At 37.1% G+C, this 144,179-nt stretch overlaps 2 protein-coding genes and 1 long non-coding RNA gene across 4 annotated transcripts in view; 2 read left to right on the forward strand and 1 right to left on the reverse strand.

The window, feature by feature from the left end:
• The first annotated feature begins 10,028 nt into the window (after positions 1-10,028).
• LOC128647936 (protein phosphatase 1 regulatory subunit 3E-like) lies at positions 10,029-25,968 on the forward strand. The gene is made up of 2 exons (XM_053700618.1): positions 10,029-10,906; positions 25,791-25,968. The coding sequence occupies exons 1-2, from the start codon at positions 10,082-10,084 to the stop codon at positions 25,800-25,802; spliced, it is 837 nt and encodes a 278-aa protein (XP_053556593.1). The 5' UTR covers positions 10,029-10,081; the 3' UTR covers positions 25,803-25,968.
• Positions 25,969-66,403: 40,435 nt separating this feature from the next.
• On the reverse strand, positions 66,404-115,803 carry LOC128642167 (uncharacterized). Its single transcript, XR_008399629.1, has 3 exons — positions 115,735-115,803; positions 69,662-69,758; positions 66,404-66,620 (listed from the first exon to the last, which is right to left on the reverse strand). It is a non-coding gene; the product is annotated as an uncharacterized LOC128642167 (long non-coding RNA).
• An 8,654-nt stretch (positions 115,804-124,457) lies between these two features.
• The window catches only part of LOC128647945 (deoxyribodipyrimidine photo-lyase), a 65,029-nt gene continuing 45,307 nt past the window's right edge, over positions 124,458-144,179 (forward strand). The window contains exons 1-4 of one of the 2 annotated variants that reach the window (XM_053700628.1): positions 124,458-124,814; positions 125,575-125,613; positions 129,443-130,349; positions 131,999-132,171. In XM_053700628.1, the coding sequence (XP_053556603.1) occupies positions 124,593-124,814; positions 125,575-125,613; positions 129,443-130,349; positions 131,999-132,171 (1,341 nt within the window). In that variant the 5' untranslated portion in view covers positions 124,458-124,592. The remainder of the gene's footprint in view (positions 124,815-125,574; positions 125,614-129,442; positions 130,350-131,998; positions 132,172-144,179) is intronic. The other variant, XM_053700632.1, reaches the window with a different exon arrangement.

Below are 144,179 nucleotides of genomic sequence, written 5' to 3' on the forward strand. Positions count from 1 at the left end.
TTAGTTTATTTAATTTAATTGTAGTTAATTGTAGTTAGTTTAGGTAATTAATTTAATTATAGGGTAGTGTTAGGTGTAATTGTAACTTAGGTTAGGATTTATTTTACAGGTATTTTTGTCTTTATTTTAGCTAGTTATTAAATAGTTAATAACTATTTAATAACTATCGTACCTAGTTAAAATAAATACAAAGTTGCCTGTAAAATAAATATAAACCCTAAGTTAGATACAATGTAACTATTAGTTATATTGTAGCTATCTTAGGGTTTATTTTATAGGTAAGTATTTAGTTTTAAATAGGAATAATTTATTTAATTGTAGTAATTTTATTTTGTTTTATTTAAATTATATTTAAGTTAGGGGGGGTTAGGGTTAGACTTAGGTTTAGGTGTTAATAACTTTATTATAGTGGCAGTGACGTTGGCAGTGGCAGATTAGGGGTTAATAAATGTAGGTAGGTGTCGGCAATGTTAGGGACGGCAGATTAGGGGTTAATAAAATTTAACTAGTGTTTGCGAGGCGGGAATGCGGTGGTTTAGGGGTTAATATATTTATTGAAGTGGCGGCAATGTCCGGTCGGCAGATTAGGGGTTAAAAATTTTTAGTTGAGTGTTTGCGATGTGGGGGGGGGGGGGGGCTCGGTTTAGGTGTTAATAGGTAGTTTATGGGTGTTAGTGTACTTTTTAGCACTTTAGTTAAGAGTTTTATGTTACGGCGTTAGCCCATAAAACTCTTAACTACTGACTTTTAAATGCAGTATCAGTCTTGACAGGAGAGGGTGTACCGCTCACTTTCTCCAAGACTCGTAATACCGGCGTTAGGCATTAAAAAGATAGGATACGCGATTGATGTAAGGGGATTGGCGGTATGCTCGAGTCACGGAAGAAAAGTGAGCGGTACACCTGTACCTGCCAGACTCGTAATACCAGCGGGTGTTAAAAAGCAGCGTTGGGACCTCTCAACGCTGCTTTTTAAGGCTAACGCAAGACTCGTAATCTAGGCAAATGTAATTACAAGACATTTGTGTTGTCTTGCTATAGAATAACATATCAGTCACGTCTAAACATTTTTAAAACAAATTAACATCTTGTTTGCTGCAAGCGTTTTTTAATAGTCAAACTACTCCCACCACTTGCCTTATTTGGTGTAGACAATATGGGCTTGAATCTGAAAACAGCAATGCCAGTCGTTGTCATTAATTTGGTTTAAAGTTGATTGTTTTGCAGTTGCTATCTGTAGGAATGTGCATTTGTCTCTTTTGTTGTGGAACAAATGCAGAATATGGCTGCCGCTATTCTTCTTGTGAATTGTAACAAACTAACATCTGCGCAAATCCAGATCTTAGTGTGTTGCACTTTCACAAGAAGAAATCTGGCTTTGAAAAGCACTGAATGCTACCAGCAGCAGACATATTCTGCATTAATTTCATAATGAAAGAGACAAATGTACATTTCTAAAAGCCAGTTAGGGAAACCATATGATGCAAGGTTTGCCTTCAAAAAGTCAGCAGGGTGCATTTCCAGCTCTGAGAATGAGAAAATCCTAAATTGTAAGACCTAATTACATGAAAAGGGGCAAAATAAATAATGAAAATACATTGCAAATGTGTTTAATTATGCATAACTAAATATATTATATTAAAATATAAAGGTGTTTATTGTCCCTTTAACAAGTTTAAAATAAAATAAAAACATCTAACTTTTAAAGGGTCAGTCAAGTCAAAATTAAACGTTCATGATTCAGTTAGCGCATGTCATTTTAAACAACTTTATAATTCAGTTTTATTATCAAATTTGCTTTGTTCTCTTGGTATTCTAAGTTGAAAGCTAAACCTAGGTAGGCTCATATGCAAATTTCTAGGCCCTTGGAGGCTGCCTCTTATCTGAATGCATTTGACAGTTTTTATGTGTGCCATATAGATAAAATTGTGCTCACTCCTGTGGAATTACTTATGAGAAGGCACTGATCAGCTAAAATGCAAGTCTGTCAAAAGAACTGAGATAAGGGAGCTGTCTGCAGAGGCTTATACAAGGTAAAAAGTATATTAATATAACTGTGTTGGTTATGCATACTGGAGAATGGGTATAAAGGGATTATCTATCTTTTTAAACAATACAAATTCTGGAGTAGACTGTCCTATTAAAAATACAAATTAGTAAAGTAGGACATTTTATGTCGCCCTAAAAAAAAAAGTAAACATGTTTCCAAAAGAATATTCTGCACCATATCTATTGCTTAAACATAAAACAGGCATTTTGCATGAAGAAATTCTGATTCAGCACAAGGCTATTACATTTTTAACAATCAAGCTCATAACTCCTCAAGTTTTACATGTGCACAAGCAGATCACAATAATTACAAAAAGTACAATAGATGAATATGAAATCAATGTCTATATCTTGAAGTGAAAAGTAAAGGCATTAAAGCTTAAATAAACATTTATCTCTGAAATGAATATGTTCTTTATAAGGTCAATACCAAGAACCACATAGCTATGAAATGTGTATTAATTTATTATATTTATTCAGTTGTTAAGACACATCTACATTCTGATAAGTACCAGCTGTCTGCTTCTTTATTAAACAGGCTCTTGATTCCAATTATAGACAAAATAGAAAGCTTGGAAATGGTTAGCCCATAAGTGTGGATATTATTTTACAAGGTGCAGTATAAATAATATGTAAAATAGAAGAAAAGAAAGGTATGCAGTGTAAAAGTGGATTTCCAAAGCAATTAAAGGGATAGTCTAGTCATAATTAAACTTTCATGATTCAGTTAGGGCATGTAATTTTAAACAACTTTCCAATTTACTTTTATAATAAAATTTGCTTTGTTTTTGTGATATTCTTTGTGGAAGGCAAAACCTAGGTAGGCTCCATATGCTAATTTCTGAGCCCTTGAACGCCGCCTCTTATATCAGTGTATATTGACAGTTTTTTTTTACAGCTAGACAGATCTAGTTCATGTGACACAAGACCTTTGTGTAATTTAAAAAAACAAATATCACACTTTTAAAGGGAGAGTCTAGTCAAAATTAAACTTGTATGCATGCAATTTTAAACAAATTTCCAAATCACTTTTATTATCAAATTTGCTTTGTTCTCTTGGTATTCTTATTTGAAAGCTAAAACTAGGTATGCTCATGTGCTAATTTCTAAGCCCTTGAGAGCTGCCTCTTATCTGAATGCATTTTACAGTTTTCACAGCTAGAGGGTGTTAATCCATGTGTGCCATATAGATAACATTGTGCTAACCCCTGTGGAGTTACATATGAGCCATCACTGATTTGCCCAAAATGTGAGTCTCTCAAAAGAACTGAAATAAGGGGGCAGTCTGCAGAGGCTTAGCTACAAGGTAATCACAGAGGTAAAAGTATATAAATATAACAGTGTTGGTTATGCAAAACTGGAGCATGGTTAATAAAGGGATTATCTATCTTTTTAAACAATAAAAAATCAAGAGTAGACTGTCCCTTTAAGAAAAAGAGCAATGCTGGTAATAAGAGAGAATGTTTGTAAGACCTTTCAGTTCACCAACTTTACTGTTTTAACCCTTTGCTGACAAATATTACTGCAACACATTTTCTAGGAAAGTCTTGAAAACCTTTTTTTTAGCAGCCAACAAGTGTGAACACATTTCTCATTAGCACCAAATACATTAGTCATTAAGACTATTTTCTGGATGATTTCAATGCTTTATAATCTTCTGGCACTGAATGTGTAAAGTTCTAATTTTTCCTTACAAACTGGATCAGAGATTGGTATTGGATGGGACAGAACACTGTGAGGGTTACACTATGGGCCAGATTACAAGTGCTTGAGAGTTAATTGTGCTAGAATTAAGATTTTTGTGCTCGTCGGGTTGCGCTTGAATTACGAGTTGAAAGTAAACAGTGTTTTTGCTCTAGCGGTAACTGATGAGTGCAAAAATCCAAACATAGAATATTGTGTGCACGTTCACGTATTCCCCATAGAAGTCAATGGAGAGAAAGAAAGTGGGGGAAAAAACACTCCACTAGCGCGAACACAACCGCATATTCTCATTTGCGCTAACCTGACATGAAAATATTAATATTTCATATTCCAATGTTCTTTACATAACAGAATATGTTCTATTTATTTATAAATACATATTTCTACATATATCTCATGGTATTTTGGTACAATATATATTTATACCTATAGATATATACAGATATATATAGGAATAACTATTTAGAAATATATAAAACATATTCTGCAATGTGCAGAACATTGGAATGTGAAATATTTACAGTAAATACATCATTAAAACCTTTATTAAATATGAGTATTGCATAAATATGCTCTTACTAAATGGCAAAGGGCTCCAATGTACTTATATTTATGTCTATATATGTAAACATGTATTTATGTGTTTATATCAGGATCAAGTAATATCAGGATCAAGCTCATCAGCACCAACAGAACTGGCCTGTGGAGTTCCACACGGATCTATCCTGTCTCCCATGCTATTCGCAATTTACTTACTACCACTGAGGGACATCATTAACCGACATGGCTTAAGGTATCATTGTTACGCTGATGACACACAACTCTACTTCTCCTTTGCTTCAGATACTACAGACCCAGCATGCCGCATAAACAGTTGCTTAACAGACCTCATAGAATGGATGAATGCTAGCTGTCTCAAAGTGAACCCGGGCATCAAAAATATCCCACGATCACCCAACTGACCTCGGAGTGCTGATTGACGCTGGACTATCTTTTAAACAGCAGATTTCCTCCGTAATAAAATCTGCCTACTTTCATCTGAAAAACATAGCCAGGATACAACACTTAATTCCACCGGATGATATGCCAACATTAATCCATGCATTTGTATCCTCTAGACTAGATTACTGCAATGCACTTTACTTGGGCCTCCCAAAAAAAGAACTCCATCGCCTTCAGACAGTACAAAACGCAGCAGCAAGACTATTGACCAATCAAACTCGCTCCTGCCACATAACACCTGTTCTCCACTCCCTGCATTGGCTTCCAATTAAATGGCGAACATATTTTAAACTTGGCCTGCTGACCTTTAAAGCCTTAAACAACCAAGGCCCACAGTACCTGAAAGAGCTCCTGACAGACACACTACATCCCATCCCGTTCACTTAGGTCAGCCAACACATCCCTCCTCTCAGTGCCAAGAATAAGGACAAACTCAGGCTCCAGAGCATTCTGCCACACTGCCCCTACTTTCTGGAACTCTTTACCATGCGCAATCAGAGAGGCACCGTCCTTACAGACTTTTAAAAAAAAGCTAAAGACCCACCTCTTCCATCAGGCATTCAGTCCGCTTATCTGACCTTCAGAAACTCCTAATTTTTATGTCTTATGTTGGTACAGTATATTTGTAAAGTGCTTTGAGTCTCACAGGGAGAAAAGCGCTATATAAATCGCAAATTATTATTATATTATTATTATATATATGTGTATATATGTCTGTAAATACATATATACACATATAAATACATATGTACACACGCACACATATATATATATATATATATATATATATATATATATATAAGGTAAATGAAGTTATAACACCAGCATGGCTTATAAATATATCATATTAAGGCTCCAAACAGGAAAGCGTGCATTTAGTTAGTATGCAGATGCAGACAAACGAGTAAACAGTTCTTGTCAGTGCACATACCTTCAGCTCTGTTTCAATTCTGAGTCAGTGAACCTCACCTTAAAACATAGGGTATATACATAGGGCAGGATCAACCAGACACCCGCTCACCTAATACCATCCTTCGGCCGTTGCTGACCTGCGTTCCTGACACAGTACGGTCTTGTGTAGCTGCACTTTCTCAATGTGACGTCACTTATTACGTATCATACCGCTATCTGCAGCAATCCTATGCATCCAGCATTGACTATCTTACCGAAGTCACCTCCGGAAGGTAGGATTCAAAGCATTTTATTGAAATACACAAGCAAAATGTAAGCTCTTTTTTACGGAGAGCTAAAAAACAGGTAAATTGCCCACTGAGGGTTGGAGAGAAATTTAGAATACCATGCAGACATGAAGTTTATTTGATTAATAAGCTCCAAACTCAAATTCCACTTATTCACAATTCAGATTTAGATATAATGAATTATTGGGAATGATATCTGTTCTGTATAGGAAATTGTTGCAACATTTGTATATATTTGTTTCTAATATTGATTGAAATACTCAGCTCCTAAATCAAATTACACCTGGTTACAATTTAGATTTAGATATAATGAATTATTGGGAATGATTATTGTTCTTTATTGGAATCTGTCGCAATATTTGTATATATCTGTTTCTAATATTGACGGAAATATGTAGTATGATATTGAGTGGAGATAATCCTATGTTTTGTCTGTTTAAGAAAAACATGTACATATATATTTTCAGATACTTGTACGAAATAACAAGGTCACTATTAAAGGGACACTGAACCCAAATATTTTATTTAGTGATTCAGATAGAGCATGTAATTTTAAGAAACTTTCTAATTTACTCCTATTATCAATTTTTATTGGTTCTCTTGCTATCTTTATTTGAAAAAGAAGGCATCTAAGCTTCTTTTTGGTTCAGTACTCTGGGCAGCACTTTTTAAATGGTGGATGAATGTATCCACCAATCAGCAAGAACAACCCAGGTTGTTCACCAAAAATGGGCCGGCATCTAAACTTACATTCTTGCATTTCAAATAAAGATAACAAGAGAATGAAGAAAATTTGATAATAGGAGTAAATTAGAAAGTTGCTTAAAATTTCATGCTCTATCTGAATCACGAAAGAAAAAAATGTGGGTTCAGTGTCCCTTTAAATATATGTATTGAAACTAGTATACAATATATATTGAAACATGTATATAAATATCATATATCTCAGTTTCTTAGTAATGGTATCCTTGTATATATGTATAGATATAGACATAAAAAAAGTGCTTCATGTAAATGAATGGTATACAGATTGGTTATGAATATAAGAAATAAAGGAAAAGAAATGCTATCTAATATATGTTGTATGTGAGAAGCAATTATAAAATTTGAAGCAATGTTTGAAAAAGTAAGAAAGGGTTAATAATGCGTAGTCATTTATCTTTAACCAATTAAATTGGTCCTGGAGTTTTAAAAAAAAATGGTGTGTTAACACCAGTGCAATATGGTCTATGAATAAGGCTCATGCTGAAACGCGTAAGACCTGCTTCTACTTTTGTTAACTATGAAGTATTGTGCTTTTTAAAGTTTTTCTGATAAATTCTAAAAAAAAAAAAATGTCATAAGGAATCGGTCCTTTGAGTCTTTTTTTGTGTATATATATATATATATACACACACACACATATGCATACACATCTTTAGACATGTATATGTATGTATGCCTAAGTTAAAGCTCTTTGCCTGCTTTTTTTATCACCTGAGATCTGATATTTTGAGCTTTTATAACTTTTGTGTGCAATATTTTTTGTGAATATTTATATAAAGATAGTGTTATTATGAGTGTAAGTATACTTTATAATTTATTTTTTATGTGTTTTGTGCAACTTTTTTGTTTCACGAAACAGTTAACCAGAGCTCTGAAGTCGCTGTTATCATTCTAGTGTAAATCGCGATTGGGCTCAAGCGATCACATTTACTTTCAATCAGAATTACGAGCGGTAAGCAAGATGAGTGCAAACCCTTGTGATATACCTCTTATCGGTTGGGGCGCACACATTTGCGCTCCACTCGTAATCTAGCCCTATATATGTTGCTCTTTGATAAAAGTCTACCTTTAAACCTCGAGTTTTAATGAGCAATGTTGTAACATTATATTGAGTGGAGCACAAAAATGCAAGTGTTGAAGTGTGTTAACATTACAAGAGCGCAATCCTTACAGCTTCTATTTTTGCGCTCATATTACAAGTCCAAAGTTATTTTCTGTCACATAATAGATGGGGTCAGCAGTAAAATTCATGCTGGAAAACAACTGAGCACCAAGCAGATGGAGAGCATAAAAAAATCAGCTAGTGGGTTTCCTTATTTACTTCTATGATATACTATTTCAATGAAATTAAAGTGAATGTAAAGTTTCACAAATGAAAGCCCTGTTTTTAAAAATACTATTAAAAATAGGGGCACTTTCATTCATGAAAGTTTACAGTTCAGCCGTTTTTTTTAAATACTTACCTTTTCTTCCTTGCAAGCATGGAACACCGGAGCAGCAATTCCCCCGCCCCCAGGTCATCTCTTCTTATGTCAGAAATGACAAGCAGACTGGCTGCCAGTAACAAACATGGAGGAGTACAGTGGCAGGGTTAGAGAGTTGTTTGGGGGAATCCGGAAAGTGGGGGGATGAGGAGGGATCACTACACTACAGAAATGTACTGGCAATGGCAGACTGTCTGCAGTACCGAAGATAGTGGTGACCAGTGGGGTGGGAGAGCTGTTTGGGAAGGATCAGTTAGGGATCAAGGGGTGGGAGGTGTCAGGTGGGAGAATAATCCCTACACTGGAGCAAATGTTAACCTTACAAGCTGAAGAACCCGTTCACTGGCAGGGATTCTAGAAATGTGATGCGCAGCTGCAATTAATGGGCTTCTAGTCGCCAAAAAAAAATGGCAAAACCATGCACGTCTGCTATTTCTGAACAAAGGGGATCCCAGAGAAGCTTTTACAGCCATTTGTCTTATAAATGCAGTAGTTGTGTGAAAATAATATCATGAGAAACCCAAAGTTTGCGAAAAAGTTATTATTTTTTTTAATATGATTGTATTTGGCAAGCTTTATTGCTATATTCGCTTTATTATGGTGGTCTGGAACCAAACCTGCAATATCTCTGAGGTACACCTGTACTTCAAAGTATAACTTAAATTCTGTATTCCCATAGCATTTTTATGCAAGCAAGTGATAATTGTTTCAGGTCTTAAAAGTGCTACATTTTAAGAGATAGAGTGCAAAATAACATACCCGAGATATTGATTACTCTCCACTTATAATCTAACCCAAATGTTTAATAGTTATGCTTAATGAAAAAGCCCTGCAATGCACTTTTATTCATTGTTTGTCTACTTTCATGTCATTTAAATCTGAGATTTTTTTCCCACTGTCCACATAAATACTGGAGTGTATTCAGTGGAATTCTGGACCCTAGCCCTCCTACATTCTGCACTGGGATTGCTTAATATGTGCAGGAGCTCATTTCTATTTGTCCCTAACTGGCCACAGCAAATGAGATAAGATACACCTCAATGCATATTTTGCTAACACAATGAGAAACAATCTGTTTTATTTTGTATGGAGATCTGTTGTAATGATGTGATACATTTCTGGCACATATGTAAAAAAAATCCCTTTAATATCCCTTTAAATAGACTCAATGAGCCTGATGCATATAGCCTGCTACTTCCTGTTAGGTTTTCTTTTATTTAAGCAGCTATTACTTTATCTGTTCTCATTGAAACAATATTTTTAACATGACAACTGCTCTTTCATATACATCATAGCAACAATAGTGTAAGATTCTTTTAAAGGTGAGCATGCAATATAATTCTAGCTAGAGGCTACACAGTTATGGTGCACAATGAAATGCTGCATAGCCTAGAAAGCCTACAGGTAAGGGATATGTACTAATGTATACTGCAGGCATATCCTGTGTGCTGCTAGACATTTATAGAAATGGATATTTAAATATTAGGGTGTAATGCAAAAGCTCTGATTCACTGCTCTGTAACCCAGTTTAAAAGAATCAGGCAAATGTATAGCCGGTGCAGACATTATTTAGTTGTATTATTATTTGTCTACAAGAGAATGCAGTCACGCAATACTAATTCGAGGCAACCCGTTATCTGCAGCTACGGCCACCGGGCAGTTGAGCGGGGCTGAAGTGCAGGATGGACGTGACAGTCACAGATGCAGCCACTAATGGGTTATGTGACGGTGACTCCCTCCCCCCGCGTGGTTCCTGCAGGGATGAAGTCTGCGTCACAGAACGTCAGAGTAGCATCTTCCTCCTTCTAGAGGTCTCACACGCATCCCCTAACAGTCGCCTCCTCTGTGCGTGTGCACTTTCCAGCTCTGCTACCGGTGCATGGAGACCACTGCAGTAGCCACTATGCCCACCAACCGCCACCTTCTGCCCCGCAACTTCAGCTGCACAGCGGTGCTTTATGACGAGAGCCCTGAAGATGAAGAAGACGACGATGAGCAACAGAAACCGGTAGAGAAGAGCGAGGAGAAAGAGCCCAGCAAGCCTACAAGCCCACGGGGTAGAGAGATCACCTTAGCCCCGCAGAGCCCCACGACACGCAGAAGAGCAAAGTCGCTACCGACCCCTGCAGAGCGCCGTCACCTGGAAGTATTGGTACCAAGGAAAAAAGTGGTACGCTTTGCCGACTCACTGGGGTTAGAGCTGACTTCTGTGCGGCATTATAGCAACGCGGAACTGCCTAGAGTTCCACATCACGTGCTAGCTGCACTACGCTGCACAGAAGCTTGTCCTGCGGGGGCGGAGCTGAGTGCTCTGCTGCTGCGCCCCGCACCTGGCACTGTACACTTTGAGGCGCTGTTCAGGGACCCTGACTTGCAGCCTGACTTCATGGACTTGGTGAAGCAGCGAAGAGTTTGCTTGGAGAGCATACGCACAGACCCTTTTAGTATCAATGGAGAACTGCGGGTACTCAACCTTTCCTATGAGAAGGATGTCGTAGTAAGGTTCACAGTGGACAACTGGGAGACTTCCTCAGAGGTGCAGGCCACCTACCAAAGAGGGTACAGTGACAGATACACGGACCGTTTCTCTTTCAAGTTGTTGTGTACAGCTCTGCTGAACAAGGAAGGGCTTCTGGAGTTTGCTATCCGTTATCGGGTTTGTGGTGCTGAATACTGGGACAACAATGATGGAGTCAACTACAAGGTCAGGAGCCGCAAAGCAACCATATCTCCACCCAAGGAACTGGATAGTGCCTGGATCCACTTTATTTAGATTGGCGGTTGGCCTATGGTCAGCTACCCCTGTGAGGTCTTTTAAATTTATGGTGGCTCGCATTCAGGTGTCCGATAAATGTGACATCTTGGTTAGAATGTTGGGGGTGACAGCTCTAGTTCCTATAGTAAAGATAAGTGACACATTATGTGGAGTAACTGAAGCAAATCAGAATAATGATGGCATTTTGGTTAGGCAGGATTCTAAGGTACAAGTTAATGTTATTAAATTATTTAGATGGAGTAAAAAAAACAAAAATGTGCGTTGAGTATGGAATGTTCTGAAGGTAACCTAATATGGAAGTGCCATGTTGCCTTTGATGATGAAGATATGATAAATTAACATATGCTTAACCCATAAGTGAAGTTCATATGTTGTTATAGTTTATAAAAATGCATTGGAGTGACTAAAACAATCACCATCTATTTCCTCAATGGTCTGAGATGGAGAAGAATACCCTCTTTTTATTACTCAGTCATTTTCAAATAACCAAACCTTTTTTTTTCCTGCACAGTTACATATTTTTGGATAAGCCTTCATTGTTTCTATTAATATTTTGACTCTGTATTTTTGTGTTTTTTTTTTCTCTTCATTTAATTTATGTTTTTGGTGTCTTTCTGTGGTTACTACCAGTGGATCAACACTTTACCTCTCATACGGTATTTTTGATAATTTATGTAAAAAAAAAGTATTTCAACCACTTTAATTTAGAATTGATTTGTTCACTGCAAGGGTTGTGTGCTTGAGGTTTTTTTTTTGAGTGGTATAGAGAGGATGTTACTAAATTACTTATTTTACATACGTTTTTATATCTAGTTTGTATTTTTCAGAGTTGTGGACAATGTCATTGTCATAGAAGGATTAGTTGTTGCATCTTCTTGCATTTGCGTTTAAAAGAAAACATACTCACGTAATATCTAGACATGTCTCTGTACTTTATATCCATTAATATGTTTAAACAATGTTTCTAATACTGTCATTCTGGTTTTATGCAAGTGTCACTGACTACAGCTCTTATCATCTCTGCTATCCATCAAGTGACAAAATGCAAAAAACAAAATCTAATTTGGCTGAGACTGTTTCTAAAGTTTTGCAAATCATTAATGGGTCTATTTCAGCATGATTAAGCTTTTCCATAACTGTGACAAGATCTGCTTCATTTGACTGTTCACTGTCATAGGGGAACAGAAAAATACAATGCCTATTCACAGACTTTACAATGATATGGTAAGGACTGTACCATTATGTAAAAAATGCATTTTATATATATATATATATATATATATATATATATATATATATATATATATATATATATATATATATATATATATATATACACACACACACACAAATGGTTTATTGTTCTATCAAATGATTTTATGATAATTGTTTTGCCTTATTCTTTTATACATTGTTAAATTCGGAAAAGGTATTGTAAGTATTATGATATTCTCTGTTACATTCAGTGCATTGCTGAAGCTTTCTAAGCAGGTCATAGCTAAATAATTGATTTTTTTTTGGTACTGCACAGTATGAGATGAAGGGAAGTTCTCCATTCTGCATTTTCTTATTTCTTTCTTATACAAATGTTGTGCAATTAGACAAGGTTTCCTTCCTCTTGTAGACCTATTACTATGGGTATCAAAGCTGTCAGATCGTTTATCAGGGATATCATTAAAGGACATGAAACCCACAAAAAATAATGTCATGAATCAGACAGAGGATGTCATTTTTAACAACTTTTTATTGTACTTCTTTTATTAAATTTTCTCTGTTCTCTTGATAGCCTTTGTTGAAAAACAGGTAGGTAAGCTCAGGTGCGTGCACGGTCTGCAGCACTATATGGCAGCAGATATGCAAGAACTTTATACATTTACAAGAGCACTAGATGGCAGCACTGCTTCCTGCCATGTATTGATCCACACATATGCATGCTACTTACCTAGGTATCTCTTTAACAAAGAATACCATGAAAACAAAGCAAATTTGATAATAAGTAAATTGGAAACTTTTTTTATTGTATGCCTTGTCGGAATCACTGAAGACACATTTTGGGTTTCTTGCCCCTTTACATTTTTTTAATTATACAATATGAGCTAAATGACATCACTTTCTATATTTTGCATAGATTAACACAGAACAATTTATGTGCAGCCATTTTAACACATTTCTCATGTGCTATTACATTTAAAGAAACTTGTAATTCTATTTCATAACTATAGTTTCTCATATTTGTGGGTAAAGGTGTCTGCCATATTTGATATTTAAAGGAATAGGGTGTTTATTTGTGCTAACTGATATGCTGAATATTTTATAAGTCTCTCTGGTAGAGAAAATGTAGTTCCAACAATAACTGTGTATTGTTGTTACTGTTTGATTTTAAATGTGAACAAAATATAGTTTTTCATGAAATAATATCCACAGCTAGATGTAACACTTGTGGATATTTACTGATTCAGTTTGTCTTTTGTTAAATGAATCATGTCTGCAATAAGGAACATTTGCATTGAAACATGAGGTATAGATTTTGATAGTGAGTGAGACTGCTATTATAGTGATTCATATAGCTTTGTAGTGACTCAGACCTATCAGTTTGTGTTAAAACTGCCAATCTCTGAATAAGAACACTTTCTAGTCAGTGTGTCTACTCTTAAATAAATAACAGCACCATATTTTATAGAACTGCTTTCTAGGTATAGAAAAGATTTACTAACATTCAAATGAATGAATATGAACTATAGCTGTATACTGTACTCCAATTAAAATAGTTTACAGCTAAGGCTCCTATTCAATATATTAGACTGATTCTAATGTATGACATTTTCACAATGGATATAAGAGCATTATTCTTTTTCTGGTCTAGAGATTGTATGAGGAATGTGTAACCCCTTGGCTACCAGAAGGTTGCAACACATTGCTAGAAGAAACCAATGGTTGCTAGAGAGGGCTGCAGTGCCTTTTAGCCATCTCTGGAAACCTAGGGGTTAAAGCACTGATGAGGAGTTGTTGAAAGCTTGTGGCGCAGCTTCCTTGTTCAGCAAGACTGAATATATTGCTGGCCACAACGGGGTCCCAGTCTGCCAGAGATATTCTCTTGATATTGCCCTATGTGCAAGAGGCTGTTTGAGTGGAAATACTGACAGCTGATCTGTACTGTGCCCTTCTGCTTCCTTCCTATGTTACCAAGTGCGCAAAGCTCAAACTGCACGTACACATACATAGGGATGGACCAGAAGACAAGTTATTTCTCACATAAGCCCAGCTTGTTTATTGGCTTGGTGAACACTTCCTACACATAATCACAACAGCTGTTGGATAGGGTTATAGTTAATACCTTCTTGATCATTTATACCATGACATTGTGAACTGTGTATAATTAGGTGACTGCATGTGCGGAGGCTTTGTGCATAGGCATTACATAATCATTTGGCTGCCGTTTGTCCCCTAACAAACTCAGGAGGAGAGGAATGTAATTAACAAGGCCCTATTCCTTTGGAAGTCACATATATTAACCTGTGAAGGTCATCTGTTTGTTGCTCCACAACAACTGATCTTTGGTTGTCAGCTGTCGTTATTTGCAAGGCAAATGGGGAATGGCTGTGTTATAACCTTTTTATATCACAAATGACAGTGACTTGAGAAACACTAAATGCCTTTGTTAAATCTTTTTTTTTTATTCTTATTTTTATTAACCACTTTCAACAGAACAATCACTAGTAGTTGTATAGATAATATTACCTTACACATATATTAGTTGGAAACCTATTTTATTTTTGTCACAAGCAGCAAATATATCTCTTTAATATCAAATTATAATACAGAATATTGATAGATGTTATATATTTTATATCTAAATTATGTAGTTTGTTATTTGTGATGAAATTTCAAAATATTGTTCATTAAGTTGGGTGTTTTCTGCCACACTATAATAAATTAATAAATATCCGTTTACAGAATTAAGATATGTCCCAACATTAGGTAAAATTAAACCCATTTAAGAAAGATTGAGTTTTATTTTATTAATACACAATTGGGTCATAATTCAGCATGATATATATATATATATATATATATATATATATATATATATATATATATATATATATATATATATATATATATAAAAATATAGTAAAGATCCGCACTTACTGGACTTGTGTCAATTGTGATATTTATTATAGTGACGTTTCAGAGCAGCAATGCCCCTTCTACTGAAGTACTGAAGAAGGGACATTGTTGCTCTGAAACGTCACTATAATAAATATCACAATTGACACAAGTCCAGTGAGTGCGGATCCTTACTATATTGGATACAATTTATTTTTCCTGGCAGTTGCTGTTTCTTTTGAGATATGAGTGCAAATCCACCCAGACTGTGCATATGAGTGTGTGTGTGTGTATATATATATATATATATATACATATATATAATTTAAAGTTAGCTTTATTTAAGAGTACAAGTGAAGCATACTTCCAATGAATATAAATAACCAAAACAAAGTAACAACCTAGAGAGTCAGAGCTAGCATCACTACATCCCCTTTATTCCCTATTAATGGAGTGAGATCAATCTAACCCACAAGGTCACAAGTCTGGATTTTATATGCAGCTTTTCCCCTATCAAGTTGACCCCATCTTAAATTTATTAGCGACGTAGGAGTCCCAAATTGCTCTCATTTGTAATTATATGGATTCTCTTTTATATTTAAAATACCTGAATTCCTCTAATCCCAGTGAATCATTAAATTGATGTAGCCATTGAGCAATAGTAGGAGATTCTTTAGTTTTCTAGTTTTTGGCCAGGAGGAGTTTCATATAATTACTGGGGATATAGATCATTTTCTTTTTATGAGTAGGGATTTTTTTAGGTATCTTTTTAAACAACCATATTTTAGATTCTGTTGGGTGGATTATTTCTAAAATTTTAAATGTTTCTAATATATATATATATATATATATATATATATATATATATATATATATATATATATATATATATATATATATATATATATATATATATTTTTAGCTCCTTTTAGATATCATTATAAATTACTTAAAGGGATATGAAAGTCAGAATTAGTCTTCCATGATTCTAATAGAACATGCAATATTTAAACGACCTTCCAATTTACTTTGATTGCTATGTATTCATTATTGAAGAACATTTGTAGGGAGGCTCAGGAGTTTGCACGTGTCATGAGCACTATATGGCGGCAATGTTATATATTGTTGTCCTCTAGTGTTCAGCAAAAATGCTGCAAAGACTGCTGCCACATTATGCTCAGGACATGTGCACGCTTCTGAGACTACCTAGGTATGCTCTTTAAAAAAAGATACCAAGAGAACAAATGTATTTTGATAATTGAAGGAAATTGGAAAGATGTTTAAAATGACATACTTTATATGAATCATGAACATTTGATTTTGACTTATATGTTCCTTTAAACATGTTAGAAAGTGGCAAAGTATCAATAAGCATGAATGATTCTCTTTAAATTTATGAATATGAATCAGGGTGACAGCTTTTACTGCAGTCTATTCCTTAAATACATACAGGGTCAGGATGTTTGCCTATTCCTTCTGGGCATGTGCTGGGATCTCACAGATGGGGTACTTGTCTTCCCAACAAGATCCAGCACCTGTGTTCCTTATACTCTGTGAGTGTGCAAGCTGCTTGGGCCCAAAGCAAAGCAGCCAAAAGTATATCCATAGAAACAGAATGCAATGCAGCAGCACTGTCATAAAAGTCCTCCTTTATTAGACAAAGTAATCAGACAATGTTTCAGGCAATGCCCTTAGTCATGTCATAAAAATGTTTTATATGACATGACTAAGGGCATTACTGAAACATTGTCTGATTACTTTGGCTAATAAAGGAGGACTTTTATGAAAGTGGTGCTGCATTGCATTCTTCTACAGCTGAGGTACCTGCACACTCATTCTTCTTACCCAACAAAATAATATTTTTTTCTACCACACTGGGGAGGATTGTTTAGACCAGTGTTTTTCAACTAGTGTGCCGTGAGAGATCCTCAGGTGTGCCGTGGCAGACTGACAACAGTGCAGGGGTGTTTGTGAATGAATGTCAATATGTCATGTATAGTTTGTAGGAGGCATGGCATGACAGCACAGTACAGTGTGTGTATATATATATATATATATATATATATATATATATATACTGTATATATATATACTGTATATATATATATATATATCCTGTATTAGGCTACAATGTGTGATTTTGTCAAATTTTGGGATGGTGGTGTGCCACAGGATTTTCGAATGTAAAAAAGTGTGCCACGGCAAAAAAAAAAGGTTGCAAATCACTGGTTTAGACTGACTGATAACTTATAAAATTCTATTGACATAAATGATTAATCCCATTTTGTTGCTTAAATACATTTAGTCAATCTTACTATTCCATTTAGGTTTGTATTAGGGTTAAGGGTCACTCTTTACTTTAGAATCATATACATTATTGTTATGTTTTACCTTGAAGATATTTTAAATGTATTTATTAATTTATTTTGAGAAAAAAACAAACATGTTGTATTTCAATATCTTTTCATTCAGCAGCCAAAACATTACTTTACACCTGAGGTGGCATAGTCCCATTCAGTTTTTTCGTAACTTCACACAATCCTGTGATTTCCTGTTATAGAGTTTTAGCCATTTTGGCTTTCTGGTCAATAGAGACCTTTAATAACAGACTTGTGTAAGACGTTGATCACAAGATAAAAAGAGAAATGCATATGTCATTTTCTTCAAAATATGTTTTACTATTAAAGGGACACTGAACCCAATTTTTTTTCTTTCGTGATTCAGATAGAGCATGCAATTTTAAGAATGGTTCTAATTTACTCCTATTATCAAATTGTCTATATTCTCTTGGTATTCTTGAAAAGCAAGAATGTAAGTTTAGATGCCGGCCCATTTTTGGTGAACAATCTGGGTTGATCTTGCTGATTGGTGCATACATTCACCTACCATTAACCCCTTAATGACCACAGCACTTTTCCATTTTCTGTCCGTTTGGGACCAAGGCTATTTTTACATTTTTGCGGTGTTTGTGTTTAGCTGTAATTTTCCTCTTACTTATTTACTGTACCCACACATATTATATATCGTTTTTCTCGCCATTAAATGGACTTTCTAAAGATACCATTATTTTCATCATATCTTATAATTTACTATAAAAAAAATATAAAATATGAGGAAAAAAATGGAAAAAACACACTTTTTCTAACATTGATCCCCAAAATCTGTTACACATCTACAACCACCAAAAAACTCCCATGCTAAATAGTTTCTAAATTTTGTCCAGAGTTTAGAAATACCCAATTTTTACATGTTCTTTGCTTTTTTTGCAAGTTATAGGGCAATAAATACAAGTAGCACTTTGCTATTTCCAAACAACTTTTTTTCAAAATTAGCGCTAGTTACATTGGGACACTGATATCTTTCAGGAATCCCTGAATATACCTTGACATGTGTATATTTTTTTTTAGAAGACATCCCAAAGTATTGATCTAGGCCCATTTTGGTATATTTGATGCCACCATTTCACCGCCAAATGCCATCAAATAAAAAAAATCGTTCACTTTTTCACAAATTTTTTCACAAACTTTAGGTTTCTCACTGAAATTATTTACAAACAACTTGTGCAATTATGGCATAAATGGTTGTAAATGCTTCTCTGGGATCCCCTTTGTTCAGAAATAGCAGACATATATGGCTTTGGCGTTGCTTTTTGGTAATTAGAAGGCCGCTGAATGCCACTGTGCACCACACGTGTATTATGCCCAGCAGTGAAGGGGTTAGTTAGGGAGCATGTAGGGAGCTTGTAGGGTTAATTTTAGCTTTAGTGTAGTGCAGTAGACAACCCCAAGTATTGATCTAGGCACATTTTGGTATATTTCATGCCACCATTTCACCGCCAAATGCGATCAAATTGAAAAAAACGCTACATTTTTCACAATTTTATGTTTCTCACTGAAATTATTTACTAACAGCTTGTGCAATTATGGCACACATGGTTGTAAATGCTTCTCTAGGATCCCCTTTGTTCAGAAATAGCAGACATATATGACTTTGGCGTTGCTTTTTGGTAATTAGAAGGCCGCTAAATGCTGCTGCGCATCACACGTGTATTATGGCTAGCAGTGAAGGGGTTAATTAGGTAGCTTATAAGGAGCTTGCAGGGTTAATTTTAGCTTTAGTGTAGAGATCAGCCTCCCACCTGACACATCACACCCCCTGATCCCTCCCAAACACCTGTCTTCCCTCCCCCACCCCACAATTGTCCCCGCCATCTTAAGTACTGGCAGAAAGTCTGCCAGTACTAAAATAAAAGTTTTGTTTTTTTTTGTTTAAAAAAATAAAATAATTCTGCTGTGTAGGACCCCCCCCCCCCCTTAGCCCCAACCTCCCTGATCCCCCCAAACAGCTCTCTACCCCCCTCCTCTGCCTTATTGTGCACCATTGTGGGTACTGGCAGCTGTCTGCCAGTACCCAGTTTGAAATCAAAAGTTTATTTTAATATTTTCTGTAGTGTAGCTTACCCCCCTTAACACCCAACCCCCCACCCTCTCCCAGATCATTAATATTTTTTATTCCCACCCTCTCTCCCACTGAGTCCTACCTTGTGCCTCTTCCACTTCAATTTATTTTTTTGGCAGTTTCACACGTGCACGCGCGCGCACGCTCCCGCGCACGCGCACGCGCGCGCACACGCGATCCCGCCCCCCTCCTCTACTGATGGCCTCCCTGGACACGCTCCCACCCACCAACGATCATAGCCGATGCAGAGAGGGCCACAGAGTGGCTCTCTCTGTATCGGACTGCTTAAAAAAGTTATTGCAGGATGCCTCTATATCGAGGCATCACTGCAATAACATGAAAGCAGCTGGAAGTGATCAGGATCGCTTCCACTGCTTTCAAAGACCAACGACGTGCAGGGTACGTCCTTGGTCGTTAAGGACATTTTTTTTGGAGGACGTACCCTGCACGTCGTTGGTCATTAAGGGGTTAAACAAGTGCTGTCCAAGGTACTGAGACAAAAATAGCTTAGATGCCTTCTTTTTCAAATAAAGATAGCAAGAGAACGAAGAAAAATTGATAATAGGAGTAAATTAGAAAGTTGCTTAAAATTGCATGCTCTATCTGAATTATGAAAGAACATTTTTGGGTTCAGTGTCCATTTAATCCTGTTAAAGTTGATTAAAATATTCAAATATGCTGATATTTTTTTGGTTGAACCAAAGAATATGACATTTTGATTCAGTTTAGACTGGAGTATAAACATTTTCTATGGAATAAAGGCCAAAGTAATATATATGTTTTTTTTTTTACATTTAAAAGGGATATTAAGCTTAAATGTAATCCATGATTACTTTAACTGCACAGATCAGTGTGTAGACTAATTTACAGCTAGCTCTAATTTGCCACTATTGTTTCATTTGGTTTATTCCCAATTTGCAAAACCCTGCACATGTTGCTAACAAAGTGGCTGTTTTAAATTATTTTAAAACATTTATTTTGTATGTAGTTCTTTTGCAATTCAGTGCTTAAAAATGCAGTATACACCTTAGTCATCTTAAAGTGACAGTCTACACCAGAATTTTTATTGTTTTAAAAGGTAGATAATCCCTTTATTACCCATTCCCTAGTTTTGCATAACCAACACGGTTATATTAATACACCTTTTACCTCTGTCATTACCTTGTATCTAAGCCTCTGCAAACTGCCCCCTTATTTCAGTTCTTTTGACAGACTTGCATTTTAGCCAATCAGTGCTGACTCCTAGGTAACTCAACATGCATGAGAACAATGTTATCTATATGACACACTTGAACTAAAGCCCTCTAGTGGTAAAAAATTGTCAAAATGCATTCACAAAAGAGGTGGCCTTCAAGGTCTAAAAAAATATCATAAGTCTACCTAGGTTTAGCTTTCAACTGAGAATACCAAGAGAACAAAGCAAAATTGGTGATAAAAGCAAATTGGAAACTTTTTTAAAATTACATGCCCTATCTGAATCATGAAAGTTTATTTTAGACAAGACTGTCCCTTTAAAGTCTTACCTTAGATTAAACTGCAAATAGCCTCCTGCACCCCTTTCTATATCATGCAGAAGGAAAGGTAAAAAAGTTTTTTAAAAATGAATATTGTTTCTGGCCACTTTGAAATGGCTGCCAAGCTCCGCTCACTGATGACATCATGCTCTGGGCTGCATATGGCATCCAATCACAAAAGGCTCACTAGTTCGATCCAACAGACTGTCAATGCTACTCAGCAGAGTGCTTAGATGAAGCCCAGATTGTGATGTCATCATTGGGTGGAGTTTGGTGGCCATTTTAAAGTGGCCAGAAACAATATTTATTTTAAAATATATTTTTTTATCATTCCTGCTGCATGATATTGAAAGGGGTGCAGGAGGCTTTTTGCAGCTTAATCTAAGATGATTAAGGTGTAGACTGTCTCTTTAATTGCAGATGTATTATACTCTGCATACATAAAAAAAATATTTTAATGTCCCTTTTAACAGACTGTATGTGGTTCTAAATCTGATTTTAGAACCTCACCTTGTACTCAAGATTTTTTATTTTATTATCATTCACATTTTTTAAACAGCTTTTTTTTTTTTACTGAAACTCTAAATTTATTCAGCACTATTAGTTGTATACTTCCTGTTAATGTTCACTCGCTGAAAGAGACTTGCTGCTAATGTTTATTGGCTGCTAGGTACAATATACTTTTCTACCTGTCAGCCAATGAACATTGTCAGGAGGAGTACCTAACAGCAAATCACAACTGCTACTGTGTTAGTTTCAGTATAAATAAATGCAGCTTTTTTTCATGTTTTTCAGCATGTTAAAATGGCTCTTTATTTCAATTATATAATATTAAATGTTTGTGTATAATATCCCTTCCATGCCGGAAGTTACAGATAACATTTTCAGTTTAACTGTTTCTGGCATAGTTTCATGTTCTGTATCTGCTCAGCCTAGCAAGTTAATACAGTGAGTGGCATTCTCCCTTGTGGTTTTGACAATAAGGGCTAGATTTATTAACGCTGAGGCGTACCTGTACGCCTCAGCTCGCCTGTGGCGGGGTGAAATTACCCGCAGGTATTCGCCATTGCACATGAGCGCAATTTTGCGCTTGCGTGCAATCCCGCCCCCTGCCCGCGCACAGCCAATCACGCACGGGCAGGAGCTGTCAATCTCCTCGGACGGACTCGACCGAGGAGATTGAATTTCGCCACAATAGAGGTGGCGTAGATGTTAGGGAAGCAGCGGTCTGGTGACCACTGCTTGATAAATCACAGCGTGCAAGTTCTTGAGAGAACTTGCAGACGTAGAGGCTTGATAAATCGAGCCCTAAGTTCTCTCTAAGTTCTGTTAATATTTACAGTTTTTACATTTATTGTTATTTAGAGTAGTATGAAGGCTGCTGGTAAATATATCAGATGTATAAATAAATATAAATATATAAACATATAAACACAAAGATAATTTTACAAAATATATAAGAGAGAGAAAGAGATACTATATAATTTATAAGCATAAAAAATCCATAAATATTTAAATTAATATGGGATTGCACTTTCATAACACAAAGGGATTATTGTGCCTTTAATGCAGTATAAATTAATTTAATATTGTAAATTTTGACTACTCATCCTGTGAGCTGCTCATAAAAATCAAGGTTATACATCAGATATTTTTTTCTATAACTGCCCCTTTTCCTCAATCTAAAACTCTAGTAATTTAAATAAGGTCAACCTCTGTGTGTGAATGTAATTTATAATGTTCTATTTGTGGTTAAATTCGGAATGAGTATTTTAAATAACCACTTAGGGTGTGTGTACAACTAGACATGTAGAACTAATATATTATTTATCTCAGTAGAGAGATGATATTTCTTAACCTTGTGGTTCCATAGCTGTCTTTCATTGAAGCCTGATGTATTTATCATTATATTCAGATATGGCAGGTTTCTTTCAAATCACTATCAAATCAAGGACATTTAGATATAGGACCTTAGACATTTGAAATGAAATGTGTTCAGAAATGTACATTTTGGCTTTTGATTTATTTTACTACATCAGCAGTATCCTGCTTAGGGCTGACATGGGATCATTTGTGGTGTGCGACTTTAATAATTAAATCCTCATTTGTCTGTTATATAAGAATGTGTCTTTAATAACAAATGTTTAAGGGACATGAAACCCATTTTTTGTCATGATGCAGATAAAACATGCAATTTTTAACCACTTTCCAATTTAAAGGAACATGAAACCCAAATTTTTTCTTTCATGATTCAGATAAAGAATACAATTTTAAACAACTTTCTAATTTACTTCTATTATCTAATCTGTTTCAATCTCTTGGTATCATTTGTTGAAGCAGCAGCAATGCACTACTAGTTTCTAACTGAACAAATGGGTGAGCCAATCACATTCAATATATATGCAGCCACCAATCAACAGCTAGAACCTAGGTACTCTGCTGCTCATGAACTTGCCTAGATAAACCTTTCAGCAAATGATAACAAGAGAAGGAAGCAAATTAAATAATAGAAGTAAATTGGAAAGTTGTATTCTCTATCTGAATCATGAAAGAAAAATTTTGGGTTTCATGTCCCTTTAATTCTATCTAATTTGTTTTGTTGAAAAGGATACCTAGATAGGCTCACAAGCTGCCGATTGGAGGCTTCACGTATATGAATCATGTTATTGTCTCACTCAGTGTGCTCAGCTAGCTCCCAGTAGTGCATTGCTGCTTCTTTAACAAAGGATACCAAGAGAAGCATTTTTTTTAGTAGAAGTAAACTGGAAAATTATTTAGAATCAGATTTTTGTTTCTATATATAACTGTTTTCTTTTTTCCAAATTAAATTCAGAACAATGTTAACAGTTTTGAGCCATAAAAGATAATACAAATACTGGTATAGATTGACCATACCTCTAGACATATAAACGTATTGTTCAAATGAAGATTTGAATGATATACAGCTGTAGATGCAATGAATGCACTTTAAGACTTCATTTCAGCTTTGATGAACATACATTATTGTAATGGTATGCACAAGTGTGTGTGGCGTTTTATGTCACAGCTAGGAATGGGCAAATGATTCATCAAATCAATTTAAAACAACAAATATTGGCTCCACTTATCTGTTCTAAACAAATATCAAATATTTTGTAACCATTTTTTTTATTCCACTATACTTCTAGTAACAGCCTGTGTAAGAAAAATACTTTCAAGATAGTGATATAGTTTAATGTTGCGACTATAGACTTTGAATTAACATGTAAATCACATTGTGTTGCCTTCAATATAGCTAGATATATAACATTTTGTTTTCTACAGAAACAACTGAACAGTAGAACAAATATCAAGGGAAACACTTGTTATAATATTCAAGTGTCAAATCTTGGACATTTGCCCAGTCCTACTCATAAGTCACTTGCTGAAAACTAGCAAAGGTTTAGCAAGAAAAAACAAACAAATCTTAGACATACCTTAATTTCAGTACATGTTTGTGTGCAATATAATAATATTTCTGGGTTGTTATTTATTAGAGAGGGTGTAAATATAATGGGAGTAGATACTATTGCCGTGTAATACTTTATCAGAGATGCATGCCTTTTAATGGAGAATTTTGTAGAAATAAAGTGTTGAAAGGCTTTCAAATGGACTAGAAACTACAACTTTAGGTGTTATTGTACTAGGTATAATATAGGGACATAGCAATACAAAAATTAAATGTCGTCATAATTTTTGAGAGCATTCATTTTTGCACTTCTGTACCGTGTTTCCTATGTGCGCAGCCCCCACACAGGGTTTGTGCATATCTTAAATTCTGCTTTACACACTGAATATGAGCAAACCTGTACAGCAAACTCTTCAAATCTGCACTAATGTAGTTAGCAAAGTGCAAAGTGTTACATGCTTTAACAAATTAAGGTATTTTATTTTTGCATTGCCATATCCCTTTAAAGCTTGTAAATGTTACACACTTTAATTTATAGACAGAATGGAATAACAACAAATCATTTATCATTTTTAACTGCATAATCCTCAAAGCACCTGCATATGGGCACTTATATTTAAAGGGACAGTCTATTCCAAAATTGTTATTTTTTAAAAAGATAGATAATCCCTTTATTACCCATTCCTCAGTTTGTCCTGGCCAACATGGTTATATTTATATACTTTTTACCTCTGTGATTACCTTGTATCTAAGCCACTATTTATTTATTATCTATTAACTTGCATTTTAGCCAATTAGTGCTATGTCCTGCACAACTCCACAAGAGTGAGCACAATGTTATCTATATGGCCCACATGAATATTGGTGTAGACTGTCCCTTTAAACTACAGTGCTTCCACATAATGTAACAATTTCTCAGGTTTCGTCTACTTTTGCTCTTCCTGTAATACAAACACACGCTTCCAAAGTATTGTGATCTGTAAATGTTTTATGGTTGTGTAATGAATGCAGTTCTGTGGGTATTTTATGTCCATTTTAATTAGACCTTACAAATCAATCTCTCAACAAGGAAAAAAAGAACTTTTTCAAACGTGACAAATAGCTTCCATTACAAAGCTACAATGTCAAAATATCTTGCACTGAAATGAAAGAAATATATAATTAAATATTATAAGATATTGCCTTTGATGCTTTGAAAAGAAAAATGCTACTTTTATTAAATTTGCATCCAGTAGCCGTAATTTGTTTGATCTACATTCCTGAGCCAATGCGTTTACTTGATCCTCTTCCATTTTTTAAATTTCAGCACGTGCACTAAAACAAGTACTGATGTCAGATAAAGCTGTGGCAAGGCTCCATGCAGGGTCATTGGATGAGCTCAGGAATGAAAGCTTACACAAAATGTCAACCAAAGCTTTCAAAAATGGCAAATGTATGAAAAAAAGTTTGGTTAAAACCGATTAAATCGATTTTGTGAATAAAAATATGTTTGTTTGTTTTTAATTCATAATTTATCCCCTAAGGACTGATTGCTCACTAGCCGGTAAGGGAAGTTCCAACACCCCTATTGGTAGATGATGATTCACTCTACAAGAATAAGAAAATATTTTTTACATTAAAACTTTGATACAATTTCTGATGTTCTTCTTTAAATGCAACAAAAAAGCATTACTGTAATGTTGTTGTTTTTTTTTTTTAAATATACAAAGCATCCAAGGCAAAATTGCTTTAATGTCTATCTTTATAAATGTGAAATACAAAGTCACCTCAGACTTTCCTGGTCATGTGCTTCCCTGATGCATACAAAGAAGAAACAAAATGGATGGGTCATTATGTATTTTGTTACCACATACGATTACTGGACATTAATATTCACTGAGGCTTGTGTGATTTAAGTGTTGTGTATTCTACTGTATAAATGCCCATTCAATGCTGATAGAAACCAAATTGACATAATTATAGATAGAAATGGCTATTCAAAACACATTTCATGCCTTAGTAGAACAATCCAGGGACTTTAAACACATACTTTAAAGGGACCTCTTAAAAATATATATTTCTTCTCTATCCCAATCACTAGCATTGGTTGTTGTAATAATAATAATGAAAATATTTAGAGCAAAAAATAATTGTTATTTTAAGTGTAGATGATTGAATCTTGCGTGTATCTGGAGAATAAATTATGTGTTTATTGTATTAGCCTGAAGATTTGTATTCACTTTAAGCTGGGAATTTTACAAATGTTATCAGAAATATTTTTTTAATACTCGTTGATTGTTAAAACATGTATTTCCTCTCACTGACCTTAAATACTGCAGAGGATACAGTGTACAGCTGACCTGGCTCTGTTGTCAAGGTAGCTGTGTCTGTGTCATAGGTTCAGATCTGATTATAGTTTTGCTGTTTGATTTTAAGGAAAAATAAAATATATTATATTTATAACATAATTAATAATTTTAATAACTGTGCCCCAAATGTGATTAAAAATATTTTTTTTCAAGCAATAATATGTCTCCAAAGTATATATAGCTAAACCTAATGGGATGAATACGCTAGAGACTAAAGTTATTTTTATCACCGTGAGAACATATAAATATCAGCTTTGCTGTGCTGAACACATGATAGGGTTGTTCTGTGGTTTGTCTACATGTTGTGTTTGTTAACTATTTCATTGTCATGTGCCATATAGAATGTTACTAGTTTACTGTATTGTACAATGTGAAGTTACTGAACTCATGGAATACACTCATGTAGCATGACAAACACTGTGTTTTTGTTCATGTGCTTGTGCAGTTCTGCATTTGTTCATTATTGTAATAGATTCAGGAAAACTTAGTGCTCAGGTAACTCACTGCAAGAACCTCAAGTAGTTCTCTTTTACTGCACTTTTTTGTGACTGATATTTCCGTAACAAGAAAAAGAAATAATAAAAACCATAAAAAAAACCATACACGTGTTATAGTTTGCTTGTAATCTAAACATGCTGTCAATGATCCAAAGAAAAAAAAAAAAGCACATTTATTTTACCTCTTGATGCAGTTAGGATGTTCAATGCCGTCCTATCAGCACTGGGCTTTAACGCCGTTAGGACGGAATGGATCGTTCTAACATTTGCAGCGTCCTGCTTTGAGGAAATGGAAAATCGGACTTGGGGACGTGCCTAGTATTGTAGGCAGTCCCCCATGATCGGATCCTGGCATTATAGTCGATACGATCACGTGATTTCCTGTTTCCTTAAAATGTTTACTTTGGAACTGAAGGGGTTAATTGTGTATACTGTAAATTCTGAAAGTTATTTCATAAATCAAGTAAAAATATGCAGATAAGGTGTCAGTTAAAGGGACATGAAACCCCCAAAAAATATTTTATTATTCAGATAGGGCATAACATTTTAAACAACTTTCCAATTTACTTCTATTATCAAATTTGCTTCATTGTCTTAGTATCCTTTGTTGAAGGAACAGTAATGCATTACTGGGAGCTTACAGAACACATCAGATGAGCCATTGATAAAAGGCATTTATGTGCAGCTACCAATCAACAGCTAGTTCCTATTAGTGCATTGACGCCCCTGAGCCTAAGTAAGGTATGCTTTTCTACAAAGGATACAAAGAGAACAAAGCAAATTAGATAAGTTATTTAAAATTGTATGTTCTATCTGAATCATGACAAAAATGTGGGGTTATGTCCCTTTTAAATTGCACAAAATAGAAGATATTGCTTGTATGCACAATTCCTTTATTGTATATGTGAATTTGAAGGAAAACTGTTGAGATTTAAGGTTATGAGAATGGGATTTATTAAATTCACAACAACCTACTGTGTGGTGGGCGCTGTCCTCTAAACTACCCTTTCACTTAATATTAGTTGTACGGTATTAGAACATAATGTTTGTACATTTGAAGACTGCATTGTTTATTCACAATTTTCAAATAAAATCCCTTTAAAAAGAATTACCAGGCTGTGTTGCAGATAACTGGTCACATTGGAATCAGGGAGCAACACAAAATTGTCTAAGGTTCTGGTATAGATCACAGATTGAAATAATAGACAAAAGGAAGAGAGAAAGACACCACCCACTAATTCATTTCAGCGCATGAGTTGTTGTTTTTGGGGTGTATCCTTATTATATGTAGTTGTTTCACAGAATACTCTTCCAGCAGAGATTATACTAATTAATAACATCTTTTAGGTAAACAAAATATAACCTTCTTTCAACTGTGTAAAACTCCATTGAGCTTAAAAGAAAATAATACAAAAAATAATAATAAAAAACCACCCCATAGTGTATGTTTTAGAGTATCTATAGCAGCATTAGTTGATTGTTTTCAGCTTGGCAGTTGGTGTTTACATGACAGAGCCAACTGTGGCCTAGTTTCTATTGAGTTGGTAAAGTTTGGAAACTGGTGGTAACATAACAATTCTCCATAGACTTTAATGGAGATAAATGTTTTTACCAAAAGTTTCCAAACTTTACCACCTCAATGGAAGCTAGGCCTGTGTTTCTAATCTCCCTTTTTAAAGCTTAAGATATTTTTTTTATTGAACTATTTTCTATTGATCCATAAATTCTACATTTTTTTTCAAGCCACCTACCAGTATTTTGTTTGTTTTTTACAGTATAACTGTATTATACATTTTAACACTGGTGTTATTGGCCATTGCCTGTGTAAAGTGAGCTTCATAACTGAGAGGGACTAGTGATTATTTTTAAAAGGGAATTAAACTCCAATTTTTTTCAGCATATGAATGACCAGCGAATAAAAAATTAAAATATTTAGGATAAAAAATGAAGTATATGTTATTTAATTTTATATGGAACCTATCAGGAAAAGTATTAAAGTGCACCACTGATATTTGAGTATTAACTGCTCACTGGCTGAAAGGGACAACATCACCCACACTGTACTGGTGGATAGGTATGTTCCTCCACAAGAATGAAAGCAAAAGAACAAAATATGATGAAAATAAAAATATAATAACCTTAGCTTGCATACTATTCTCTTGTCTGTTCCTCATGTAGTATAAACTATTCACAAGCATTATATATTCATTAAATAGACTTGAAAGCATAACATGGAAATTATAGGTATTTCTACTATTTTTGTAGGCATTTAAAGGGACATAAAACCCAAAATGTTTGTTTCTTTTGAGATTCAGACAGAGCATACAATTTTACTCAACATTATATTTTACCTCGAGTATATAATTTGCTTTGTTCTCTAAGTATCATTTTTTTAAAAGCATTGCTGCTCCTGAGCCTACCAAGGTATGCTTTTCAAAAAAGGATACCAAAGGAATTAAATAAATTTGATAATAGAAATAATTTATTTGAAATTACATGCTGTTGCTGAATTATGAATGAAAAAAATTGAGTTTTATGTCCCTTTTAAATGCAGGAGCAGATCAAAACCAAAAAGATTGTAAATACTATTTAAATAAAACATAACAATCTGAAAAAGCAGTTAGAATTGCACATTTTAGACCCTGAGAATTTCAGGAGCATCCACACAGGGGAGAATGGTATACAGTTGACTCATACAGAAGCCATTTGGTATTCCTGCTCAGTGTGAAGCCATTTGGTATTCTTGCAAAGTGTGGATTTTGCATTCACCTTTGACTTACTGTATTGACTGTTGCCATAGTAACTGCCACAAAAGTAGATTATAAAAACAGATCTCCCAGAGGGCAAGAAATCCATTACCTGTTTGCCTCAGTAATTGCAATTCATTCTAAAACAATCAATTGGGCTAGTAGATCTAATTATTACATTGTATGAGTTTAGTTTCCGTGACTACTATATGTTGCAGATGAACTGTTCTAATAATTATAATTGTGTTGTTATGTCTGTAATGCAGTTTGTACCTCAACTTTTTTTTAAAGAAAATAGTAGACTAGCATTCATATATCTTTAAACTATTGTTTCTTTTATTGTTCTAATATCACCCCTGGCCAGCAGGAGGAGGCAACGAGCACCACAGCAAAGCTGTTAAAGTGAATGTTAATTTTGATGCTAAAGTGCCTGGTTTTTAAAAATTCGATTAAAATCAGGGGCACTTTAATTCATCAAAATTTACATTTCACTCCGGTTGTGAAAAAAAAACTTGCCTTTAAATCTTGACAGCAGCTCCAGCTTCCTCCACCCGTTGCAAAGCCTCTTCCTGGGTCTAAAATGAGGAATCCGGCTTCCTCCAATCATGGCGTTGAATCAGACACGGATTCCCCGGGGGGGAAGCCGTGATTGGAGGATGACCTATCCATCATTTCTGACATCAGAAATGGCTTGCGACGACCGGAGGAAGCTGGAGCTGCTGTGAAGTTTAAAAGGTAAGTTTTTTTTTTTTTTTCACAACAGGAGTGAAATGTAAATTTTGATGAATTAAAGTGCCCATGTTTTTAATCGAATTTTTTTAAAAATGGGCACTTTAGCATCACAATTTACATTCACTTTAAGTGTCACTCCCCTACCCATAATCCACAGTCATTCTCTTTGCCTCTGTCAATGGAGGAGGTGAAGTTTGGTGTCTGAAGAAATTAATTCCTTTTTCGGATACTTTGGCCTGCAAGCAAGGATTTGGGTTTAGCTGAGTCCACGTAAATCTCTTCAGTAGAGTATTGGTGGCTTTTAAGCAGTTAGGAAGTTGTGAGGTAGTCCTTGCTTTGTTTCCTAACACATTGCTGCCCATGGTACAGAAAGCCAGCGTTGGTTACTCTGTTCTTTCTTATTCTACAGATCTCTGTAAGGAGTATGTGTCCTTTCACACCTTGTGAGCTGTCTTCCTGCCGGACAGCTAGACTGCAGGTAAGTGCTTTTGTCTTCTAGGTCTTGGAGACTTGCACTTCAGAAGAATATGTCATATGCAGTAGATGGGGACATTTTTAAAATCCTTTATACAGTATTTTCTTTGGCAGGGGGCAGGCACATTATGTATGTTGAGACTAGGGGTTTATCTTCCCTTTATTGGGACTTTTTCTGAGCTAATTTTGTTGAAACACTTTATTAGTATGTGTGTGGCTGTGAAGAGTACATTTATTTTTATCAAAATAAAGTTTATTTTCACTATTAATCTGAGTGTTTGTTTTCATTTTCTCCCTTATATCATGACTGGGTAAAAGGGAACCTGAATGAAAACAATATTTCTGTAGGATAAGTGATTTATGTATATTTCTCTGAACTGAAATTCTGTCAGTCAGGGAGACTCAAATTAAATTATAACTTGACATTAGAATGACTGGTATCTGTGGTTCTCTCTGTTCTGTCTTATTGTAATAAAAGATTTATATAAGCCCCAAAGAAATATAAATTAAATGAGTATGATGTATTGTGAATGTTTTGTCAACAATTTGGAGTTTAATGTATGCACATTCGTATTGACCGGCAATAGAAGATTTACAGTCTCTATAGTTACGAGGTGGAGAGGATAGCATATATAGGAAAACGTTGGAGATCTCAAAATAAAGCTGCTTAACTTGATATGTACATACCTTAAATCCTTAGGGTTATTTGTTTTAAGTCGGCACGACTGTTTGTTTATGCGTGTGGCACTGAGCTGAGTATTCAGCGTGTGTGGGGAGAGAGACGCGCCGACAGCAGAGCTTGTGCTGCGGCGTGTGACGTCACAGGGCATACACGCTTGAGGCGAAGTCCCGCCTCGTTGTAGACAGATCTGTGTTTGAATAGACTGCAATGGTAAAAGATGCTTGAGAGGTTAGAAATACTTATATTCAAATTGACAAATAGTTGTGGATGATGAAAAGCAATAGAGCAATAATATCATTAATAAGACTTGAATTTCCAAAAAGGAGTTAAGGTTAAACTGATACTTGGCTTGTTGAATCCTTGAAGAGGGATGAATCAAACAATCCTCAGACTGCAATAATCAAGCAATGCAGTGAGGAGAAGGTGTGTCTTAAATAGAGAACAGACAAGGGAGGAGATCCTGAATTAAAGGCACAGTGTTAGACAGGATCATGACAGATCCCCCCCGTTAAGAACCCCCCCCATGAGATCGGGGTCCAGGTTTCAGAGGATAAGACGAGTGAAAATCCGCCAATAGATCTGGTGCAGACAGATCCCGAACCGGGACCCAAGAATCTTCACTTTCATCATAACCCTTCCAGTGAACCAGGTATTCCAATGTTCCTCTACGACGTCTGGAATCCAATATTCTATCCACCTCATAGTCCACAGGATCGGGTAACGCTGGTCTGTAGACTAGAGGCTGCGGAGTCCCTGTCCCCCTGTAGGGTTTGAGAAGGGAAACATGAAAGGAGGGATGGATGCGCAAATCCGGTGGTAGCTTCAGGGTCACTGCATTGTCATTAATGATTTTGACAACAGGGAAGGGACCAATAAATTGATCAGCCAATTTTTTGGAGGGTACCGGAAGTTTAATGTTTTTTGTGGACAACCAAACCAGATCATGAAGGTGATACTTAGGTGCTGGTGTTCTCTTTTTATCATAATAAATTTTCTGAGACCTCTTTGCCTCATTCAAATGATTTTGTAGTGATACCAAGACATGTTTTAAACTTTCTGTGTAAGAAGAGACAGAGGGTGATTGGTCAGATGATAAAGTGTTGGGGTAAGATCTAGGATGAAAACCGTATGAGGCAAAAAATGGAGTTACCTTAGTGGAGGAATTAACAGAGTTGTTATAAGCAAACTCAGCGGTTGGCAAAAGAGTGTACCAATCTGTCTGCTGTGTTGATATGAAACATCTGAGATATTGCTCCAGAGTCTGATTCAAACGCTCCGTGAGACCGTTCGATTGCGGGTGAAAAGCTGTTGTGAACCGCAGTGTGATATGTAAAGATTGACATAAATATCTCCAAAATTTTGAGGTAAATTGACTACCTCGATCTGATACAATTGATGCTGGTAAACCATGAAGCTTGACAATGTGGTCATTAAATACTGTTGCTGTAGTCATGGCAGTTGGTACCTTTTTCAAGGGAATAAAATGAGCTAACCTTGTTAGATGATCCACTACTACCATTATGGTGGTATGAGCATGTGATAATGGTAGATCCACAATGAAATCCATGGATATAACATCCCAAGGTCTTTGTGGTACTGGTAGTGGGCATAATAATCCGTATGGTTTGTGATGCTCCTTCTTTTTGGTTGCACAAATTTGACAATTTAGTATATAATCTTGTACCGCCAATTTCATTCGTGGCCACCAATAAGTCCTTTTGAGTAACTCATATGTCTTTTCAATTCCTGGATGACCTGCTAATGGAGTATTATGGTGTTGTTGGATGATCTGTTCTCTCAAACAGTTTGGTACGTAAATTTTTTCTTTGTACAAGTAGAGTCCTGACTCAGAGTCAGGTGAACATATAGGAGGTATTTCTGAATCAGAAATTTGTGCTTGATACAAGTCAGATGTTACTAAGTTTGTGGCACCGATTATTTTCGTGGAAGGAATTATCTGAGTCATATTTTCAGATTCTTCAGTTAACTCAAATGACCTGGAAATGGCATCAGCTTTTGTGTTCTTAGTTCCTGGTATATGTGTTAGGGTAAAGTTGAATCGATCGAGAAAAAGAGCCCATCTAACTTGTCGTGAGGATAATGTTTTATTCTTTTTGAGATATTGGAGATTCTTGTGATCAGTAAATACCTGAAATGGTTGTGTGGTTCCTTCGAGTAGGTGTCTCCAATGTTCCATAGCTGACTTCATTGCCAATAACTCCTTATCTCCAACTGTATAGTTTCTTTCTGCAGGTGTTAGTCGACGAGAAAAGAATGCTACTGGATGAAGAAATGATTCTGTAAGACTTGATTGTGATAATATTGCACCTATTCCTACATTTGATGCGTCAACCTCCAATGTGTAAGGAAGTTCAGGATCTGGTAACCTCAGAACTGGTGCAGTAGTAAATTCTTTCTTTAGCTGTTGAAATGCTTCATCTGTCTTTGAATCCCATATATATTTTTGTTTCCCAGTTAGTTGAGTTAAAGGTTGAACGATAGTTGAAAATTTTTTGATAAACTTTCTATAAAAGTTTGTGAATCCGAGGAACCTCTGTAGTGATTTCATTGATGTAGGTTTTGGCCAGTTAGCTATAGCTGTTAATTTCTCTGGATCCATTTGTATACCTTTGGGTGATATGATATACCCTAAAAATTTGATGGTATCTTTGTGAAATTGACATTTCTCCATCTTAGCGTACAAATGGTGGTCTCTTAGGGTTGATAAAACCCATCTGACATGTTTCTTATGATCTGATAAAGTTTTTGAATATATGAGAATATCATCCAGATACACGATGACACATCCATCCATCAATTCTTTAAATATTTCATTGATAAAGAATTGGAATGTAGCTGGGGCATTCGTAAGGCCGAATGGCATTACATTATATTGGAATAAACCGTATCTAGTTTTAAATGCTGTCTTCCACTCATCACCAGCCTTCATACGAATTAAATTGTATGCGCCTTTTAGATCTAACTTCGTGAAGATGGTAGCTCCGTGAAGGCGTTCAATTATTTCTGGGATGAGTGGTAATGGATAACGGTTCTTAATGGTGACAGCATTTAGTGCTCGATAATCTATGATCGGTCTTAGTGACCCGTCTTTGTTTGTCACAAAAAATATTGCTGAAGCAATTGGTGAAGATGAGGGAGAAATAAAACCCTTTTTAAGATTTTCATCTAAATATTCCCTCAGATGTTTTAGTTCTTTCTGTGAAAGAGGGAAAATTCTTCCTGAAGGTATTTCTATGCCTGGTTTAGTGTCTATCGGGCAGTCGAAATGCCTATGTGGTGGAAGTGTTTCAGCATGTTTTAAATTAAAAACATCACTGAACTCTATGTAATCTTTGGGTAGAGTTGATGTCAAATGTCCTATTGTCAAATATGGATAACAGGTGTCTAGACAAAATTGTGATGTAAAAGTGATCTGATTATGTGACCAGTCAATTGATGGGTTATGTTTCTGTAACCAAGGGTATCCTAGAATTATTGGATGTATGGATCTAGGAATAATATCATAAGTTAAGAATTCCTTATGACCGTCAGATGTGATTGTCATGAGTGGTATTGTCTGATGGGTGATTGGGCCCTTTAGTATTTGTGTGCCATCTATAACCCTTACAAAAACAGGAGATTTTTTCTGCATGATTGGTATTTTATTTAATTGTACAACTGATTCATCTATAAATAAACCATCAGCTCCTGAGTCAACGATTGCCTCGATCTGCACTTGTTGAAGATCCCACTGTAATGACAAATTTATTTCAAGGAGACATGTTTTACTTTGTTCTTTAGAGAGACAAACTTTAAGTAACTTACCCTTCTTTTGGCGTAGAAGGAGAGGGCAATTAATGACTTCATGCTCTTTGTGAGCACAATATAGACACAAATTGGCTAGTCTTCTTCTTTGTTTCTCATCCTGAGATAAAGGTCCACGTATAGCTCCAATCTCCATTGGAACAGGAGTGGTTATGGCTTTCTCAGAATAGGATTGATAAGGCTTCTTATGTGTTCCTTCTAGTTGATATCTCTCAGACTTTCTTTCTCGGTATCTCCTATCTATGGATATACTCAGTTTTATGAGGGCTTCTAATGTTTCTGGAAACTCTACCCTTGAAAGTTCATCTTTCAGGTGTTCCGAAAGGCCTATTCGGAATTGATTTTTTAAACTAACTGAGTTCCACTGTGAGTCAGTGGCCCATAGCTGAAAATCAGCTATATAATCCTCCACTGCCCTTTTCCCTTGTTTCAGGGATCTCAACTTTTGTTCTGCAGTCTGTTGTTTATTTATGTCATCGTATAAAACTGCCATTGTAAGGAAAAAATTATCAAGTGAGTTAAGTAAAGGATCTTCACTTTCAATGAACCTATCAGCCCATGCACGAGGTTCGCCTGAGAGATAAGATATAGCAGTGTATACTTTTATTTTTTCGGTTCGGTATGTTCTGGGCTTTAATGAAAAGAGCAACAAACATGCATTTTTATATTCGCGAAATTTTGTGCGATCACCACTAAATGGTATGGGGGGATTTACATGTGGTTCAGATAATTCATTGGTTTTTTGGGACATAAATTCATTAAGAATCCTTTTCAAATTACTGTTCTCATTCTTTATTTCAGATAATCCTTGGGCTAGTATATCCACCTTTTGATTCAGTGAAGATATGTGTGTGGACATTTCTAGAAGATCCATGATTAACCTGAAATTTAGTGTAATTTTTATTCTTTTTATAGGCTTGATTATTCTGTGAAGAGTACATTTATTTTTATCAAAATAAAGTTTATTTTCACTATTAATCTGAGTGTTTGTTTTCATTTTCTCCCTTATATCATGACTGGGTAAAAGGGAACCTGAATGAAAACAATATTTCTGTAGGATAAGTGATTTATGTATATTTCTCTGAACTGAAATTCTGTCAGTCAGGGAGACTCAAATTAAATTATAACTTGACATTAGAATGACTGGTATCTGTGGTTCTCTCTGTTCTGTCTTATTGTAATAAAAGATTTATACAAGCCCCAAAGAAATATAAATTAAATGAGTATGATGTATTGTGAATGTTTTGTCAACAATTTGGAGTTTAATGTATGCACATTCGTATTGACCGGCAATAGAAGATTTACAGTCTCTATAGTTACGAGGTGGAGAGGATAGCATATATAGGAAAACGTTGGAGATCTCAAAATAAAGCTGCTTAACTTGATATGTACATACCTTAAATCCTTAGGGTTATTTGTTTTAAGTCGGCACGACTGTTTGTTTATGCGTGTGGCACTGAGCTGAGTATTCAGCGTGTGTGGGGAGAGAGACGCGCCGACAGCAGAGCTTGTGCTGCGGCGTGTGACGTCACAGGGCATACACGCTTGAGGCGAAGTCCCGCCTCGTTGTAGACAGATCTGTGTTTGAATAGACTGCAATGGTAAAAGATGCTTGAGAGGTTAGAAATACTTAGATTCAAATTGACAAATAGTTGTGGATGATGAAAAGCAATAGAGCAATAATATCATTAATAAGACTTGAATTTCCAAAAAGGAGTTAAGGTTAAACTGATACTTGGCTTGTTGAATCCTTGAAGAGGGATGAATCAAACAATCCTCAGACTGCAATAATCAAGCAATGCAGTGAGGAGAAGGTGTGTCTTAAATAGAGAACAGACAAGGGAGGAGATCCTGAATTAAAGGCACAGTGTTAGACAGGATCATGACAGTGGCTAATGTTTTATACAGGGATTTATGTATAAACTTAACATTTGGCAGTTGGTTTTCTTTGCTTGCTTAGCTAGAACAGGCTAACTGACAAACTGCTTGAGTTTGAAACCAGCTGCAGCTACTTGCATCTTATGTTATAGGCAGAGGGAAATGCGCGCCTTTTACTTGCTTCGTAGTTTCCTCACTCTGCCGGTCATGTGACTTCTCTCTGTTGTCGGATATTCATGGAACGGAGCGGCGTCATTGAATTTCAGTCCCTTCAGTGTCGATCTACTATACGATATTGTTTTAGAGACTTCTGGCAGCCAAATTGTGGTATTAAAAAATTGTTTTGCCTATGCAATTCTGTGCTGCATGCTTAGCTAGAACACTTAATTTAAAGCTAAATTGTTGCCCTCTGAGCCCAATATCTCTCAGGATGATGCTGTTCAGGCAATGCCACAGCTTTCTCCTCAAACGCCCCAAGCCTCTATGGCATCACCTACAGTGCCCTGCAGTTCCTCTCAGCCTCCTGGAGGAATTTATTTGCCTGCAGATTTTGCTGCACAGGTATCTTTTGTTGTATCTGCGGAATTATCTGCTTTTCCTATCCTGGGTAAACGCAAGAGGAAAATTAGACATTCAGATAGTAAGGTTTCTGTTCCACCTACTGCTACGCAGGTTGCCCTCCCTCATAAGTCTGAGGAGGAGGATACGCCGGTAGCCTATGAGGGTGAAATCTCAGATTCAGGCAGTATTATTCCTTCATCTGATACTGAAGAAGTAATCTTCAGATTTAAGCTTGAACACCTTCGTGTACTGTTAAAGTAGGTATTGGCTACTTTGGATGACTCCAATACTTCTGTCGTTGTCAACCCTAAAAAGTCTAGTAAACTTAATAAATACTATGATGTTCCTTCCTTCCTCTGTGGAAGTTTTTCCTGTCCCAGACAGTGTGACAGAGATTATTTCACAGGAATGGGAGAAGCCAGGTATTCCTTTCTCCCCGTCTCCCATATTTAAAAAGATGTTTCCTGTTGCTGACTTCATTAAAGATTCTTGGCGCACAGTACCTAAAGTAGAAGGGGCTATTTCTTCCCTGGCTAAGAGAACTACGATCTCTATAGAGGATAGCTGCTCCTTTAAGGATCCCATTGACAAAAAGCTGGAAGCTTTTTTGAAGAAGATGTATGTTCATCAAGGTCTTCAATGGCAGCCTGCATGTTGTATTGCCACAGTAGCAAGTGTGGCATCTTTTTGGTGCAATGCCTTGTCTGAATCAATTTTAGTAGAGACTCCGTTGGAGGCGATACAATATAGGATTAAGGCTCTCAAACTAGCCAATTTCTTTATTTGTGATGCTAACATGCAAGTTATTAGACTGGGAGCCAAGATGTCTGGCTTCACTGTCCTATCCCACAGGGCATTGTGGCTAAAATCTTGATCAGCTAATGTTACCTCTAAGTCCAAGCTTCTGGTGCTTCCTTACAAGGGTAAGACCTTGTTCGGACCTGGTCTGGCAGAAATAATTTCGGATATTACGGGTGGAAAAGGGTCTTTTCTACTGCAAGACAAGAAGAACAGACTCAAAGGACGTCAAAGTAATGTTCATTCCTTTCATAACATCAAAGGTCAAAAGTCTTCCTCTCCCTCTTCCAAGCAGGAGCAGTCCAGGTCTTTTTGGAAGCCCAATCAGTCTTGGAATAAGGGGAAGCAATCAAAGAAACCCTCAACTGAGTCTGTCAGCATGAAAGGTCGGCCCCGGTCCGGGTTCGGATCAAGTGGTGGGCAGACTTTCCCTGTTTTGTCAAGGGTGGAGAAAGGATGTCCCAGATCCTTGGGCTGTGGATACAGTATCTCAGGGTTACAAAATATAATTCAAAACTTTCCCTCCCAGGGGCAGATTCCACCTCTCAAGATTAGCTGCAGACCATGTAAAAAGAGAGGCATTCTTGAACTGCGTTTAGGACCTTTCCTCCCTGGGAGTGATTGTTCCATTTCCAGTAAGGGATCAGGGTCTAGGATTCTATTCAAATCTGTTCATGGTTCCCACAAAAGAGGGAACTTTGACTCATTTTAGACATAAAGTGCCTCTACAAGTTTCTCAGGGTACCATCCTTCAAAATGGAAACCATTCGTTCCATTCTTCCTTTGGTCCAAGAGGGTCAGTTCATGACGACCATAGACCTGAAGGACACGTATCTTCATGTTCCCATCCACAGGGATCATCACAAATTCCTGAGATTCGCCTTTCTAGAGAAACAATTTCAGTTTGTGACTCTTCCGTTTAGCCTTGCCACAGCACCCAGAATTTTCTCAAAGGTTCTGGGGGCTCTCTTGACAGTAATCAGGTCTCGGGGAATTGCAGTGGCGCCATACCTGGATGACATATTGGTTCAGGCACCATCTTTTCAACAAGCAAACTCTCATACAGAGATCTATCTATGAAAATGTTTTTGCCGGAGGTCAGAAAATCCAAAATTCTCTCCTCTTGCCTCTCTCTACAGTCTACTGTTCGGCCATCAGTAGGTCAATGTATGGAGGTAATTGGTCTGATGGTCGCTTTCATGGATATCATTCCCTTTGCTCGATTCCGTTTGAGAGCTCTGCAATTATGCATGCTCAGACAATGGAATGGAGACCATACGGATCTGTCTCATAGGATAGATCTAGACCAGTCAACAAGAGACTCTCTCCCGTGGTGGCTTTCTCAGGACCATCTGTCTCAGGGCATATGCTTCCGGAGACCTTCCTGGGTGATTGTGACCACAGACACCAGCCTGCTTTTTAAACCTGTTGCTCCTCCTTGGAGCCTTAATCTTGTTCTTAAAGGGACAGTCTACACCACAATATTTATTGTTTTAAAAGATAGATAATCCCTTTTCTACCCATTCCCCAGTTTTGCATAACCATCACAGTTATAATAATACACGTTTTACCTCTGTGATTACCTTGTATCTAAGCCTCTACAAACTGCCCCCTTATTTCAGTTCTTTTGACAGACTTACATATTAGTCAATCAGTGCTAACTCCTAGGTAAGTCCTCGTGCATGAGTACAGTGTTATCTATAGGAAACACATGAACTAACACCCTCTAGTGGTGAGAGGCCGTCTTCAAGGTCTAAGAAATTAGCACATGAAACTCCTAGGTTTAGCTTTCAACTAAGAATACCAAGAAAGCAAAACAATATTGGTGATAAGTCGATTCAAAAGTTGTTTAAAATTACATGCCCTATCTGATTCATTAAAGTTTATTTTGGACTAGACTGTCCCTTTAAAGTTTTGCTGCAGGCTCAGTTTGAGCCAATGAATTCAATAGATATTAAGTTGCTATCTTGGAAGATTTTGTTTCTTATTGCTATCTCTTCTGCTCGGAGAGTTTCTGAACTCTTGGCTTTGCAGTGTGACTTGCCTTACCTTATGTTTCATGCAGATAAGGTACTAAACTGGGGTTTCTTCCTAAAGTGGTTTTTGGATAGAAATATTAATCAGGAAATTGTTGTTCCTTCTCTCTGTCCAAATCCTTCTCATAAAGAACGTCTGTTGCACAATTTGGATGTTGTGTGTGCTCTAAAATTCTACCTACAGACGACTAAGGATTTTCGCCAGTCTTCTGCCCTGTTTGTTTGTTTCTCAGGAAAGCGTAACGGTCAGAAGGCTACTTCTACTTCTCTTTCCCTCTGGTTGAGAAGTATGATTCATTTTGCTTGTGAGACTGCTGGACAGCGGCCTCCTGAGAGAATTACAGCTCATTCCACTAGGGCTGTCTCCTCTTCTTGGGCTTTCAAATATGAAGCTTCTGTGGAACAGCTTTGCAAAGCTGCAACTTGGTCCTCTCTGCATACTTTTTCCAAATTTTCCAAATTTGATACTTTTGCTATGGCTGAGGCCCCTTTTGGGAGAAAGGTTCTTCAAGCAGTGGTGCCTTCTGTTTAGGTCTGCCTGTCTTGTTCTCCCTCCCTGTTCATTCTGTGTCCTCTAGCTTGGGTATTGGTTCCCACTAGTAATTGAATGACGTTGTGGGCTCTCCATATCTTAGGAAAGAAAACAAAATGTATGCTTACCTGATACATTTATTTATTTCCTGATATGGAGAGTCCACGACCCCACCCTTTATTAAGACAGTTATTTTTGACTAAACCTCTGGCACCGCTACATCTTTGTGTTACTCCTTTTTCCTTTTCCCTTTGGTCGAATGGCTGGAGATTATGGGTAGGGGAGTGACACTTAACAGCTTTGCTGTGGTGCTCTTTGCCTCCTCCTATTGACCAGGAGTGATATTCCCACTAGTAATTGAATAACGTCGTGGACTCTCCATATCCGGAAAGAAAGAAATTTATCACGTAAGCATAAATTTTCTTTTTTTTTTATTAATAAAGATAGTTTTTTTCTGAGCACAGGTGTGTCAATCATTATGTATATTTGTTTCTGTAAGTCACTAATGACTGCAATTTTTATACACCTTTGATAGTCCACACAATGCCCCTTCCCCACACATATATTTTTACACTCCAATGTCTATGTGGCGTGCGGTGAGGTCAGAGGTTGGTGAGGCACTTGCTATGATACACCAAAGAAGCCCATATATGAACCTAATAGATGTAGTTTAAATATACGATTAAATTAGCAGGTTGCACAAGGACAATTAGCATTATTTGCAACACATGCATACAGGTACATTATTCAGATAGAGCAGCAATTTTTCTTCATTCTCTTGGGATCTTTATTTGAAAAATCAGGAATGTAAGCTTAGGGGAAGCTACATTCTTGGGTTCAGCACCCCTGGGTAGCATTTGCTGATTGGCAGCTTCATTTAACCACCAATTGGCAAGTGTTACCCGCCGAACCAAAAATGGACTGCCTCCTAAACTTAAATTTCTGATTTTCAAATAAAGATATCAAAAAACAATGAAAAATTGATAATAGGGTTACATATCCCTTTAAGGGTCCTGAGAACTTGAGTTGGGAGATTATAACACTAACCCCAAAGCTAAATATCTATGGGACAGGAGTTTAGGTTAGGACTGGGACACAAAGAAACAGTACAACCCTTTATTTTACTGTCCTTTTTACTTTTTTTATTTTTACCTTTGTTTTGTAAAAGAACTGTGATGGATCCATTGCACTATAACTAAAGCATTGTAGCCACTGGGCAGTCAGCAGCCTCAAAGTGATACAGCATGCAAAGTTCAGCTGAATAAAAAAAATTTAAGTAAGAAAAATCATACAAATATTTATGTATTTTAACAATGGTAAAATCCAGTATTCTTAAAAAATGTTTGTGCTAACATCAGCGCAGGAGCAGAATTAGAGCAAGCCGATCTCATAGTAATAGCGATCACGGAGGCTGATTGACAGCACTGAAGCTTAGACCAATCTCAGCCATAGTAACAGTGCGCTCACTAAAAGAGTGTGCAAATCAATTGCACTGCAATAGAGAGAAAGCCGACTCCTATGCTGCCTCTCTCTATTGCGCAATATACAGGGAAAAAATTTAACTTTTTTTATTTAAATTTAATTTTTACCCCAAATGGCAGGTGCGGCAGTGCCTCACCTGCCTCCTATGACTGCACGTCCTAAGGCCTAGGTGTTATTCCAGTTGTAAACTGTATTTAGTAGCAATAACATGGTTGTCACCATCGTACAACTCCAGTAGCATTTAGGCCAAAAGTGTGAACCTGTTATAGAGACATAGGGGCAGATTTACTATGCCCCGAATGGGGCCAACTCGCCCTGTTGGAAACAGGAATTAAGAAGCAGCGGTCTTCAGACCTCTGCTCCTTAACTCATACGCCTCCTCTGAGGCAGCGTACAGCAATCTGCCCAATCGTGTACGATCGGGCTGATTGACACCCCCTGCTAGTGGCAACTCTGCAGGGGGCGGCATTGCACAAGCAGTTCACTACGCTGCAGTATATCATGTCCGCCAGGCATTGTTAAATCGGCCCCATAGCATGTAATAAATGAGTGAAAGAGCAATCAAGTCACTTTGAGACACAGTGCAACACACTATTTGAAGTCTGTTTTCCAGGTCAGTAAATACTATAACAAAATAATTAAAAGAAAATTATATATATATATTGACAAATGCTCAATAAGGCAAAGTGCCTTTTTACATTTGTAATTATACTCCAATAAAAATATATTTCAAATTTTTATAATGATTTTGTAACTTGTATTAATTTTTAAAATGCTAAGAATAAAGGGATATGAAACCCAAAAATGTTATTTTGTGATTCAGGCAGAGCATACAATTTCCAATTTACTTCTTTTATCAAATTTGTATCATTCCATGATATTCTTTGTTGAAGAGATACCTAGGTAGGCATCTAGAGCACTACATAGCAGGAAATAGTGCTGCCATCTAGTGCTCTTGCAAATGGATAACATTCATATCACTGCACATGCGCGCACTTACATCACAGCATTCCACACATGCGGAATGTGGTAATGTAAGTGAGAGCATGAGCAGTAAAAGAGGTAGCAAAATTTGACGTAGACATATCTTCATTCCTGAATTCTTCAACTTTGTTTTGACACGCTAACAGCACATGCATGTGCACAACAGAACTTCACAGTTACCGCACTGAAAACAGCTAGGGTGCTGCAGTAACATGCTTTCTAATGGGTGCTTGCTGCTGTATGTCATGTGGTTTGGACGTAGTAATTCAAATGCTATTGAATAAATATACCATACAATTAATTGCTGCCCACACACTGGGAATTACAGACGCTTTTTGCCCAACACGTAACCATTCACACAAAGAGGGGTCCTTTTAACCTTGAAATCCATAGCGCAAGCAGGCGCAGTTAGTGAGACATACAGTGAGGAATTTTCCTCCTCGATGAAATTTGCTACTTCTATCTCTGCGCATGCAGGAACTTCTGTCATCGCATTCCACGTAATTGCACACATGAGCAGTGAAAGAGGTAGCAAATTTCCACCAGTAGCAAAAATCGCCAGAACACCAGCTCCTAATCACATGACCCTGCTTTACAACAAAAGATACTAAGATTACGAAGAAAAATTGATAATAGAAGTAAATTATAAAGTTATTTAAAATTGCATTCTCTATCTGAATCTTTGAATTAAAGATCCTTTATATTGGTATTATTTTTAATTTTAATAATGATTTTATTTTTAATTGGTATTATTTTTATTAAAAATAAAACAGTTAGGGCTAGATTACGAGTGGAGGGCAAACCTTTACGTCGGAGCGATAAGGGGTATATTGAGTTGAAAGTAAACGCGATCATGTGAGCACAATTCCGATTTACGCTAGAATTATTACCTCACATTCAGAGCTCTGGTTAACTGATTTGCGAATCATAAAAGTTGCACAAAACACATCAACAATACATTACAAAGTACACGTAACCTCATAATAACACCACCTGATAAAAATGATTTTTTTTTTTTTAAAAATTGCACACAAAAGTTATAAAGGTAAAAGATATCTCAGGTGTTAGAAAAAAAGGCAGGCAAAGGGATTTAACATTGAGATACATACATATACATGTCTAAATATATATATATATTTGTGTGTACATATGTATTTATATGTGTGTGTATATGTGTATATATATATATATATATATATATATATATTTACAGACGTATATACACATATAAACACATAAACACATATGTATACATGTATAGGCACATGCATAAGTGCATTGGAGCCCTTTGCCGTTAAGTAGATGAAAACATGGTGAAGCATATTTAAGCACTATTCATATTTAATAAAGTGTTTGTGTATTTACTGTAAATATTTCCCATTCCGATGTTCTGCACATAGCAGAATATGTTCTATGTATTTTTAAATATATATTCCGATATATATCTGTATATATCTATACATACAATATATATAATTATATATATATATATATATATATATATATATATATATATATATATATATATATATATATATATATAGTACCAAAAAAAACATCATATATATGAAAAAATATCTATTTATGAATTAATAGAACATATTTTACGTACAGAACATTGGAATATGAAATATTCATATTTTCATGTCGGGTTAGCGCAAATGAGAATATGCGATCGTGTTTGTGCAAGAGTGGGGTGTCAGGGGTTTTTCCACCTTTTTTCTCCATTTACTTCTATGGGGGAATACGTGAATGTGCATGTGATATTCTAACTTCAGATTATTGCACTTGTAGGGTTAGCACAAAATCGAAAATAGTTTACTTTCAACTCGTAATACGAGCACAACCTGGCAAGTGCAAAAATCTTTCTTCTAGTGCAATTAACGCTCAATCTGGGGGGTTAATTTGCGCTTCACTCCTAATCTGGCTCTTACTGTGACAATGTGGGTCACATGCTCCATCTATAGCTAAATATTACTGTATGTTTCTTGTGTCCATAAATAAAAAAGGTGTAATAATTAATAAATAGGTAATTGGTTGTTTTCATATTACTCAGCTGTCAAAATAGGATTTGAAGATAAATACATAAATATTAATATAACACTGATTTATAACAGTAGTAAGATAACCACATTGTCAAGATTTAAAGAGGCAGTATTAAAAGACAGTACAAATAATACAGACGTTTTGTCGATTTCTTACTCCATTTATACACAGGTATGTCTGACTTGAGGGATATAAGAAGATAAATGTGGTGACTGCAGTATTTTCAAATTAAGATCATGAGGTGAGCCACCTGAGATCAGGAGAGGGGCCACCGAAGATCAGGCGGTAACCCACCTACTGTAAGTGTAGAAGGTGGGTACCTAAGACCATGAGGTAACCACCTAACATTGGATGGTAAATACCTAATATAAGGAGTGACTCACCTAAGTGGTGAGCTGCCTAGATTCAGGGTGTGAGCTTCCTAAGAACAGGAGTTAAGCCAACTAAATATGAGCCACTAAAGATCAGGAGGTGAGCCACTTATCAGGAGGGGAGCTACTTAAGATAATGTGTTGAGCTACATAATATAAGGAAGTGAGCTACCCAAGAATGGGAGGTGAGCAATCTAAGATCACAAGGTAAGCCACCAAACATTTGATGATAAACTATCTAATATGAGGAGGTGAGGTATTTAAGATCATGAGGTGAGACACCTAACATCAAGAGGTGAGCAGTCTAGCATTAGGGTATGAGCCACCTATTATCAGGAGTTGTGCTATGTAAGATTATAAGGTGAGTTGCCTACGATGAGGAGTGAGCTAAGAGCCAGAGTTCACCCACCTAAGATCAGGAGATTTACTACATAAGTTTGGGAGGTGACCTACATTAAACTGGGAGGTGAGCCATTTAAAATCATGAAATGAGCCATCTAAGATCAGTAGATAATCTATTTAAGATTAGGAGGTGAGACACTCAAGATTGGTAAGTGAGCTACCTAAAATCATAAGGGGAACCACATAAGATCAGGAGGTGAACTACCTGCAATCAGGAGCAATGCCAAATATAATCCGGGCAATCTACTTAAATTTAGGAGGAAAACTACCTAAAATAAAGATGAGTGCTACCTTGGTTTAGAAAGTGAGCTATGTAAGATCAGAAGGTGTGCCTCCTATGATCTGCAGGTGAACCAGATAGAGGTGGGCCACCTAACATTATGAGCTGAACCACCTATGATCAGGAGATGAGTTGCCTAAGACCAGGAAGTGAGACAGCTAATATCTGAAGGTAAGTTATCTAAGATTGGGAAGGGACCCACCAAAGATCCGGAGATGAGCTATCTAAAATCAGGAGGTGAGCCATCTAATCTGGATGTGAGCTACCTAAAATCAGGATGTAAATAGTAAGATAAATAGCTTAGACACCTAAGATTGACCATGATTTTTTTTTTATTGTTTATGTATTGTATAGTGTATAAATAATGTCATACATGTTAATTTTCAGTCACACTATAATCTTAACCAATTACACATGGTCTATGAAATCATATCAGTAAAATAAAAAGGAAACATTGATTGGCTATCAATAATATGCAAATAAAAAATAAATAGATATAACATATGAAAGGTAGAAATTAGATGTTCTTTGTTCTTATAGATTGCCTAATTGTTGAGATAATGAGCCCATGTAAAAATCATTCACCCACTTCTAGTAAACCATCCTGGGTTACCTCCCCATAGTATGCTGGGCAGTCACTATACGCTAGGCATACTGTGGTTTTCTGTGTATATATGTCAGATTGTGATTCATTGTTATTGTGGATTTGTTGATTTGTTTTTCTTGTTTATTTAAATGTTTGCTCATATCAAAAAATAAAATGTAATAAGCCAGTTATACAATGAATTGTTCAGAAGATGATACACAAGCAAAACTAGATTATCATTCCTTTGTGATTTATTGCTTGTAAAAATGTAATTTCCTTGTGTTTATTGCAACATTGTTAAACCATATATGTATATATACAGACACACATTTGTATCAGTTTTATAAAATAAACATCATGATGAGAATCTTGTGTTTCATACTGATTAAAAAACTGTGTGTGAAACCTATTTACTATTCTGTGCACCTCAAGAAGCCTTTAACCTGTTACACAAACGTTGTGTTTCTTGCCTTAAAATACACCCCTGTTGGAAGCAACAAGCAATTACCACTTTACTGTGATGTAATATCTTTGTAAAATACTATTTTTGATGTGATTAAATGTTTTATTGTTCAAAATCAAAATGTGTCCTATAGATACTTTCCAATGCTGAGTTTATGCTAAAAATAGTTCAATAAATGACATAAACAAGAGGTCTTGTTCTTCATAGTAATATAGCAAAGGAGTTGGGAAGAAGTCAAAACGGTGTTGAAATCGACCTCAAATACAAATATCCTGGGATTTCTGGCACTAACATACTCACTAAATAATTTGACATTAGAAAACTTTTTCCCACTTAATAATTTAACCATGGATACAGTTTTAGCCTAAAGAATATATGTAAGCCATGCAAACAATGCAAAGAAAATGTTTCACAGCTTGACTGCTCTTACTGTAAAAAAAAAAAAAACTTGTCTTTTCTGAAATGGAAATCTCATTTCCTCTAGCCTGAATGGGTGAACTTTTGTCATATTAAATTTCCTTGGCAAACACAGTAACCGTGCTAAATACCTATACAGTGGCAGAATATGTATTGTTTTAAATTAATCATGTCACTTCTCAAGTATCTATTTTTTTTATTTATTTTTAGGGAGAGCAGACTTTTGTTATTTTGTTTCTCTCCTTTGAAACATTTTCTACCTTAATGATGTCCTTTTCTTTCATGTAATTGGCAAGAGTCCATGAGCTAGTGACGTATGGGATATACAATCCTACCAGGAGGGGCAAAGTTTACCAAACCTCAAAATGCCTATAAATACCCCCTCACAACACCCACAATTCAGTTTTACAAACTTTGCCTCCTATCAGCAATACCTTTGTAACATTGAATAAATTCATAAATAAACATGCACTTATACAAATAAATACAAAATTTATAATTACTTGAAAACAAAACAAAGTCTCATTGATCAGTCATATAAAGTAGTAATAAAATTAAAATTAATTTTAATTTTATTACTACTTTATATGACTGATCAATGAGACTTTGTTTTGTTTTCAAGTAATTATAAATTCTGTATTTATTTGTATAAGTGCATGTTTATTTATGAATTTATTCAATGTTACAAAGGTATTGCTGATACAATGTATGTATTCCTTATTTATTATTTGGTATCTGCTTTACTTATTTGAATATATATTCACTTATGTTGCTGGTATATATATATTTATTTTACTTTTACATCAACAGGTCTTTATGTGCTTTCATTAAGTGTAAATGGATACGTACAGCTAGAGAGGAGTGTTCTCTGTATTAGCCAATAAGGAATTGTTTTACTATTTTTAAAGATCTCAGGTAGCAGGTAACTAACAGGCTATGATTACGGCCAGGTGTGGCTGAAACACGTAAGCCGGTTGCTTACACTCCTCTCCTTGAGATTGTCCCCTTTAGGTTATTCTTAAACCATTTTATTGGATTGTTCAAATAAAAGGGAAGTTTTATTTTACACTACTTTTGCTTCCTTGGTGGACTCCTTCTTAGATTCATTCATATTTTCTTTTGCAGACTACCGGTTTCAAAATTGGGAAAAACATATTTAGGAAGTTATTTTTTTTTTACCTGGGGTATAGTCTTTTCTTCAAAATTGACTGTTTTCATTAATTTTTGCAGGCAAAATTTAGGCTTGCGAAGCCGCAAAATGCTGATATTTATTGCGTCAATCTTGGCGCGAGAATTTATTTGCGCAAAGTTACGTTCGGTGATGCAAATTCGCCATTTCCGGCATCTTAGTTGATGCCAGGTTCCTTTCACAAGGTTGTGTCTGCTATGACGTGAGTTGCGTCATTTCCAGATGTTAGCGCAAAAAAAAATCGTTTTGCATTGCGTGTCATACTTGGCGCCAAATAATTCTATTATTTAAACCCCACTTCCTATATGCCTCTTGCCTTTTTCTATGCTCAGAGGGCTATGCTGTTTGCATTTTTTTTCCCATTCCTGAAACTGCCATATAAGGAAATGGATAATTTTGCTTTATATGTTGTTTTTTTCTCTTACATTTGCAAAATGTCTAAATCTGATCCTGTCTCAGAAACCACTGTTGGATTCCTGCTGCCTGATAACAGTTCTACCAAAGAAAAGTGTATCTGTTGTAAGTTACCGGAGATTATATCTCCGGCTGTAGTATGTAACAGTTGTCATGATAAGCTTTTACATACAGAGAATGTATCCATCAGTACTAGTACAATGCCTGTTGTTCCTTCAACATCTAATGTACATGATATCCCTGTGAATATAAAAGATTTTATTGCTGATTCGATTCAGAAGGATTTGTCTGCCATTCCGCCTTCCAATAAATGTAAAAGGTCTTTTAAAACTTTTCATAAATATGATGAATTTTCAAATGACCGAAAACATACTGAATTATCCTCCTCTGATGAGGCTCTATCTGATTTAGAAGATCCTACCTCAGATATTGACACTGACAAATCTACTTATCTCTTTAAGATGGAGTATATTCGTTCCTTGTTGAAAGAAGTGTTTATTACTTTGGATATTGAGGAAACTAGTCCTCTTGATATTAAAACTAGTAAACATTTAAATTCTGTTTATAAACCTCATGTGGTTACTCCAGATGTTTTTCCAGTTCCTGGTGCTATTTCTGGTATGATTTCAAAGGAATGGAATAGGCCTGGTACTTCTTTTATTCCTTCTTCTAGGTTTAAAAAGTTGTATCCTTTGCCAGCAGCCAGATTGGAGTTTTGGGAAAAAATCCCCAAAGTTGATGGGGCTATTTATACTCTTGCCAAACCTGCTACTATCCCTATGGAAGATAGTACTTCCTTTAAGGATCCTTTAGATAGGAAACTTGACTCTTATCTAACGAAAGCTTATTTATTTTCTGGCTATCTTCTCAGGCCTACAATTTCTATAGCTGATGTTGCAGCTGCATCAACCTTCTGGTTGGAAAGCTTAGCACAACAGGAAACAAATTCTGATTTTTCTAGCATTGTTCGCTTGCTTCAACATGCTAATCATTTTATCTGTGATGCTATTTTTGATATCATCAAAAGTGATGTTAAATATATGTCTTTAGCTATTTTAGCTAGAAGAGCTTTATGGCTCAAATATTGGAATGTGGACAGGGTATCTAAGTCTAGATTACTATCTCTTTCCAAGGTAACAATTTATTTGGTTCTCAGTTGGATTCCATTATTTCAACTGTCACTGGGGGGGGGGGAGTTTCTTTACCTCAGGATAAAAAGATCTAAAGGTAAATCTAAAGCTTCTAATCGTTTTCGTTCTTTTCGACAGAATAAGAAACAGAAACCAAATCCTTCCCTTAAGGAATCTGGTTCCAATTGGAAGCCTTCTTCATGTTGGAATAAATCCAAGCCTTTTAAGAAACCAAAGCCAGCCCCCAAGTCTGCATGATAGTGCGGCCCTCATTCCAGTTCAGCTGGTGGAGGGCAGATTAAAAATTTCCCAGAACATTTGGGCAGATTCTGTCCAAAATCATTTGATTCAGAGCATTGTCTCTCAAGGGTATCAAATAGGATTCAGAATGAGACCTTCTGTGAGAAGATTTTTTCTCTAATGCATTCCAGCAAATCCAGTGAAGGCTCAGGCTTTTCTGAAGTGTGTTTCAGATCTAGAGCTTTTAGGGGTAATTATACCAGTTCCGTTTCAGTAACAGGGTCTGAGGTTTTATTCAAATCTATTCATTGTCCCAAAGAAAGAAAATTCATTCAGGCCAGTTCTGGATCTGAAAATTTTGAACCGTTTTGTAAGAGTGCCAACTTTTAAAATGGTGACTATAAGGACTATTCTGCCTTTTGTTCAGCAAGGTCTATATATGTCCACGATAGACTAACAGGATGCATATCTTCACATTCCGATTCATCCAGATAACTATCGGTTTCTGAGATTCTCTTTTCTAGACAAGCATTACCAATTTGTTGGTCTTCCATTTGGAATAGCGACAGCTCCAAGAATTTTTTCAAAGGTTCTCTGTGCCCTACTCTCTGTAATCAGAGAGCGGGTATTGCAGTGTTTCCTTATTTGGACAATATCTTGGTACTAGCTCAGTCTTTACATTCTGTAGAATCTCACACAAATCAACTAGTGTTGTTTCTTCAAAGACATGGTTGGAGGATCAATTTACCAAAAAGTTCCTTGATTCCTCAGACAAGGGTCACCTTTTTAGGTTTCCAGATAGATTCAGTGTCCATGACTCTGTCTCTAACAGACAAGAGACGAATAAAAATGGTTTCAGCTTGTCGGAGCCTTCAGTCTCAGTCATTCCCTTCAGTGGCTTTGTGCATGGAAGTGTTAGGTCTCATGACTGCAGCATTGGACGTGATCTCCTTTGCTCGTTTTCATATGAGACCTCTGCAGCTTTGTATGTTGAATCAATGGTGCAGGGATTATACAAATATATCACAATTAATATCCTTAAATCCCAATGTTCGACTCTCTCTGACTTGGTGGTTAGACCACCATTGTATAGTTCAAGGGGCCTCCTTTGTTCATCAAACCTGGACTGTAATCACAACAGATGCAAGTCTTTCAGGTTGGTGTAGTTTCCTTCAAATCATTTTTTGTTTCTCCACAACACCTTTTTGTTCTTCTGTTTGCTGCAGTGTAATGTTTATGGCTTAACTCAAAATGCTAAACACATAGTTAAATGGGAATACAATAATGTTTCAAATGTACATAGCAGATAGCTCTACCTGAATCACATCCATTTATTATATTTATGATACACATTTGAAATGGAAAATTGATACTCAACACAGAGATATTTCTTTAGAAAAATAATTCCATCATGATAATAAAAGTATAACGTTGGGGCTGTCCAGTAGTTCAAATGAGCATGAACTTCATAATCATACGTATTACACAACAAAACTTTGTACAGCTCTGCACAATATTCCATAGTAAAAAAAAAAAGGCAATCTGCACTTCAAGCAACGCCTCTAACAGGCGTGTATTTTCCTGTTCTAGAAATCCTCCAGTGGGCATTACAACCAATCACAAACTATCCCATGTGGGATCTGCAAAAGTGCTGTGTTCATTAATTTTTTAAATAAAACTAATCCTGTTCATGCAGCCTCCAGACTAGAGTTGCCACCTCAGCCATGTTTTCCTGGACACGTATGAGTTACACATGCTGCAGGGTGTGCAGGGAGGAGCATGAATAGTGCTGTCCAGGATCACTATTTGCATGCTTTCCAGGAGGGCAATTCATGTTCCCCTCTGCACACCCTGCAGCATGTGTAACTCATAAGTGTCCAGGAAAACATGGTCAAGGTGGCAACCCTACTCCAGACTGCCCAAAAATAGGTTGGGAGTACTGTAACCAGAGGCGAAGCCGGAGCTTTTATTGTCAATAGTGCCTAGAAGGAGAGTAATTTTACCAACAAAATGACAATTTTAAATGCTCCTTGCAGGGCTTAAATCTGCATATAAAAATTTACTTTGCTGTTGCTTTAAACAAAAAATAAAAGGTGCTGGCTGCATAGCATTTACAGAAGAAGAGCCTAGGCTACTCTGGGTAAATTAAAAAGGTTGATGACTAAGTAGGATCTAGGAGACTGAATCCTGTAGGATGGGGAATCAATCACAATGAGTGCCAAGAAGAAAAACCTAATCTAAAAAAATAAGAATTTATTGAGTGGATGAAAAAAATTGCTGATACAATGAGCTGTTGCAAAAAAGTGAGTATCTATAAAAAAAAAAAAGTGATTAATCTATAGTCAAAACATAATAGCTACTTGTGTATCAAAAAGAAAGAGGAAGCCTTATAGCTCCTTTTGTATAGAGGAGTGGCAATGTAAAAATTGCAACACTGTCTGTTGCAGATTGCTACATACGCTAACAAATATTCAGTGTTAAAGAGAGTAGTGAATCATACGTGCTGTAGAGAAAAAAAAGGTGTGAAATGACGTGGTGTGTGAAGATTTCAATCTTTGCAATCCTTGCAGATTCAAGATGGAAGTACAATAAGCTATATGATGATTTACCAATGACCTTTTATTTGATGAAATATAAAATGACATTTTATTTATCTCATATAAACATGTTATACATGGTAAAACGTATAAGAACATAATATCATATGGTAACTTGTTAAAATGTGGTGACATATGAATGTTATATTAACAAAGAATAAGGTGGCACACGAGTTTTAAAAGGCTAAACCTTTATTTGGAGCAACGTTTCGTGGCTCCTGCCCCTTTCTCATCATGAATGTTATATTAAAACATGGTTACAGGGTAATTGCTGCAGCAATAAAAATGACTCAAAATGTTTTACCATGTATAAAATGTTAATATGAGCTACATAAAATTTCATTTTATATTTCATCAAATAAAAGGTTATTAGTAAATCATTATATAGCTTATTGTACTTCCATCTTGAATCTGCAAAGATTGCAAAGATTAAAATCTTCACACACCACGTAATTTCATTCCTTTTTTTTCCTACAGCACGTATGATTCACTTCTCTCTTTAAAGTGAAGGTAAACTTTAGTGAATGAAAGCCCATTTTTTAAAAATACTATTAAAAACAGGGGCACTTTCATTCATCAAAGTTTACAAAGCAGCCGTTTTGTTAAAAAAATTACATTTTTTCTTTTCACTGCTAGAGCAGCTTCCCCCACCTAGAGATCCTCTATTCACACGTCATCAATGACTAATCCTGCTTCCTCCAATCACAGCTTCCCCCCCAGGGTTATCATTGCTTGAGGCCATGCTGTGATTGGAGGAAGCCGAATTAGTCATTGCTGACATGTGAATAGAGGATTTCTAGGTGGGGGAAGCTTCTCTAGCTGTGAAAAGAAAAAAAGGAATTTTTTTTAACAAAACGGCTGCTTTGTAAACTTTCATGAATGAAAGTGCCCCTGTTTTTTAATAGTATTTTTAAAAAACAGGCTTTCATTTACCAAAGTTTACCTTCACTTTAACACTGAATGTTTTTTAGCGTATGTAGCAATCTGCAACAGACAGTGTTGCAAATTTTACATTGCCACACTAGCTATAAGGCTTCCTCTTTCTTTTTGATACAAGTCACTTTTATACATAAGTAGCTATTATGTTTTGACTATAGATTAGTCACTTTTTATTCCACAACCCACTTATTTATCCTCAGGACACTGTACACAACTTTAACACCGTGTTACCTCTCTATACACTTTTTGTTATATTGTATTAAGCTTCCTAAGCTCGTACTCTTGCATTTTTATTGATTACAATTGATAACCACTGATGATTTTTTTTTTTTTTTTTCATAATCTCTATCTGGGTATGGTCAGACATACTGCCAGACACTGTATGTAACTTAAATAATGTTACACTTGTTTACATAATACATATCTACACTGCACTTAAGCCATTCTTCCTGTGAAGACAGCGGTCCTATCTTGTATATATTGGATATTATCAGTGCAACATTTTTTTAATACTGCAGCTGCTCAGAGCGCCAGTTAGGGCTTGTATTATGTCAAAAATTAACAAATTGAGTCATTATCTGATAGTACAAGCACATTAGGCTCTCTGAGCAAGTGCTGTATTTAATATGCTGGTGCACAGGGCATACTTAAATAGACTTTGGAAACAGCTATAGTTTTTATTAGAAGCATTTTTTCTAATACATATATATTACAAAAATGCTTCTATTCAAAACTGAAATCCACCCATTTGGATTTCACTTTTTGCTGGAATATCCCTTTAAACAAAAGGAGCAGAGTTGTTAGTAAGAAGCAGCGATAGTGATCGCATGCATCGCAATCAGCCCAAGCAGGGGTTGTGCGCTGCAAACACCGTTTGTCACAACAAAATCACAGATCTACTTGGAATCTTCCTTGATGAGTGTCCTCATAAGTGGCTGCTAGAAAGTATGTTGATTGGTGGTGCACAAATATGTCTCGTCATTTCAAATAGCTCCCACTCCCAGTAGTGCATTACTGCTCCTTCAACAAAGGATACCAAGAGAATTAAGCAAATTAGATACAAGAAGTAAATTGGAAAGTTGTTTAAAACTGTATGATCTATCTGAATCATTTCATATCCCTTTAAGTTATGGTGCTGGTGATGGAGAGGCTAAATAAAGATAGCATTATAACAGGCAATACCATAGGCTTTTTTTTAATTTAGAGATTTTTTTTTTTAAAGGGGTGGAATTTAAGGGGGTGTTATTTGCTGTTTGTGGACCATAAGTTTTAAAGGAGATTGCTTTGGTGTTAGGGTAAAATTGTGCTGGGGGGGGGGGGGAAAGTGGCAGGCTGTGAAGTGAGCAGGTTAGTTGTATAAATGATTGTGGAAGAAAGGTTGCGTCACTCAGTCCATAGAGAGGTGGAGACAAACAGAGCAATAGGAGCAGGGATCACATGCAGGCAAAAAAGCGCTGACTAGCGCCATGTTCTATTAGCGTGGTGCCGACCAACAAAACAGCCGAGCCAGCCCAAGAATAAGTGCAAAAGAAAAAGGCAGAATCCTTAATGAATAAAGAACAGTCCTTTATTTCAGCAAAGTAAAAACATGCGCTCGTATGCAATCATGGTAGGAGGAGGAGGAGTCCTAACATGTTTTGTGCTGTGCGGCACTTACTCATAGGATGACTCCACACACGTATAGTACACCATTTAAGGTGACTGTAACCAATCACCCTTTACACAAATGGTTCCCTTAGAAACAGTGATTAGGTATACATCAGCTAAAAAAAAATAATGATTATAAAATTACATCTGAGTTTGAAGATTTAGATTGAGCATGCGATTTTAAACAACTTTCCAATTTACATCTAATATCAAATTTGCTTTATTTTCTTGGTAGCCACTGTTGAAGGAGCAGCAATGCATGACTGGTACAATTTCTTGTAGCATTAATTTCATCAGGCAACAGTTATGTATAGTGATAATTGCAGTGGGGCCTTGATCATGGTAAGGGTTTATTGCTATATTTCTCTAATGTTCTTTTGAAGTACTGCTAGATTATAAACTTATTGCTGTGAGTCATTTTGTGATCTAACTGCATTAGAGACATGAAACAGTAGTCTTTTTTTGCATTATTCAGAAAGAACATGCACTTTTAAACAACTTTCCATTTTACCTCTATTATAACACTTGCTTCATTCTCTTGGTTTCCTTTGTTGAAGAGCAACGGGAGCCGCAGTGCATTACTGACAGCTAGCCGCTGATTGGTGGCTGCACATATACCTCTTGTCAATGGCTCACATTATGTATTCAGCTAGCTTCCAGTCATGCATTGCTGCTCCTTCAACAGTGGCTACCAAGAAAATAAAGCAAATTTGATATTATATGAAAATTGGAAATTTGTTTAAAATCGCATCTCAATCTAAATCTAAAGTCAAAATTAAACTTGCATGATTCAGATAGAGCGTGTAATTTTAAGACACTTTTAAATTCACTTCTATTTTCAAATGTGCTTCGTTCTCTTAGTATCCCTTGTTAAAAAATGAATATGCACATATCCTTCACTAGTGGGAGCTGCTGCTAATTGGTGGCTGCACACATTTATCTCTTGTGATTGGCTAACTAGAAGTGTTCAGCTAGCTGTCAGTAGTGCAATGCTGTCACTTCAGCAATGGATAACAAGAGAATGAAGCAAATTTGATTATAGAAGTAAATTGCTTTCTTCCTTCCCTGTATCTGTATGTTGCGTTTTGTCCTGGTGTCGCCGTACTACACACCACACCACTTGTTAACCCTTTAATGACCACAGCACTTTTCCATTTTCTGACCGTTTGGGACCAAGGCTATTTTTTAATTTTTGCTGTGTTTGTGTTTAGCTGTAATTTTCCTCTTACTCATTTACTGTACCCACACATATTATATACCATTTTTCTCGCCATTAAATGGACTTTCTAAAGGTACCATTATTTTCATCATATCTTATAATTTACTATAAATTTTTTTATAAAATATGAGGAAAAAATGGAAAAAAACACACTTTTTCTAACTTTGACCCCCAAAATCTGTTACATATCTACTACCACCAAAAAACACCCATGCTAAAAAGTTTCTAAATTTTGTTCTGAGTTTAGAAATACCCAATGTTTACATCTTCTTTGCTTTTTTTGTAAGTTATAGGGCCATAAATACAAGTAGCACTTTGCTATTTCCAAACCATTTTTTTTTTTCAAAACTAGCGCTAGTTACATTAGAACACTAATATCTTTCAGGAATCTCTGAATATCCATTGATATCCATAGTATTGATCTAGGCCCATTTTGGTATATTTCATGCCACCATTTCACCGCCAAATGCGATCAAATACAAAAAATCGTTCACTTTTTCACAAATTTTTTCACAAACTTTTTGTTTCTCACTGAAATTATTTACAAACAGCTTGTGCAATTATGGCATAAATGGTTGTAAATTCTTCTCTGGGATCCCCTTTGTTCAGAAATAGCAGACATATATGGCTTTGGCGTTGCTTTTTGGTAATTAGAAGGCCACTAAATGCCACTGCGCACCACACGTGTATTATGCCCAGCAGTGAAGGGGTTAATTAGGGAGCATGTAGGGAGCTTTTTGGGGTAATTTTAGATTTAGTGTAGTAGACAACCCCAAGTATTGATATAGGCCCATTTTGTATATTTCATGCCACCATTTCACCGTAAATGCGATCAAATAAAAAAAAAACGTAAAATTTTTCACAATTTTCGGTTTCTCACTGAAATCATTTACAAACAGCTTGTGCAATTATGGCATAATGGTTGTAAATGCTTCTCTTGGATCCCCTTTGTTCAGAAATAGCAGACATATATCCCAGATAGCAAGGATAAGTTGCCACAAACTTGTAGCTAACTTTTGCTGTAAGTCGGTATAACTTGCTGCAAGTTTTCACTGGCAAGTGTGTTTACTTGCATCATAATTGCAGCAAAAGTTCTAGTTGACACTTTTTCAACTTGCAGCAAGTTTACCTGGCAAGTCTCTAGCAAGAGCATTTCTAGCAAGTCAACTGCAAGAGCTCTGCAAGTTTGTAGCCAATTTTTGGCAAGTCAACTACAAGAGCTTTGCAAGTCTATTGTCAATTTCTGGCAAGTCAACTGCAAGAGCTCTGCAAGATTGTTGTCAATTTCTGGCAAGTCAACTGCAAGAGCTCTGCAAGTGTCAAGTCAATTTCTGGCAAGTCAATAGCAAGAACTCTGCAAGTCTGCTGCAAATTTCTGACAAGTCAACAGCAATAGCCCTTCAAATCTGCAGCAAATTTCTCACAATTTAACAGCAAGAGCCCTTCAAGTCTACTGCAAAAGCTCTGCAAGTCTGTTACAAATCACTAACAAGTCAACTGCAAATCTTTAGCATATCTCTGGCACATATATCACAATTAAGAGCAGTGTCTGCCACAAGAGCACTACAAATTTACTATTATTTACGTCAATCATATTTACAAATCAATAATAAAATGTTTTTTTCCTGCAAAAGTTTATCTATGTAAGTTGTTTGTATGAATTTAATTGATCTTAAAGTTGTATCCATGCATTATCTGAGGTAATATATATTCATATATAAAACTAATATTATGACAGGTAATATATTAAAGGGACACTAAACCCACATTTTTTCTTTCATGATTCAGACAAAGCATGCAATTTTAAGCAATTTTCTAGCTTACTCCTATTATCAATTTTTTTTCCGTTTTCTTCCTATTTTTATTCGAAAAAGCAGGAAAGTAAGTTCAAGAGACCATTTTTGGTTCAGCAAAAGGGTATCGCTTGCTGATTGGTGGCTAAATGTAGCTACCAATATGTAAGCGCTACCCAGGTGCTAAAACAAAAATGGGCCAGCTCCTAATCTTACATTTCTGCTTTTTCAAATAAAGATAGCAAGAGAACGAAGAAAAAAGATAATAGGAGTACATTAGAAAATAGCATGCTCTATCTGAATCATAAAAGCAAAACATATTATATTATAACACTAATATCATTATCTCAGGTACAGTATGGCCCCTTTTTACAGCACACCCCTTTAAGGCATTCCACTTATAAATCAGTCTTCAGTTCTGCCCATCGTTATTATGTTTCATGTTTTTACCTCCCTTTCAGTCTTTTTTGGCAGTCATTTTAATTGATTATTTTCTTTATGAATATTTGTTTTACAGATCTCTCCATATCTGTGCAGATATAAAAAATAATTATTGTATATAACTAACTGCAATTGTTACCAGAAGTTAAACTAGGAAAAACATAATTTATGCTTACCTGATAAATTCCTTTCTTCTGTTGTGTGATCAGTCCACGGGTCATCATTACTTCTGGGATATTATCTGCTCCCCTACAGGAAGTGCAAGAGGATTCACCCAGCAGAGTTGCTATATAGCTCCTCCCCTCTACGTCACCTCCAGTCATTCGACCAAAGACCAACGAGAAAGGAGAAGCCAAGGGTGTAGTGGTGACTGGAATATAATTTAAAAAATATTTACCTGCCTTAAAAAACAGGGCGGGCCGTGGACTGATCACACAACAGAAGAAAGGAATTTATCAGGTAAGCATAAATTATGTTTTCTTCTGTTATGTGTGATCAGTCCACGGGTCATCATTACTTCTGGGATACCAATACCAAAGCAAAAGTACACGGATGACGGGAGGGATAGGCAGGCTCATTATACAGAAGGAACCACTGCCTGAAGAACCTTTCTCCCAAAAATAGCCTCCGAAGAAGCAAAAGTGTCAAATTTGTAAAATTTGGAAAAAGTATGAAGCGAAGACCAAGTTGCAGCCTTGCAAATCTGTTCAACAGAGGCCTCATTCTTAAAGGCCCAAGTGGAAGCCACAGCTCTAGTAGAATGAGCTGTAATTCTTTCAGGAGGCTGCTGTCCAGCAGTCTCATAGGCTAAACGAATTATGCTACGAAGCCAGAAGGAAAGAGAGGTAGCCGAAGCCTTATGACCTCTCCTCTGACCAGAGTACACGACAAACAGGGAAGACGTTTGTCGAAAATCCTTAGTTGCCTGCAAGTAGAACTTGAGGGCACGAACTACATCCAGATTGTGTAGAAGACGTTCCTTCTTTGAAGAAGGATTTGGACACAAGGATGGAACAACAATCTCTTGATTGATATTCCTGTTAGTGACTACCTTAGGTAAGAACCCAGGTTTAGTACGCAGAACTACCTTGTCTGAGTGAAAGATCAGATAAGGAGAATCACAATGTAAGGCTGATAACTCAGAGACTCTTCGAGCCGAGGAAATAGCCGTTAAAAACAGAACTTTCCAAGATAACAATTTTATATCAATGGAAGGAAGGGGTTCAAACGGAACACCCTGTAAAACGTTAAGAACTAAGTTTAAACTCCATGGCGGAGCAACAGTTTTAAACACAGGCTTGATCCTAGCTAAAGCCTGACAAAAGGCCTGGACGTCTGGATTTTCTGACAGACGCCTGTGTAACAAGATGGACAGAGCTGAGATCTGTCCCTTTAATGAACTAGCCGATAAACCCTTTTCTAAACCTTCTTGTAGAAAGGACAATATCCTAGGAATCCTAACCTTACTCCAGGAGTAATCTTTGGATTCACACCAGTATAGGTATTTACGCCATATCTTATGGTAAATCTTTCTGGTAACAGGCTTCCTAGCCTGTATCAGGGTATCAATAACCGACTCCGAAAAACCACGTTTTGATAAAATCAAGCGTTCAATTTCCAAGCAGTCAGCTTCAGAGAAGTTAGATTTTGGTGTTTGAATGGACCCTGTATCAGAAGGTCCTGTCTTAGAGGTAGAGACCAAGGCGGACAGGATGACATGTCCACTAGATCTGCATACCAAGTCCTGCGTGGCCATGCAGGTGCTATTAGAATCACTGATGCTCTCTCCTGTTTGATTTTGGCAATCAATCGAGGAAGCAGCGGGAAGGGTGGAAACACATAAGCCATCCCGAAGTTCCAAGGTGCTGTCAAAGCATCTATCAGAACCGCTCCCGGATCCCTGGATCTGGACCCGTAGCGAGGAAGTTTGGCGTTCTGGCGAGACGCCATGAGATCTATCTCTGGTTTGCCCCAACGTCGAAGTATTTGGGCAAAGACCTCCGGATGAAGTTCCCACTCCCCCGGATGAAAAGTCTGGCGACTCAAGAAATCCGCCTCCCAGTTCTCCACTCCCGGGATGTGGATTGCTGACAGGTGGCAAGAGTGAGACTCTGCCCAGCGAATTATCTTTGATACTTCCATCATTGCTAGGGAGCTTCTTGTCCCTCCTTGATGGTTGATGTACGCTACAGTCGTGATGTTGTCCGACTGAAACCTGATGAATCCCCGAGTTTTTAACTGGGGCCAAGTCAGAAGGGCATTGAGAACTGCTCTCAATTCCAGAATGTTTATTGGTAGGAGACTTTCCTCCTGATTCCATTGTCCCTGAGCCTTCCGAGAATTCCAGACAGCGCCCCAACCTAGTAGGCTGGCGTCTGTTGTTACAATTGTCCAGTCCGGCCTGCTGAATGGCATCCCCCTGGACAGATGTGGCCGAGAAAGCCACCATAGAAGAGAGTTTCTGGTCTCTTGATCCAGATACAGAGTAGGGGACAAGTCTGAGTAATCCCCATTCCACTGACTTAGCATGCACAATTGCAGCGGTCTGAGATGTAGACGTGCAAAGGGAACTATGTCCATTGCTGCTACCATTAAGCCGATCACCTCCATGCATTGAGCTACTGACGGGAGTTGAATGGAATGAAGGACACGGCATGCATTTAGAAGCTTTATTAATCTGTCTTCTGTCAGATAAATCTTCATTTCCACAGAATCTATAAGAGTCCCTAAGAATGGAACTCTTGTGAGAGGAAAAAGAGAACTCTTCTTTTCGTTCACTTTCCATCCATGCGACCTTAGAAATGCCAGAACTAACTCTGTATGAGACTTGGCAGTTTGAAAGCTTGAAGCTTGTATCAGAATGTCGTCTAGGTACGGAGCTACCGAAATTCCTCGCGGTCTTAGTACCGCCAGAAGGGCACCCAGAACCTTTGTGAAGATTCTTGGAGCCGTAGCCAATCCGAATGGAAGAGCTACAAACTGGTAATGCCTGTCTAAGAAGGCAAACCTTAGATACCGGTAATGATCTTTGTGAATCGGTATGTGAAGGTAAGCATCCTTTAAATCCACTGTGGTCATGTACTGACCCCTTTGGATCATGGGTAAGATTGTCCGAATAGTTTCCATTTTGAACGATGGAACTCTTAGGAATTTGTTTAGGATCTTCAAATCCAAGATTGGCCTGAAAGTTCCCTCTTTTTTGGGAACCACAAACAGGTTTGAGTAAAACCCTTGTCCTTGTTCCGACCGCGGAACCGGATGGATCACTCCCATTAATAACAGATCTTGTACACAGCGTAGAAACGCTTCTTTCTTTATCTGGTTTGTTGACAACCTTGACAGATGAAATCTCCCTCTTGGGGGAGAGAATTTGAAGTCTAGAAGGTATCCCTGAGATATGATCTCTAGCGCCCAGGGATCCTGAACATCTCTTGCCCAAGCCTGGGCGAAGAAAGAGAGTCTGCCCCCCACTAGATCCGGTCCCGGATCGGGGGCCCTCGGTTCATGCTGTCTTTGGGGCAGCAGCAGGTTTCCTGGCCTGCTTGCCCTTGTTCCAGGACTGGTTAGGTTTCCAGCCTTGTCTGTAACGAGCAACAGTTCCTTCCTGTTTTGGTGCAGTGGAAGTTGGTGCTGCTCCTGCTTTGAAATTCCGAAAAGGACGAAAATTAGACTGTCTAGCCTTAGCTTTGGCTTTGTCTTGAGGCAGGGCGTGACCCTTACCTCCTGTAATGTCAGCGATAATTTCTTTCAAACCGGGCCCAAATAAAGTTTGCCCCTTGAAAGGTATATTAAGTAATTTGGACTTAGAAGTTACATCAGCTGACCAGGATTTTAGCCACAGCGCCCTACGTGCCTGAATGGCGAATCCTGAGTTCTTAGCCGTAAGTTTGGTTAAATGTACTACGGCCTCCGAAATGAATGAATTAGCTAGTTTAAGGACTCTAAGCCTGTCCGTAATGTCGTCCAGCGTAGCTGAACTAAGGTTCTCTTCCAGAGACTCAATCCAAAATGCTGCCGCAGCCGTAATCGGCGCGATGCATGCAAGGGGTTGTAATATAAAACCTTGTTGAACAAACATTTTCTTAAGGTAACCCTCTAATTTCTTATCCATAGGATCTGAAAAAGCACAGCTATCCTCCACCGGGATAGTGGTGCGCTTAGCTAAAGTAGAAACTGCTCCCTCCACCCTAGGGACCGTTTGCCATAAGTCCCGTGTGGTGGCGTCTATTGGAAACATCTTTCTAAATATTGGAGGGGGTGAGAACGGCACACCGGGTCTATCCCACTCCTTAGTAACAATTTCAGTTAATCTCTTAGGTATAGGAAAAACGTCAGTACTCGCCGGTACCGCAAAGTATTTATCCAACCTACACAATTTCTCTGGTATTGCAACAGTGTTACAATCATTAAGAGCCGCTAAGACCTCCCCTAGTAATACACGGAGGTTTTCCAATTTAAATTTAAAATTTGAAATATCTGAATCCAATCTGCTTGGATCAGAACCGTCACCCACAGAATGAAGCTCTCCGTCCTCATGCTCTGCAAGCTGTGACGCAGTATCAGACATGGCCCTAGAATTATCAGCGCACTCTGTTCTCACCCCAGAGTGATCACGCTTGCCTCTTAGTTCTGGTAATTTAGCCAAAACTTCAGTCATAACAGTAGCCATATCTTGTAATGTTATCTGTAATGGCTGCCCAGATGTACTAGGCGCCATAATATCACGCACCTCCCGGGCGGGAGATGCAGGTACTGACACGTGAGGCGAGTTAGTCGGCATAACTCTCCCCTCGCTGTTAGGTGAAATTTGTTCAATTTGTACAGATTGGCTTTTATTTAAAGTAGCATCAATACAGTTAGTACATAAATTTCTATTGGGCTCCACCTTGACATTGGAACAAATGACACAGATATCTTCCTCTGAATCAGACATGTTTAACACACTAGCAATAAACATGCAACTTGGTTACAATCTTATTTAACAAAAACGTATTGTGCCTCAAAGAAGCACTAAACGATTAAATGACAGTTGAAATAATGAACTGAAAAACAGTTAAAGCATCATCTTTAAAAACAACACAACTTTTAGCAAAGGTTTGTTCCCATTAGCAAAGTAACACTAATTAAATTTGCAACGTTTTAAATCACAGTCACTATATAAGTCTCACAGCTCTGCTGAGAGAATCTACCTCCCTTCAAAGAAGTTTGAAGACCCCTGAGTTCTGTTAGAGATGAACCGGATCATGCAGAAAATACAAGAGTAACTGACTGGAAATTTTTGATGCGTAGCAAAGAGCGCCAAAAACGGCCCCTCCCCCTCATACACAGCAGTGAGAGAGAAACGAAACTGTCATAATTAAAACAAGCAACCGCCAAGTGGAAAAATAATGCCCAAATATTTATTCACTCAGTACCTCAGAAATGCAAACGATTCTACATTCCAGCAAAAACGTTTAACATAAAAAATACCAATTAAAAGGTTTAATGTACTTTTACAGAGTAATTCCGGTGAAATACCATCCCCAGAATACTGAAGTGTAGAGTATACATACATGTCATTATAACGGTATGGCAGGTTTTTCTCATCAATTCCATTCAGAAAATAAAAACTGCTACATACCTCAATGCAGATTCAACTGCCCGCTGTCCCCTGATCTGAAGCTTTTACCTCCCTCAGATGGCCGAGAAACAGCAATATGATCTTAACTACTCCGGCTAAAATCATAATAAAAACTCTGGTAGATTCTTCTTCAAACTCTGCCAGAGAGGTAATAACACGCTCCGGTGCTATTGTAAAATAACAAACTTTTGATTGAAGTTATAAAAAACTAAGTATAATCACCATAGTCCTCTCACACCTCCTATCTAGTCTTTGGGTGCAAGAGAATGACTGGGGGTGACGTAGAGGGGAGGAGCTATATAGCAACTCTGCTGGGTGAATCCTCTTGCACTTCCTGTAGGGGAGCAGATAATATCCCAGAAGTAATGATGACCCGTGGACTGATCACACATAACAGAAGAAATCATATTTATTTTTTATATTTTACTGATTTTAATAAAATTAGCATTTGCCTGTCTGGTAAATATGATCTGTTAACCTCAATACTGTATGAAGATAAAAATATTCACCAAAAAATCCTTTAGAAATGACTCCATAAAAACAACAGCATTAACTCTTACAAAAATAATTTAAAGTTTTATTAGGCTTCAAATTTTCCAGGTATTAAAACATTTTAAATATGACATTGTAATAAACCAGAGAATAACTTATAGTATAGGCCTAGGGTACAAGTATAATGCAGATGCACAATAATGTTGACAGAACAACAAAAATATAATATGATGTCCATCTGTATCTGTTCTATGATCTTGAATTTGGCACCGGCCTGTAAAAATAAAAACAAATATTACATAAACATGGGCATTCTGTGCTAATTGCTTAGTCTACAGCAGAACTTTCATTTGTAGAACTAAAAAAGTAAATGTGACAAAAAAAATAACATGCCTTTATTTCAACTTCAAGGTTGGGATGAATACTAAAAAAGAATTGTATTTTTAACTTCCATAAATTCTCATGTCAATGCAATTTCCATCTAGATATTAACATATTTGGCCACGTTCCTTCCTAATCAAACAGATCACTACCTGCCAATGGGATGCTTAGAACCTATACTTTAACCCCTTAAAGACTAGCAACGTACCCTGTACATCACTCGGCTTTGAATAGGGAAGTGCTATTAAATGCGCGGTCTCGCCGCCAGTGTTGAGGCCACACTATTTACGATGACAAAAAGGGAGGGTATAATAGCGCAGTACCGCCACTTGTGGCGGGACACGTGCTATTTAAAAAAATATAACCCTTAATGAGCGGCAACATACATGGTAGATCTCAGTCGTTAAAGGGTTACTATATTGAGACTTTTTTTCCTTAAGATATTTATATTTTACTTCTCTAGAAATCAATGTGCACTATTTGATACCCTATGTTGTAATTTAAATTTTTGGTTGTGTTCCTAGACTTTTGGAGATAAAAGAGGGAAAGTCACAATGTGCAGTTTATTTCCTTTTCAATTGTGTTTTTTTCCTTTTACAAAATATTAAGTAATATGCTATCTAGATGTGTCATATTCTAAATCTTCATATCCCCACTTCCCTTCCCAAAGGAAAATGATATAGCAGAGTAGCATTTAGTAAGACAGTATTCTATTTACTTCTGTGATACTCCCATGCTATGTGAGGTGCTGCACTGCTTGCTTATTTAAAGGGACATTAAACACTAAGAGCCAGATTACAAGTGAAGTGCTAAATATTGCTTGCGTGCAAGCAATATTAGTGCTCCATTGAGTAATACCAGCGCCCGCTAATATTAGCTGGTATTACAACTCAAGTGTAAAATTACGCAAGCTCAGAATCTAAGTGCAGTGAAGGGGGTAAGTAGCTCAGCGATGCAGCAAATATAACACCCAACTCCGACCAACTTTACCCCCAAAATACTACCTAGTGCAAATATTTTATTAAAACATAAAAATAATACAATTTGTATTTTTTTTATAAAATACACTACACTGTATTTTGGGGGCATTTGGGGCATATTTATAAAATTGACCAGAGATCTGATCTCTGGTAAATTTTATAAGCTCTAGTTGCTACCACAAGCATATAGTAGCAATAACCAGACACTTCTAATGGCTGGTTATTTATTGCGTGCCTGCAAAAGGGCACATTTGTCTACTTGCGGGCGCGCAATAAATTAGCGCTCCACTTATAATCTAGCCCTAAATAAATGCTAGATAGAATGAAGCATTGAAAGAAAAGGTTAGTCTGTGAATAACATGTAGATGTATTTTTTAAAGTTATATTTGGTGTTTAAACATTAACAAACTAAGTGTAAAGTTTTAGTGTCTATAAAACAATGGGATCTTACTTAGGTTACCTTCTCTGCTGTGGCCAATTAGGGACAGTTATAAATTTATCACTAGAGTGTGCAGCCAATGGCTGTGTGGAATATAACAGTGTTCTGCACTTCCATTTCTAACAGGAACTGAAAAGCTCACAACTTCAGAATAGAATTACAGGAAAATGGGGACAAAATAAATAATGAAAGTGTGTATATATATATATATATATATATATATATATATACACACACACACAGTTTATCATTTTATATTACCATCTGAAGGTGTTTATTGTCCCTTTAAAAGGGCCTTAATAGTAAAAAAAAAATGACATCCTTTAATGTAAATTTAAGACTATTGACCCTGCACTACTGTGAGATTAACCCACACAAAGGCTTTAAACACACAATGGAAGTACTGATTGGTACCTGCAGAGCACTGCTGGTCCAGAGCAAAAACTGCCAACTGCTGCTTATCTAATCAGAAATACTAGTTGGATGACTAGCACTCATGATTGGATCAGCAGCACTTCCGCTCAGGATCAGCAGTGCTCTGTGGTTCCAAGCGGTACTTCTACTGTGTGTTTAATCCCTTTGTGGGTTAGTGCAGGGTTGATGGTCTTAAAATGAATTAAAACAAATTAAAGCATGCATTTTTTTACTAATATGCTCTTTTAAAGAAATAGATATTGTTTTATCTTAAGTTGCATGTTGCTGAAGCACTGAAAATTGTAAAGGGAGTTTCATTTAATGTTCCTGTGATAGGAGCATTCCTTTGTTTGAAGAACGTTTCTTTTTAGACAAGATTTATAATTCATTAACATTTTAATTGATATTAGTTGATAGTGCAATAAAAATCCTGTCACAAAGAAGCACCACTATCAAAATGGAACATTCCTTTCAAAGGGTCAGCTCTATCCAAGCACAGAGAGAACTCCAACATGGCTGCTCTATTTATGATCATGGGAGGATCAGGGAAGTGAGTAAAACACTCCCCTGCTGTATCACATCCATATAAGCATGTTGTATAAACAGAAATAAAACACTCCCCGCTGTATCACATCCATATAAGCATGTTGTATAAACAGAAATAAAACACTCCCCTGCTGTATCACTTCCATATAAGCATGTTGTATAGACAAAAACAAACACTCCCCTGCTGTATCACATCCATATAAGCATGTTGTATAGACAGAAACAAACACTCCCCTGCTGTATCACATCCATATAAGCATGTTGTATAGACAGAAACAAACACTCCCCTGCTGTATCACATCCATATAAGCATGTTGTATAGACAGAAACAAACACTCCCCTGCTGTATCACATCCATATAAGCATGTTGTATAAACAGAAATAAAACACTCCCCTGCTGTATCACTTCCATATAAGCATGTTGTATAGACAGAAACAAACACTCCCTGCTGTATCACATCCATATAAGCATGTTGTATAAAAAAAAAAAAAAAACAATTATAAAAGAAATGACTCAGTGGGGTGATTTAAACAAGAAAAAACATAACTGCTTACCTGTGACCACAAACAATTCTTGTGTGGGATTGGCAATCCCCTATGCATCTTCTCATTTCATGGTCAGTAATGTCTTTATAGACCCTTTGACATGTTTCTGTAATAGAAAACAACATCAAATAAATGAGTATAAAGTTAGATATGCAAAATTATTAGATAAAGTCTGTTCAGCAATAGTCTGTCCCGTTACATGGGCATAATACACTTTGTGATTATAACATGAATTATTTAATTATAAATAATAAAACAACTTTGCATTATACTTTCATTATTTTGCCCGCTTTGCCTGTAATGTAATGGTCTATGCAAAAGTTTTCCAGTGGCCAAATTTCACCACCATTTTCCTTATTTGGAGGAGCTAATCCTGATGTACTTCATGTGACAGTCACTCTAGTCACATCATACTGTCAGTAGACTTTTCCTTGTTTTATGTATGTTATCACAAAGTCACATCATACTGTCAGTATGCCTTTCCTTGTTTTGTTAGCACAAAGTCCATGCTAAAGCCAATTAGAAAGATATACAGACTATTATTAATCATTTGAGGTCTGAAGCCTGCTTTTCCAATTTTCAGCATAGTAAAAGCCCATATTATTCAGAGTTAAAGGGACATGAAACTCATTTTTTTTTTCTTTCATTATTTAGAAAGAGCATGTCATTTTAAACCACTTTCGAATTTACTTATTTTACCTAATTTGCTTCATTTTCTTGATATCACTTGCTGAAAAGCATATCTAGATATGCTCAGTAGCTGCTGATTGGTTGCTGCACATAGAGGCCTTGTGTGATTAGCTCACACATGTGCATTGCTATTTCTTCAACAAAGGCTATCTAAAGAATTAAGCAAATTAGATAATAGAAGTAAATTGGAAAGTTGTTTTAAAATTGCATGCCCTATCTGAATCATGAAAGTTTAATTTCGAATAGATTGTCCCTTTAAAGGGACATGAAACCCATCATTTTTCTTTCATAATTAAAATAGAGCAGGATTCTTCAAACCATGGGTCGGGACCCATTACTGGGTCACAACACCATGTGTGCTGGGTCCCGACTTGTGTGTGTGTTGTAGGAGTGTGTGTGGTGTATTGTATGAGATTGTTTGTGTGCATGTGTTGTGTATGAGAGTGTGTGTGTGTTGTATTAGTGTGTGTGTTATATAAGAGAGTGTGTGGTATGTGTGTTGTATGAGTGTGTGTGGTATGCGTGTGTTATGAAAGTGTGTGTGTATGTGTGTGTGTGTTGTAAGAGTGTATGGGGTGAGTGTGTATTATATGATAGTGTATGTGGTATGTTTGTTATATGAGAGTGAGTGTGGTATGTGTGTTACATGAAAATGTGTGTTGCATGAGAGTGTGTGGTATGTGTTTTACATGGAAATGTGTGTTGTATGAGAGTGTGTGGTGTGTGTGTTGTATGAGAGTGTGTGTGTTATTACATTTTACAACGCTTTCATATTTGACTATAATCAGGAATAAAGCATGCACATATTTTAGTTTCTTTGCCAAAAATTGCAGCTATCATGTTATTTATTTCTTACAAAATTATTTCAAGACCAAGTATAAAAATTGGGTCCTAAAGGTATGTGGTATCATGGCACTGGGTCTTGGGGGGAAAAGTTTGAAGAACCCTGAAACAGAGCATACAATTTTAAACAACTTTCCACTTTACATCTATTATTTAATTTGCTTAATTCTCTTGATATCCTTTTTTGAAGAAGCAGCAATGCACTACTGGGAGCTATTAAATTCATTGGGTGAGCAAATAACGTGAAGTATACATGTGCAGCCACCAATCAGCAGCTACTGAACATACTTAGGTATCCTTTTCTATAAAGAATACCAAGAGAACAAAACAAATTAGATAATAGAAGTAAATTGTAAAGAAAATTTATGCTTACCTGATAAATGTATTTCTTTTTTGACACAATGAGTCCACGGATCATCTTAATTACTAATGGGATATTCACCTCCTGGTCAGCAGGAGGCGGCAAAGAGCACCGCAGCAGAGCTGTTAAATAGCTCCTCCTTTCCCTCCCACTCCAGTCATTCAACCGAAGTTAAGGATAGAAAGGAAAAACCAACCATGAGTAGCCCTTGGATTCACACCAATAGAGATATTTACGCCAAATCTTATGGTAAATCTTTCTAGTTACAGGCTTACGAGTCTGAATCATGGTCTCTATGACCGAGTCAGAAAACCCCCGCTTGGATAAAATTTAGCGTTCAATCTCCAAGCAGTCAGCTTCAGAGAAACTAGATTTGGGTGAAGAAAGGGCCCCTGAATTAGAAGGTCCTTCCTCAACAGAAGTCTCCAAGGTGGCAGAGATGCCTACTCCACCAGATCTGCATACCAAATCCTGCGAGGCCAAGCTGGAGCTATGAGGATCACCGATGCCCTCTCCTGTTTGATTAGAGCAATGACCCGAGGAAGAAGAGCAAACGGAGGAAATAGGTATGCTAGACTGAAGGTCCAAGGGACCACCAGAACATCTATCAGCCTTGCCTGGGGGTCCCTGGACCTCGACCCGTATCTCGGGAGCTTGGCATTTAAGAGCCTTTATTCTATCCTGGATCTCATCCAAAGAAGTTTCTGTCCTGAGAGCCTCAGACAGTGCATCAAACCAATACACTGCCGCACTAGTGAAGGTAGCAATACACACAGCTGGTTGTCATTGCAGGCCCTGGTGTACAGTGTGAGTAAACCCTCTAACTTTTTGTCCATAGGATCTTTGAAGGTACAACTATCCTCTATGGGAATAGTAGTTCTCTTAGCTAAGGTAGAAATGGCTCCTTCCACCTTAGGCACTGTTTGCCAAGCCTCTTTGTTAGAGTCGGCTATGGGAAACATCTTCTTAAAAATAGGAGAGGGAGAAAAAGGTATGCCCGGTCTCTCCCATTCCTTAGCAATTATTTCATAAGCTCGGTCAGGGACCGGAAACACGTCTGTCAAGGAAGCAACCTCGAAATATTTGTTCAGCTTACTAGACTTCTTAGGAACAACCACTACCGTGGAGTCACTGTCGTCCAAAGTAACTAAATCCTCCCTAAGTAACAGACGGAGGTGTTCTAGCTTAAACCTAAAAGATACAACCTCAGAATCAGCCAGAGGAATTACACTTTCTGAATCTGAAATTTCTCCTTCAGATGGTACAGCGGTATCCTCCTCTTCTGTATTCTGGGAGGGCACCTCCAAAATTGCAACAATTGCATCAGAAGCCTCGCTTACTAAATGTCTGATTTTCCTTTTTACGCTTTCCCTGTCACATTGGAAAAGCAGACAACGCATCATGAGAGAAGCTATGTCTTTTAAGGTAACTCCAGCGGGAGCTAGAGCAGAAGTGCAGGGCACTGCTTGTGAGGGAGGTAACATTCGGGACGCTTGGGGAGAAAGCTGTGGCATATTTTGAACCTCGTCATAAGACTCTTGGACAGTATCGGCTTTAGAAAAATTTTGCTCAGAAAAAATATTTTCCCTATAATTTAAAGTCCTCTCAATACATGAGGGACAGAAAGGTATAGGTGGTTCCACATTTGCATCAAAAAACAAGGAGCAAGTGACATCTTGCAAGTCTCCTTGGTCCATACTGTTCACAATGAGTAAATTAATAAATAAAAAACCTCAAAAATGAATTAAAATTTTTGTAATGAAAATATGTTACTGTGTCTTTAAATTTAAACAGGTAACTTTTTTACCCAACTATGTCAATTATGAAAATATCACAATTTGAACACTACAGACACCTTTACACCTCAGTAACCCTGCTGAGGTGCCTACCTGACTGCTAAACAGGAGTCAATGTCCCTTTTCTTGTGGTGCAGGAACGATCCGGACCTCAGCAATAAGAATAGTGCCAACGGATAATGCTAGAAACGCCTGCTTTACTGGAAACCATGCGTTTCTAGTGACACGCTACTGAACTGAAGCCCATCGTGGGCGTTACTATATGCACCTCATCTCCTGATCAGCCTGTTTGCTAAGTAAAGCCGTCGGGAGACACAAACCACCAGAGCAAATGAAAAAGCTTTACTCCCAGCCCCAGTGCCTGCAGATATGGTTGTCTAAAATCCTCTCCAGTCTAGGAGAGTCTGTAGTCCCCAAACATAAAGCGCCCCTTCCTGTATGAGCCTTATATGTTAATTTTTCCAATAAATGTTCACACCTTTATCTCTGAGATGCTTTGTTTCCTTGGCCCCAGAATAAAAAAGCAGCACTTACCTCGTATCTGCCTGACAGCAAGGCAGCTCACAGGCTTGAGAGGTCCTATCCCTCACATCAACCTGTGGAGAAATAAAAGTCTGAGTAAATTACATGGGAGGCGCAGTGAGAATTATGTCCCACAAGTTCCCATTGCTCTAAAGCCACCACTGCTCTACTGAAGAGACTGATATGGACTACGGCTACACTCTAGGACAAAGCAGCACAATCTTGCACTACTTTAAAAATAATAAACTCTTGATTGAAGAATTTTATCTAACAACTCACTTTACCACTTCCTAGCACTAACGTAGGCAAAGAGAATGACTGGAGTGGGAGGGAAGGGAGGAGCTTTTTAACAGCTTTGCTGTGGTGCTCTTTGCCGCCTCCTGCTGACCAGGAGGTGAATATCCTATTAGTAATTAAGATGATCCGTGGACTCATCATGTCATGAAAAAGAGAAATCGTTTAACCCCTTGAGTGCTAACAACGGCTCTGAGCTGTCACAGGGTTTCCCACTCTGGTGCTAACAACGGCTCAGAGCCGTCGCTAGCACTCTCCCACCTTGAGGGAGATCTGGGGGCTCCCACCCGCTCCTACCCCGGCGATTGGGCCTGCATAGTGACAGGCATCACCGGGCTTCACGTTATGCATGGTGATGTCACACGCAATGACTTGATGACATCACCGTGCAACTGTATTTAACATTAACAATGTTAAATATCGAAGCAGGGGGCATGCTGCTTAGAAGCCTGTATCTCAGGCATCTAAGCAGCTACAGACCCCAAGACCCACTGTTGGAAATGTAATCGTCTAACCTTTCCAACAGTGTAAGTCTTGGGGATCTGAAAAAAAAAGGAAAAAAATAAATATATATTTTAAAAAATATAAAACAAAAAAAAAAAAAGCTTAGCACCAAGGTGGGAAAGTGCTTAGCACTGAAGGGTTAAAATCTCATGCTCTATACTGAATCATGAAAGACAGAAAAACCTTGGGCTTCATGCCCCTTTAAATTATAGTAAATGGTGCAAAATAAAAAGTATATTGCAAAGTTGCATAACTAAACATTTTATATTGTGATCTCAATGTGTGTTATGCCCCTTTAAAGCATATATGTCTATATGTGTGTACATATATATTAAAGTGATGGTAAATCCTAGCGTTTGTGAAACGCTAGGATTTACCATTGGAACAAATAAAGGGGACTTTCATTCATGATGTATAAAATACTTCATGCTGAAAGCTCCTTTTTTTGTTTGCAGCGTTTGCCGCACTGAGCTGCTAAGGCAACCTACGGCAGAACGGAATTTGACTGAGGTGACGTTTCCACCTCTTAGCCAATAGCCTTGCAGGAAATTCGAGGCCTGTCACTTTAATGTTTTTATGTGTGTATATATGACTGTAAATACATATATACACATATAAATACAATAATATATATGTATACATATTTTTATATATATATATATATATACATACATACATACATACAAAAACATCTTTAGCAATATATGTGTCTCAATGTCAAAGCCATTTGCCTGCCTTTTTTTTTTCTAGCACCCGAGATCTCATATCTTTTGAACCCTTAAAACTTTTTATGTGCAGTATTTTTTATTAGACTTTCGGCTAGATTGCGAGTTTTGCGTTATGAGTATAACGCTGCTTTTTCACTATCGCTGCTATTACGAGTCTTGTAAGTACAGTTGTACCGCACACTTTTTTGGCCGTCACGCAACGTAACTACAACACCTTTCAAAAAGTCATTTTTCAATGGGACTTCCATAGAAGTTGTTTGTATTTTATTTTTTTATTACAGGCAAAAGAGCTGATTTATTTGGGGCAATGTCCTGCAAAAGGCCCTTTTAAGGGCTATTGGCAGTTTAGTTTAGGCTAGGGGTTTTTTATTTGGGAGGGGGGCTTTTTTATTTTGATAGGGCTATTAGATGAGGTGTAATTAGTTTAAATATTTGATCATTTATTTTTTTATTTTGTGTAATTTTGTGTTTATTTTAGTTAATTGTATTTAATTAATGTAATTTATTTAATTTTAGTGTAATGTTAGGTGTTAGTGTGAGGCAGGTTAAGTTTTATTTTACAGGTAAATTATTTTTTTATTTATTTTAACTAGATAGTTAGTAAATAGTTAATAACTATTTACTAACTAGTCTACCTAGTTAAAATAAATACAAACTTAGCTGTTAAATAAAAATAAAACCTAAGCTAGCTACAATGTAACTATTAGTTATATTGCAGCAAGCTTAGGGTTTATTTTATAGGTAAGTATTTAGTTTTAAATAGGTATTATTTAGTTAATGATAGTAATTTTTATTTAGATTTATTTTAATTATATGAAAGTTAGGGGTGTTAGGGTTAGACTTATTTAGTATTAGTGATGTGGGAGGCCAGAGGTTTAGGGGTTAATAACTTTAGTATAGTGGTGGTGACGTTGGGGGTGGCAGATTAGGGGTTAATAAATTTATGTAGGTGGCGGCGACGTTGGGGGCGGCAGATTAGGGGTTATTAAATTTATGTAGGTGGCGGTGACATTGGGGGCAGCAGATTAGGGGGTTAATAAGTGTAGGTAGGTGGCAGCAACATTGGGGGCGGCAGATTAGGGGTTAAAAATTGTAATGTAGGTGTCGGCGATGTCGGGGGCAAAAGATTAGGGGTGTTTAGACTCGGGGTTTATGTTAGGGTGTTAGGAGTAAACATAAATTTTCTTTCCCCATAGGAATCAATGGGGCTGCGTTACGGAGTTATTGCAAGTGTTAGGCTTTTTTTTAAGCCGGCTCTCCCCATTGATGTCTCTGGGGAAATCGTGCACGAGCACGTAAAACCAGCGCTGGTATTTGTGTGCAGTATGGAGCTCAACGCTGCCATATTGCCTGCTAACGGCCGGGTTTTTGCAAACCTGTAATAGCAGCGCTATTAAAGGATTCCAAAACTTTTGTTTTTTGTTTATACCTGGACCACAAATTTCATAATAAAACATTTATATATTATAAATTACTTACTTTTAAACTCCAAGGATGTTTCCTGACATAATAAAATTAAACTTTAATTTTCTATGCTGATGTCATCAATCCCCACCCTCCAATATGGGTTGTGCACGATAAGAATACATTTCCAACCGGATTGCGCTATCATGAATATAATTAAGTGACAATTTCGTCACCATGTGCATGCGTACTGTGATCCCTAAACTCGCGCATGCGTACTGCGACCCATGATCGTCCAAATTGTAAGCAAAATAAATGTTTCATTAATTATTTGTTTGTAATTAATGTAAATAGGGTATTAATGCTCGTTATTTGTAGGGAGATTCTCGCAGCGCACCGCTCTTACCTGCTCTGTACAGCTCCGTCATCCACTCTGCTATCGATACAGCGGGTCTGCTAGTTTGCTGAGAGTAACGTTAAGGTAGATTCAGCATATCGCGCATGCGCATCATCCGCTCTGCTATTGATACAGCGGGTCTGCGCATGCGCATCACGGCAATAAGTCGCCATTTGTATAACCTGGGTTATCGGTCGGGATTAGACAATGCAAAAGCATAGCCGGCAGTGGGTTTGGAAATAGTTTAATTTTACTAACAGGATTTCTACTAAACTGTAGTTATTTGAAACAGAATGTAGATTACAAAATGATGTAAAATTTATACATTTTGCAATTGCATATAACTTTTTTTGTGGGTTTAGTGTCCCTTTAAAGGTGAGCGGTGGGGGGCGTGGCCTGACGGTGCTGAGGAATGGACGCTTAATCACAGAGCTCCGCTTAGCACACTGAGCAAACTATATATATATACAGTCCTAATTTGATGCCAATCTGCAATAAAACAAAAGGAGGAACATCTAATACCCTAGCCCAACCGAGCTCAAAGACCGCAAGAGGGGTAAATGATTACAGTTTGAACACAAACACTTGGCGGACACTCTGGGGCTCCTGACCGCATGGAAGACGGTGATAACTTCGGAAGCCACGCGGCTACTAAAATACACTATACAGCCAACGACGATCATCATCCAGATCGCCCGACCTCAGCCAGAATGCAATAATTACCGGAGGGAGACGGACACAGAGAGCAACAGAGGGAATCTCCCTACGCAATATCACAAGTTTGTTAGAGCGCTTCCAAGATGGCGCTGACGGCAGGATTACTTAGAAAACGGAACTCCCGCATGGCTGCAACCATAAGATAAGGATTGAAGAGAGACACAACGAGTAAATAGAGGTACATCTTTATCAAACCTATTACGGCACAACTGTCACATCTTGCAATAAAAATGCTGTAACACCTGATTTGAACACAAACATTTGCTTCAACTACACAGTTAAGGGGCCCCACTGTGGAATTAATGATGGGACAATAGTTCACTAATATACCCCTTTTGCTTACAAGTAAATACCCTAAGCAACAACCCCTATAGTGCGCTAGGGATCCTGACAAAGTACAGAGAGAAACAGAGAGACAACCTCACAAGAACACTACCATAAAGTGAAACACCTTCACAGCCGCTGCAAACAACCTGCCATCCCAAGTGCAAACAATACCGGTCAGGGCCCCTGGAGACACCGACTCATAGGGGTAACGATCTACCATCACCCCTATAACAAGGGACACATTAACATTAATATTCCTCCTAAACATGTCTGCCAGACGTTTACCAAAAGGAGACAAGATACCCAAATCCTCCTCTGTCAGTAACTTCTTCAAAATGACCCCAACCCCTAAAACAAGCATTGTAGACGAACCACAAGAAGGGGAACAAGAAATATCAGACACAGAACAGACAGACATGAATTCAGATTCTACCCCTGTGACCAAAGCAGATTTGAAAGGTTTAGTATCCAAGCAAGACATAACCACTAATTTCGAAAAACTTTGGAATAAAATAGATAACATGCACACAGCAATGGCCAATAGCCTATCTGCGATTAAAACAGACATAGCAGAACTTGGGGGGAGGCTGGATACATTGGAGGAGCATACAGACACCCTGGTTGAAGACATCACCAATGTGAATCAATCAATAGCCTCTCACCATCAGGAGATATCTGAGATTCACGAGAAGCTGGAGGATCTTGAAAATAGGAGTAGGAGAAACAATATTAGACTGAAAGGTGTTCCAGAAAGTATCCCTACTAAGGATCTCCTCTCCTATATAGCACAGCTCTTTCACCATGTGACGGCAGGAGCCGGGGATTTTGACATGGGGATCGAAAGAGCACATAGAGCCCTCAAACCCAGACCCAAAGAGGGCATGCCTCCCAGAGACATAATCATCAGGATGGCTTTGTTTCAGGATAAAGACAAAATCTTGCAAGCTGCACGTAAAAACCCCACGTTGAAGTTCCAGGGGTCCGTGATACAATTTTATCAAGATCTCAGTGTCAGAACCCTTCAACGCAGAGGAGCCATGAGACCTTTGACACAGCTATTGAGGAAACATCAAGTCCCATACAAATGTGGCTTCCCTTTTGCCCTCTATATTACTAAGGACTCTAAAACAATCACTCTCAGGGAGCCATCTGACATTCCAGAGGTCTGTCAGGTTTTGGGCTTTGAGGTACCTAACATACCGATCTCTATCTCACAACAACAACCAGTGAAACCTGCTGAACAGATCTCGAAACCACAATGGTCCAAAGCACCAAGAAAGAAACAAAAAATTTGACACTGCTTTGCTACGACTTAAACATGAGATACAATGGTTTGTTGAGACCATTTTTCCATTGGGCACCTACAGGTCCTGAATTGGACTTATGATTCACTAATGGACATACTTGATAATATCACCATGGACTGTGCAGACCAAGGCGAGCGAGAAAATTTGCTTCCCTTCTGCTGATGCAGAGACACTTCGCTGGCAAAGATGCTAGATGCTGCAACACCAAAGTTTAGCCACAATGGTTAACTTCCAGGCATAGGACTATTAACTCAACCACACCTAGCTCAGCGTTGCTAAAGCGACGACCCCAATTTAATGTTTATGTTATTATACCTTATGCAACTCTTTAATATGTATTTTCTTATTTCTTTTCCTCTCTTTCTTTTCTTCCTTCCTCCTGCAAAGGAGAAAACTAGAGATCCACAATGTTGGTTTTTACATGTAGCCGAAGTATACTGTTGTTACCTGTTTTTTTGTTTGTTTCAAGATGAGGAATGGGAGACATCATTACAATTAGGGCTCAACGAGAAGACGAGCAAAAAACTTATACTAAGTTGGGATGGCTCACGGATGGGTAGAACACATGGGGGGGGGTCTATTCGAGACAAGGTAAGCTAACAACCCACAACACACACAAACATGGTAGGTGAACTATCTATTATCACACACAATGTTAGGGGCTTGAATACAGATATCAAAAGGAGACTAGCTTTTAAACAATACACTACACTTAAAGCCAACATTTTGTTTCTACAAGAAACACACTTTGTCACCCCTCAACTCCCTTATTACTGGACCAAGAAATACCCCACACACTTTCATGCGACGGCCAAGACAAAAAAGAGAGGAGTCTCAATTTTTATCCATTCTACAGTTAACTACGTACACGAATCCACTATTGCAGACGCTGACGGTAGATACTTACTTCTAAAGGGCCAGTTAGATAATGTAGACACCATCCTATGTAATGTCTATGCACCCAACGAGCAGCAACATGTTTTTTTTAAGAATATCTCGCAGATCCTTACTCAATGGGCACAAGTCAGAATAATCCTGGCGGGAGACTTCAATGTCCCCATTTCACCACTAGACGACCCAAAGCCGACAGCGGCTTCGAGCAAACAGCTAAGACGCAATAGTACAATAAAGAAAATTCAGGTCTCACTGAGCTCTCATTCACTAATAGATTCATGGTACACACTAAATGGGAAAACCACTGATACTACGTTTTATTCAGCAGCGCATAACACGTACTCCCGACTTGACTTTATATTCACTAGCCAAATCCTACAACCGACATTTCACTCCTCGGACATATGCCCCTGTGTCTGGTCGGACCATTCAATAGTGACACTCAATATGAATGGACTGAATGATCCAAATAGAATTAGATCTTGGACATACGATGCAACATTACATAAAAACCCACAGGTTCATGCCTCCACTCTACGACACCTCAATGAATATTGGAATATTAATACTGACACCACTAACAACCCTACACATGTGTGGGCAGCACATAAAGCTGTAATTAGGGGTACACTCATTAAAGAAAGATCTGACCACATTAGACAAACGAGACAAAACATGCAACAGATGCACAACGACATAGCCCACTTAGAAAAACAACACAGACTAACAGGGAGTCCTGCCACTTTACTCAAGCTCCAAACCAAAAGAGACTCACTAACCAAGATTTTGAACGCCCAAGCCAATAGAGCTATTATGAGACTAAAATCACAATACTTTATCTACGCCAACAAGCCTGACAAATTCTTAGCCCATAAGCTTAGAGAAAAATTTAAGACTGCAAATATCCCACTAATTGAGAGACCAAATGGCACAACGACTACCCATCCCCAAGAAATAGTAAACACATTTGGGGACTTCTATGCTACACTATATGACGGTCGTAAAGTAACAATCAGCCCAACCACGGAACGCATCACAGATAGTTTTCTAAATTCCCCCACACTGGTCAAGTTAACAGAAGAGGACAAAAAAACACTAAATGAACCCATCTCAACACTAGAAATAATCCTTGCCATTAGAGCCCTGAAACCAGGTAAAGCTGCAGGTCCAGACGGTTTTCCGGGGGAATACCATAAGCTTTTCAGTAAAGAACTCATTCCACATCTGACAAAGTTTTGCAACCACATTATGCAGGGTCACCCTATCCCCCCTGAGCTGTTACAGGCGAAAATTGTGGTAATACCTAAACCAGGCAAAGACCCAAAAAAATGCTCTAGCTACCGTCCTATCTCCCTAATCAACCAGGATTTAAAAATCTTTACTAAAATCCTCGCCAATAGATTGTCCCACATTATGCCCAAACTAATACACAGAGACCAAGTGGGGTTCATTAAGGATAGGGAGGCCCCAGACAATATCAGACGCATTATAGATACGGTTCACCATTTATGCGACAGTCGAACGCCTTCTCTGCTCCTCGCGTTGGATGCGGAGAAGGCGTTCGACAGAGTAGACTGGGGGTATATGACTAAAACTCTAACACAGATGAACTTTGACGGCCCTTTTATGGATGCTATTAAGGCCATCTATACTGGCCCAAAGGCACAAATATCCTCCAACGGGTATAGATCTAGATCCTTCCCAATTTTGAATGGTACAAGACAGGGGTGCCCACTGTCCCCCTTATTATTTGCACTATGCATCGAACCCCTAGCAAATAAGATAAGAGCCAACCCTGATATAGTGGGAGTCCGGGTGGGAAACATAGAATACAAAATTAACCTCTTCGCAGATGACATATTGCTCACCCTAACCAAACCCATGCTGTCACTGCCCAGCTTATATGAAACTCTAGGGGAGTTCTCACTAATTTCAGGCTACCGCATCAACACGGATAAGTGTGAAATGCTGCCTTTGGGTATTCCTCCACATACGAAGAAATTAATAGAAATAAACTTCGAACTAAAAGAATCTAAACAGTCAATGAAATATCTAGGGGTGGGAGTAACGGCTCAGACACAAGATCTATACAAAGCAAATTATTTGCCACTATACAAATCCATTAGAAAAGATCTTCAAAACTGGAGACAACATAACTTCTCCTGGGTGGGGAGGATGTCAGCAGTAAAAATGACTGTATTCCCCCGACTGCTCTACCTCTTTAGAGCCCTACCCATACGCATTATACGCCCAGACCTGGAGAAGCTTCAGGCAGAGATTCTGGCGTTTATCCGTGGTAAAAAATTGACCAGGATAGCAGGACGGACCATGACTAAACATAGAAACTTTGGAGGCCTAGGGATACCCAACCTAATCGATTATTACAAAGCCGCTAGGCTCGCCCAAGACACACTAATACTTAGAGCTAGGGAGGAGGCCCTTTGGATACAACTAGAATCAGACATGGAGGGCAGGAAGGGTTTGGACGAGATATTGTGGGACCCCAGGGGTGGCACTCGAGAGACAAAACAGAAACAACCAATCACAACTGACACTACCCAACACATATGGTCAGAACTAGCATACAAAAAGGGGATGTGCCCCAAAGACTCGACACTGCGACCTATCAGATACCTTTTAAATGAAGACTCACAAAGAGAAATCAATAAGTGGGAGAACAAGGGATTGTATCGTGTGGCAGACCTTTTCATACAAAACAAAATTATGACCCAAGCCCAACTAAACGACAAACTATATCCTGTTATAGTTCCTTGGTATCTATATCTTCAATTAACCTCATCCGTACATACATTTCTACAATCGACCCAACCTAGAGGTAAATCCATCCTAGAACATATATGTAGATCTCCAACCAGACCAAAACACTCTATCTCCAGAATATACTTAGACATCCAAACTCCAAGCACTATGACTAAAACACCGCTCATGCTCAAATGGGAAACAGACCTGGAAACTAGCCTAGACACAGACACATGGTACACGACTTTTGCAGCAGCTACCAGAGGCCTGTTGAGCGCTGATTTAAGAGAAAACACCCTGAAGACAATGTTCAGGTGGTACCTAACACCCCTTAGGACGTCACATATGTCACGATCTAGTTCTAGGTTATGTTATAGAGGATGCGGGAAGATGGGCAACTTCCGACATATGGTTTGGGACTGCACTGACGTCCAGACCTTATGGAAATCATTGTCATCCCTTGTAAGCCATCTTTTAGACGAACAAGTACAGATAAGCATGGCTCAAGCTCTACTACATGAGTATATACCTAAATACAATAGACCGATTAATACTTTCATCAGAATTCTATGCACAGTAGTAAGAACGAGTATTGCGAAGCATTGGAAAACAGGTACACCGACATGGCAGGAAATCAAATGCAAAATACAGTACACATATAATATGTATGACCAAGCAGCCTGGTCTCTAGGTACCAAAAACACTAACGACGAAATTTGGTTCTACTGGATCTACAGAAATGGTTTTAATTTTTCACCAACTTGATTGTCTACCCATTCTCAGATACACAACTAACAACCAAATATACCAAGTTAAAGTTCATGATTTTCGAATACTATGATGTTTACAATTAATGGTTAACACAAACTATAGATCTCTTCTTTCTTTCTCTCTTCTTCCTCTTCCCCTCTCCTTCTTTTTGTCTTTTCTTTATTCTTATTTTTTATAAGTTCACAAAAATAAGAAGAAGGCGAGAAGACCTAAATTCCTATAATGAGATATGTCTGACTTTAGACCATATATTACACTGGGATGTTAGGTATTATATGAACATTTTAAATTCAGTGACTGCTAGACTTGCTGTTCTATGAAGAGTCCAACCACTGGATAATCTTGCCATAATCTTCTTGTAATTTTTTCCTTTTTTCGCTGTTCAGATATGTTTTCAGATGTTTATATTTACTGCCTTCTTTAATAATAAAAACAATTCAAACATAAAGGTGAGCGGTGGAAATAACTTGCAAGTTAGTAGCGAGCCGCTCATAACGCAAAACTCGTAATCTGGCTGATGGTTATTTACCTGCTCTCATCCAAGGTAATCCAGAAAATCTGCCCTGTTGGGGAGGCCTGGGGACAGGTTTGAAAACCACTGCCCTAGATCAAAATAATTGCCAACTGATATTAAAGGGACTGTTAACAAGGATTATTTTTTAGGGAATAGGGATTTAATCTCAGTTTCTTGCTGCAAGTCTTTTAATTTACGTTAAAGATTTTGATTACAGTAGAATCATTTCAAAAAGTAAATTAAAACATTTGCAGCAAGAAAATTAGATTAAAATCACTAATTACCTTAAAATATTTACTGTATTTTGTAATGCATGTTAAATAAAACACCCTAACAGCTCACTTGCATATGAATAATACTTTTTAATGTAGGGCCAAATTAAACAAGCAAGGGTTACATTATTAACCCTTCAGCATCTACATAGCAGGACATAGTTATTTTAAACTGCACAAATACTGTAACCCACACCAAAAACAATACCAAATATTAACCCCTGCCAGGCTTCTGAACAGCATCAAAGCAATTCATAAAATACAGCTTGCACCCTTCTAGTACTACTATATATCAGAAAGTCACAAGCAGATGCAGTTTGTTTGCTAATGTCTGTATATTTCATACACTTAACAGTAACATCTCTCATATGAAAGAATAAAACAGTGATAGATTTTACTAAAAAAGTTTTGTTATTACAAAAATGCTCATTTTCAAACAGAAAAATAAAGATGCACATTTCAATTGTATTTGGATTATCCCTTTAACATTTAAATCTAGTTGTGTTTGTATGTTCTGTGTAATGCAGTATAACTGGTGACTTACTAATGCTGCTAAACAAATCATTAGTGTATAATCGGACATACTAAACTGCATATTGGGATGATGGGATGATGGGATGATTGGCTGCAATGCTAAACACTATCACTAGATGTCATTATACTTTTTACACACATTCATGGTAATGACTGCTGTAACTCAAAATATGTTGTTCTTTTCTGCACTGCTTGATACTAAGTTGCAAACAGAAGGTGCAAATGTTTAACTATTCACTTGCTGACATATATACAGTATTACAGTTGTATAATGGAATCACATTAAATAATATAATAGAAAAATACTTTTGTAGGACTACATTACTAATTTAATATAGTACATGTATGTGCAAAGCAACACCTTTTACCTGTTTTGATAGGAACCTGTGAATAGATGTTTTAAAAATGTGGATTATGGGTTACAAATGCCAAGGAAAATTTTAATTTCTGATAAGAATATGGTTATAACTATTTTATAACTATTTTTCTACATATGGGTGAAATATCATTGTTACACATGCAAAAAAACACATTTGACCGGTTTCTGATAGGAATATGGTTATTATTTTTATACATAGGGATTATGGGTGAAATATCATGGTTACATATGCAGAGGAGCACATTTGACCTGGTTCTGATAGGAATATTGTTCTAATTATTTTTATACATGGGGATTATGGGTGAAATATAATGGTTACACTTGCAGAGGAACACATTTAACCTGTTTCTGATAGGAATATGGTTATAATTATTTTTTCTACATGGGGATTATGGGTGAAATATCATGGTTACACTTGCAGAGGAGCACATTTGACCTGTTTCTGATAGGAATAGGGTTCTAATTATTTTTCTACATGGGGATTATGGTTGAAATATCATGGTTACATATGCAGAGGAACACATTTGACCTGTTTGACAGGAATATGGTAATAATTATTTTTATACATTTGAATTATGGGTGAAATATCATGGTTACACATGCAGAGGAACACATTTTACCTGTTTCTGAAAGGAATATGGTTATAATTATTTTTCTACATGGGGATTATGGGTGAAATATCATGGTTACACTTGCAGAGGAGCACATTTGACCTGTTTCTGATAGGAATAGGGTTATAATTATTTTTCTACATGGGGATTATGGTTGAAATATCATGGTTACATATGCAGAGGAACACATTTGACCTGTTTCTGACAGGAATATGGTAATAATTATTTTTATACATAGGGATTATGGGTGAAATATCATGGTTACACTTGCAGAGGAACACATTTTACCTGTTTCTGAAAGGAATATGGTTCTAATTATTTTTCTACATGGGGATTATGGGCGAAATATAATGGTTACACTTGCAGAGGAACACATTTGACCTGTTTCTGATAGGAATATAAATATAATTATTTTTCTACATGGGGATTATGGCTGAAATATCATGGTTACACTTGCAGAGGAAAACATTTGACCTGTTTCTGATAGGAATATGGATATTATTATATTTCTACATAGGGATTATGGGTGAAATTTCATGGTTACATATGCAGAGGAACACATTTGACCTGTTTCTGATAGGAATATGGTTCTAATTATTTTTCTACATGGGGATTATGGGTGAAATATCATGGTTACACATGGAGAGGAACATAGTTGACCAGTTTCTGATAGGAATATGGTTCTAATTATTTTTATATATGGGGATTATGGGTGAAATATCATGGTTACACATGCAGAGGAACATATTTGACCTGTTTCTGATAGGAAATTGGTTATAATTATTTTTATACATGGGGATTATGGGTGAAATATAATGGTTACACATGCAGAGGAATCGAGTTTGACCTTAGCAACGTAATGCCGTCAGCAACGTAATGCCAGTTTTACCTTAGCAAAGTAATGCCGGCCTGTTGACATCCGGTATGATTAACCGGAAGTGACATCAGAATATCGATGTCAATGAAATCAAACACCGCTGATTAAGGTTATTATTACATACAAATATCTATCAATTGTAAGATAGCCACTAATAGTACCTAAAATTTACAGAAACTTCAAATCTAAATAGAAACTTATAAGACATTTTATAGTAATATCGAAAACCGGAAGTAAATTCAGCCATTTCCGGTTAAATAATCAGTAGGCCTATATAAAGATGCTTAGCTTACCAATGAATCAGTCTTGAAAAAGGTCTTGTATGGACCGAAACGCGTAGACAGCATTGGTAAGCATCTTTTTGATTATTCTTTTTTTTGGAAATTCGGCTACACTATGTTGTATCTTTGTTTTTAGGGCACATCGATACCTAACAGACCCAGCTGAGATCCCCAAAAGGATCCTTTGGACGATCCTTCACCAGCAATTGTAAACAAGTTTTCTCACAGGGAATAAGATTGTACTTATAATCACCTTGTTGGATAAGTTGACATTGGCTTTTTGTACTTTCTATTTTTAAGGGATTTTTTCTTTTTTATACCACCACGAACGCTTTTTGGATCGTTATATACACATTTTTTAACAAGTCAGGAATTCATTTTAAGCTTTTTAGCGTTCACGCACAGTTTTTAGCGTTCACGCACGACTTTTCATGTGATTTTTTATGTGATATTGTTCTTTTTACCCAATTTTACACTTACTACTTGTCACCCACTCATTGTTTCACATATTTGCTTTTTAGGATTGACACTGTCATTTTTTGGAATTTTATTGTATGTATTGACTTTTAATTGTATGTATTGATTTTTACATTTGTTGCACTTGTATTCTAATTTAAGTGTTGCACAGATTGTTGACACCATTGTTTTTGATTTTTCTTCAGTATATATTTACCAGCTTGTGATACATAATTACGTATTTATGTTATGTATATATTTCCTTTTGGTACCGCAGCTACCCTTGTAACAAGAGGTTAGTGTTAAAGATTCTAAATCGAGTGCGGCGTTTGTCAAGCACTCCCTCTTTTGAATCCTAACTGCGGCTGCTACACTGTTATGGATCCATAGCTCCACTGATATATACCGTGCTCCCATTTTTAGCACCCTATTTATCAGTCTCGTAGCCTAAAGAACAGTACCATCAAGCTCTGCACTTTTAGTTATTCCCACCGTGTTTTACGGGAGGATAATTATACCCCACTCCTATCCATATGCTTTGGGAAAGGGTCTAATAAAACTAATGTGAGTTTTACATTATAAATTCCAATATCATTTTGAGTTACTTTATGTTATGTTATGGTAACATTGTTGCTAACGCAGCTAATATTTCTAGAGATTACTAGTTTATTTTATCTGTTTTAAAATCTTCCTAGGAGATTTTAACATCCATTGTTTTACACCAAATAAATATAATTTTAAAATCTATCATACTTGTGTGTAATTACCTTTTTAGCCTTTTTTGGCGCTGTGATCACTACCACCTCTTTTAGTATACATTTTTGAGGGGATTGGTTAGACCCCTTCTGTGACTCACAGCTTAAGGTATATCTTAGCGCTGATAAATCACATTATCCTTTATCACACATGCAGAGGAACACATGTGACCTGTTTCTGATAGGAATATGGTTATAATTATTTTTATACATGGGGATTATGGGTGAAATATAATGGTTACACATGCAGAGGAACACATTTGACCTGTTTCTGATAGGAATATGGTTATAATTATTTTTATACATGGGGATTATGGGTGAAAATTAATGGTTACACTTGCAGAGGAACACATTTGACTTGTTTCTGATAGGAATATGGTTATAATTATTTTTTCTACATGGGGATTATGGGCGAAATAAAATGGTTACACTTGCAGTGGAACACATTTGACCTGTTTCTGATAGGAATATGGATATAATAATTTTTATACATGGGGATTATGCGTGAAATATCATGGTTACACATGGAGAGGAACATATTTGACCTGTTTCTGACAGGAATAGGGTTCTAATTATTTTTATACATAGGGATTATGGGTGAAATTTCATGGATACATATGCAGAGGAACACAATTGACCTGTTTCTGATATGAATATGGTTATAATTAGTTTTCTACATGGGGATTATGGGTGAAATATCATGGTTACACATGGAGAGGAACATATTTGACCTGTTTCTGACAGGAATATGGTTCTAATTATTTTTATATCTGGGGATTATGGGTGAAATATCATGGTTACACATGCAAAAGAACACATTTGACCGGTTTCTGATAGGAATATGCTTATAATTATTTTTATACATGGGGATTATGGGTTAAATATCATGGTTACACATGCAGAGGAACACATTTGACCTGTTTCTGATAGGAATATGGTTCTAATTATTTTTATATATGGGTATTATGGGTAAAATATCATGGTTACACTTGCAGAGAAACACATTTGACCTGTTTCTGATAGGAATATGGTTCTAATTATTGTTATACATGGGGATTCTGGGTGAAATATAATGGTTACACATGCAGAGGAACACATTTGACCTGTTTCTGACAGGAATATGGTTATAATTATTTTTCTACATGGGGATTATGGGTGAAATATCATGGTTACACATGCAGAGGAGTATATTTGACATGTTTCTGATAGGAATATGGATATAATTATTTTTATACATTTGGATTATGGGTGAAATATCATGGTTACACATGCAGAGGAACACATTTGACCTGTTTCTGACAGGAATATGGTTATAATTATTTTTCTACATGGGGATTATAGGTGAAAAATCATTGTTACACATGCAGAGGAGCACATTTGACATGTTTCTGACAGGAATATGGTAATAATTATTTTTCTACATGGGGATTATGGGTGAAATATCATGGTTACACTTGCAGAGGAACACATTTGACCTTTTTCTGAAAGGAATATGGTTCTAATTATTTTGCTATATGCGGATTATGGGTGAAATATCATGGTTACACTTGCAGAGGAAAACATTTGACCTGTTTCTGATAGGAATATGGATATTATTATTTTTATACATAGGGATTATGGGTTAAATTTCATGGTTACATATGCAGAGGAACACATTTGACATGTTTCTGATAGGAATATGGTTATAATTATTTTTCTACATGGGGATTATGGGTGAAATATCATGGTTACACATGGAGAGGAACATATTTGACCTGTTTCTGACAGGAATATGGTTCTAATTATTTTTATATATGGGGATTATGGGTGAAATATCATGGTTACACATGCAAAAGAACACATTTGACCGGTTTCTGATAGGAATATGGTTATAATTATTTTTCTACATGGGGATTATGGGTGAAATATCATGGTTACACTTGCAGAGGAACACATTTGACCTGTTTCTGATAGGAATATAAATATAATTATTTTTCTACATGGGGATTATGGCTGAAATATCATGGTTACACTTGCAGAGGAAAACATTTGACCTGTTTCTGATAGGAATATGGATATTATTATTTTTATACATAGGGATTATGGGTGAAATTTCATGGTTACATATGCAGAGGAACACATTTGACTTGTTTCTGATAGGAATATGGTCCTAATTATTTTTCTACATGGGGATTATGGGTGAAATATCATGGTTACACATGGAGAGGAACATATTTGACCAGTTTCTGATAGGAATATGGTTCTAATTATTTTTATATATGGGGATTATGGGTGAAATATCATGGTTACACATGCAAAAGAACACATTTGACCTGTTTCTGATAGGAAATTGGTTATAATTATTTTTATACATGGGGATTATGGGTGAAATATAATGGTTACACATGCAGAGGAACACATGTGACCTGTTTCTGATAGGAATATGGTTATAATTATTTTTATACATGGGGATTATGGGTGAAATATAATGGTTACACTTGCAGAGGAACACATTTGACTTGTTTCTAATAGGAATATGGTTATAATTATTTTTTCTACATGAGGATTATGGGTGAAATATCATGGTTACACATGCAGAGGAACACATTTGACCTGTTTCTGATAGGAATATGGTTATAATTATTTTTATACATGGGGATTATGGGTGAAATATAATGGTTACACTTGCAGAGGAACACATTTGACCTGTTTCTAATAGGAATATGGTTATAATTATTTTTTCTACATGGGGATTATGGGTGAAATATCATGGTTACACTTGCAGAGGAGCACATTTGACCTGTTCCTGATAGGAATATGGTTATAATTATTTTTCTTCATGGGGATTATGGGTGAAATATCACGGTTACACATGCAGAGGAACACATTTGACCTGTTTCTGATAGGAATATGGTTATAATTATTTTTCTACATGGGGATTATAGGTGAAAAATCATTGTTACACATGCAGAGGAGCACATTTGACATGTTTCTGACAGGAATATGGTAATAATTATTTTTCTACATGGGGATTATGGGTGAAATATCATGGTTACACTTGCAGAGGAACACATTCGACCTTTTTCTGAAAGGAATATGGTTCTAATTATTTTGCTATATGGGGATTATGGGTGAAATATCATGGTTACACTTGCAGAGGAAAACATTTGACCTGTTTCTGATAGGAATATGGATATTATTATTTTTATACATAGGGATTATGGGTTAAATTTCATGGTTACATATGCAGAGGAACACATTTGACATGTTTCTGATAGGAATATGGTTATAATTATTTTTCTACATGGGGATTATGGGTGAAATATCATGGTTACACATGGAGAGGAACATATTTGACCTGTTTCTGACAGGAATATGGTTCTAATTATTTTTATATATGGGGATTATGGGTGAAATATCATGGTTACACATGCAAAAGAACACATTTGACCGGTTTCTGATAGGAATATGGTTATAATTATTTTTCTACATGGGGATTATGGGTGAAATATCATGGTTACACTTGCAGAGGAACACATTTGACCTGTTTCTGATAGGAATATAAATATAATTATTTTTCTACATGGGGATTATGGCTGAAATATCATGGTTACACTTGCAGAGGAAAACATTTGACCTGTTTCTGATAGGAATATGGATATTATTATTTTTATACATAGGGATTATGGGTGAAATTTCATGGTTACATATGCAGAGGAACACATTTGACTTGTTTCTGATAGGAATATGGTCCTAATTATTTTTCTACATGGGGATTATGGGTGAAATATCATGGTTACACATGGAGAGGAACATATTTGACCAGTTTCTGATAGGAATATGGTTCTAATTATTTTTATATATGGGGATTATGGGTGAAATATCATGGTTACACATGCAAAAGAACACATTTGACCTGTTTCTGATAGGAAATTGGTTATAATTATTTTTTCTACATGGGGATTATGGGTGAAATATCATGGTTACACATGCAGAGGAACACATTTGACCTGTTTTTGATAGGAATATGGTTATAATTATTTTTATACATGGGGATTATGGGTGAAATATAATGGTTACACTTGCAGAGGAACACATTTGACCTGTTTCTAATAGGAATATGGTTATAATTATTTTTTCTACATGGGGATTATGGGTGAAATATCATGGTTACACTTGCAGAGGAGCACATTTGACCTGTTCCTGATAGGAATATGGTTATAATTATTTTTCTTCATGGGGATTATGGGTGAAATATCACGGTTACACATGCAGAGGAACACATTTGACCTGTTTCTGATAGGAATATGGTTATAATTATTTTTATACATGGGGATTATGGGTGAAATATAATGGTTACACATGCAGAGGAACACATTTGACCTGTTTCTGATAGGAATATGGTTATAATTATTTTTTCTACATGGGGATTATGGGTGAAATATCATGGTTACACATGCAGAGGAACACATTTGACCTGTTTCTGACAGGAATATGGTTATAATTATTTTTCTACATGGGGATTATGGGCGAAATATAATGGTTACACATGGAGAGGAACATATTTGACCTGTTTCTGACAGGAATATGGTTCTAATTATTATTATACATGGGGATTATGGGTGAAATACCATGGTTACACATGCAGAGGAGCATATTTAACATGTTTCTGATAGGAATATGGATATAATTATTTTTCTACATGGGGATTATGGGTGAAATATAATGGTTACACTTGCAGAGGAACACATGTGACCTGTTTCTGATAGGAATATGGTTATAATTATTTTTTCTACATGGGGATTATGGGTGAAATATCATGGTTACACTTGCAGAGGAGCACATTTGACCTGTTTCTGATAGGAATATGGTTATAATTATTTTTCTACATGGGGATTATGGTTGAAATATCATGGTTACATTTGCAGAGGAACACATGTGACCTGTTTCTGATAGGAATATGGTTATAATTATTTTTTCTACATGGGGATTATGGGTGAAATATCATGGTTACACTTGCAGAGGAGCACATTTGACCTGTTTCTGATAGGAATATGGTTATAATTATTTTTCTACATGGGGATTATGGTTGAAATATCATGGTTACACTTGCAGAGGAACACATTTGACCTGTTTCTGATAGGAATATAAATATAATTATTTTTCTACATGGGGATTATGGCTGAAATATCATCTTTACACTTGCAGAGGAAAACATTTGACCTGTTTCTGATAGGAATATGGATATTATTATTTTTATACATATGGATTATGGGTGAAATTTCATGGTTACATATGCAGAGGAACACATTTGACCTGTTTCTGATAGGAATATGGTTATAATTATTATTTCTACATGGGGATTATGCGTGAAATATCATGGTTACACTTGCAGAGGAGCACATTTGACCTGTTTCTGATAGGAATATGGTTCTAATTATTTTGCTATATGGGGATTATGGGTGAAATATCATGGTTACACTTGCAGAGGAAAACATTTGACCTGTTTCTGATAGGAATATGGATATAATTATTTTTATACATAGGAATTATGGGTGAAATTTCATGGTTACACATGCAGAGGAACACATTTGATCTGTTTCTGATAGGAATATGGGTATAAATATTTTTATATAATGGGATTATGTGCGGAATATCATGGTTACCCATGCCAAGGAACATATTTGACTTGTTACTGCTAGGAATATAGGTATACATATTTTTATATAAGGGGATTATAGGTAGAATTTCATGGTTACACATGTCAAGGAATATATTTATCCTGTTTCTGATAGAAATATGGGTATAATTATTTTTATACATAGGAATTATGGGTGAAATTTCATGGTTACACATGCAGAGGAACACATTTGACCTGTTTCTGATAGGAATATGGTTATAATTATTTTTTTTATAAGGGGATTATGGCTGAAATATCATGGTTATACTTGCAGAGGAACACATTTGACCTGTTTCTGATAGGAATAGGTTTATAATTATTTTTATACATGGGGAATGGATTATGGTGAAATATCATGGTAACACTTGCAGAGGAACACATTTGTCCTGTTTCTGATAGTAATATGGTTATAATTATTTTTCTACTTGGGGATTATGGGTGGAATATCATGTTTACACATGCCAAGAAACATATTTGAATTGTTTCTGATAGGAATATGGGTATAAATATTTTTATAAAAGGGTATTATGGGCATAATATCATGGTTACACATGCCAAGGAACATATTTGACTTGTTACTGCTAGGAATATAGGTATACATATTTTTATATAAGGGGATTATATTTAGAATTTCATGATTACACATGTCAAGGAATATATTTATCCTGTTTCTGATAGGAATATGGGTATAATTAATTTTCTACGTGGGGATTATGGGTGGAATATCATGGTTACACATGCCAAGGAACATATTTGACCTGTTTCTGATAGGAATATGGGTATAAATATTTTTATATAAGGGGATTATGTGCGGAATATCATGGTTACACATGCCAACATATTAGACTTGTTACTGCTAGGAATTTACATATTTTTATATATGGGGATTATGGGTGGAGTCAGTGGCGTAGCGTGGGGGGGGCAACAGGGGCGGTTGCCCCGGGCGCATAATTCTGAGGGGCGCTTCCAGCCTCAACTTAGCAAAGGGAAGAAGGGAGGCTAAAAATTCTGACAGGCCCCCAGCTCTGTTCTGCGACCCGTCAGGAATGTGGTGATGCCGCGACTAAGGTAAGGTGTCAGGACCAGACTTACTTATAGCCCTGTTTTTGCCTGATACTAGCAACATGCAAAATGCAGCTTAATTACGGTTCTATTATTACCCAACAATTAAGTTCCCTTCCAACAAAGGACCCAGAGCCAGAATGCCATGCATTGCCTGGGGCACTTTTTAAGGATCTCTAAGCAGAGGTGGGGGGGAGGAATCCTTAAAAAGTGCAATAAATCTCTTTCAAACCCGTGGCACTGGTGGCAGCATGGCTGGGCTCTGCCTTTCTGTTAACCCCAGTTACCTAGTTAGTGGGATGGTGGGGTGATCAGAGACCATACTTTCATGTTTGACCGGATTCTGATTACAACTTACGCCATCTTGTCCTTGCACAAAAAAAGTATATTTGTGACAGTTGACAAAAATTAGGCCTTGTTTCCTGTATTTGATTTTTCCCCTCCATGATCTTCCTAGGGCAGAAGTAGATTTAGGGATTTGTGTGCTGTCTGGCACCATGATTGTGCTGCTCACCAGGCATTTCACTGTGTTTGTCTCCTATCAAAGAAGTTCTATGAATTCACCATCTTGAATCTATTTCTTGCTGGACTCCTGAGGTGTGGACTTTTACCGATTTTTAGGGTTTGGGTGCTCATTGCCTTTTTTATTTACATTAAACCCACCCTTACTGCATTTAAAGTAAAAAAAATAACTATAATTTGTGTTAGTAAATAAATTTAACAGCACCCCCCTAAATACCATACACCCTCCCCCCATATATGTATGTAATGTTGGGTTGTCTGTCCCATGCCCCTTTTATATTGATTACTTACAATTGTTATATTTATTAAGGTAGAATATATACCCCACTTTTATATGTCATTGGCACCCAAAAGACAGTCTGCCCAGCAGGGACAACCTTATGTAACAGCTGCCAACCTGTGTGTCCCCTTTTCCTCTTTTTAACGACTTACCAAAAACCTATTGCACCACATATACAATATGGGTTGCTGCAATGTGGGGGTGGGTGCACCCTGTGGTCTGCAGTATTTGTACAATGAAGTTTTACAGATCAAGACGTCACCACCAGATGGGGGTTAAGGGGGGCTTTCCACCCATGTGTAAAATGAGAATAAATCTTAAAATTTAATATTGTATATATTTGCCCAGCTCTGGAGAGCTGCAGACAGGGTTTGATCACAGGGGGATAGCACATAATGCTTGCAGGCTTCACCCACTGCCTCTTGTATTGCCAATATATTATTTTCATGGCTTTGTTTGTAAGGCGCTACTGATTAGCAGCTGCTTATGACAAGGGACATATTTTGGGGATATGGGTATCATCAGCAATAACTGTTAGTTATCCAGTAAAGATGGTTAAGGGAGCATTTTGTGGGAGAGGAGACAGTGTCCCTTGCTTTATGTGATCTACCAGGCTTGGGTCTTTGCTTGGTTTGTCCCAAATGTAAGAAGAAGCAGCATATCTAAAATGGGGTTGGGGGGGCGCAATACTTGCCTTGCCCTGGGCACTGACAACCCACGCTACGCCACTGGGTGGAGTTACACATGCCAAGGAACACATTTGACCTGTTTCTGATAGGAATATGGTTATAATTATTTTTCTACATGGGGATTATGGGTGAAATATCATGGTTACACTTGCAGAGGAGCACATTTGACCTGTTTCTGATAGGAATATGGTTATAATTATTTTTCTACATGGGGATTATGGTTGAAATATCATGGTTACATATGCAGAGGAACACATTTGACCTGTTTCTGACAGGAATATGGTAATAATTATTTTTATACATTTGGATTATGGGTGAAATATCATGGTTACACTTGCAGAGGAACACATTTTACCTGTTTCTGAAAGGAATATGGTTCTAATTATTTTTCTACATGGGGATTATGGGCGAAATATAATGGTTACACTTGCAGAGGAACACATTTGACCTGTTTCTGATAGGAATATAAATATAATTATTTTTCTACATGGGGATTATGGCTGAAATATCATGGTTACACTTGCAGAGGAAAACATTTGACCTGTTTCTGATAGGAATATGGATATTATTATTTTTATACATATGGATTATGGGTGAAATTTCATGGTTACATATGCAGAGGAACACATTTGACCTGTTTCTGATAGGAATATGGTTATAATTATTATTTCTACATGGGGATTATGCGTGAAATATCATGGTTACACTTGCAGAGGAGCACATTTGACCTGTTTCTGATAGGAATATGGTTCTAATTATTTTGCTATATGGGGATTATGGGTGAAATATCATGGTTACACTTGCAGAGGAAAACATTTTACCTGTTTCTGATAGGAATATGGATATAATTATTTTTATACATAGGAATTATGGGTGAAATTTCATGGTTACACATGCAGAGGAACACATTTGATCTGTTTCTGATAGGAATATGGGTATAAATATTTTTATATAATGGGATTATGTGCGGAATATCATGGTTACCCATGCCAAGGAACATATTTGACTTGTTACTGCTAGGAATATAGGTATACATATTTTTATATAAGGGGATTATAGGTAGAATTTCATGGTTACACATGTCAAGGAATATATTTATCCTGTTTCTGATAGAAATATGGGTATAATTATTTTTATACATAGGAATTATGGGTGAAATTTCATGGTTACACATGCAGAGGAACACATTTGACCTGTTTCTGATAGGAATATGGTTATAATTATTTTTTTTATAAGGGGATTATGGCTGAAATATCATGGTTATACTTGCAGAGGAACACATTTGACCTGTTTCTGATAGGAATAGGTTTATAATTATTTTTATACATGGGGAATGGATTATGGTGAAATATCATGGTAACACTTGCAGAGGAACACATTTGTCCTGTTTCTGATAGTAATATGGTTATAATTATTTTTCTACTTGGGGATTATGGGTGGAATATCATGTTTACACATGCCAAGAAACATATTTGAATTGTTTCTGATAGGAATATGGGTATAAATATTTTTATAAAAGGGTATTATGGGCATAATATCATGGTTACACATGCCAAGGAACATATTTGACTTGTTACTGCTAGGAATATAGGTATACATATTTTTATATAAGGGGATTATATTTAGAATTTCATGATTACACATGTCAAGGAATATATTTATCCTGTTTCTGATAGGAATATGGGTATAATTAATTTTCTATGTGGGGATTATGGGTGGAATATCATGGTTACACATGCCAAGGAACATATTTGACCTGTTTCTGATAGGAATATGGGTATAAATATTTTTATATAAGGGGATTATGTGCGGAATATCATGGTTACACATGCCAACATATTAGACTTGTTACTGCTAGGAATTTACATATTTTTATATATGGGGATTATGGGTGGAGTCAGTGGCGTAGCGTGGGGGGGGCAACAGGGGCGGTTGCCCCGGGCGCATAATTCTGAGGGGCGCTTCCAGCCTCAACTTAGCAAAGGGAAGAAGGGAGGCTAAAAATTCTGACAGGCCCCCAGCTCTGTTCTGCGACCCGTCAGGAATGTGGTGATGCCGCGACTAAGGTAAGGTGTCAGGACCAGACTTACTTATAGCCCTGTTTTTGCCTGATACTAGCAACATGCAAAATGCAGCTTAATTACGGTTCTATTATTACCCAACAATTAAGTTCCCTTCCAACAAAGGACCCAGAGCCAGAATGCCATGCATTGCCTGGGGCACTTTTTAAGGATCTCTAAGCAGAGGTGGGGGGGAGGAATCCTTAAAAAGTGCAATAAATCTCTTTCAAACCCGTGGCACTGGTGGCAGCATGGCTGGGCTCTGCCTTTCTGTTAACCCCAGTTACCTAGTTAGTGGGATGGTGGGGTGATCAGAGACCATACTTTCATGTTTGACCGGATTCTGATTACAACTTACGCCATCTTGTCCTTGCACAAAAAAAGTATATTTGTGACAGTTGACAAAAATTAGGCCTTGTTTCCTGTATTTGATTTTTCCCCTCCATGATCTTCCTAGGGCAGAAGTAGATTTAGGGATTTGTGTGCTGTCTGGCACCATGATTGTGCTGCTCACCAGGCATTTCACTGTGTTTGTCTCCTATCAAAGAAGTTCTATGAATTCACCATCTTGAATCTATTTCTTGCTGGACTCCTGAGGTGTGGACTTTTACCGATTTTTAGGGTTTGGGTGCTCATTGCCTTTTTTATTTACATTAAACCCACCCTTACTGCATTTAAAGTAAAAAAAATAACTATAATTTGTGTTAGTAAATAAATTTAACAGCACCCCCCTAAATACCATACACCCTCCCCCCATATATGTATGTAATGTTGGGTTGTCTGTCCCATGCCCCTTTTATATTGATTACTTACAATTGTTATATTTATTAAGGTAGAATATATACCCCACTTTTATATGTCATTGGCACCCAAAAGACAGTCTGCCCAGCAGGGACAACCTTATGTAACAGCTGCCAACCTGTGTGTCCCCTTTTCCTCTTTTTAACGACTTACCAAAAACCTATTGCACCACATATATAATATGGGTTGCTGCAATGTGGGGGTGGGTGCACCCTGTGGTCTGCAGTATTTGTACAATGAAGTTTTACAGATCAGGACGTCACCACCAGATGGGGGTTAAGGGGGGCTTTTCACCCATGTGTAAAATGAGAATAAATCTTAAAATTTAATATTGTATATATTTGCCCAGCTCTGGAGAGCTGCAGACAGGGTTTGATCACAGGGGGATAGCACATAATGCTTGCAGGCTTCACCCACTGCCTCTTGTATTGCCAATATATTATTTTCATGGCTTTGTTTGTAAGGCGCTACTGATTAGCAGCTGCTTATGACAAGGGACATATTTTGGGGATATGGGTATCATCAGCAATAACTGTTAGTTATCCAGTAAAGATGGTTAAGGGAGCATTTTGTGGGAGAGGAGACAGTGTCCCTTGCTTTATGTGATCTACCAGGCTTGGGTCTTTGCTTGGTTTGTCCCAAATGTAAGAAGAAGCAGCATATCTAAAATGGGGTTGGGGGGGCGCAATACTTGCCTTGCCCTGGGCACTGACAACCCACGCTACGCCACTGGGTGGAGTTACACATGCCAAGGAACACATTTGACCTGTTTCTGATAGGAATATGGTTATAATTATTTTTCTACATGGGGATTATGGGTGAAATATCATGGTTACACATGCAGAGGAACACATTTAACCTGTTTCTGATAGGAATATGGTTATAATTATTTTTATACATGGGAATTATAGGTGAAATATCATGGTTACACATGCAGAGGAGCACATTTGACCTGTTTCTGAAAGGAATATGGTTCTAATTATTGTTATACATGGGGATTATGGGTGAAATATCATGGTTACACATGCAGAGGAACACATTTGACCTGTTTCTGACAGGAATATGGTTATAATTATTTTTCTACATGGGGATTATGGGTGAAATATAATGGTTACACTTGCAGAGGAACACATTTGACCTGTTTCTGATAGGAATATGGTTATAATTATTATTTCTACATGGGGATTATGCGTGAAATATCATGGTTACACTTGCAGAGGAGCACATTTGACCTGTTTCTGATAGGAATATGGTTCTAATTATTTTGCTATATGGGGATTATGGGTGAAATATCATGGTTACACTTGCAGAGGAAAACATTTGACCTGTTTCTGATAGGAATATGGATATAATTATTTTTATACATAGGAATTATGGGTGAAATTTCATGGTTACACATGCAGAGGAACATATTTGACCTGTTTCTGATAGGAATATGGGTATAATTATTTTTATACATGGGGATTATGGGTGGAATATAATGGTTACACATGCCAAGGAACATATTTGACCTGTTTCTGATAGGAATATGGGTATAATTATTTTTATACATGGGTATTATGGATTGAATGTCATGGTTACACATGCCAAGGAACATATTTGACTTGTTACTGCTAGGAATATGGGTATAAATGTTTTTATATAAGGGGATTATGGGCAGAATATCATGGTTACACATGGCAAGGAACATATTTGACCTGTCTCTGATAGGAATATGGGTATAATTATTTTTATACATGGGGATTATGGGTGGAATATAATGGTTACACATGCCAAGGAACATATTTGACCTGTTTCTGATAGGAATATGGGTATAATTATTTTTATACATGGGTATTATGGATTGAATGTCATGGTTACACATGCCAAGGAACATATTTGACTTGTTACTGCTAGGAATATGGGTATAAATGTTTTTATATAAGGGGATTATGGGCAGAATATCATGGTTACACATGGCAAGGAACATATTTGACTTGTTACTGCTAATAATATGGGTATAATTATTTTTCTATGTAGGGATTATGGGTGGAATATCATGGTTACACGTGTCAATGAACATATTTAACCTGTTTCTGGTAAGAATATGGTTATAATTATTTCTCTACATGGGGATAATGTTGCCCCAATGGGTTTTTGTTGCGTGCCACGAGTACTGCTAATGCTGCTCTGAACATCACCTGTGTGTCCTTGGCGGGAACTGGCGCCTATGTAAGTAATGTCACGCCGTGCCATTGCTAGGGATGCGGCGTCATCCCCATGCTCGTTGCCTAGGGCTGTGTCGGCTCAGGATGCGTGCAGTGCTAACATCATCGCCGCACGCTCCTGATGCCGGCCGTTCTCTTGGCGCCAATCCACCAGGTACTTTAGCGGGCAGCAAGCGATCTGTCACTGCCCAAGTATAGGTGCTACTTCGTGTGCTCCTGGGAGTGACAGATCGTCTGCTGGACTGATACTTTGTTGCTGAAACCTTGCCTATCTTACTACATAATTTGGTTAACCCCTAAACTGCTGGACTGATACTTTATTGCTGAAACTCTCCTGTCTTACTACGCTACTTGGTTAACCCCTAAACTGCTGGACTGATACTTTGTTGCTGAAACCTTGCCTGTCTTACTACGCTACTTGGTTAACCTCTAAACTGCTGGACTGATACTTTGTTGCTGAAACCTTGCCTGTCTTACTCCTCTACCTGGTTAACCCCTAATCTGCTGGACTGATACTTGTTACTGAACCCTGCCTGTTTCACTACGCTTCTTGGTTACCCCCTAACTTGCTGGACTGACTTCTTGTTGCTGATCCCTGTCTGTCTCACTACGCTACCTGGTTAACACCTGAATTGCTGGCCTGATTTTCTGTTGCCGTATCCTGTCTGCCTTATTTGCCTTGTGCTGTCCAGCCTGTGGTGAGTGCCGCTCTCCTCATTTGCCTGATACTCTCTGCTCTGGGATATTCCCTATCTTTCCGGCTCGACGCCAGGATAACAAGACTACTGGCTGAGTTCGGTCTGATAGAGTAGTATCCCACGAGCCTTACAAGTAACTCCTTTTCATGTAATCTCTGCCCAAGAATAGGTTTACCCATGTACTCCTGGGTGCTATTGTAGCAACTTGCTAGTGTTCTATAGTGGACTGCCTGCTTGTTACAGAACCCTGTGCCTTGTGACCATTCCTTTGCTTAACCCTTTTGATACTCAGATTTGACAGCCTGCCTGTTACTGAACCCTGCACTGCCTTGTGACCCATAATTTGCTTAACCCTTTTGGAAACTCAGAAAGATTGAACTGCCTACTCTTAAGGAACCCTGCATTGTCTGGTGAGCATTCCTTTTGCTTTATTTCTTGTGTTTCTCAGGGGCATAGAACTACTTGCTTACTTCTGAGCCCTACTCAGCTCTTTGACCTTCTCCTCATTAACCCTTGCTGCTCATTGTGTTTGCTGTTCCTGTACTACCACATTCTTTCAATCTGTTAACTTTAGTTCTGGGATTTTTCCTTATGTTTCCACTTGATGCGAGGATAAGAAGACTACTGGCCAGGATTGGTCTGATAGGAAATATTGCACAAACATAACAGATAATGGGTTAAATATCATGGTTACACATGCCAAGGAACATATTTGAGCTGTTTCTGGTAAGAAAATGGGTATACATACTTTGAACATGGTGATTTGGGTGGTATATCATGGTTACACATGCTGAGGAACATATTTGACCTGTTTATAATAAGAATATGGTTCTATTTTTCTAAATGGGGATTATGGGTGGAATACCATGGTTACACATACTAAGTAACATATTTGACATGTAAATATATTTCCTACATGGGGATTATGGGTGCAATATCATGATTACTCATACCAAGGAACACATTTGACATGTTTCTTATAGGAATATGGGTATAATTATTTTTTTATGTGGGGATTATGGGTGAAATATTATGATTACACATGCCAAGGAACATATTTGACCTATTTCTGATACTTCTGGTTACAAGAAGTGCAGGCTACAAGTAAACGTTTCTACAAATTCAACACTAGAAATATTTTTAGTTCACAAACTCAACCAGCCATCTAGTTTATATAGGGTCTCAATTTGCAGATACCCTACTTATGTTTAAAAAAATTTTTAACCTAACTATTTTTAGATGGAGCATGTATTTCAAACATCAATATAGATTATGTCTACACCAAGGCCATATAACAATAAATGTCTTACAGAAAACAGTCCATTCTTACTGAACAAGTGCATTTTCATATTCTCATGTGTATTGATGTGAAACAGTAGGTTAGACTTCCTTACAAGACAAGCGGATAGCTCCCATATCGATAAATTCTGCCCCCTGCACATTCACGGCCAATCGGCCGCTAGCAGGGGGTGTCAATCATCCCGATCAGATCAGGATGATTGCTGTCCACCACCTCAGAGGTGGCGGACGAGTTAACGAGCAGCGGTCTTAGGACTACTGCTCCTTAACTCTTGTTTCCAGCGAGCCTGAAGGCTCGTGCAGAAACTGCAGCATACACTGCATGATAAATCAGCCCCTTAGGCTGGAATTGATAAGTTTCATTCATTTTCATGCTAAACTTAACAAAAGAAAAAATATCTGGTTATTTCCTTGGGAGATCATGAGTGGTAATTTACACATGTAAACTATTATTAAATAACTGGACAGGAAGAGTGTTTTACTTTGTGTCTCCATTAATGGAATTCAATGTCAATAAACATCCAGTTTATCCCAGGCGATTTAAATTCACATTTATCAGAACTATTTTGTACTTTTTTATTTACATGTTTATTGTTTTGAATAGCTATGTACCAAACATTTTTAAAAGGACAATTTAACATTCTACTAAATAGTGATACTAAAATGTGGTGCTATTTTCTTTTGCACTGTAAACAAATTAAATATGTTGTTGGTCTACCCTTCTGCCCTCCACACTTTTGGTGATACCAGTTTCGACACAGAACACTTAGGGGTCAAATTATCATTGTGCGGACGGACATGATCCGCTATAGCGAACCATGTCCGCCGCACATAGATAAATGCAGACAGCATTTATCATTGCACCAGCAGGTCTTCTTAACTGCCTGTACAATATCGCCCCCTGCAGATTTGCTAGCAGGGGGTGTCAATCAACCCAATCGTATTCAATTGGGTTGATTTCTATCCGCCGCCTCAGAACAGGCGGACAGGTTATGGAGCAGTGATCTTTAGACGGCTGCAGACCCATAGGATCTGTTTTTCATCATGGTCAGCATCACCAAAGCAGTAACAAGACGAACAAAATGTCCAGTCTTCTGATTTGCAGTAACGGGAGGGGAAAGAACTCGTCCTCCTGTTTGTCCTGTTCTGCTATTTTGACCATTGGTGGGCTTTATTTCTCAATTTTTCCTGCTACAAATGTGTGCTTTGTGGTTTGTTTAGTGGTCAGGTATGAGTAATCAACTTTGCAGAATCTTGCTGTGCATCCACTGTCTAACTTTATTGCTGTCAAAATTCCTCACATATTTGAGACCACTACAAATAATGTACGAATTTAGGAGGACATGCACTCCAGTCATAAGAATTACTTTGTTTCGGGCAATCTAGGTCCAGTCTGCTTCAAGAAACTCAACTGAGGGACAGAGAGTGTGAATGCAATAGAGCATTTTTTGGACAATAGCACAGTATGTGTTATATTTATTGCTTAGTGAGTCCATTATTGTCACTGTTTTAGATTTTAGGTCTGCTACAGCCAAAAACCAGTGCAAACCTCGTCCATATAAAGTTAGGTCACTGTTAGTTGGAAAGAGTAAAACATCACAGTTTAAAAGTGATAAGGAATCTGCAAATTTTACAAAGGATACATGTACTCCATTACTAACAGAATGGAAACAATGTGGAGGAATAATAATTGCAACCATATTCGTATCAAAAACAAGTCATATATGTTCCTTGGTATGTGTAACAATGATATTCCACCCATAATCCCCACGCAGAAAAATAATTATACCCCTATTCCTATCACAAACCAGTCAAATATATTCCTTGGCATGTGTAACTATAATATTCCACCCATAATCCCCATATATAAAAATATGTATACCCATATTCTTAGCAGCAACAAGGGAAAAATGTTCCTTGGCATGTGTAACCATAATATTACACCAACAATCCCAATGTAAACAATATTTATACCCATGATTCCTATCAGTAAAAGGTCAAATATGTTCCTTGGCATTTGTAACCATGATATTCCGCACATAATCCCTTTATATAAAAACATTTATACCAATATTCCTATCAGACAGAGGTCACATATGTTCTTTGGCATGTGTAACCATGATATTTTACCCATAATCCCCACATAGAAAAATAAGAATACCCATATTCCTATCAGAAACTGGTCAAACATGTTTCTTGGCATGTGTAACCATGATATTCCACCCATAATCCCCACGTAAAAAACATAATTATACCCATACTCCTATCAGAAACCGGTCAAATATGTTCCTTGGTAAGTGTAACCATGATATTCCACCCATAATCCCCATATATAAAAATAATTATACCCATATTCTTAGTAGTAACAAGTCAAATATGTTCCTCTGCAAGTGTAACCATGATATTCCGCCCATAATCCCTTTACATAAAAATATTTATACCCATATTCCTATCAGAAACAGGTCAAAAATGTTTCTTGGCAGGTGTAACCATGCTATTCCACCCATAATCCCCTTATATCAAAATATTTATATCCATATTCCTATCAGAAACAGGTCAAATATGTTTCTTGCATTGTGTAACCATGATATTCCATCAATAATCTGCATATATAAAAATATTTTTACCCATATTCTTAGCAGTAACCAGTCAAATATGTTCCTTGGCATGTGTAACCATGATATTCCACCCATAATCCCCACAAAGAAAAATAATTATACCCATATTCTTATAAGAAACCAGTCAAATATGTTCCTTGGCATGTGTAACCATGATGTTCCACCCAAAATCCCCATGTAGAAAAATAATTATACCCACGTTTCTATCAGAAACAGGTCAAATATGTTCCTTGGCAGGTGTAACCATGATATTCCACACATAATCCCCACATAGAAAAATAATTATACACACATTCCTAACAGAAACTGGTCAATTATGTTCCTTGGCATGTGTAACTATAATATTCCACCCATAAACCCCATATATAAAAATATTTGTACACATATTCTTAGCAGTAACATGTCAAATATATTACTTGGCATGTGTAACCATGATATTCCACATATAATCCCACGTAGAAAAATAATTATACTCATATTTCCATCAGAAACAGGTCAAATATGGTCCTTGGCAAGTGTAACCATGATATTCTACCCATAATCCACATGTATACAAATATATATACCCATATTCTTAGTAGTAACAAGTCAAAAATGTTCCTTGCCATGTGTAACCATTATATTCCACCCATAATCCTCATGTATAAAAAATAATTATACCCATATTCATATCAGAAATAGATCAAATATGTTCCTCTGCATGTGTAAACATGATATTCCACCCATAATCCCCATGTATAAAAATAATTATAACCATATTCCTATCAGAAACAGGTCAAATGTGTTCCTCTGCAAGTGTAACCATGATATTTTACCCATAATCCCCATGTAGAAAAATAATTAAACCAAATTCCTATCAGAAACAGTTCAAATATGTTCCTCTGCATGTGTAACCATGAAATTTCACCCATAATCTCTATGTATAACAATAATTATAACCATATTCCTATCAGAAACCGGTCAAATGTGTTCTTTTGCATGTGTAACCATGATATTTCACCCATAATCCCCATGTATAAAAATAAATATAACCATATTCCTATCAGAAACAGGTCAAATATGTTCCTTGGTATGTGTAACAATGATATTCCATCCATAATCCCCACGCAGAAAAAATAATTATACCCCTATTCCTATCACAAACCAGTCAAATATATTCCTTGGCATGTGTAACTATAATATTCCATCCATAATCCCCATATATAAAAATATGTATACCCATATTCTTAGCAGCAACAAGTGAAAAATGTTCCTTGGCATGTGTAACCATGATATTACACCAACAATCCCAATGTAAACAATATTTATACCTATGATTCCTATCAGTAAAAGGTCAAATATGTTCCTTGGCAGGTGTAACCATGATATTCCACACATAATCCCCACATAGAAAAATAATTATACACACATTCCTAACAGAAACTGGTCAATTATGTTCCTTGGCATGTGTAACTATAATATTCCTCCCATAAACCCCATATATAAAAATATTTGTACACATATTCTTAGCAGTAACATGTCAAATATATTACTTGGCATGTGTAACCATGATATTCCACATATAATTCCCACGTAGAAAAATAATTATACTCATATTTCCATCAGAAACAGGTCAAATATGGTCCTTGGCAAGTGTAACCATGATATTCCACCCATAATCCTCATGTATAAAAAATAATTATACCCATATTCATATCAGAAACAGGTCAAATATGTTCCTTGGCATGTGAAAACATGATATTCCACCCATAATCCCCATGTTGAAAAATAATTATACCCATATTCCTATCAGCAACAGGTCAAATGTGTTCTTTGGCATGTGTAACCATGACATTCCACCCATAATCCCCATGTATAAAAATAAATATAACCATATTCCTAACAGAAACAAATCAAATATGTTCCTTGGCACATGTAACTATAATATTCCACCCATAATCCCCATATATAAAAATATGTATACCCATATTCCGAGCAGTAACAAGACAAATATGTTCCTTGGCATGTGTAACCATGATACTCCACCCATAATCCCCATATATAGAAATATGTATACCCATATTCCTAGCAATAACAAGTCAAATATGTTCCTTAGCATATGTAACCATGATATTCCGCCCATAATCCCAATGTATAAAAATATTTATACCCATATTCCTATCAGAAACAAGTCAAATATGTTCCTTCGCATGTGTAACCATGATATTCCGCCCATAATCCCCTTATATAAAAATATTTATACCCATATTCCTATCAGAAACAAGTCAAATATGTTCCTTGACATGTGTAACCATGATATTCCGCCCATAATTCCCTTATATAAAAATATTTATAACCATATTCCTATCAGAAACAAGTCAAATATGTTCCTTGGCATGTGTAAACATGATATTCCACCCATAATCCCCAAGTATAAAAATAATTATAACCATATTCCTATCAGAAACAGGTCAAATGTGTTCCTCTGCAAGTGTAACCATGATATTTCACCCATAATCCCCATGTATAAAAATTATATCCATATTCCTATCAGAAACAGGTTAAATGTGTTCCTCTGCAAGTGTAACCATTATATTTCACCCATAATCCCCATGTATAACAATAATTAGAACCATATTCCTATCAGAAACAGGTCAAATGTGTTTCTCTGCATGTGTAACCATGATATTTTACCCAAAATCCCCATATATAAAAATAATTAGAACCATATTCCTATCACAAACAGGTCAAATGTGTTCCTCTGCATGTGTAACCATGATATTTCACCCATAATCCCCATGTATAAAAATTATTATAACCATATTCCTATCAGAAACAGGTCAAATGTGTTCCTCTGCATATGTAACCATGAAATTTCACCCATAATCCCTATGTATAAAAATAATTATATCCATATTCCTATCAGAAACAGGTCAAATGTTTTCCTCTGCAAGTGTAACCATGATATTTCACCCATAATCCCCATGTATAAAAATAATTATATCCATATTCCTATCAGAGACATGTCAAATGTGTTCCTCTGCATATGTAATCATGAAATTTCACCCATAATCCCTATGTATAAAAATAATTAGAACCATATTCCTATCAGAAACAGGTCAAATGTGTTCCTCTGCATGTGTAACCAAGATATTTCACCCATAATCCCCATATAGAAAAATAATTATAACCATATTCCTATCAGAAACAGGTCAAATGTGTTCCTCTGCATGTGTAACCATGATATTTCACCCATAATCCCTATGTATAAAAATAATTAGAACCATATTCCTATCAGAAACAGGTCAAATGTGTTCCTCTGCAAGTGTAACCATGATATTTCACCCATAATCCCCATGTATAACAATAATTAGAACCATATTCCTATCACAAACAGGTCAAATGTGTTCCTCTGCATGTGTAACCATGATATTTCACCCATAATCCCCATGTATAAAAATTATTATAACCATATTCCGATCAGAAACCGGTCAAATGTGTTCTTTTGCATGTGTAACCATGATATTTCACCCATAATCCCCATGTAGAAAAATAATTATAACCATATTCCTATCAGAAACAGGTCAAATGTTTTCCTCTGCATATGTAACCATGAAATTTCACCCATAATCCCTATGTATAAAAATAATTAGAACCATATTCCTATCAGAAACAGGTCAAATGTGTTCCTCTGCATGTGTAACCAAGATATTTCACCCATAATCCCCATATAGAAAAATAATTATAACCATATTCCTATCAGAAACAGGTCAAATGTGTTCCTCTGCATGTGTAACCATGATATTTCACCCATAATCCCTATGTATAAAAATAATTAGAACCATATTCCTATCAGAAACAGGTCAAATGTGTTCCTCTGCAAGTTTAACCATGATATTTCACCCATAATCCCCATGTATAACAATAATTAGAACCATATTCCTATCACAAACAGGTCAAATGTGTTCCTCTGCATGTGTAACCATGATATTTCACCCATAATCCCCATGTATAAAAATTATTATAACCATATTCCGATCAGAAACCGGTCAAATATGTTCTTTTGCATGTGTAACTATGATATTTCACCCATAATCCCCATGTAGAAAAATAATTATAACCATATTCCTATCAGAAACAGGTCAAATGTTTTCCTCTGCATATGTAACCATGAAATTTCACCCATAATCCCTATGTATAAAAATAATTATATCCATATTCCTATCAGAAACAGGTCAAATGTGTTTCTCTGCATGTGTAACCATGATATTTTACCCATAATCCCCATATATAAAAATAATTAGAACCATATTCCTATCACAAACAGGTCAAATGTGTTCCTCTGCATGTGTAACCATGATATTTCACCCATAATCCCCATGTATAAAAATAATTATATATAAATAAAACGTAACTTTTATTCCACAACTTTAAAAAGCAGGATCACAGTGACATCCTATGAGAATGATTAACACCTCGGGGCTGGCAGGCTTACGCGTTTCGGCATTGCGCCGTAGTCATAGCATAGTTTGCCAGTCCCAGGTGTGCAATTTATACACAATTCCATTATTCTATTGGTTAAAAAATAGATAGAAGGACATGTGATTAAAACAAAACACGCCCACAAGGGTAACTGTTAAATAACCGTGAAAGAAAAAAGTGGTTTATATGTAACAAAGCAAAACACACATATATGATGAAGATACATTAATAAGGTAACTAATTAGTGAACAAATCCACATTTGACTAAGGATCAGGTGCAGAGACGGATCAGATAGGTAGCCATATTAATAGGAATAGCTTGCTGGATATTTTACACAGACGCTATGAACCCAGAAAGGGGGGGAGAGGGGGGGGGAAGAAAAACTGTCTGCATACCTTTGCTGATATATAACCTTAGCAGGGGATAGTATTTGGGGTCTACATTAATTGTTGCATACATGCATGATTATACATAGTAGCTCATACAAAAATATATATATACATATGAGGACATCAATAACATATATCTATAAAATTGATGTAGAGGCTATACTAGCCACAATAATGTAGTCACCCAGACACTAGTGCCACTCAGCAAATAAACCCAAACTTATAGCATGAGATGGGAAGGGAACAGCAACCAGCTAACACTATTACTAGTATATTGGATTTATATATTCCACATATGCATAGTGTATAGTAAAATTATATGCATTGTTGTAAACCAATGCCCAAAAATTTCTTACTTCCATCAATTAATAAGCATACAGAGAAATACACAAATACACCAATATATATATATGTGTATATGCACATGCAGAATGCACAAACCTACACCTAAACACACCTATATATACATATGCGCAAAGGGGTCTCATAGAGGACTAACCTCATGTTGGACAATGCAGTCAACGATCATGAATATCTAACTTGATGATTAAACAAAATCTCTATAAAGGGACGGCTATATTCATCAATAAAAAGGAGAACATGGATGTATATATGTTCATGCAGGTAAGGACCTCATAACAGTGTATTCATTCCCAGTAATTAATGAGATCAAACTCTGAGTTTAGACCTTTTGGTACTTTGGTTTCTAATTTAAAGATCCATAGCATCTCTCTTTTATTTAGCAAGGTCTCTCTATTTCCTCCTCTGCGCGGCCGTGGTATCATGTCAATTGGCTGCCATGAAAAACAAGACAGGTCTTGTTTGTGGAACTTAGCAAAATGATTTACTAGAGGAGTGGTGGCCTTTCCTACTCGTATAGTAGATAGATGTTCTCTCACTCTGGATCTTATGTCCCTAGTGGTGAGACCAACGTACTGTTTGCCACATTTTGTACATGTTATACAATAGATAACAAATTCAGATGTGCAATTGAGACAGAAGTTGATCTCGTACGTCTTACCAGTCACAGTGGAGCTGAAGTGGTCTGCTACAATAAGGTATTCGCAGGCTCCACATCTTGAGCTCCCACATCTATAGGATTCCTTGCTTGTTAACCAAGCACTGCCTGTGGATGGAGGTTTTTTAAGGACTGTAGGTGCTAGTATGTTCCCTAATGTACGATTTCTACGGTAGGAACACCTTAATCCATTTTGGATACACCCCATAAGTCTGTCGTCAGCGATGAGCATGTTGAAATGTTTCTTGACAATACCAACCACTTGCTCGTATTGGTTACTATAGTCTGTTACAAATGTTACTCCATTGCTGACAAGAGTAGCGGAATTATGGGATTTATCCCTTAACATCTCAGTTCTATTTAGCCTAGAAACCTCCCCATAGGCTCTACGAATGGTCCTAAGTTACGTTTTATTTATATATGCTGGTTTGCTCAACTTTTTTTCATTGGAACTTTGTTATGGGCCTGTTTGAGCACCAGCACCTGCCTGACCTATAACTCATATATACCCTCACTACACTAAGCCAGTGTGACCGGACGACAGCTGGATACGGAGGAGGATTCTTCACATGCAGCCTGTGTTACTCTTCGTCTTGCCGTTTTTGGAGCGCTTTGATAGGCAGTCCACCCATGACGACACGTTTGTCGGCTCGTGTCTGATAGGCTCTACCCGCGGAAGCATTTTTGGAGGAAGGCGGGACCTGAGCGACACTGAGCAAAGGGGGAGAGGACGCCGACTGCCGCCACGAAGAAACGCCAAGTGAGTAACATCTGAAGGGCTTTGCATTTATCAGCGGCAATGTATGTTATCTGATGTTATGTTATGGGACTCTGTTCTGGGTGGTGAGACACCCGTTCATAATCACATACCCCATTCTGGAACTATGGTTTTCGGATACAATTGATTTATCTATGTACACAGAATTGTTCTTGACCGCTTAAAATACAGCGAAGTGAAACTGTACTTCTGAATCTAGTAACACTGGGTCACACTGTGAATCAGGCTATAAGGCTTTGGGTATATTTTGAACTTTACGCATATGTTCTCAAGCATAAGTTTTGGTCAGTTTTGGTGCTAGTTTCCCCCTCTTTCTCTTTTTGGTTGTTTTTAAAAATAATTATAACCATATTCCTATCAGAAACCGGTCAAATGTGTTCTTTTGCATGTGTAACCATGATATTTCACCCATAATCCCCATGTAGAAAAATAATTATAACCATATTCCTATCAGAAACAGGTCAAATGTGTTCCTCTGCATATGTAACCATGAAATTTCACCCATAATCCCTATGTATAAAAATAATTATATCCATATTCCTATCAGAAACAGGTCAAATGTTTTCCTCTGCAAGTGTAACCATGATATTTCACCCATAATCCCCATGTATAAAAATAATTATATCCATATTCCTATCAGAAACAGGTCAAATGTGTTCCTCTGCAAGTGTAACCATTATATTTCGCCCATAATCCCCATGTAGAAAAATAATTAGAACCATATTCCTTTCAGAAACAGGTCAAATGCTTTCCTCTGCAAGTGTAACCATGATATTTCACCCATAATCCCCATGTATAAAAATTATTATTACCATATTCCTATCAGAATCAGGTCAAATGTGTTCCTCTGCATGTGTAACCATTATATTTCACCCATAATCCCCATGTATAACAATAATTAGAACCATATTCCTATCAGAAACAGGTCAAATGTGTTCCTCTGCATGTGTAACCATTATATTTCACCCATAATCCCCATGTATAACAATAATTAGAACCATATTCCTATCAGAAACAGGTCAAATGTGTTCCTCTGCAAGTGTAACCATTATATTTCACCCATAATCCCCATGTATAACAATAATTAGAACCATATTCCTATCAGAAACAGGTCAAATGTGTTTCTCTGCATGTGTAACCATGATATTTCACCCATAATCCCCATATATAAAAATAATTAGAACCATATTCCTATCAGAAACAGGTCAAATGTGTTCTTTTGCATGTGTAACCATGATATTTCACCCATAATCCCCATGTATAAAAATAATTATAACCATATTCCTATCAGAAACAGGTCAAATGTGTTCCTCTGCATGTGTAACCAAGATATTTCACCCATAATCCCCATATAGAAAAATAATTATAACCATATTCCTATCAGAAACAGGTCAAATGTGTTCCTCTGCATGTGTAACCATGATATTTCACCCATAATCCCTATGTATAAAAATAATTAGAACCCTATTCCTATCAGAAAAAGGTCAAATGTTTTCCTCTGCATATGTAACCATGATATTTCACCCATAATTCCTATGTATAAAAATAATTAGAACCATATTCCTATCAGAACCAGGTCAAATGTGCTCCTCTGCATGTGTAACCATGATATTTCACCCATAATCCCCATGTATAAAAATAATTAGAACAATATTCCTATCAGAACCAGGTCAAATGTGCTCCTCTGCATATGTAACCATGATATTTCACCCATAATCCCTATGTATAAAAATAATAACCATATTCCTATCAGAAACCGGTCAAATGTGTTTTTTTGCATGTGTAACAATGATATTTCACCCATATGTAGAAAAATAGTTATAAAATAGTTATAACCATATTCTTATCAGAAATTAAAATTTTCCTTGGCATTTGTAACCCATAATCCACATTTTTAAAACATCTATTCACAGGTTCCTATCAAAACAGGTAAAAGGTGTTGCTTTGCACATACATGTACTATATTAAATTAGTAATGTAGTCCTACAAAAGTATTTTTCTATTATATTATTTAATGTGATTCCATTATACAACTGTAATACTGTATATATGTCAGCAAGTGAATAGTTAAACATTTGCACCTTCTGTTTGCAACTTAGTATCAAGCAGTGCAGAAAAGAACAACATATTTTGAGTTACAGCAGTCATTACCATGAATGTGTGTAAAAAGTATAATGACATCTAGTGATAGTGTTTAGCATTGCAGCCAATCATCCCATCATCCCATCATCCCAATATGCAGTTTAGTATGTCCCGTGTATAATTATATGTTACACATGTGTGCAGAGCTAGTGAGATAGTTGTGTTTGTATGTTCTGTGTAATGCAGTAGCAGGTGGCTTACTAATGCTGCTAAACAAATCATTAGTGTATAATTATACGTTACACATGTGTGCAGAGCTAGTGAGATAGTTGTGTTTGTATGTTCTGTGTAATACAGTAGCAGGTGGCTTACTAATGCTGCTAAACAAATCATACACAACATGTGTGTGTGCAGCTAGTGAGATAACTCTTTATATATATATATAATCTAATGGTTGATCTTACCTGATTGCAGTTGCACATGGCTTGTCTTGTCTGCAGCACACACAGAAAGTTCATGGTAGTGAGACAGTGAGTGCAGTCAAATGCCGCAGCGCCCTCTGTGGTGGTAAGACCACACTGCACACAATATTATATGCTAAATACAGTCTAATGTAAACTGTAGCTAATAGTATGGGTGACAAATGAACTTTAATTTAATTTATTTCAGAACACAACAAATATACAATGCCTCGCTATAAAACTATGTATTATTTAGCTTTAGATTTAGAATTTAAAATACAAGTTAGCCATCTTAAAGGGACATTCCAGCAAAATGTGCATCATTGCATTTCTATTTTGAATAGAATCATTTTTCCAATACACATGCATTAGCAAAAATGCTCTAGAAAAAATATATCACTGTTTAAATTTACCTTTCCTAATAGGAGCATAAAAACTCTAATTTTAAAAAGTGTATCTGCAAAGAGAGCCAGTGGTGGTGTACATGACACATGCTGAGTTAGTTCCCATGCAATACATGCAATACCAGCTCTGAGCACATGCAGTGTACTTAAGTATGCTTCACATGTACACTGTTTTTTGTGTACTTAAAGGGACAAACTACTCCAGAATTTGTATTGTTTTAAAAGATAAATAATCCCTTTATTACCCATTCCTCAGTTTTGCACAATCAACACAGTTATATTAATATACTTTTTACCTCTGTGATTACCTTGTATCTAAGCCTCTGCAGACTGCCCCTTATCTCAGTTATATTAATATACTTTTTACCTCTGTGATTACCCTGTATCTAAGCCTCTGCAGACTGCTACTTATCTCAGTTATATTAATATACTTTTTACCTCTGTGATTACCTTGTATCTAAGCCTCTGCAGACTGCCCCTTATCTCAGTTATATTAATATACTTTTTACCTCTGTGATTACCTTGTATCTAAGCCTCTGCAGACTGCCCCTTATCTCAGTTATATTAATATACTTTTTACCTCTGTGATTACCCTGTATCTAAGCCTCTGCAGACTGCTTCTTATCTCAGTTATATTAATATACTTTTTACCTCTGTGATTACCTTGTATCTAAGCCTCTGCAGACTGCCCCTTATCTCAGTTATCTTAATATACTTTTTACCTCTGTGATTACCTTGTATCTAAGCCTCTGTAGACTGCCCCCTTATTTCAGTTCTTTTGACAGACTTGTATTTTAGCAATGACTCATAAATAACTACACAGGAGTTAGCACAATGCTATCTATATGACACACATGAACTAGCAGTGTCTAACTGTAAAAACCGGTCAAAATGCACTAAGATAAGAGGCGGTTCAATGGTTTAGAAATTAGCATATGAGCCAACCTAGGTTTAGCTTTCAACAGAGAATACCAATTGAACAAAGCAAATTTGATGATAAAAGTAAATGGGAAAGTTGTTTAAAAGTGCATTTTTTATTATCTAGTTTTGACTAGACTGTACCTTTAAGTATGCTTTGCATGCATGCTCACAGTAAAAGTTCTCACAAAAGGCACAGTGAATGATAATTTTAGTAATAGGTTTACCTACCTTTGTTTAGTAGATGTCATTGTTTGTTTATTAATCTCATTTTCTTGCTGCATGTGTTTTCACTTCTTTTTTTCACTTCTTGAAAGCTTCTCCTGTGATGCTGAATAAAATCTTTAACCCTCCCATTTCAGCTGTCTCTTCAGATGTGTGCACATAGAAACTTTTGGCTGAAAATAGAAGCCTTAGTATGTTGCTCCAGGGCACTAAGATAACAGCAGCTGTCCCTTTAATAACCAAGTTTTCAATATTTAAAGGGGCAGATAGCAAAATAAAATGTTGGTGGAAAGGATTATTTCATTAATATTAAAAAGATATGTTTCCGTCATGAATCCTCACCTTTTTAATATATTTCACGAGAATTTGAATTGAAAGCTGACTCCTGTACTATCCCTCTGTGAGGACCTTTATGCAAAGCCTGTCACTGAAAGCTATTTACATACCCCTTAAGTGTGTGCCCTGCTCTTTTGCTACCTGTTTATGAGTATTATGACTGCGCATACACAGCGCTCATCACTTTACGCAGAACAGCAAATAATGGTAGCGATTATGCAGATCCGGATTTCTTTTTCACCAACAAGTAACTCACATGCGTTGCCCATTACAAGAGACTGAGCATTTTGAATGGGAGATTTCTGAACCACGAGAGCGAGTCCACAGCCTATACATATTGATTCAGTCCAAATTATATGGGGTGGTGAGGAGAAGCATTGAACATTAGGTAGAAGCGACTTGCAGATACTAAAGTTGATTACCAGTGTAGTATTTGATTTGGACTTTGCAGTATTGATTTTTCCCCACAAAAAAAAAGTTTTTTTTGTTTAATTTTTTAAATATACTAATTGGCTTTTATCCACTTTAACTCAGTATTTATTATAATGTATTACTGTGTAAACGCAGACAAGGTCTCCTGCCTTTTCTACAAACACTTATATTGTGTGTCCCATTTAAAGGGACATGAAACCCAATTTTTTTCTTTCATGATTCAGATATAGCATGCAATTTAAAAAGAACTTTTCAATTTATTTATTTTATCTAATTTGTTTTGTTCTTTTGGTATCCCTTGTTGAAAAGCACACCTAGGTAGGCTCAGAAGCTGCTGATTGTTGGGTGCACAAATATGCCTCATGTAATGGGCTCACCCAATGTGTTAACTAGCTCCCAGTAATGATTGATTTTCTTCAACAAAGGATACCAAGATAATAAAGCAAAATAGATCATAGAAGAAAATTTTGAATTTTTTTTAAAATTGTATTCTCTTTCTCAATCATGAAAACATTTTTTTAGGTTTCATGTTTTATTGCTTTAATGCTTTTGTAAGATATAGGCAAACAGAATAAATGGGTGTAGGTGAAATGATAAAAGTATATATTGTACAACTGATGGATGGTGGGCTAAGACAGCAAGATTACTACTTTTTCTATTTATTATTGTAAGGATGGTGATTAGAGACAATTTACCTTCAAACCACATATTGGGCCAGATTACAAGTGGTGCGTTAAATATTTATTTTGTTTGCTCGTAAACACAGCTGAAAGTAAACTTTTAACATGGGCAGGTTAGCGCTTGTATTACATGTTGAAAGTAAATCATTTGAACATGAGTAAAACCTGATGCATGCTAACTTCAGGACTTTGAATATTATGATCCCCTTAACTTCTTCTCCATATAGTTTTCAATAGAGCGCGCTTTTAAAAAAATACTTATTGTTTGCGCACTAACCCAACACTGTGTAAGACCTACAGCGTTATAGCTGAAGTAAGTTAAAGCACCTTTTCATATACCATACCTTTTAACCCTTATAAAATATATATATGGGTGTAACACTTTATTTTAATGTACTTATGTTGTATTTGGTGCACATTTTTTTTAAAAAACCCTAACAGTTTGCGCTAGGGGGGCGATTGACTAATGTGCGGGCGGACATGATCCGCTGTAGCAGATCATGTCCGCTGCACATCAATAAATGCTGACAACATACGCTGTCAGCATTTATCATTGCACAAGCATTTATAGTGAAATGCTTGTGCAATGCCACCCCCTGCACATTCGTGGCCGCTAGCAGGGGGTGTCAATCATCCCGATTGTATCCGATTGGGCTGATTGCTGTCTGCCACCTCAGAGGTGGCAGATGAGTTAAGGAGCAGCGGTCATAAGACCATTGCTTCTTAACTCCTGTTTCCAGCGAGCCCAAAGGCTCGCGCGGAAACAGATGCATACGGGTGTTGATAAATCGACCCCTAGAGCTTCACTCGCACAAACTTGACAAATTCAGTGCATTTGCATGCATAGGTGTCTGCTCCCCACCATGATCCCTGACTATAATAGTCCAGACTGGACTGGAGTCAGATGATTCAAAAAGAGAAGTGACCTTTTATTATGATGTGTTTTATTAAAGTGAAAGCAATATTGTTAAACAGAGTTGTCTTATCGGATGATAAAAAAAACCTGCCAGCATAGAGATAGAAGAAATTCAGAAAAAAATATTGACAATGATTCCCTTGAATATATTTTAGTTTCTAATTCAGAATGAGGATTATGGCCCTTTGTTACATAATAAATATTTAGTTTGCAGCTTTTCAAAAGGTAAATAGTAAAATTCAGTTTCATTATATATTATCTTATATAATATATTTTAATATATGTTGAAATAATTCCTAAAGGTGCTAAAAGTGACATAGCTAGTATAAAAAGATGAGTCAAAGAAATTATTTACTTCCACGGTATGACTTCAATGTAAGTATAATCAATGCAAAGTATCTTCAAGTCAATAAATATGTAAAATCAAGGAATAGTGAATTTTTAGATACCAAAATTAAAATTACGTAGGGGAAACATAAAGGGCAAGAATAAGGGACATATTTATCAATGTGCGAGCGGACATAATATGAAGTAGCGTATCATGTCCGCCACACATCAATAAATGCCGACAACATATGCTGTCGGCATTTATCATTGCTTCAGCAGTTCTTGTGAACTGCTGGTGCAATGCCGCCCCCTGCAAATTGGCCGCTAGCAGGGGGTGTCAATCAACCCGATCATATTCGATCGGGTTGATTTCTGTCCGCCACCTCAGACCAGGTGGACAAGTTATGGAGCAGACGGACAAGTTATGGAGCAACGGAGCTTGATATATATGCCCCTAAGAGTGGAGCACAATTTTGCACTCCTGCGAGCGTGTTATCTGCACTCAATTTTTTACTATTGTGCACCCAGTTGTGCACTTATTACAGGTTGGAAGTAACAATTTTGCTCTCTCGTTGTCGCATCCTTGTGCAGAAAAAAAGGCTATGCAAATTTGAGAGCATAGGATCGTATTCCTCCTAGGCTTTAATGGAGCCTTATTTTGAACAAGAACAAAAAAATAACAGCTGTCATGTGTGTTTTCATATTTTTGCACTCTTTTAACTTTGCAATGCAATATTTTTATGCAATAGTTTCTATCAGACAGTGTAAATATGAATGTAACTGTACTGTTACATATGTTTTTGATGTGTATCGGGCAACTATTTAGTCGAGTGTAACAGTTAACCAGAGCTCTGAAGTCCCATTAATCCAAAAAAACTAAATCGTGATTGCACTCTTGCGTTCGCATTTACTTTCAATTTGCAAAATTAATGGTCTTATCTGTATGCCCAAAAGGGAGCAAACTTGCACATTAATTCATACGCAAAAAATAGTGTGCCACTTGTAATCTGGCAGAAAATTTGCAGCTAATTTGTAAAGCAAATCTATTCTAAAGACTTTTTATGCAGACTTGCAACAAATGTGCTGCAAACTTTTGAAGCTTGGCAAGTCTAGCAAGAATTTAGCAATTCCTTTGCAATTTTAACAGAAAAAAACCCCACATGCTATACACAATTGTGGCAAACTTTCAGCAAATTTACAACGCAAGTCTATTCTGAAGACTTTCTACACAGACTTGCAACAAATGTGCAGCAAACTTTTGAAGCTTGGCAAGTCTAGCAAGAGTTTAGCAATATATTTGCAATTTTTACAGACAAAAAAACAAATGCTATACACAATTGTGGCATACTTGCTGCAAATTTACAAAGCAAGTCAATTCCAGAGACTTTCAATAAAGACTTGCAACAATTGTACAGCAAACTTTTGAAGCTTGGCAAGTCTAGCAAGAGTTTAACAATTCATTTTCAAACTTGCAGCAAAAATACATGCTATCTGGGATGGCTCTGGCGTTGCTTTTTGGTAATTAGAAGGCCACTAAATGCCGCTGCACATCACACGTGTATTATGGCTAGCAGTGAAGGGGTTAATGATGTAGCTTGTAGAGAGCTTGCAGGGTTAATTTTAGCTTTAGTGTAGAGCTCAGCCTCACACCTGAAACATCAGACCCCCTGATCCCTCCCAAACAGCTCTCTTCCCTCCCCCACCCCACAATTGTCCCTGCCATCTTAAGTACTGGCAGAATCTCTGCCAGTACTAAAATAAAAGGTATATTTGGTTTTTTTGGAGGTTTTTTTTATAGCATATTTACATATGCTGCTTTGTAGGATCCCCCTTAGCCCCCAACCTCACTGATCTCCCACCAAACAGCTCTCTAACCCTCCCCCTCTGTCTGAGCGGCGCCATCTTGGGTACTGGCAGCTGTCTGCCAGTACCCAGTTTAGTAAAAAAAGTAATCTTTCTTTTAAAAAAAATGCCCTTTTCTGTAGTGTAGCTTCCCACCCCACCAACCTCCCACCACTTGCAGATAACATATACTTAACAATATTTTTTTTCTTCTCACATTTATTATAATTATTTTCAGATTTGTTTTCTGTAGTGTAGCGGTTCCCTCCCGCTCCGTGCACGCGCTCGCCCGCCACCCCCCATGCAAGTGCGCGCTCCCATGTGCGCGCCCATCGGTCCCGCCCCCCTGCACATTACACGGTGCATCGATGGCCGCCCACCCGCCTCCCAAGTCCGCTCCCACCCACCAACGATACCGGCCATCGATGTCCGGTGCAGAGAGGGCCACAGAGTGGCTCTCTCTGCATCGGATGGCCATTTAAGGTTATTGCAAGATGCCTCCATATCGAGGCATCACTGCAATAACCGGAAAGCAGCTGGAAGCGAGCAGGATCGCTTCCAGCTGCTTTCCACACCGAGGACGTGCAGGGTACGTCCTCAGGCGTTAACTGCCTTTTTTTTTGAGGACGTACCCTGCACGTCCTCGGTCGTTAAGGGGTTAAAGGGACACTGTACCCAAAATTTTTCTTTAGTGATTCAGATTGAGCATGAAATTTTAAGCAACTTTCTAATTTACGCCTATTATCAAATTGTCTTAATTCTCTTGGTATCTTTATTTGAAATGCAAGAATGTAAGTTTAGATGCCGGCCCATTTTTGGTGAACAACCTGGGTTGTCCTTGCTGATTGGTGGATAAATTCATCCACCAATAAAAAAGTGCTGTCCAGAGTACTGTAAAAAAAAAATATCTTTATTTAAAAAGCATGAATGCAAAGCTTAGGAGCCGGCACATTTTTGGTTCAGAACCTGGGTTATGCTTGCTTATTTGTGGCTAAATGTAGCCACCAATAAGCAAGTGCTATCCAGGGTGCTAAACCTAAAATGGGTTGGCTGCTAAGCTTTACATTCCTGCTTTTTCAAATAATGATAGCAAGAGAATGAAGAAAAATGGATAATAGGAGTAAATTAGAAAGTTGTTTAAAATTGCATGATCTTTCTGAATTAGAAAAGAAAAAAATTGGGTTCAGTGTCCCTTTAAGCTCCAACCCCTTCGGTTTAAGGAAGGGGAGTTAATTAAAAGGGATAATAGCCAAATAAGGATATTAGACTATATCTTTGCTCCCCTATTTTTGTTTTTCTTTCTAACAGAATCTAGTGAGAGAAATAATAAGACAAAGATCAGCAGCAGATAAGATTTATTAGATGTAAATGTATAATTTATAATTACTGTTTTCTCTAAGTGAAATACATTTAGTTCTTCTTTCTCAGTTTCCGTAATTACTTGGAGTTTATTCTACTATGAGAAATGTGCAAATAATTTGTTAAATGTGATCTGTATTTTGATTTACTTTCTTTTGTTGCTACGATCCTTTCTGTCTTAAATAAAAAAATTATAAAAAAAATTGATAATAGAAGTAAATTGCAAATTTAAGAATGTATTTTCTATCTGAATCAACAAAGAAAATGTAGTGGTTTACTATCCCTTTAATTTCGACTAGACTGCTCCTTTAAAAAAAAGTTTTCATATCTATCTGCTTAATTTTTAGTTTAATGCCCCTTTAAAGACTACACCATCTCAAGATACATTTTGTCCGATTGTATCCAGCCACACATAACAGTGATACTCTTATTGTATATAGAAGCTCCCATAACATAACTACTGGGAATATTCAGCTATTGGCTAGTTGACTGTGTAAGGTCAGGAGTTATTTTTATACCACCAATGCAGCAACTAGTAGCAAAATGGTTGTCACTCTGTAGCTGCACTGATTCAGTTGTGGTGAGCATAGGAAATAGATCCCTGCTTGCCAGGATTCTTTAAAACATTTGTATGAAATAAAATATATTCGGAACGGCCATAAACAAATACAAAAAAATATTTTTGTAAGATACAGTTCAGTTTCCCACCCTTCTGTTTTTAACATTGTTAAAAAAAATTGGTTATGTTTCATATTATTTTTTTTTTTTCTTGACTTGATTCTTTAATTTTTCAGCACAAATGCAGGTTAAAGGACCATTTTAAGTTAAAATAACTTAATAAAATATTATATACAATTCACTATACTAAGGAACTTATTCTAAGCAGAACTATTAAATCACACTATGAGACAGTGTGACACACTATTTGAGGTCTGATCCTTAAATTACATTATAGATAAGCAAAATTACATTATAAATTAAAAAAATCAAATCCTGAAAAACTCTTATTGTGATTGGTCCAGATAAAATCAACATTAAATGTATCATATCTAACGCCTCCGTCACTAAAATAGTATATAATTAGATTTTTAAGTACGTACATACTATCTCCGAATCACTAAATCATTAAAGTTTAATATTTACTATCTCACAAGGATTTAGGACTTTTGATTAGTTTTTAAAGTACTTATAGTAACAAGTAATGCCCATAACAAAAATAAATAACAATATACATTCTCTTGAACAATTTCATTCTCTCTTGCCCTTAACAAAGATGGCCGTTGCAAACCCAGCAATGTACAACGTTTTATACGTCAGAACGGGTTACAAAACATACAGCTGGTGGTGCTTGTGTAACAGTGAGTATCGTTAAATATTGTAACCCGAAATCTGATTGTAAACAACCTACGGTAACTGATCATCATGGAGAGATCTGCAGCCTGTCCATTGGCACAGACTAGGGATCTGATTCAGCAGCTGGAGGCTGGTTCGTTACAGGCTGATGAGTTCTTCTGCATGGTGCTGTCTTTACTGGGCAGCCACAGAACTGAGTCCCAGCTCCCTGCCCTTGTCCACAGCCTGAGGAGGAACAACCCCACGGTGTATTCGGAATTAATAGACTTACATGATACTTATTTTCAAAAGGTAAGTTCTGAAATATGCAACTATTCCTTTGCTAAATGCTCGTGTAACTCACTATTACTGACAGTAAAACTCTGTACTGTCTAGATGCATCATATTATGTCCCCATATTATCTATATACAATATAAAAACTGGTGATAGAGAGACTGGTAGTATGTTGGTCCTACTGACTCTTAGAAAACTGGTGTGGTTTATTTTCTATTTTATTTTGTATTTATTTAAATCTATCTTTTCTGTTTGCATGGCAGTATGTTCTGGAAGCCTGCTAGTTTATTTGTGGGTGACACTATTGAATGTTAAATTAAAAAAACAAATAAACTATAGCCTATGAAAATGTCATTTGGATCTTTGTAAATGATATTACATATTAATATCTATATGTTGTTTTTCACAATGACAAGCTTTGGAAACATGTACTTTAATACAATATAATCAAGAACAGATTTTGGGTAAAGCAGATAAATTATAATGTTAAAAATATATTAGAAATTGAACACTCAATGGAATTGGAAGTATTTGTCCTACTTTAAAGGCTGCCCCAGTTTTATTGACTTGATGTAATGACTTCTACCAGATCTGTCTGCACTAATACGCTTATTTCAAAGTTATCATATTGCAGGACCTTTTAATACATGGCATATTCTTAAAGAGACATGAAACATACCAAAAAAAAAATCATGATTCAAATAGAAATAAATTGGAAAGTTCTTTAAAAATGTATAATCTAATTTTACTTCATTATCTTGGTATCCTTTTCTGAAGGAGCAGCAATGCACTACTGGGAGCAAGCTGAACACAATGGTAAGCCAATGATAAGATGTAGTTATGTGCAGCCACCAATCAGAAGGTAGCTCCCAGCTCCTGAGCCTACCTAGGTATGCTTTTCAATGAAGGATACCAATAAAACTAAGCTCATTAGATAATAGAAGTAAATTGGAAAGTTGTTTACAATTGCGTGACCTATCTGAACCATGTAGGAAACATTTTGGGTTTCATATTCCTTGAATTCTGTTACTTTTTATTTTTACTCAATGTATCCTTTTTTTGTGTGTGTGTTCCTTAGTCTTTGCACTCTCACATTGCGGTATACCAACAGGAGAGCCAGGGATTATAACCTGAATACATTATTATTATTATTATTATCAGGTATTTGTAGAGCGCCAACAGATTCCGCAGCGCTGATTATTAGAACTGAAAGATTTATCAGTGCTGCCTAAATTCACCTTAGTAGCACAACATAGTAAACATTATCATATTAATTAGTAGATATAACTTATTTGGCATAAATTACTTCCCCCCAACATTACACAAACTATATATTCCATTTACAAACATACCTGATGGTTAAAAAACAAAACAAAAAAAAACTATGTAAGAGCAATGAAATATATTTTGCTGACTGCTGAGATGCACTATTTTATAGAAGAGGAACCAACTTGTGATATTGGATAAAGGGACATTAAGCAGTTTGAGATTGTAATAATATGTTTATGTGTAGTAAAAAAAAAGTTTCATTATTCATTTTTCCCCCTTTCCTGTAATTTAACTCTGATTGATTTTCTCAGTTCCACAGAGTTTCTATAAAGTCAAAGCTTCACCTTGCTGGAACTTAGGTTTTCTCCTTCTCTTTCTCATCTGTAGAATACAATTAGAACCTGACATAAAACAGACATTAAGAGTGCAAACAATGGCTGTGTGAAAACCTTGTGTTCAATGTTATACACAGCCTTGTTTGCATAATCTCTTTAATTGCCTGTTTTATATCGGTTTCTAATTGTCCTCAGCAGAAAATGTGGACAAGGGGAAAACCTAGATTACATTATGGCATTGCCCATTACTTTTATAGAAACAAAACCTTTACACTTATATATTCAATATTTAAACAAAACTTATATATATTACTATTCTCAGGCTACAGTTTGCTTTGAATACAAAAATATGCCTAGTATTTATTTAATATCCGTGAATTAAACTGAGAGCAGTCAAGATACACTGTATCAGGCTGCAACCCAAACTATTTTCCATTAGTAATAATACTGATTGCCTGCACTGGCTATAATTTGAAAGATGAGTTATGTCAGAATTTCTTCCCTACTATAGGCTGTATGAAAGCATTTTAATGATTGGTGACATTTTCCTGGAAACAACTATCAGATCCATGTTGCTAGTGGGGATACAGACCAAAAAGTGCAAGAAGAATGTATTATTGCAATTAGTCATTATTAATTCTAAGTAAAAAATACCAAAATAGAACCAAGAGGTTTTAGGTGTAGTCAGGGCTTGACAAATACTGGGCTCCACATTGCCTTGAAAATAAACTCTGTCAATCGGCAGTAACCTTGCCCTGTTGTTTGCCTGGAGAGAGGCGTTGGGATCATTGCGGCATCTCTCACCTATGCAGCATGCACTACCAGCACACCTGAGCTTCACACAGTGAATGAATCTCCAGGTGGCACTTGGCTCAGTGCTGTATTTTCATTCCACCCTTTCCCTTACAACTGCTCATATGCAGAGTAACATGGATGTTTGAAAATGGTTAAAGGGGCAATCTATTCCAAAAATGTTATTGTTTAAAAAGATAGATAATCACTTTTAATACCCACTCCCCAGTTTTGCATAACCAACACTGTTATATTAATATACCTTTTGCCTCTGAAGACTGCCTCCTTATCTCGGTTATTTTGACAGACTTGCATTTTAGCCAATCAGTGCTGAACCATTAATACCTCAATGGGAGTGAGCACAATGTTATCTACATGGCACACATGAACTAGCACTGTCTAGGTGGTAAAACTGTCAAAATGCACTGAAATAAGAGGCGGCCTTCAATGGCTTAGAAATTAGCATATGAGCCTACCTATCTTTAGCTTTCAACAAAGAATACCAAGAGAACAAAGCAAATTTGATGATAAAAGTAAATTGGAAAGTTGTTTAAGACTGCCTGCCTTATCTGAATCATGACATTTTAATTTTGACTAGACTGTCCCTTTAAACTACTGCTGCATGTTTTCATGATGTGTGGAACACATAGACTAGATTGCCTTCGTTTTGGGCAAGCAGGGACACTGCAGCTTCTATCTCTTAATGTTTGTAAACGATTCTGCATATGTCTGTTTAGACTCATTTTGTGGCTGCTAAGAATGTATGGCTGGTTACCTCATGTTATGATAGGATTCTAATTTTCATTTAAAATTGTCAACCCCCACATTAATTGCCTACGTTTCAGGTATCCAAGTGTTAAGTCATCACTGCTTGTGTATTCTAGACAATCACAGGATCAAAACATTGCAGCAATGATTTAACCCATTGATTGCCTTGTATTCCCATCAGCCAAGAGTTGTGATTGTTGCCTGTGACTTTAGTAATTTAACCTTATGATTGCTTTGTTGTGGAGAACTAAGTGGTAAATTCACTGATTTGTGGAGGTTTTATTTGCATTTTTAAGGCAGACTGATTTTTTACAGATTAGCCTAGCTCTGAACTAATTTAGTAGTAGGCGGAAAATACTAAATCAATTGACAACTGAATGAGAGTACAAATATAGTACGGGGTACTCACTTTCTGTGACGGCACTCCATTTTTTTTAAATGTTATTCACCCAGATATCAGACACCTGACGTATAAATTGGGCTTTTTGTGTGTGACTGCCCGTCTGATACAGTTTTTACTTTTGATATAGTTTAGAAATAAGCTTTGCTGGCATTGTTCTTACCTGTCTCTGCTTCAGCAGTAGGCTAGGTTTTAAATAGTACATTTTCCATGTCCTAATTTCGTCGTATGCGCATATGTTTATAATGCTAAAGGGACAAGTAACTCAAATTGTTTCTTTCCTGATTCAGACAGAGCATAACATTTGAAACAACTTTTCAATTTAATAATATATTTTATAATATTTTGGTATCCTTTTGTTGAAAGATCAGTAATGCACTACTGGGAGCTAGCTGATCACTTTGGGTAAGCCAATGACAAGAGACAGGTGCAGTCACCAATTAACAGAAAGCTCCCAGCTACTCCTGAGCCAACTTAGTACATTGGAAAGTTGTTTATCATTGGACTATTTTCTTCAGTTTTGATTCATTTAGATCACATTGTTACAGTTGCAACCTGTATGCATTTCTCTTAAAGTGAAAGTGAATCCTAGCGTTGTACAAACGATAGGATTGACTATTGAAACAAATAAAGGGGACTTTCATTCATGAAGTATAAGATACTTCATGTGGAAATTTGCTTTTATTTGTTTCAATCGATCGCCATTCTTAGCTGCTACGGCAGCCCATGGGAGCCGAATTTACTGCACGGCTATTGGCTAAGAGGTGAAAACGTTTTTTTTAGCCATGGGCTGCTGTAGCAGCTAAGAACGGCGATAGATTGAAATAAATAAAGGAGCTTTCTACATGAAGTATCTTGTAGTTCATGAATGAAAGTCCCCTTTATTTGTTTCAATAGTCAATCCTAGTGTTTGTACAAAGCTAGGATTGACTGTCACTTTAAGACATCTACACTATTTACTGTTTACAAATGCATGAAACTCTGTTTTATCCTGTTTGATTGGTTTAATAATACAGAGAGGGTGTAGTGTTATTATAGAATAGGTTGATTTCCAACACTTTTTTTTTTTTTGTGTTCACAGGAAGTCAAAAGCTCTGATACTTTGGATTATGATATGCAGTTGGACCTTGCCATATCTTTATCTCTTCAGGAGAATCATTTGCCATCACAGACTCCTTTTGATCTGAATACTAATTTTCAGACTCAAAACCTTTGTTCCAGAATTTCCCTTGCAGATGCAGCTAAACCATCAGCTATCCAACACACTGAGAATCACCAGAAATGTGCAAAGGCAAGACCTGACCTTGGTACAGTGCCAGTTTCTGTGAATGAACATAAGACCACTGATCAGCAAAGGACATTTGTAGACCTTTGCTATGGAGGGCAGCCAGAACCAGAAGACTGTGTTCTATACACTGGTGGTGGAGATGATTTACTTTATTTGGAGTCTTCAGGTAGAAAAACAAACAATGCTAAAAAACATAGAAACCGCAGGAGAAAGAGGAACACTGCTCCATCAAAGAGTCCATGTTCCATGAGTCCAGCATTGGTTTGGTTTAGAAGAGACTTACGCATACATGATAACCCTGCACTGATTACAGCACTTGAGCTTGGGGTTCCTATAATCCCTGTATTTTTGTGGTGTTCTAATGAAGAAGCTGGTCAGAGTTTCACTCTAGCCACAGGAGGGGCTACCAAATATTGGCTTCATCATGCCTTATGGCAACTAAATCAATCTCTTATAAATAAATTTGGGAGCCACATTATTTTCCGGGCTAGTGAGTCTTGCTGCAAGGAACTTATATCCATTGTGCAAGAGACGGGTGCTGGCACTGTCCTTGCCAATGCAGTGTATGAGCCATGGCTAAAAGAGAGAGATGACCTTATATCAGAGACTCTGAAAAAACAAGGGGTGACATTCAATAGATGCCACTCTTACTGCTTATACGAACCCTATTCCATCAGCACTGAAGGGGTTGGATTAAGAGGTGAGAATAGAAATGTTTAGGTTTTATAATTTGAGAAAATTTGGAGAAAAACTGCATTGAATACATTCTGCACATATTCATTTAAGGTACTTTATAATTTGTTTAGGCAAGCTCTCATGGACTAATGGAGTATAACAATTTTACCCAACCTGTTCATGATCAGTAGCAGTTTTCCTATCACTAAGATGTATATTTAAAGGGACAGTCTACTCAAAACTAAACTTTCATGATTCAGATAGGGCATGCAATTTTAAACAACTTTCCAATTTACTTTTATCATCAAATTTGCTTTGTTCCCTTGGTGGTATTTTTGAAAAGCTAAACCTAGCTAGGCTCAAACTGATTTCTAAACAGTTGAAAACCGCCTCCTAGCTCAGAGCATTTTGAAAGTTTTTCACAGTTAGACTGTGCTAGTTCACATGTGTCATATAGATAACATTGTGCTCACTCCCGTGAAGTTATTTAGGAGTCTTCCCTGATTGACTACACTGCATGTCTGTCAAAGGCACTTAGATAAGGAGGCAGTCTGCAAAGGCTTAGATACAAGGTAATCACAGAGGTAAAAAGTATATTAATATAACTGTGTTGGTTATGCAAAAACGGGGAATGGGTAATAAAGGGATTATCTATATTTTTAAATAAGAAAAATGTTGGTGTAGACTGTCACTTTAAGCAAGTTCTTTTCAGCCACTGCTTCTGTTCTCTAATAATTTAAAATGTCAACATGAACTATTTAAAGGACATAGAAGTTAAAATTAAGACATAGACAGAGCATGCAATTAAACCCCCCCAACAACTTTACAATTTACTTATTAAAATTACCCTTTTCCTTTGGTATCCTTTGTTGAAAGTTAGTTACTTTCCATGAGAGCATTTTGAGGTAGGTTTGGAGTGCACATGTTTGATAACTTTGTTACTGCTGCTATATAATGCTTAAGACATATGCATGCTTAAAGGAACAGCAAAGTCAAAATTAAATGTACATGGATTGGATAGAGCATGACATTTTAAACAACTTTCCAATTTACTTCTATTACCAATTTTGCTTGGTTCTCTTGGTATCCTTTGTTAAAGAGCAATCCTAGGTGATCTCAGACTGGTGCATGTGTCTTTAGCCATCTGGCAGTAGTGTGTGCAACAATGTTTGAAGCAATGTTATACATAGTTGCAAACACAGCTGCCATATAATGCTACAGGCACTCTATGACAGATGAGTTTGCAACTATGTATACCATTGTTTTAAGCATTTTTGCAAACACTTGCTTGATGGCTAAAGACACATGCACACTCCTGAGCTCATCTAGAATTACTCTTTAACAAATGATACCAAGAGAACTAAGCAAAATTGATAATAGAAGCACATTGGAAAGTTGTTTAAAACGGCATGCTCTTTTTGAATCCTGAAAGTTTAATTCTGACTTTTCTGTCCCTTTTCAATAACAGTATTAGTAAATTGTATGGTAGCTTCCATATTCATTTCATGTAAATAGGGGATTATCAGTTAAGAGCCTAATAACCCAGTGTATTGTTTTGTTTACTGTGCTGTCATGATAGCAAAGAGTTAACTAATATACAATCAATGTTACCGTTTTATAATACGCATACATTTATTATAAAATTTACTTTTGTTTTTCTTTTCTTTTTTCAAGGTATTGGTTCTGTTACTCATTTTATGAGCTGCTGTAAAAGAAACTGTTCTACTCCAATAGGCGACGTCCTGGAAGCACCAACATCTCTCCCTATTCCTTCACGTTGGCCTTCATCCATGGAACTGGAAGGGCTGAATTTGTCAAGGATGCCACAAAGGAAGGATGGTACATTGGTATGTTTACTTCCATAGTCCTTAAAGTGGTTTTGTTTTGAAATGCGAGGGTTTTCTGGTTTAATTTGAATCCCTTTACTGCATACAACATGTGGTCATCATCTGCACAGTGCTTTAGTGTGGATAAAAACCATGTGTCGTCTTGGATTGGGCGCATTCGGAAATCATTGTGGCCCTTACCTGTACTTACCCCAACATTCCTGGAAGTCTTTTGGCCTGGCATCGTTGGTGAATCCCCGGAAACTTGGAAGTGCCAGGTTGCTGCATAAGGCTTAAAGGGACAGTGTACTTGAAAATGTTTATAGTTTAAAAAGATAGATAATCCCTTTATTACTCATTTCCCAGTTTTGCATAACCAACACTGTTATATTAATATACTTTTTACCTCTGTGATTACCTTGTATCTAAGCCTCTGCAGACTGTCACCTTATCTCAGTTCTTTTGACAGACTTGCATTTTAGCCAATCAGTGCTGACTCATAAATAACTTGGACAGTGAGCACAATGTTATCTTTTTGGCACACATCGACTAGCTCTGTCTAACTGTGAAAAACTGTCAAAATGCACTGAGATAAGAGATGGCCTTCAACAGCTTATGAATCAGTTTATGGTTTAGCTTTTAACAAAGAATACCAATAGAACAAAGCAAATTTGATGATAAAAATTAATTGGAAAGTTTGTTTAACATTACATGCCCTATCTGAATAATTAAAGTTTCATTTTGACTTGACTGTCCCTTTAAGGGTGCTGGATGGATGGGGTAAGTATTCAAACCTCTCAATCTTAGTTTCCTTAAAGGGACAGTCAAGTCCAATAAAACTTTCATGATTCAAATTGGGCAAGTCATTTTAAACAACTTTCCAATTTACTTTTATCACCAAATTTGCTTTGGTCTCTTTTTATTCATAGTTGAAAGCTAAACGTTGTTCATATGTTAAACGATGTTCATATGTTAATTTCTTAGACCTTGAAGGCTTCCTTTAATCTGAATGCATTTTGACAGTTTTTCACCACTAGAGGGCATAAGTTCATGTGTGTCGTATAGATAACATTGAGCTCATGCACGTGAAGTTACTTAGTTTTTTTATTTTTTTATTTTAATAATAAATGTTAAGTTTTAATATTATATACCCACTGAATAGCCACTTATACTAGTCTCCCTTTGCGAGTGCTCTAGTTTCTGTTCGCTTGTCTCCTATTTTTTCTACATTTACTTGAACAGTGAGCACCCTCCCCTGGTATTACTAGTCTATACTTCATTATATCAGATATTAGTATTATTGTCCCCAATTTGGGTGACTACTTTTATTGGTTAAATTGTGGTAAGCTAATACTTGACGGGGAATCATTAAATACAACTTCCATTACCACTATCCCTATCTTTATTATATAACATACTTAGGAGTGAGCCCTGATTGGCTAAAATGCAAGTCTGTCAAAAGAACTGAAATAAGGGGGCAGTTTGCAGAGGCCTAGATACAATGTAATCACAGAGGTAAAACGTGTATTATAACTGTGTTTGTTATGCAAACCTGGGGAAAGGGTAATAAAGGGATTATTATTTATTATCATTTATTTGTATAGCGCCGCCAAATTCCGTAGCGCTGGGTACAATGACAGGGATCTGTGATAAAATACAAAACATAACAAAACTAAACAAATCTAGTACAGGAGGAAGAGGGCCCTGCTCCAGAGAGCTCACCGTCTACAGGTTTATGGTGCAGAGACATAAGGTTGGGGTAGCTTGTCACATCGGTTGTAGTTGTTTTTTGAGTAAGGAAGGGACGAATTCTGGAAATGTTGCGTAGGTGTGAACAGCAGGATTTGGTAAGCGTTTGTATATGTGGGTTGAATGTGAGTTCTGAGTCAAGTGTGACCCCAAGACAGCGGACCTGGGGTGAGGTGTTGAGAATAGAGTCTCCAACCGTAAGAGAAATGTCAGGTGTTGGATGTCTTAAAGAGGGGGTAATAAGAAGCAGCTCAGTTTTGGACAGATTGAGTTGGAGGTAGTGTGAAGACATCCAAGAGGAAATTGCAGAGAGGCAGTCAGAAATCTGGTTGAGTAAAGAAGGAGAGATATCAGAAGAGGAAAGATAGATTTGGGTATCATCAGCATATAAGTGGTACTGAAATCCAAAGGAGGCTATAAGTTTTCCAAGGGAGGATGTATAGAGAGAGAAAAGCAAGGGGCCCAAGACAGAGCCTTGCAGTACTCCAACTGAGAGAGGCATAGGATCACAAGATATGTTGTTAAAGGAAACTGAAAACGAGCGGTTTGAGAGATATGAGGCAAACCAGGAGAGGGCTTTGAGTGTCTCGGATGCCAAATGAATGTAGTATTTTTAGGAGGAGAGGATGGTCAACTATGTCAAAGGCAGCGGACAGGTCAAGAAGAATTAGTAAGGAGTAGTGACCTTTTGCTTTAGCTGATAACAGGTAATTTGTTACTTTAGTAATGGCGGTTTCTATTGAGTATTTAGGGCGGAAACCAGATTGTAGTGGATCAAGTAAGGAGTTAGTTGTGAGAAATTGAGTTAGCCGATTATAGACCAGTCTTTCCAATCATTTATCTTTTAAAACAACAACATTTTTGGTGTTGACTGTCTCTTTAAGCCCTAAAACCCACCAAGACCCATTGTTTAAACGGCTTTAGACTTTCAAGTGGTCAGTAACTTGGGGGTTAAAGTACATTTTAAAATAAATAAATACACACATTTTGTAGGAAGGTATCCATAAAAAATCCTAGAGACCCCTAGATTTAAAATCCAGAAGCCCTTTTTTTAAAAAGATGAATAGCTTTTATTAACCAGTTGATACCTGTAGTAATAGTGTAGCTCACACAGGGGATGGAAATGGCTCAGCAGTTAAAATACATGTAGCACTGGATATATATATAATTTCTAAACAAGTTTGTTGAGATACAGGGCTTGTGTTTTAGTGTCATTGTATGTTCCTTAACCCCTTGACGACAGAGGACGTGCCAGACACATCCTACAAAGGGTTTCAGTTAATGACCAAGGACGTGCCTGGCTGGAAGTGATCGTGATCGCTTTCAGGTTATTGCAGTGATGCCTTAATATTGAGGCATCCTGCAATAACCATTTTTAAGCATCCGATGCAGAGAGAGACACTCTGTGGCCCTCTCTGCATCGGCCAGCGATGGTGCCGATCGTTGATGTGGATCCGGTTCCAGTATTGCCGGGATGGCGCCAGGAGGGCGCAAGGGGGGGAGCGTGCGCGCTACTTAGTCACTCTATTCAATAATTTCAAGGGAGGGGGGGGGGGATAAGTCTTGGGGAAAAGGGATCTGGGAGGGGGAGGGTATTGAGGGGGGGCAGCTACACTTCAGAAAATGTATTTTTATATAAAAAATAAAACCTAATTTGCTGCCAGTACCTAAGATGGTGGCAAGTAGGTAGAGGGGGGAGGGTTAGAGAACTGTTTGGGTGGGGATCAGGGAGGTTGGGGACTAAGGGGGTATCCTACACTGAAGAATATAATTTAAAAAAATAATAATAATAATAATAAAAAAACAAAAAAAATATTTTATTTTAGTACTGGCAGACTTTCTGCCAGTACTCTCTGAACCCAAATTTTTTATTTCATGATTCAGATAGAGCATGCAATTTTAAGCAACTTTCTAATTTACTCCTATTATCAATTTTTCTTCATTCTCTTGCTATCTTTATTTGAAAAGCAAGAATGTAAGTTTAGAAGCTGGCCCATTTTTGGGTTTAGTGTTCCTTTTAAGATGGCGGTGACAATTGTGGGGAAGGGAAGAGAGCTGTTTGAGAGGGGTTGGGGAGGGATCAGGGGGTGGGATGTGTCAGGTGGGAGGCTGATCTCTAGACTAAAGCTAAAATGAACCCCACAAGCTACCTAATTAACCCCTTCACTGCTGGACATAATAAAAGTGTGGTGCGCAGTGGCATTTAGCAGCCTTCCAATTGCCATAAATGTCTGCTATTTCTGAACAAAGGGGATCCCAGAGAAGCATTTACAACCATATGTGCCATAATTGCACAAGCTGTAAATAATTTCAGTGAGAAACCTAAAGTTTGTGAAAAAGTTGCATTTGGTGGTGAATTGATGGCATTAAATACAGGTGGCCCTCATTTTACAACGGTTCAATTTACACCATTTCAAAATAACAACCTTTTTTTCCAGTCATGTGACTGCTATTGAAAAGCATTGAGAAGCAGTGCATTTATTAAAATAGCCAATAGGTGGAGCTGTCCGCTTGTGTTGCAGCAAAGCCAAGCAAGCGGAAATTAATCAGTTTAACCAGACCTGAGCTATCGAGCAGATTTCAAAGGAACAAGATCTTCCTGTCTATAAATCAGTCCAGATTGGAGTGCATAGAAAGAACGGTTTGCAGAAAAATGCAAGTGAAGTCTGTGTTGTGTGATTATTTTATTAGGTTTATAATGCTGTTTAGCAAATGTTTTTGTTCATTTAACTTAGTTTAATTATATATTATGTGTTGTGTGATTATTTTATTAGGTTTATAATTCTATTTAGCATTTAAAGTCTTAATTTTAAAGCTTTAAAAATAATGTATTAGGTGTTATGACAATTTTGAGAGGGGCCTGGAACCGATCTCCCTCACATCCCATTGACTTACATTATAAACTGGGTTTCAATTTACAACAGATTCGATTTACAACCATTCCTTCTGGAACCTAACCCCGGCGTAAACTGAGGGCTACCTGTATACCAAAATGTGCCTAGATCAATTCTTTGGGTTTTACATTCTGGTGAGGGAGAGACCCTCTGGAAGGACTGCACCTATAGCACTCTCAGCCTGGACTATTATGTGGAGAGAACAGGAATGAATAAAATATAACTTTTATTGGTATAAAACTAAAATTAGGGGCCCAGTGTGAAAACAGATTAAAAACAACTAGAGACCAGTTGACGCTATTCCTGATACTGAATTAGTATTGCATTTGAGATATGTTATATATAAACAGGAATTGAGGTTGTGCGGTTACTATTATACAGAGCCACCACGTTCTATAGCTCAATATATAAAAAAATGAAAATTGAGTAATATGTTATATGGTAAGTAAGGACAATGGTATCCACTATCACTTGCACTTTGTTTGTAATCTGAGATGGAGATATGTACAGATGTTAACACTAATACATGTAATATGTTATGCTTGAACACATGATTAATGTATTGTGATCAAGTCATTTATATGTTGGTAACAGTAGTATGGCCTACTACTCTAAGTATGAAATGAAGGCAATGTAACCACAAAAATAATCTGGGTGTTCAGTTGTTACAATATTGTAGCATTTGCTTGTGTTTAGATCAACATATTTGTAGCCATTGAAATGTAATTTCCACCATATGCCAAATGGCAACACTTTCCAATGGCTTAATTGTACTATAATCTCTGTAACTGGTTATCTCACAAACCTCGTTGTAGCATATAATTGCACTATTAACTGGAATTGCCACAGTTATAAGTATGTATGTTTTGGTTAGTTGTACGTACCAATTTTATTCAATAGTGGTGATATTAAGGTAATAGGATCAGTAGGTGAGATAGATTTGAAAAAGCCCTAATCTGGGCGAAACGCGTCAGGGGTTAGGGAGCTAAAGGGAGCTCCATAGTTTTAAAACTTTACTTGAGATCTGTTGACCGCAATGGCGGTAATTTATTAAACTAATTTTGCACTGTTAATTTAAATTAATTCAAAAACATAGCCACCACGGCAAGCAGAATCAGTTACTGGTTTTGATGTTCCTGATCTTTATTTAGGTACACGTTATAATTACCAGTACCATATTATTCAAAACCGCATTAATCTCAGTTACGGCTGAGCTGCTTGTAAGCGTCACACCACAACACGCTGCTATGTGAATAGTTGCAATACCAGTTAGGATTATATTGTTATTCTAATTTAACAAATACTTTACTATTACGAAAGTACATATTGTAGTTACTTCATAACCACACTATAAGCTGTTGTAAACTGTTCCAGCAATATATAAGCACCTCACATACCGAAAAAAACGCACTACTCTCAGTTACGGCTGAGCTGTTTATAAGCGTCATACTACACGCTGGTGTGTGAATGGTTGCAATACAAGCTAGGACTATATTGGTATTTAAATCTAAATAAGCATTCTACTATTACTAATGTATACATTTTAGCTATTTTATAACTATACTATAATCTGTTGAAAATTGTTCCAGCAATAGACAAGCACCGTATATACCTCATATCAAAAAGCATTACAGGGCATCTCATAGAGATCACAATATTTCAAATTAAGATCCAATTACCTAAGAATGTTTTAATATAAGCCTCAGTGAATTACGTTTTAACACCAGACTTTATTTCAAAGTGAACTTAATAAGAACTGGTCCTACATTGGCAATTTATTAACCACAATACTACTCTCAGCTGAAGTTGAGACAACTACAGAGATATATCATACCCTGTGTTGTAAATTATTACAGTAACGTTCAGAAAACATATGTTTATTTTGATACACAAGAGTATAAGTTGCTGTGAAAATTGTACCCGCAAGATTAGGAATTTAGGTGTATTCAGCATTAAGAAAGATATTATCCCTGAATAATTAGACTATCTTTAGATATTTACTAATTTATAATAATTTATAATAATATTCATACTAATGTGCTGCTGTGTAAAATGGTTGCAGCACCGCTTTAAAACCTATGAAATTTGAGTAGTTCATAGAGATTACTCTATTACGAGCCTATAACTAAGGTGTCTAACGATATATTACTTGCTGCTGTGAAATTAATGCCAGCACCACACTTAAGTCTATGTGCGCTCCATGTAAAGCAGTAATAGACTTATACCGTATTACCTAATTTGAGGCACAGTCCTCTAGAGAGGAATATTACACGAGGGTGACAGCTATGGTTTGCTGTCTGGTGCTTTGATGTTACACACAAGTGATAGTTAAAATTACTATCTCACGTACTGATCCTATTACCTTAATAAAAACCACTATTGAATAAAATTGGTACGTACAACTAACCAAAACATACATACTTATAACTGTGGTGATTCCAGTTAATAGTGCAATTATATGCTACAACGAGGTTTGTGAGATAACCAGTTACAGAGATTATAGTACAATTAAGCCATTGGAAAGTGTTGCCATGTCAACCTCTCAGTGAGAGTATTGATGAAAGTTAGTCTGGAGATGCAGGGAAAGTTTTTCTGTGAGACCATCCAGACTACTGCTAACAGCTCCTAAGCAATCAGTGTTGACGAGTTTCACTGCCTGCTTTCACTCAAGTCCATGTCAGGAGCACTGCTATAAGACTGTCACACTTGAGAGGCTGTGTTCTGTTCCACAGCATGGATCCTCGAGGTAAGATTGTTTTAATTTTTACACATAAAACGCTATAACAGAGTCACAGTGTAGCTCGTTTATACCTTGATAGGATTCAGGGTTAATATCCTCTGAAGGGGGGTTTATTGAACAGTTGGTGTCAATCAGTATTTTAATTATTTACATGCTGCTTTGTGTGATTTTTTTTTTTTTTTCCCGGGACTGTGTGTTTTTGGCTGGAACAAACAGGTTTCACTTTTGTTTTTGAAAGTGTTGCACAGCTCCTATTACTTGCTGTACTTGTAATAACAGGGGAAGTACTGTCTTGCACTCCATGTGACCGGGTGAGGTCTATGTTTATTTCCTCCATTCCGGCTGAGTCTTGAACCTGAGGAGAATGTTTCCTCTGTTAACTGTCTGGGTCTAGGAGGTGGTAAGTGCTGCAGCTATTGGGAGTATAAAGGTGCAGTTTTCTATAATAAAAAAAAGTTTTTATTTGTGTCCTTCTGTGGGTATAACCTGAGCTATGGAGGACTCTGACATGTTAGAAGGTACTCCTTCTCTACTAAATCATACCTGTTTATATTGTGAGGAGGCCGTGGTTTTCCCACCCACTCAATTATGTTTCACATGCCTTAACACCGTTATAAAGTCCAAGAAGGGAGACAAGCCTGCTAAGGCTCTTAGTCCCTCTGAGCCATCTACCTCTCAGGACTCAGTGTCCCGTGAGATTACTACCCTTGCTACATTATCCAATCCACATGCAGTTCCCCCGTAGCACATCTAATCCTCCATCCGAAGGGGGCCTTTTTCTTGCAGACTTTGCCGCACAGTTACAAACGGCGGTGTCTGCGGCCCTCAGTGCATTACCTCGCTCTAACAAACGCAAGAGAAAGGTTAAACGTAGCTCTCCTGACCCGGAGTCCTCTAAATATTTATCGGATTTAGCTATTATGTCCCAGTTATTCAATGGTGAGTTAACCTCTGTAGCTTCAGAGGGTGAACTTTCTGGGTCGGAGTCCTTAGCATCTATGCCTCCTGCTGCGGAGGAACCGTCCTTTAGATTTAAAATTGAGCACTTGTGTTTTTTATTAAAGGAGGTTCTGTCTATGTTAGAGGTTCCAGAGGTTGCACTGCCTGAAGAACCTATGATACCTAAATTAGACATAGTTTACCAAGACAGGAACATTCCTTTGACTTTTCTTGTGCTGGGTTAAGATGGCGAACATTATTAAGAACGAATGGGAAAGAATTGGTTCTTCCTTTTTCCCCTCGTCTACTTTTCAAAAGTTGTTCCCGGACTCTCAACTGGATTTGGGGAGGGGCTCCATTCCTAAGGTGGATGGTGCTATCTCTATGCTTGCTAAACATACTATTATACCTCTTGAGTATAGTTCTTTGTTCAGAGAGACGATGGATAAGAAAATGGAAACCTTTCTGAGAAAGATGTTTCAACATACAGGATTTTTGTTTCAACTGGCGGCTGCAGTTGCTGCGGTTGCCGGAGCGGCAACCTACTGGTGCGACTCCTTGTTGGAACTCAATGAGGTGGAGTCTCCCCTCGAGGATATTCAAGACAGAATTAAAGCTCTGAGAATTGCTAATTCTTTTATCTGTGATGCAAACATGCCAATTATTCGCCTAAATGCAAAGGCCTCTGGCTTTGCGGTCCTAGCCCGTCGGGAGCTCTGGTTGAAGTCTTGGTCTGCGGATATGACTTTCAAGTCCAGACTACTTTCTCTTCCCTTCAAGGGAAATATTTTATTTGGTCCAGGCCTACGGTTATCTGAGGCAAGGGTGCCTTCCTACCACAAGATAAGAAGAACAAGTCTAAGGGACGACAATCTTCTAATTTTTGTTCCTTTCGTTCTGACAAATCCCAACCACAACAATCCTCCTCCAAGCCCGAGCAACCCAAGAGTACCTGGAAGCCGGCTCAGTCCTGGAATAAATCCAAGCAGAATAAGAAGCCTGCCGAAAACAAATCGCCATGAAGGGACGGCCCCCGATCCGGGATCGGATCGTGTAGTGGGTAGACTGTCTTTTTTTCAGACGCCTGGTTAAAGGACGTACAGGATCTGTGGGTCCTGGAGGTGGTATCTCAGGGATACAAGATAGGCTTCAAATCTCCTCTTGAATCTGTCTACCAGACCAGAAAAGAGAGATGCCTTTCTAGGGTGCATTCGGGATCTCTGCTCCTTAGGAGTTGTTGTCTCGGTGCCTATCGAAGAAATAGGTTTGGGGTTTTATTCAAACCTTTTCATGGTCCCAAAGAAGGAGGGAACTTTCGGCCCAATTCTGGACCTAAAATGGGGTGCCAGGAAGGCACAGGGATTGTGCACTCAGGAGGAGTCCTCCCTTCCGATCATTATTATTATTTTTTTTATTTAAAATATTTTATTGAGGAATGTTAGAAATATAACAAATACAAGGAGTCTCATGTCACAATTGCAAAACAACCTTATGCAAATATAACAAACTATAATGACACTACTTCACATTATAGTGATACAGTTAACAATGAAAAAATATTGTTACATTAGGCACAGCAATATTCATTAGTATGGAGTCCACATTTTAAGTTATTTATATAGCTGGAAATAAGTAGCCATTAGCTTGATCCTGTCAGACTAGAAAAACTTTAGAGAAAACTCTGTGGCTACAAAGCGGGCCCATAACGTGTAGATTATAATACATATTTCGGCTCTTACTAAATAAATATAAATCAATATTTTGGAACTACGGGCAATCTTCAAGGCCTTGAAGGCTTGGCCACTTCTGTATTCGTCCCAGTTTATCAGATTCCAATCAGACCATATAACCTTGGTGGCTTACATCAACCATCAGGGGGGGGACGAGAAGTTCCTTGGCGATGTAGGAAGTATCTCAGATTCTGGAGTAGGCGGAGGCCCACAGCTGTTCGCTGTCAGCGATCCACATTCCGGGTGTTATGGCTCAGATTTGTAAGGCGACTACCTGGTCCTCCTTACATACTTTTTCAAAATTTTACAAGTTTGATGTTTTTGCTTCGGCTGAAGCAGCTTTCGGGAGAAAAGTTTAGCAGGCTGTGGTGCCCTCTGAATAGGGACTGCCTCTTTCTTTTTGTTACCTCCTGTTATTCATTCAGTGTCCTCTGGAGCTTGGGTATAGTTTTCCCAACAGTAAGGAATGAAGCCGTGGACTCTCCCTATCTTAGGAAGGAAAACATAATTTTTGCTTACCAGATAAATTCCTTTCCTTCCGGATAGAGAGAGTCCACGGACCCCTCCTGTTTTTTTTTTTTTCTTGTCTATAAGCGGTCCCCTATTTATTTTATTCTTCTGGCACCATTTATACCCTAATGTTTCTCCTATTATTATTATTTTATTATTATCGGTTATTTGTAGAGCGCCAACAGATTCTGCAGCTCTATTAACAAAGGCGGAGTACAATAAAACAATTATAGGGATCAAATGGGTAGAGGGCCCTGCCAAGAGTTGCACTGTTGTAGTCAGCTCTTGAGAAGGTGATCAACAAACCGCTGGACTCTTAGGCTTACATGGTAAGGGGGTTCAGGGGATAGCAATGGAGGAGAGGAACTGGTATAAAGAAAGGTTAGCGTAGGTTGTATGCATCCCTGAACAGTAGAGTCTTTAGGGAACACTTGATGCTTTTAAAACTAGAAGAGAGTCTTGTGGAGCGAGGCAGAGAGTTCCACAAGAGGGGAGCCAGTCTGGAGAAGTCCTGTAAACGGGAGTGAGAGGAGGAGAGTAGGAGGTTATGAGCAGAACGAAGGGGACGGGAGGGAGAGTATCTGGAGACAAGGTCTGAGATATAGGGGGGAGCAGTGCAGTTGAGGGCTTTGTATGTCAGAATGAGAATTTTGTGTTTGATCCTAGAGGCAAGAGGAAGCCAGTGAAGAGATTGGCAGAGAGGTGCAGCAGATGAGCAGCAGATGAAGAGCGACGTGTAAGGAAGATGAGTCTGGCAGAGGCATTCGTTATGGATTGTAAAGGAGCTAGGCGGTAGGTGGGGAGACCAGAGAGGACAGAGTTGTAGTAATCGAGGCGGGAGAGAGTGGATTAAAATCTTAGTTGTGTCTTGTGTAAGGAAGTGTCTAATTTTAGAGCTGTTTTTAAGGTGGAAGCGGCAGGCTTTAGCCAATGACTGGATGTGAGGAGTGAAAGAAAGATCTGAGTCAAATGTGACCCCGAGACATTGGGCATGCGAAGTAGGGGTAATGATGGAGTTGTCGACAGTTATAGAGAGATTGGGGGTGGAGAGTTTAGAAGAAGGGGGGAAGGAAAATAAGGAGCTCAGTTTTGGAGAGATTTAGCTTGAGGTAGTGAGAGGACATCCAGTTGGAGATGTGAGAAAGACAGTTAGTGACACGGTTTAGCAAGGAAGGAGAAAGGTCTGGTGCAGAGAAGTAGATTTGGGTGTCATCGGCATACAAATGATATTGTAAACCATGGGACTTTATTAGGGAACCTAGTGATGACGTATAGATTGAGAAGAGAAGGGGACCGAGGACAGAGCCTTGCGGTACTCCGACAGAAAGTGGTGACTGGGCAGAGGAGGCCCCAGAGAAGGCTACACTAAAGGTACGGTTTGACAGGTAGGAAGAGAGCCACAAGAGGGCTATGTCACATATGCCGAAGGATTGGAGGGTTTGGAGCAAGAGAGGGTGGTCAACAGTG

Source organism: Bombina bombina, chromosome 1, assembly GCF_027579735.1.
Source record: "Bombina bombina isolate aBomBom1 chromosome 1, aBomBom1.pri, whole genome shotgun sequence".
In the NCBI taxonomy this organism is placed as follows: Eukaryota; Metazoa; Chordata; class Amphibia; order Anura; family Bombinatoridae; genus Bombina; species Bombina bombina.

Coding starts and splice junctions, on each gene's coding strand:
- LOC128647936 (XM_053700618.1), top strand. CDS start 10,082: ATGGAGACCACTGCAGTAGCCACTATGCCCACCAACCGCCACCTTCTG.